Here is a 144179-nt window from a genome sequence, read left to right as displayed (position 1 = left end):
ATACTCCGGACCTGCTACTGCATCTACTGGATACTCCGGACCTGCTACTGCATCTACTGGATACTCCAGACCTGCTACTGCATCTACTGGATACTCCGGACCTGCTACTGCATCTACTGGATACTCCGGACCTGCTACTGCATCTACTGGATACTCCGGACCTGCTACTGCATCTACTGGATACTCCGGACCTGCTACTGCATCTATGGATACTCCGGACCTGCTACTGCATCTACTGGATACTACGGACCTGCTACTGCATCTACTGGATACTCCGGACCTGCTACTGCATCTAATGGATACTCCAGACCTGCTACTGCATCTACTGGATACTCCGGACCTGCTACTGCTTCTACTGGATACTCCGGACCTGCTACTGCATCTACTGGATACTCCGGACCTGCTACTGCATCTACTGGATACTCCAGACCTGCTACTGCATCTACTGGATACTCCGGACCTGCTACTGCATCTATTGGATACTCCAGACCTGCTACTGCATCTACTGGATACTCCGGACCTGCTACTGCATCTAATGGATACTCCGGACCTGCTACTGCATCTACTGGATACTCCGGAACTGCTACTGCATCTACTGGATACTCCGGACCTGCTACTGCATCTAATGGATACTCCAGACCTGCTACTGCATCTACTGGATACTCCGGACCTGCTACTGCTTCTACTGGATACTCCGGACCTGCTACTGCATCTACTGGATACTCCGGACCTGCTACTGCATCTACTGGATACTCCGGACCTGCTACTGCATCTACTGGATACTCCGGACCTGCTACTGCTTCTACTGGATACTCCGGACCTGCTAACGCTTCTACTGGATACTCCGGACCTGTTACTGCTTCTACTGGATACTCCGGACCTGTTACTGCATCTACTGGATACTCCGGACCTGCTACTGCATCTACTGGATAATCCAGACCTGCTACTGCATCTACTGGATACTCCGGACCTGCTACTGCATCTACTGGATACTCCAGACCTGCTACTGCATCTACTGGATACTCCGGACCTGCTACTGCATCTACTGGATACTCCGGACCTGCTACTGCATCTACTAGATACTCTGGACCTGCTACTGCTTCTACTGGATACTCCGGACCTGCTACTGCTTCTACTGGATACTCCGGACCTGCTACTGCATCTACTGGATACTCCGGACCTGCTACTGCATCTACTGGATACTCCAGACCTGCTACTGCATCTACTGGATACTCCGGACCTGCTACTGCATCTACTGGATACTCCAGACCTGCTACTGCATCTACTGGATACTCCGGACCTGCTACTGCATCTACTGGATACTCCAGACCTGCTACTGCATCTACTGGATACTCCGGACCTGCTACTGCATCTACTGGATACCCCAGACCTGCTACTGCATCTACTGGATACTCTGGTCCTGCTACTGCTGGATACTCCGGGCCTGCTACTGCATCTACTGGATACTCCGGACCTGCTACTGCATCTACTGGATACTCCTGACCTGCTACTGCATCTACTGGATACTCCGGACCTGCTACTGCTTCTACTGGATACTCCGGACCTGCTACTGCATCTACTGGATACTCCGGACCTGCTACTGCATCTACTGGATACTCCAGACCTGCTACTGCATCTACTGGATACTCCGGACCTGCTACTGCATCTACTGGATACTCCAGACCTGCTACTGCATCTACTGGATACTCCGGACCTGCTACTGCATCTACTGGATACTCCGGACCTGCTACTGCATCTACTGGATACTCCGGACCTGCTACTGCATCTACTGGATACTCCGGACCTGCTACTGCATCTACTGGATACTCCGGACCTGCTACTGCATCTACTGGATACTCCGGACCTGCTACTGCATCTACTGGATACTCCGGACCTGCTACTGGATCTACTGGATACTCCGGACCTGCTACTGCATCTACTGGATACTCCGGACCTGCTACTGCATCTACTGGATACTCCAGACCTGCTACTGCATCTACTGGATACTCCGGACCTGCTACTGCATCTACTGGATACTCCAGACCTGCTACTGCATCTACTGGATACTCTGGTCCTGCTACTGCTGGATACTCCGGACCTGCTACTGCATCTACTGGATACTCCGGACCTGCTACTGCATCTACTGGATACTCCGGACCTGCTACTGCATCTACTGGATACTCCGGACCTGCTACTGCATCTACTGGATACTCCAGACCTGCTACTGCATCTACTGGATACTCCAGACCTGCTACTGCATCTACTGGATACTCCAGACCTGCTACTGCATCTACTGGATACTCCGGACCTGCTACTGCATCTACTGGATACTCCGGACCTGCTACTGCTTCTACTGGATACTCCGGACCTGCTACTGCATCTACTGGATACTCCGGACCTGCTACTGCTTCTACTGGATACTCCGGACCTGCTACTGCATCTACTGGATACTCCGGGCTTGCTACTGCATCTACTGGATACTCCGGACCTGCTACTGCTTCTACTGGATACTCCGGACCTGCTACTGCATCTACTGGATACTCCGGACCTGCTACTGCATCTACTGGATACTCCGGACCTGCTACTGCATCTACTGGATACTCCGGACCTGCTACTGCATCTACTGGATACTCCGGACCTGCTACTGCATCTACTGGATACTCCAGACCTGCTACTGCATCTACTGGATACTCCAGACCTGCTACTGCATCTACTGGATACTCCAGACCTGCTACTGCATCTACTGGATACTCCGGACCTGCTACTGCTTCTACTGGATACTCCGGACCTGCTACTGCATCTACTGGATACTCCGGACCTGCTACTGCTTCTACTGGATACTCCGGACCTGCTACTGCATCTACTGGATACTCCGGACCTGCTACTGCATCTACTGGATACTCCGGACCTGCTACTGCATCTACTGGATACTCCGGACCTGCTACTGCATCTACTGGATACTCCGGACTTGCTACTGCATCTACTGGATACTCCGGACCTGCTACTGCTTCTACTGGATACTCCGGACCTGCTACTGCATCTACTGGATACTCCGGACCTGCTACTGCATCTACTGGATACTCCAGAACTGCTCCTGGAGTGGTACCTCCTAATCTCTCTCGTGTTGACAAGAGACGCTAGTGTGTGTTATTAAGTGAAGAAAACTAGTAAGAGTTAAGTGATTACTCACTGACGAATTTTAAAGTGAACATTATACAGGTTCTCTTCACCAATGCTGTACTCTGCGTCCGGTCTGTCCTCTTCTTGTCCACAATGCGTGACCTTGCATTTGTTTGGTTAAACTCGAGAAGCTGCTGGACAACATCTACATTCTTTCGAGGAGTCGATCACTGTCTTCTCCTGATCCTATTGTTCTCATTCAAAGAGAGAATGTATGTGTGTGTGTGTGTGTGTATTCATTTGTACTAACCTACTTGTAGTTGCAGGGTCGAGACCCAGCTCCTGGCTCCGCCTCTTCACTGATCGCTAATAAGACCTCTCTCCCCCTGCTCCATGAGCTTTATCATACCTAGTCTTAAAATTATGTATGGTTCCTGCCTCCACTACGTCACTTGCCAGACTATTCCCCTTTCTGACAAATCTATGACTGAAGAAATACTTCCAAAGATCTCTGACTCATCTGAATCTTCAACTTCCAATTGTGACCTTTTGTTTCTGTGTCCCATCTCTGGAACATACTGTCTCTGTCCACCCTGTCAAATCCTCGCAGTATTTTGTATGTCATTATCATGTCTCCCTTAACCCTCCTGTCCTCCAGTTTCATCAGGCCTATTTCCTTTAACTTTTTTTCGTAGGACAGTCTCCCTAGCTCTGGAACCAGCCTTGCTGCAAACCTTTGCACTTTCTCGAATTTCTTGATGTGCTTGACCAGGTGTGGATTCCAAACTGGTGCTGCATACTCTAGTATGGTCCTGACGTACACGGTGTACAGTGTCTTGAACGATTCCTTACTGAAGTATCGGAACGCTATTCTCAGGTTTGCCAGGCGCCCATATGCTGCAGCAGTTATCTGGTTGATGTGCACCTCAGAAGATGTACTCGCTATTATACTCACCCCAAGATCCTTTTCCTTGAGTGAGGTTTGCAGTCTTTGGCCACTTAGCCTATACTCTGCCTGCGGTCTTCTTTGGCCTTCCCCAATCTTCATAACTTTGCATTTGGCAGGGTTAAATTCGAGGAGCCAGTTGCTGGATCAAGCTTCCAGCTTGTTCAGGTCTCTTTGTAGTCCTGCCTGATCCTCATCAGATTTAATTCTCCTCATTAATTTTACATCATCTGCAAACAGGAGCACCTCTGATTTTATTCCTTCCGTCATGTGATTCACACATATACCAAAAATAGCACTGGTTTTAGGTTTTAGGACTGACCCCTGTGGAACCCCGCTCGTCACAGGCGCCCACTGTGATACCTCGTCACGTGCCATGACTCGTTGTTGCCTCCTTGTTAGGTATTCTATGATCCACTGCAGTGCCCGTCCTGTTATACGTGCCTGATCCTCTAGCTTTTGCACTAATCTCTTGCGAGAAACTGTGTCGAAGGCCTTTTTGAAGTCCAAGAAAATGCAATCTACCCACCCCACTCTCTCGTGTCTTACTTTCGTTACCTTGTCATAAAACTCCAGTAGGTTTGTGACACAGAATTTGCCTTCCCTGAATCCGTGCTGGTTGTCTTTCATGAGCTTGTTCCTTTCTAGGTGCTCCACCACTCTTCTCCTGATAATCTTCTCCATGACTTCGCATACTAAACACGTCAGTTACATTGGTCTATAGTTTAGTGCCTCATGTGTCTCCTTAAAAATTGGGACTACATTTGCCGTTTTCCATACCTCAGGTACTTGCCCAGTTTCAACGGATGTGTTGAAAATTGTTGTTAGTGTCATACACAGTATCTGCTCGTTCTCTAAGGACCTACGGAGAGATGCCCGATCCCACCGCCTTTGAGGTATCAAGGTCACTTAGCAGCTTCTTCACCTCCTCCTCTGTTGTGTGTATTTCATCCAACACTTGTTTTTATCTACCTTGTTGGTGTACCCCTCTGTTCTGACTTCCCAGAGTCCTTTCTGTCTCCACTGTAAATACATCCTTAAATCTCATGCTGATCTCCTAACATACTTCTTGGCCGTTTCTTGTGAGCTCCCCACCTTTCCTCAGCCTGATTACCTGGTCCTTGATTGTTGTCTTCCTCCTGATGTGGCTATACAACAGCTTCGGGTCAGACTCGACTTTTGATGCTAAGTCGTTTTTGTACTGTCGCTGGGCCTCTCTCCTATCTGTGCACACTCGTTTCTGGCTCTTCGACTGATCTCTTTATTCTCCTGGGTTCTTTGTCTTCTGTACTTTTTCCATTCTCTAGTGCACTTAGTTTTTGCCTCCCTACACCTTTGGGTAAACCAAGGGCTTGTTGTGATCTTCCCATTATTTCTGTTGCCCTTGGGAGCAAGCCTTTCCTCTGCCTTCTTGGATTTGGTTGTTACGTAGTCCATTACGTTTATTGACTTTCCTACCCATTCTCTTTCCTACTGAACCTCCTGCAGGAAGTTCCTCATATCTGTGTAGTCCCCCCTTCTTTAGTTTGGCTTTTCCCATCCTACTCCTGTTACCCTTTCCACCTGTAACTCAACTATGTATTTAAAGCTCAGAATCACATGATCACTAGCTCCGAGGGGGCCTTTCATATGTGATGTCCTCAATATCCGAGCTACTCAGGGTGAACACGAGATCCAGTCTTGCTGGTTCATCCTTCCCTCTCTCTCTCTCTCTGGTTTTGTCCCTAACATGTTGATGCACGAGGTTTTCCAGTACCACCTCCATCAATATGGCTCTCCATGTTTAGGGACCCCCCCATATGGCTCCAGGTTTTCCCAATCTCCCTGTGGTTGAAATTGCCCATAACTAATAATTTTCCTCTACGCATGTAAGTTCTTCTGGCCACCTCAGCTAGTGTATCCACCATTTCTCTGTTGCTCTCTTCATAGTCTTCTCTTGGCCTCCTGCAGTTCTGTGGCAGGTTATACATCTCTGCAATGACTACCTTATGTCCCCCAGACTGAATTGTACCTACTATGTAGTCATTTTCCAATTTCGTCCATTCCTTCCATTTCCTCAAATCCTCATTGGTTTTTAATGAGCAGTGCAACTCCTCCTGGTCCCCTCTGCTCTCTCTATCTTTCCTCAGGATCTGATAACAGATGGAATCTTCCCACCCGGATATCATCTGTGACTACTATAATGTTTGAGGACGTCTTCTTGATTCTCTCATGCCACTCCTCACATTTATTATTCCATCCACATTCGTATACCAAACTTTCAACTTTTTTTTCTAAAACTGTGGTCTGGGGAGAACGTTGGGGTTGGGGGAGCGGGAGACCTGGCGAGGAACTATGGGGGGGAGGTGCTGTGGGGGACGAGCTTGTGATGATGTGTGTGTGTGTGTGTGTGTGTGTGTGTGTGTGTGTGTGTGTGTGTGTGTGTGTGTGTGTGTGTGTGTGTGTGTGTGTGTGTGTGTGTGTGTGTGTGTGTGTGTGTGCGTGCGTGCGTGTTAACACCAGGAAGCTACAAGAGCAACAACTGGTGGTCTGGAGCGCCAGTAAGTGGATAACTTCTCCTGGGTAAGGTAAGACAGTCAGATTAACAGTCACATTCACAGCAGACAATAACAGTAGCAACATTCTCACTCAAAACAGACAATAACAGTAGTAACGGTCACATTTATAACAATCACATTCAAAATAGAAAAAACAGTAGTAACAGTCACATGTGTAACAAACAATAACAGTAGTAACAGTCACATGTGTAACAAACAATAACAGTAGTAACAGTCACATGTGTAACAAACAATAACAGTAGTAACAGTCACATGTGTAACAAACAATAACAGTAGTAACAGTCACATGTGTAACAAACAACAGTAGTAACAGTCACATGTGTAACAAACAATAACAGTAGTAACAGTCACATTTAGAGCAGACAATAACAGTTGTAAGTCAAATTTACAACAAACAATAACAGCGATAACAGTTACAATAACAGTCACAGCAACGTTGACAGTCACGGACACAAACACAATAATAGTCACAGTCATAGTAACAGTGACAGTAACAATGACAGTGACAGTAATAATGACAGTAATAGTAACAATGACAGTAACTGACAGTAACAATAACTGGCAGTAACAGTAACTGACAGTAACAGTAACAATGACAGCAATAATGACAGTGACAGTAACAATTACGGTGACAGTAACAATGACAGTAACAGCAACAATAACAGCCACAGCAACAATGGCAATCACAGCGACAATGACAGACACAACAACAATGACAGTCACAGCATCAGTGACAGTCACAGCAACAATGACTGTCACAGCAACAATGACAGTCACAGCAACAATGACAGTCACAGCAACAATGACAGTCACAGCAACAATGACTGTCACAGAAACGATAACAGTCACAGCAACAATGACTCTCACAGTAACAATAACAGTCACAGAAACAACAGTCACAGAAACAATAACAGTCACAGCAACAATGACTGTTACAGCAACAATAACAGTCACAGAAACAACAGTCACAGAAACAACAGTAACAGAAACAATGACAGTCACAGCAACAATGACTGTTACAGCAACAATAACAGTCACAGAAACAATAACAGTCACAGCAACGATGACTCTCACAGCAACAATAACAGTCACAGCAACAATGACTCTCACAGCAACAATGATAGTCACAGAAACAAGTCACAGAAATAATAACAGTCACAGCAACAATGACTCTCACAGAAACAATAAGTCACAGCAACAATAACAGTCACAGCTACAATAACAGTCACAGCTACAATAACAGTCACAGCTACAATAAGTCACAGCTACAATAACAGTCACAGCTACAATAACAGTCACAGCTACAATAACAGTCACAGCTACAATAAATCACAGCAACAATAACAGTCACAGCTACAATAACAGTCACAGCTACAATAAGTCACAGCAACAATAACAGTCACAGCTACAATAACAGTCACAGCTACAATAACAGTCACAGCTACAATAAGTCACAGCAACAATAACAGTCACAGCTACAATAAGTCACAGCTACAATAACAGTCACAGCTACAATAACAGTCACAGCTACAATAAGTCACAGCTACAATAACAGTCCCAGCTACAATAACAGTCACAGCTACAATAAGTCACAGCTACAATAACAGTCACAGCTACAATAAGTCACAGCTACAATAACAGTCACAGCAACAATAACAGTCACAGCTACAATAACAGTCACAGAACTGAGAACTTCTCCAGTAGAGTGCTGAGTATACATTACTCATCACATTATTTGTTGTATATTCATCAAGTGGCTTCGTATGCGCCACTGACCAATGTTTATGATACTTTTGTGTTTGGATGAATTTATATATTCCTCTCAAATTTCAATGATTTTTTTTAAGTCCATCGTGTAAGTCAATTTCATTAGAGTTCAGTTTCTTAGATTGTTTAATTATTCTGGAAGTTAGTGAAATGAAATACAAATTAAAGTATTTATGCAACACTTTGAAATTGTTATTTTATCTGCAGATCGAAGTGTCTGAGGGAGTTGAACGATGGCTAGTCTGCTGCTGCTGCTGCTGCTGCTGCTGGCCGGTACGTCGTCTGGTTTATTAATAACATTGCACTTCAAAGGGACAGTAACATCAGTGAATTTGTTTTTGATAACTCTACAGATGACACTAAAATAAGCATGAAAGTCAGTACGGTAGAGGATACTGAAAAAGTACAGGAAGACATAAACAGGGTTTTCCAGTGGGCAGTGGAGAACAACATGACGTTCAATGGTGATAAGATCCAGCTGCTTAGGTATGGAAAGAATGAAGAACTCAAATGGAACACTATATACAAAACTCAAGAGGGCCACCAAATAGTACGTAAGGAACACGTAAAAGACCTAGGAATAATTATGTCAGCGGACAAAGATCACGACAGCCAGGAAGATGACTGGGTGGGTATTGAGAACTTTCAAAACAAGGGAAACAATGCCGATGGTAACACTTTTCAAATCGCTAGTGCTCCCTCACTTAGAATATTGCTCAGTGCTGACGGCCCCGTTCAGGGCAGGAGAAATATCGGAGCTGGAACAAATATAGAGATCGTTTACGGCTCACATTGAGCCAGTAAAGCACCTAAACTACTGGGAACGCCTGCAAGTCTTGAACATGTACTCATTGGAGCGGAGGAGAGAGAGAGGTACAAGATAATATATACCTGGAAGGTACTCGAGGGCTTGGTCCCAAATCTGCACACTGCCATAACAACATACTGGAGTGAGAGATAAGGGAGGAAGTGTAAAATAAACCCAGTGAGGAGCAGGGGTGCGGTGGGGACAATAAGGGAACACTGTATCAACATCCGGGGTCCCAGACTTTTCAACATCTTACCAGAAGATATCAGAAACACTGTAGGAACAAGTGTTGAGCTTCCATCAAGAGGAAACTAGACAAGTATCTTCACCAGGTGCCAGATCAACCAGGCTGCGATGGATATGTGGGGCAGCGGGCCACCAGCAGCAACAGCCTGGTTGACCAGGCGAGCACCAGACACTGCCTGGAGGATGGTGTGGATGGTGACTCTCTCTACCCCTCTGCTAGCTGTAGTGCTGCCTGGAGGATGGTGTGGATGGTGACTCTCTCTACCCCTCTGCTAGCTGTAGTGCTGCCTGGAGGATGGTGACTCTCTCTACCCCTCTGCTAGTTGTAGTGCTGCCTAGAGGATGGTGTGGATGGTGACTCTCTCTACTCCTCTGCGTTGTAGTGCTGCCTGGAGGATGGTGACTCTACCCCTCTGTTAGTTGTAGTGCTGCCTGGAGGATGGTGTGGATGGTGACTCTCTCTACCCCTCTGCGTTGTAGTGCTGCCTGGAGGATGGTGTGGATGGTGACTCTCTCTACCCCTCTGCTAGCTGTAGTGCTGCCTGGAGGATGGTGTGGATGGTGACTCTCTCTACCCCTCTGCTAGTTGTAGTGCTGCCTGGAGGATGGTGTGGATGGTGACTCTCTCTACCCCTCTGCTAGCTGTAGTGCTGCCTGGAGGATGGTGTGGATGGTGACTCTCTCTACCCCTCTGCTAGCTGTAGTGCTGCCTGGAGGATGGTGTGGATGGTGACTCTCTCTACCCCTCTGCGTTGTAGTGCTGTCTGGAGGATGGTGACTCTACCCCTCTGCTAGTTGTAGTGCTGCCTGGAGGATGGTGTGGATGGTGACTCTCTCTACCCCTCTGCGTTGTAGTGCTGTCTGGAGGATGGTGACTCTACCCCTCTGCTAGTTGTAGTGCTGCCTGGAGGATGGTGTGGATGGTGACTCTCTCTACCCCTCTGCTAGTTGTAGTGCTGCCTGGAGGATGGTGTGGATGGTGACTCTCTCTACCCCTCTGCTAGCTGTAGTGCTGCCTGGAGGATGGTGTGGATGGTGACTCTCTCTACCCCTCTGCTAGCTGTAGTGCTGCCTGGAGGATGGTGTGGATGGTGACTCTCTCTACCCCTCTGCGTTGTAGTGCTGTCTGGAGGATGGTGACTCTACCCCTCTGCTAGTTGTAGTGCTGCCTGGAGGATGGTGTGGATGGTGACTCACTCTACCCCTCTGCTAGTTGTAGTGCTGCCTGGAGGATGGTGTGGATGGCGACTCTCTCTACCCCTCTGCTAGTTGTAGTGCTGCCTGGAGGATGGTGTGGATGGCGACTCTCTCTACCCCTCTGCTAGTTGTAGTGCTGCCTGGAGGATGGTATGGATGGCGACTCTCTCTACCCCTCTGCTAGTTGTAATGCTGCCTGGAGGATGGTGTGGATGGTGACTCTCTCTACCCCTCTGCGTTGTAGTGCTGCCTGGAGGATGGTGACTCTACCCCTCTGCTAGTTGTAGTGCTGCCTGGAGGATGGTGTGGATGGTGACTCTCTCTACCCCTCTGCTAGTTGTAGTGCTGCCTAGAGGATGGTGTGGATGGTGACTCTCTCTACCCCTCTGCGTTGTAGTGCTGCCTGGAGGATGGTGACTCTCTCTACCCCTCTGCTAGTTGTAGTGCTGCCTGGAGGATGGTGTGGATGGTGACTCTCTCTACCCCTCTGCTAGTTGTAGTGCTGCCTGGAGGATGGTGTGGATGGTGACTATTCTTTCTTGTGGTCCTGGGTGCACAATAAAGATAATAAACTTAGTTATAACAACAAGTCGGGTACAGGGTTAATGAATCTGTTCTTACCAAGTATCTCTCTCACTTTGTGTGTGTCATCACCTATTTGTGGTTGCAAGGGTTGATTCACAGCTTCTGGCCCCACCTCTTCGCTGATCACTACTAGGTCCACTCTCTTCCTACTCCGTGTTATATCTCTTCTTAGAGCTATGTATGGATCCTGCCTCCGTTACATCACTCTCCAGATAGTTCCACTTCCTGACAACTTTATGACTGAAGACATACTTCCTAACATCCCTATGACTCATCTGAGTCTTCAGCCTCCTGATGTGACCCCATACTGCTGTGTCTCATCTCTGAAACATCTTGTCCATATTTACCCTGTTAGTTCTTCAGTATTTTATACGTCCTTATCAGTTCTCCCTTACCCCTCCTGTCCTCCAGTGTCGTCAGGTTGATTTCCCTTAATCTCTCCTCGTAGGACATATCCCCCTTAACTCAGACTAATCTTGTTGCAAACCTTTGCATTGCTTCTAATTTCTTGACGAGCTTGAGCAAATGTGGGTTCCATATTAGTGCTGCATACCGCAATATGTGTCTGACGTACACTGTGTACATTATTATTATTATTATAATCAAAGGGGAAGCGCTAAACCTGGAGGATTATACAGCACCTGGGGGGGGATGTGGAAGGCATTCAGGCTTAATTCGGGGAACTGGAGCACAGATCCAATTCCCTAAATCAAGAGTCCCTCGCCAACATCAAGGAACCTTCCTTGAGGGGTAAACTGTGTACAGACTCTTGAATGATTCCTTACTAAGGTGTTGAACCGCAATTCTTAGGTTTGCCAGGTGCACATGTGCTGCTGCAGTTACTTGGTTGATGTGCGCCTCAGGAGATGTACTCATCCCAAGATCCTTTTCATTGAGTAAGGTTTGCAGTCTTTGGCCAAATAGACTGTACTGTCTGCGGTCTTCTTTGACTTTCCCCAATCTTCATGACTTTTCATTTGGTTGGGTTAGACTCCAGGAGTCAGTTGCTGGATCAAGATTACAGCCTTTCCAGATCCCTTTGTAGTAGTAGTAGTGTATGTGTACTCACACTATCACTACTTGTGGTTTCAGGGGTAGAGTTTCTGTTCCTGTCCCCGCCTCTAGGCGGGCAGCTACTGGGTTCACTCCTGGCTGGGTGAGCCCCGTCTTACTTAATCAGAGCTGTATATCGATCCTTCTTCTACCACTTCGTTATCTAAGTCGTTCCACTTCCTGAACACTTTAAAGCTAAATATTTCCTGATATCCCTGTAACTCATCTGTTTTTTTAGCATCCAGCTGTGTCCACGTGTACCTGAGCCACGCTTCTGAAATACATTTGTCCTTACCACCCTGACAATTCCTCTTTGTATACTGTACGCTGAAATCATGTCACCTCTGGTCCTTCTGTCCTCTAGTGTCATCAGGTTTAGTTCCTCTAGTTTCTTCTCATAACTCATACCCCTCATCTCTGGAACAAGTGTCGTTGTAGACCTTTCCTCTTTACCAGTTTCTTTACATACTCTATCTGATGCGAGTTCGATACTGGCGCTTCATTCTCCAAGATGGGCCTTGTATATGCCATGTATAAGGTCGTGAATGCCTCCTTGTTGAGATGCCTGAAGGTTACCATTAAATTTGCAAGTCTTGCCTTTGCCGTGGCCATTATTCGGTGTATGAGTGCCTCAGGCACAATGCTTGGCACTATGCTCAATCACAGCTCCTTCTCTTTCAATGTGACTTACAGCTTTGTTCCCTAAGCCTGTATAATGGCCCCGATCTTCTTTTCCTCTTCCTAAATTTTCATAATTTTGCCTTTGATGGTTTTAAATTTTAAGTCACTTGTCAGACTAATCCTGGGACTTGTCGAAATTCATTTCAATTTTTTTCTGGTCTGCTTCCGTTTGTATCTTCTTCACTGGTGCTATGACATCTAAAAACAGGGAGTTCTCTGACTCGATAACTAAAGTCGATTGCATACATGAACATTGTGTGTGTGTGTGTGTGTGTGTGTGTGTGTGTGTGTGTGTGTGTGTGTGTGTGTGTGTGTGTGTGTGTGTGTGTGTGTGTGTGTAAACTAACCTAAATGTGGTTACAGAGGTCGAGTTTTAGCTTCTGGCTCCATTTTGCCGTTTGCCTGATTTACTCTCTTCTAGCGTCGTAGGCCTTATGGAATGAGGGGCGGCCCAGAATTGGGCCAGCTGGGAAAACGTTGGGTAGTTTAGAGGAGTTCTGTGAGTTTGGGTGCTTCCAGGGCGCTTGACGGGTCTTCACCTACTCACTAAGTTCTCTCTCCGTAGCTGTAATATTGCAATCCAAATAATCACGATTGTATAATTGCGTTGTCTTCAACTGTACTTGTCGTCGTAATATCCTGTCCTGAGCAATATGGGATCTGAAAGTTCATTTGATCGAGCGCTGCTTGCCTTAAGGTAAACTTCCAATCTTCTGAAAATTTGCCACCTACGTAATCTTCTGTCCTCCAATACACTATATGATTGACATAACGTCAAGTTCCTCTTCTTTCCGTTTCCTACTTCGCGGGCCTCCTTCGTCAGACTTGTACCCTTCGTAGTATTCTAGTTCATACCTTTCCTTCTCCTGTTACTTATTCTTCTGGTGTCTACTCCATTTCTTGCTCCTCTTGTGTTTTCCAGTACGTTGGTGAAACTAGCAACCTTTTATTTTTGTGAAGTTAGAGATCACAGACATCCTATTAACTGGTCCTTTGATAAATTAGACACATGTGCAACACTTGGGTATCTTTAATGAGCAAACGTTTCGCCATACAGTGGCTTCATCAGTCCATACAAAAGATAACGGTGAAGAACAGGAGGAGTTTGAGGTAATCAGTCCCTCAGCCTTGAGGGACTGATAAAGCCACTGTGTGGTGAAACGTTTCCTCATTAACGATACCCAAGTGTTGCACATGTGTCTAATTTATCAACTTGTCGGTTCTCTGAACCATTCATCTACATAACTGGTCCTTTGCTAAAACTGTCTTCTACTAACCTTCACGGACTTCAACTTGTTATATAAATTATGTAAAAACAGAAAAACAGAAATCCGACAAGTAGACGGATAAGACACTTGTGCAATTCTTGGGTATCTTTACTGTGGAAACGTTTCAAAAGCCAGTGGTTTCGTCAGTCCAATACAGAAGAGAACGGCGGAAAACGAAAAGAAATTTGAGGTAATCAGTGCCCGAGGACGGAGTCGATGTGTTCAGTCCATTAATCTTGATTAAAGTCAGTCCATCAAGACTGATGGACTGAATACATCGACTCTAGGCTGAGGGACTCATTACCTCAAACTCCTCATCTTTCACCATTCTTCTCTGTATTGGACTGAAGAAGCCACTGGCTGGTTAAACTTTTCCACAATAAAGATACCCGAGTATTGCATAAGTGTCTAATTCACCAGACTCCATCTTCTCGAATCATCTATTATAAACATCATTTCTAACATGACTTAATTGTAGCTTTGTTTCTGAAGATGTCTGCCTTTCTCAATGCGTTATTAAATAATCTATTTTCACAACAATCGTGACTTCATCTGACCTTTGTCCCCCGACTTTCATGTTTTTTCATAACCTGTCTTCCGTATCACCTTTGCCGTATTTATATTATTTATATTCTGAATTTGCTCACCTCCCTCTTTCTCACTTCCCTTTCTTTCCTACCCAGGGCCGGTAGGCCTAGTGCAATTCTTCTCTGCTTCACTGAGGACAAATGTTAAGTGTGTAGAAATACTTTAATGCTCACTGGTTTGAGATTTAATTAACTTTCATTACTCTGTTACCAGTCTTGCTCAAGGTGGACCAGCAGATTCACTGCAGTGCTCCTCTGTTAGTCTGTTCCTATCTACTACTACCACCACTACCAATTCGTTCATCTATACTACATTCGATTCTACGCCTAGTACTACTATTTCTACTACCTCATTACTAATACTACCTTATTACTACAACTGCTACTAATACTACCAATTCATTAACTTCTACACTATCATTTCTACCACTAGTACTACCATTACTACTACTACTACCTCATTACAAATACTGCTACCATTGCTTCTACTGCTGCTGCTACAAATTATACCTCTGCCACTACTATGCTTGCCAACTACTATGTCTACTCTTACTGCTACTACTACTTTCTTCCCTCTTTCTCCTCCCTGCCTGTCTTTTGGCCTTCTCCTTTTCTCGCCTCATTGTCGACGTAATAATGATCCAGGATGGATATACACCTCGTCATAAGATTTCTAAGCACTGGTTATATGAGAAGTGTTCAAATAGTATATTCTGTATATTCTTTGTTGAGGATTCATGCCCTGCACCTGCCTTGTCAGGAGGTGGGTGTGGGGGACTCATGCCCTGCACCTGCCTTGTCAGGAGGTGGGTGTGGACTCCTACCCCAGTACCCTTCTTATCAGGAAGGGGTGTATGTATCATGCTATTAGATTCTTTGAAATATGATGTAACGAAAACACTGCCCAAAGGGCGCCCCAATATAAAAATTTTTGCAGTTTATATAGTTTTGAAACCAGTATAAAAAAATCTTTAATATAATGAACTAATAAAGCACAGACTCACCTGCCATGGGAATTAAACCCATGACAGGTGAGTCCTAAAGCTCAAAGGTCAGTGTGTAGTTCCGTGATTTATGATTTCATGAGACATGTATTACACAACATAGTTCAAGCAAAGTCCCCCAAATTATTTTTGAAAGTCATATATGTTTTTAAGATCATTATAATACGAAGATTAAAAGATGTGTCATTCAGTACATAAAAAGGTCCCCCTGAAGGTGGGCGGCGTCCCTCATGGAACACCGCTGCCGCTCCATTAAACATTTTGGAATGTCATATATTATAGGTTAAAACCTGCTCCTGCATGCACAGAAGACAAGCTTGGTTGCACTGGCTTTCGTAGGAACTGAATTACAGAAAACTCATCCACAAACATTCTCAAATGTGCATATACAGTAGTGTGCAAATTGATTGGGACAGGAATAAATTTTGTGATCTCATATTTCTTAGACTCCGGTTTAATTAATGAAGTTTACTACTAACTTCTGCTACTAACTTCTGGCAACCATCCAGCTGTGGTGTTACCTTGGTACTCTAGTCAGTGCTACAACAGCTGACGTTCTGTAAGGCTATTCTTGCAAGCATGCTCTATGAGCGAATGTAGTTTCGCCAGATTTTCCCCATCAATTCATGATAACTGCTGAAATTCATGATGGATGTTACACCTAGGAAGCGTGCAAGTACTGTAGCTCTTAGAAAACATGCTGATTTGAGTATCAGACAGATCGCCGAAAATTTGAGCCTAGCAAAGTCAACTGTTGGTCGGATTCCGAAGAGAGCTGACGACACTGGTGATTGTGGAGCGCTGCGTATAGGAAGATGTGAAAGAAAATAAAAGTCAACACCTCACGATGACAAGGTTATAAGAAATAGCGTGAAGGATCCCAAGAAAACCAGCAAAGATCTACAGGAGATTTAGCTTTAGCTGGCGTAAATGTTGATTCTTCAGCTGTTCGGCGAAGGTTCCTTGATGTTAGCATAACTGCCAGAAAGCCAGTAAAGAAATAATTGACTGCTATGAAGAAAAAAACGGCTGCGGTGGGCACTCAATCATAAGGAATGAACGACAGATGAATGGAGAAAAGTAATATTTAAATATGTGTCGCATTTTGAAGTACACGAGTACAAATTAGTGGTTGTGAGACGAAGCAAAAGTGAACCTCTTCGGAATGGACACATTCAACAAGCGCCAAAACACCCACCTAAGATGTTTTGGGGTAGTTTTACTGCTAAAGACCCTGCTATTGTTGAGGGAACGATGAACAGTGACAAATACAAGGCAATCCTGGCAACTCACTTGCTTTCCATTGAGGATAGACACTTTCCTGATGGAGAACCCCTCAAGGAGGTTCTTGACGTTGGTGAGGAGCTTTTGATCTAGAAAATTAGAGCTGTGCTCCGGTTCCCTGAATAATCCTGAATGTCTTCCACATCCGCCCCCCCACAGGCGCTGCATAATCCTAGGGGTTTAGCGCTCCCCCTTGATTATAATAATCCTGATGGAGAAGGCATTTATGAACAGGATCCTGCTCCATGTTACACTTCCAGAAAAATGGTGACATTCTTCGAAGAGAGTGGGCTAAGCTTTCTAAATTGGCCTGGAAACTCTCCTGACCTCAACCCAGTTGAGAATCTATGAGCAGTAACCAAACGCAGGATCGAGAAACAGGACAGTTCAACTGTGGAGAAGCTGACTGTTGCTATTATTAAGACTTGGTACTACGATGAAGAACTTGCCAAAATGTGTTCAACATTCGTCGATTCTGTGCCAAAGCTTGTAGCAATGATTATAAAACCAAAGGATAGTTATTTCTCTTATTAAATCAATTATCTGTCATATCTTTACCGTGTACTTTTCAAATAAACATTAATTTTCCAAATAAATTTACCTTTACTCCTGGCACTGAGGTTCTGTCGTTAGCTTTTTTAGAGTGTTTATACATTAGTTCTGTTTAAACCCGTTTGAATAAATCATGATGAGACAATAATTTCTAATTTTTCATCTTCAGATATATCTTACCAGTCCTGTGACTTTCTCCAGCACCATAGCCAACACCAGAGTTATCAGAACCTAGAACAGTTGCAACAACATCTTCAGCTGCAGCAGCAACAAGACCAGAAGAGCTCATGGGCAGGCTGTGGGGGCAGTTCCATGTCGCTACAATTGCGACAGGCAACAGTGGAGGTGGTCAAGGCGTCAGAAATCACGCAACTTTATCTCGTCTTCCAGGAAGAGACTGGTGAGTGTTAGGTATATATGTACGTAGGAGATGTAGAATAATTTACATTTCCCATGTATGTTTCACCTTCCTTTATGTCATTAACCAATGGATTTCTCTTAAGTTTAATTATTATGTGATGCAGTATTAGTGTAGAATATTTTAATATTTGAAGTTGGTAAGATACCTTCATTCCAAACGAGAACAATTAAGTTAGATTAGTGTACCTCGGTACGCTGAGCAGGACGTCCTATCACTGCCTGATACAACACTTCCTATGTGATGACAATTATTTACAGCCAGTCAGGGATTTCAGTTAACTAGATTTTTATATTTCTGTTATTAATGCCTTACTGTTGCAAATGAAAAATACAGTAACTGTTATTAAATAAATTTCATCTGGAAGCCTGTTGAAATAAATTAGTTTTTTAATGTATTTATAATATTCTTAATACTCTTAAGACAAGGAGTTATTCTTTCTCGGCAAAACCGGCGACTTATATCGTCAATCACGACCTGTCATCAGAAAGAATCCTTATTTAGTTCCCATACATCGAAAACCTTCCCGCTAAGGATTTGATGCACCATGTGCCCAGTACATCTATTACAGGTGGTCGGTACAACTATTAGAAGTGGCTGGTACATCTATTAGAAGTGGCCAGTACATCTACTACAAGTGGCAGGTACATCTATTAGAAGTGACTGGTACATCAATTAGAAGTGGCTGGTACATCAACTAGAAGTGGCTGGTACATCTTTTAGAAGTTAGGCTAGATAAAACATTATGCCAGCGTTAAATTATTGACCACCTTGCAACTAATAAGTGAGCGTTATGGCTGTGTTCATTGTTTATTTCTTTTGATGTACATAATGCTGCCACCCTGCCTTGGTGGGAATCGGCCAGTGTGATAATAATAAAAAAAAAATAATAATGCTGCTAGTGATCCATTTAAAACCAGAATACAGTTCACCCACATACTTGAATTAACTTGTTAAATATTCCACGATTTGTGGAGATAAAAGATTCTAAGGTAGAAGCGAGGGAGGTCCCATACATTCGGTAGTCCTCTCTGAATGTAAGTACGTACCTTGTATTTTATAACAAGGGGAACAGAGAGGGAAGGAATATGAAAAGTGGACACCATTCCCACGAGCCCTTCTAGGGCGGGGAAGGTGCCAAGGCTAGTTACCACCTGCAGCTCACAAGACTACCATTGCCACGAGCTTCCCTGGGGCGGGGAAGTTGGCAGACCAGAGGTCTAGCTTCTCCCTGCGAGCCCCGTGAGGGCAGGGAATGGGGCTAGGCCAGGGAGCAGTTGGTCCCAGAAGATGAGGAGGTACTTGTACTTCCTCCCGTGGGAGATAGGTCTCAGACACTCCCAAGACAGGGAGCCAAGGCCGGGTCACCATTTGGAAAAGACCCGGGCCGGAAGAGTACCGGCGAATCAGGAGGAAGGGATATGAAAGGCAAGGAAATGAGCAAACAGTGCACAAGCTTGATAGCATCAGAAATGATAGATACGATTTGGCAGCTATTACCAAACTTCACTGTTTGAAAGGTCAGAATTTTCCCACAAATGATGACAGCTATAAGCTAGGTGTTGATTTGTCGAGTCTCCGTATGTGGATGAAAATCAAATTAGAGGTCAGGCTGGAGTATAACTCTGCAGATGTACTCGGTGCTCACGATTACATACTACTGAAGATTGTCGCACTAAATTATACTTCGGAAGAGGTCATAGTACTTTGTAAAACTGGAAAAAACAACAGGCTGCAATCTGCTGTTACTAACATTAAATTAGGAGGTAACGTAAACCAGAGGGGCGTAGTAGATGTAACGTTGACTGTAGTTAAGAGTTCCATTACATGATACATAACGCAAAGGGAAACTGTAACTGTATTTGTTGAATGTTCACAAAATCTTTCATCGGGACATTATAGTGAAAGGAGATACTGGTCGCCGTTGCCCAGCGGTGAGAGTAGCGACTCTCATTGCTGAGGCCCAGGTAATAAACCCTGGACATTAACATAAACATATAGTGAAAGGATTGCACACAATACTTAGGAAACCTGTAAGGATGAGATTATCACACTTTTTGACTGATACCCAAGCTCACTAGTATGACACTGTAAATATTACAGGTGAGCTGGGTAAACAATGGAAGGATATCAGCAATCGTTGTAGACAGACTTCCTGATATGATCACAATTAAGGGTATAAGTAATGAAGCTCACAAGAACGTGTTATGCTACCTAAAAAGAATATTCCACAGGGTCCCGTGGTTCATTTACTAACATCCTCAGCTTGCATATTGAGGTTCCAGGGTTCGATCCCGGAACGGGTGGAAACGTGGGGCATTTTTCTTTAAACCTTTACATCCTTGTTCACACTTAGCAACGAGAAGTTACGAGGGTGTTAGTAGACCGGTGTGATATAATAACAGCTCCTAGCCTGTAAATTCAACTTTAAGAACATAGGAATAGTAGGACTAGTCAGATTTAATTGGTAGTGATTATTCATCGTTCGTTAGAAATATTATTAACAAGGGTGGAATTTTCGTTGAATACTCTAGGAGATAATATGATAAATGGCATGATCGCCAACACTTGTATGTGACTAACAGAGCAGTTGTAATAACCACGAGTATGTACCCCAGTACACAAAATCGCTGCTTTACGAAGCAGAGGAACTTGTTCACAAGCTATGGGAACTGGATACCATAGGGATAAATACAAGCGAGACCCTGGCGGTAAACTTGTAAGAGAAATTTACCTCCAAGAGGTGAGATACGATCAGAGACAATTCTGAGTTTACGTTCCTTAAAAAGTCTAACCAAACTTGATTTACCTACTGATTACAGAACGGCCTTTCGCCAGAGCACAGATCTGTCTTCTTAGTAAGCATCCTGAGTTAACAGATCTGTCTTCTTAGTAAGCATCCTGAGTTAACAGATCTGTCTTCTTTGTAAGCATCCTGAGTTAACAGATCTGTCTTCTTAGTAAGCATCCTGAGTTAACAGATCTGTCTTCTTTGTAAGCATCCTGAGTTAACAGATCTGTCTTCTTAGTAAGCATCCTGAGTTAACAGATCTGTCTTCTTTGTAAGCATCCTGAGTTAACAGATCTGTCTTCTTTGTAAGCATCCTGAGTTAACAGATCTGTCTTCTTTGTAAGCATCCTGAGTTAACAGATCTGTCTTCTTTGTAAGCATCCTGAGTTAACAGATCTGTCTTCTTTGTAAGCATCCTGAGTTAACAGATCTGTCTTCTTAGTAACCATCCTGAGTTAACAGATCTGTCTTCTTAGTAAGCATCCTGAGTTAACAGATCTGTCTTCTTAGTAACCATCCTGAGTTAACAGATCTGTTTTCTTAGTAACCATTCTGAGTTAACAGATCTGTCTTCTTAGTAACCATCCTGAGTTAACAGATCTGTTTTCTTAGTAACCATTCTGAGTTAACAGATCTGTCTTCTTAGTAACCATCCTGAGTTAACAGATCTGTCTTCTTAGTAACCATCCTGAGTTAACAGACCTGTCTTCTTAGTAACCATTCTGAGTTAACAGACATTTGAAACAAATTATTCAAGAAAATTTACAAAATAAATTAAATTAAGAAGGGCCTCAGGACCAAGATAAAATTTATGGACATTATCTGTACAATGGAGTTAAGAAAAGGCTCGTTTTTAATTGCAGTGGATAGGTGAATTTAAATGTCCCTAGCCTAAATGACAGGTCCCTCAGTAACTAGGAAACTAGGAGATATACTTCTTAACTTTAGAGCAAAAATATATGCCCTTACGTCAAATGTTAGTCAAGTGTTTCCTATAACTTTTAAAGCTTATTTTCTGGAGAGTGAAACTGCAAAGCTTAGCAATATGGATAAAACTGGGATTCTCAGTAAGTCACTTTAAACAACTAACCTACTACAGTAGTTGTAGTTATATGCCAACTAAGTGAACTGAAAGGACTTTGCTTCACGAGGTCAATTCTTGGGACCATTAGGGTTAACTCCCATAACATTCAGGAAGTTGGAGACTGAAATTCAAGTGTTGGTGAAGTTCTTCCCATGAGAATAAAGACTCAGTGGGACGAGTTAACTTGTTAATTTGCTCTACCATCTAGAATGAATTTCCCCAGAAGGATAGCACAACATAATTTAAATAATACCTTCCAATTTTTTTTACAGTGCCTTAATAAATGTGTATGGTCCTGTTGCCTGTTGTAATGTACTCCCAAAGCCTACGTAATTCTTTTATGGAACAACCTTTACCTCAAAGCTGGCGGCTTTTTGTGTTGGAGTTAAGCTAGCTGTGTATATCAGAAGTATCCTAAAATCAGTCTTTATTACCATAACTATTGTTTGGTCAAACAAGAAAGTTAGCAACCGTAAGTGCTAGGAAATGTGTTGCTGAAATACCGCAAGTGCAAAGCATCTATAATTGCAAGTCTGAATATAATACTAAATTAGTGAAAAAATCCTGTAGATTTATTATCCCGCCGATTATCGTTTAAGAAATTTCAGAGTAATTAATTACTGTTTAGGGGAAAGAGCTGACTGGGTGGCGAACATGACTGGCCAGAGGAAGAGTTATTTAGCACACACAGCAATCGTTCCTCTCACTCAAGCTGAGGTTTCAAAGTTAAAGATATCACCAGACTGTCATCCTTAACCAAACCTTTCACATTACTTTTTTGCTCTATTGTGTGGTTAAGGTTTGTACTATACTCCGTTCTAGCTATTATTTCCTCCAGTTTTCATAACTGAGTAGTTGAAATTAGTCCTCATTGAACATCATATTGTTTCCCATTGCCCATTCAAAAACTTGGTTTATATCCGCTTGGAGATTTACCGTGTCCTCAATAGTTGATAGCCTCATGTAGAATCTAGTATCGTCTGCCAAGGACACGGTGCTATGGTTTAAATCTTTGTCTATGTCTGATATGAGGATGAAGTACAGTATGGGGGGTGGGTACTATACCTTATGGAACAGAGATGTTCACTGTGGCAGTGTCCCACTTAACTCTACTACTAATCTGTGTGTTCGATTGGTTAGAAAGTTGAAGATTCATCTGCCAACTTTTCCAGTTATTCCTTTAGCACGTATTTTGTGCGCTATTACGCCATGATGGCACTTGTCAAAGGCTTTCGCGAAATCTGTATATACTACATCTGCACTCTGTCCTCCACTGCATCCCAGATCAATAGTGCTACCGTGCGCGCAATGCATTTCTTAGAAGCTACTGACCCGAGAGGGGAAACTTGTATTAGATTATTTAGGTTTGTTGCAAGGAGATCGTGCCCGAGGAAGATCATCTCTGACAATGGTACTCATTTTGTGGCAAATTTTCGGGATTTAAGTTGTTTAACCAAGAGGTATACTGAATACTCCAAGACTGAAGGTGCACCTCTTACTCTCGGGGATCCATGGCTTGACAGCGAAGTCTTGAGAAAATCTTGATACTTAAATATAATTCACTTACATTATTTACTGGTAACCTCCAATACTTATAACAGTTTGTGGATATAAATAAAAGATTTAAATAACTTTAGGTGATGTATATAGTATGATTGGCGGAGCAATTTAGGGACAGAGATGAGAGAGGATCCACAATCTTTATTCCACCTGATAAGTACTCATTATTTACCTTCATTATCCACGAGGATCATACAACGACTGGGGATTGGGAGTCGAGCTGATTCAACCCATGGAAGGGGAGGGTAGTTTAAATTCTTTGAATATATCTATATAATAGCTAATCACGGAACGGGTGGAGCTTGAACCTATGGCATATGAGTGGGTTAAAGTCCCATCCCTCCCATGATTTAATTGCAATCTTGTTATTACGATTTCGTGACCTGTATTGTATGCACATGTGTGCTGTGCAACTAAGTTCTTGATGTCACTCTTCATGTATGTTTGGATGTTTGTACACTAACTTGCCCATTTATGTTGTCTCCAGACTCGTGTCTAGTGCAAGAGTTATGGGACGCAGGTATAACTATGTGGATGTTGGTGGAGCAGATGTGGTGGGCGAGACTGACTAACCTAACCTACATGTCAATCTCTGAGCATATTCTGGTGGGCAATGTTACGTGGCTCTCACACACCTTGCGACAAGTAAGTGTACTTGCTAATTGTAGTTAGGGGGTCGAGTCTTAGCTCCTGGTTCTGCCCGACCTGGTTCACTTCCTCTAACCCAGTGGGACCAACCCAACCTATTATTAAAAGCTATATATATATATATATAATTATATATATATATATATATATATGTGTATATTTATATATATATATATATATATATTTATGTATATTTATATATATATATATATATATATTTATGTATATTTATATATATATATATATATTTATATATATTATATATTTATATATATTTATATATATTATATATTTATATATATTATATATTTATATAAATTATATATATTATATATTTATATAATATATTTATGTATATTTATATATATTATATATTTATGTATATTTATATATATTATATATTTATGTATATTTATATATATTATATATTTATGTATATTTATATATATTATATATTTATGTATATTTATATATATTATATATTTATATATTTATATATATTATATATTTATATATTTATATATATTATATATTTATATATATTTATATATATTATATATTTATATATATTTATATATATATATTTATATTTATATATATATATTTATATATATTTATATATATTATATATTTATATATATTTATATATTTATATATTTATATATATTATATATTTATATATTTATATATATTATATATTTATATATTTATATATATTATATATTTATATATTTATATATATTATATATTTATATATTTATATATATTTATATATATTTATATATATATATATATATATATATATATATATATATATATATATATATAATTTATATATATTTATATATTTATATATATATATATATATATATATTTATATATATTTATATATATATATTTATATATATGTCATGCCGAATAGGCAAAACTTGCCATCTTCGCTTAAATAGCAACGCTCATTTTGCCATATAGGACAAGTGAAAATTTGTGTATGCAATAATTTCGTTAAAATCATTCTGAACCTGACGAAAAAAATATATTTGATTGTGTTTGTTTAGTACTAAATTATTGTAAACGTATTTAAAATATATTTAGTTGGGTTAGGCTAAAATAAATTGCTCTTGTTATAATAAGGTTAGGTAAGTTTTCTAAGATTCTTTTGGTACAAAATTAAAAATTTTTACATTAACATTAATGAAAAAAATATATCTTTAAACGTATAAGAGAAAATTTTAGAAAAGACTTAATTTTAAATTAGTTCTTGCTAATTGACCAGTTTTACATATTCGGCACGACATTATATATATATATATATATATATATTCTGAAACGTTTCGCCTACACAGCAGACTATCAGTCGAATACAGAGACGATGTGATGCCATCAACCTTGACGTAGTTTGAGATGGTCAATTCCTCAAATAGTTCAAGGTTGATGGACTGATCACATCTTTATCTTTCCACTGCTTCTGTTGTTTCCATATTTGCAACCTGTGCATTCGACTGATGAAATCTATTGTTTAGGTGAAACTTTTCGGAATAACATATCCGTTAAATACGTTATTCCGAAACCTGTATACGATATGCCTCCATAACTTCACTGGATTCATTCTGACCCTGAAGCAGCTGCTAAATGTCACCTTTTAGACTTCAGAGGGGTGGGCGGGTAAGCCAGTGGAAGGCCTCGGTCAGCTGACCAGAAGCTCCAGTATCAGGTCATCATATGACCAAGACCAGCATCAGGAAACATTTGTCCTGTTTCCTGATGGATCTTACCTAACCTAACTTATCAAGCCCGATAGACTTGATACGTTGAACTTCATAATTCATCTCTTCAGGTCCTCCTGACTTCTAATATCGTCAAGGTCAGCTCTTCACTTTCCCTCAGCACTGATGTCTGCTTACTAACATCTGCACTTCTGTGAGTTCGACACTGGTGTTGCGTACTCTGAGTCTTATATACGTAGTGTCAAGAAGGATTCTTGAGTTTATGTCAACTAATCATGTATTTGCTAAACATACATTTTGCTACACAAGGTATTCAGTTAATGTGCACCACAAGTGATATGTTGGGTAGTATGCTCGGTGATATGCTGGGTATGCTCAGTGATATGCTGGGTAGTATGCTCAGTGATATGCTGGGTGGTATGCTCAGTGATATGCTGGGTAGTATGCTCAGTGATATGCTGGGTAGTATGCTCAGTGATATGCTGGGTAGTATGCTCAGTGATATGCTGGGTAGTACGCTCAGGGATATGCTGGGTAGTATGCTCAGTGATATGCTGGGTAGTATGCTCAGTGATATGCTGGGTAGTATGCTCAGTGATATGCTGGGTAGTATGCTCAGTGATATGCTGGGTATGCTCAGTGATATGCTGGGTATGCTCAGTGATATGCTGGGTAGTATGCTCAGTGATATGCTGGGTACGCTCAGTGATATGCTGGGTATGCTCAGTGATATGCTGAGTAGTATGCTCAGTGATATGCTGGGTACGCTCAGTGATATGCTGGGTAGTATGCTCAGTGATATGCTGGGTAGTATGCTCAGTGATATGCTGGGTATGCTCAGGGATATGCTGGGTACGCTCAGTGATATGCTGGGTACGCTCAGTGATATGCTGGGTACGCTCAGTGATATGCTGGGTGGTATGCTCAGTGATATGCTGGGTATGCTCAGTGATATGCTGGGTGGTATGCTCAGTGATATGCTGGGTAGTATGCTCAGTGATATGCTGGGTAGTATGCTCAGTGATATGCTGGGTATGCTCAGTGATATGCTGGGTGGTATGCTCAGTGATATGCTGGGTAGTATGCTCAGTGATATGCTGGGTAGTATGCTCAGTGATATGCTGGGTAGTATGCTCAGTGATATGCTGGGTAGTATGCTCAGTGATATGCTGGGTGGTATGCTCAGTGATATGCTGGGTGGTATGCTCGGTGATATGCTGGGTGGTATGCTCAGTGATATGCTGGGTGGTATGCTCAGTGATATGCTGGGTAGTATGCTCAGTGATATGCTGGGTAGTATGCTCAGTGATATGCTGGGTATGCTCAGGGATATGCTGGGTACGCTCAGTGATATGCTGGGTACGCTCAGTGATATGCTGGGTACGCTCAGTGATATGCTGGGTGGTATGCTCAGTGATATGCTGGGTATGCTCAGTGATATGCTGGGTGGTATGCTCAGTGATATGCTGGGTAGTATGCTCAGTGATATGCTGGGTAGTATGCTCAGTGATATGCTGGGTACGCTCAGTGATATGCTGGGTGGTATGCTCAGTGATATGCTGGGTAGTATGCTCAGTGATATGCTGGGTAGTATGCTCAGTGATATGCTGGGTAGTATGCTCAGTGATATGCTGCGTAGTATGCTCAGTGATATGCTGGGTGGTATGCTCAGTGATATGCTGGGTGGTATGCTCGGTGATATGCTGGGTGGTATGCTCAGTGATATGCTGGGTGGTATGCTCAGTGATATGCTGGGTAGTATGCTCAGTGATATGCTGGGTAGTATGCTCAGTGATATGCTGGGTAGTATGCTCAGGGATATGCTGGGTAGTATGCTCAGGGATATGCTGGGTAGTATGCTCAGTGATATGCTGGGTAGTATGCTCAGTGATATGCTGGGTAGTATGCTCAGTGATATGTTGGGTAGTATGCTCAGTGATATGCTGGATAGTATGCTCAGTGATATGCTGGGTAGTATGCTCAGTGATATGCTGGGTAGTATGCTCAGTGATATGCTGGGTAGTATGCTCAGTGATATGCTGGGTAGTATGCTCAGGGATATGCTGGGTAGTATGCTCAGTGATATGCTGGGTAGTATGCTCAGTGATATGCTGGGTAGTATGCTCAGTGATATGCTGGGTAGTATGCTCAGTGATATGCTGGGTACGCTCAGTGATATGCTGGGTAGTATGCTCAGTGATATGCTGGGTACGCTCAGTGATATGCTGGGTAGTATGCTCAGTGATATGCTGGGTACGCTCAGTGATATGCTGGGTACGCTCAGTGATATGCTGGGTAGTATGCTCAGTGATATGCTGGGTAGTATGCTCGGTGATCTGCCGGATAGTATGCTCAGTGATATGCTGGGTAGTATGCTCAGTGATATGCTGGGTAGTATGCTCAGTGATATGCTGGGCAGTATGCTCAGTGATATGCTGGGTAGTATGCTCAGTGATATGCTGGGTGGTATGCTCAGTGATATGCTGGGTATGCTCAGTGATATGCTGGGTGGTATGCTCAGTGATATGCTGGGTAGTATGCTCAGTGATATGCTGGGTAGTATGCTCAGTGATATGCTGGGTAGTATGCTCAGTGATATGCTGGGTAGTATGCTCAGTGATATGCTGGGTAGTATGCTCAGTGATATGCTGGGTGGTATGCTCAGTGATATGCTGGGTGGTATGCTCGGTGATATGCTGGGTGGTATGCTCAGTGATATGCTGGGTAGTATGCTCAGTGATATGCTGGGTAGTATGCTCAGTCATATGCTGGGTAGTATGCTCAGTGATATGCTGGGTAGTATGCTCAGGGATATGCTGGGTAGTATGCTCATGGATATGCTGGGTAGTATGCTCAGTGATATGCTGGGTAGTATGCTCAGTGATATGCTGGGTAGTATGCTCAGTGATATGTTGGGTAGTATGCTCAGTGATATGCTGGATAGTATGCTCAGTGATATGCTGGATAGTATGCTCAGTGATATGCTGGTAGTATGCTCAGTGATATGCTGGGTAGTATGCTCAGTGATATGCTGGGTAGTATGCTCAGTGATATGCTGGGTAGTATGCTCAGTGATATGCTGGGTAGTATGCTCAGTCATATGCTGGGTCGTATGCTCCGTGATATGCTGGGTAGTATGCTCAGTGATATGCTGGGTAGTATGCTCAGTGATATGCTGGGTAGTATGCTCAGTGATATGCTGGGTAGTATGCTCAGTGATATGCTGGGTAGTATGCTCAGGGATATGCTGGGTAGTATGCTCAGGGATATGCTGGGTAGTATGCTCAGTGATATGCTGGGTAGTATGCTCAGTGATATGCTGGGTAGTATGCTCAGTGATATGCTGGGTAGTATGCTCAGTGATATGCTGGGTAGTATGCTCAGTGATATGGTGGGTAGTATGCTCAGTGATATGCTGGGTAGTATGCTCAGTGATATGCTGGGTAGTATGCTCAGTGATATGCTGGGTAGTATGCTCAGGGATATGCTGGGTAGTATGCTCAGTGATATGCTGGGTAGTATGCTCAGTGATATGCTGGGTAGTATGCTCACCTTCATAAGTGATATATGTAGCCTCTTTTCCCAGAGTTTTTAAGTAGTTTCTACCAGGAGTGTCTCCAAAATTTCTATATTGTGATGAGGCAGGACACACCCAGGAGAGACTGCATTGATCGAGCAACCACACTGTTATTGCTTGGTGTATATCACACATCAATAAGAGGGCAATGTTTTCTGAAGATCTTTTTGGTCGTATTTTATACATGTTAGAAAATTGTTCATGTCAAAGAATAAGAAAAAAAATCACATGAAATTGCATTACGTATGCCATCAAAATAATGATATTCACCTGGGAATATTAATGCAGTGGTACATAGATGAATCATAACATGTACTTTCTGCTCTAAAGTGAGAAGCCCAGAGTCAGTAAGAAGTTATAGTAGCGTGATTCTTCTGTTGTAGTTAGAAGAGAAAGCATCAATGATACTTTCAACACTTAGACTCTTGGTTCTTTTTCGAGTTTATAGATATAAATCTGCGGTGTGATTTGTTTTACCATTACTATCATTGTTCCTCGAGACATTTTGTCAGTCCCGTGCTGAAAAAACTATGTTCATATGTTGCAGAATTAACTGGCATGAGTTGAATAAATGATGATTTTCATGACACCTGACTAAGCTGAAGGAAATTATTGGAAGATAATTTGTCTTTTGGTCCTTTTTTTTTCTTCCCTCCCAATTTTCCTCACATCGGATTTGCTGAGGATGAATTCCAGCATTTACTAGCTTGACCTGTTCTGCAGTTTGTCCAAGTCATGTTATAATCTTTTCTTGATCTTCCTCGATTTATTTTCAATAGTTTCGCTTCAGCTGCTAACTAGGATGTATACTGCAGCACTTCATCTCTTTCGATACTTTGTTCCCATATACCAGAAACAGTATGGATGAATTTGTCTCTAAACCCTTTCAGGTCATTAAACTTTTCGTACGTGATCCATTAACCTTCGTTAGATTCTTTTCTATATTATTTTACGTAGTGTGCTTGTCAACGAGGCTCTCCTGCAGTTTAATACTTGTCTGTTGTCGTTCTTACACACTGCACCCACATTTGTTATAGTCCACATTTGACACCTGTCCCATATCCAGTGACATGTAGATTTTAACTAGTGGTTCATATTGCCTCTTAGGACTCATGGTGACACACTGAGGTACTCTACTCATTGAGGTTTCTCACTTCCTGTATCCTTGTGGGGTGTATGGTGTCCAGATACATAGTGTGATAATTGTCTGTCTCTTTGGTGTTGCTTATGTTTCCAGAAAGAACACTTGACATCAGTTGTTCAACTTCTTACAGGCTTCCTTGTCATTCCTTGAGTTCTCCTCCTTCCTGAATCTTACTGCATCATCTTTTCTGTGTCATATTTCTTTTGATGTATCTATGTAGCAGTTTGTGTGTGTGTGTGTGTGTGTGTGTGTGTGTGTGTGTGTGTGTGTGTGTGTGTGTGTGTGTGTGTGTGTGTGTGTGTGTGTGTGTGTGTATGCGTATGTGTGTGTGAGGGAAAAGTTCAACAGATAAGAGTAGCGAGTATATGGTGACGATAGTTTGATTGCCCGGCTGCTTGTTAAGGTAGGGTCAGTCTAGCTCCTGCTATCCCCCTCCCCTTTTTCCCCATCCGGAAAGGTGACGTGTGGGGCTCGGACCAAACAGTAATCACTTGACTCACAGCTCCCAGCACAACTGTAAGTAAAAGCCTCTGCTCCTATTCTAGTGGATATATTGGTTGAAAGCTTCACTTTTGACCAATAATAAACTTAGTCCTTTCAGCCTTGATAATCACCATTTCTTTTAAATATTGTACTTATCATGGAGAGTGATTTCTTAAGCAGTAGGTAACCTTTGTCTCTTTCTAGCTTGGAATGTCAGCTCGGGTATCTGGCAACTAAAGAAACAGTGTTGAAGGAGACGAACTTTACCTAAGTTCTGAGACGTCACCATTTTATCTGCATACCTAAGTGTAGTCAACCCCAGGCAACTACCTCTCATCTTTGCAGTGGTGAAAGACCTGAGTTCCTATCATCCTGACGGACTATTCAAGGCTAGAGACTGTGAAGAACTAGTCGTTGGGTTGTCACTCGACATCTGTGATTCCCCCCCCCCATCATCAGCAACGGCTACAATTTCTACAACACGCGGTGTCAACATCAGACACCCCAGTCTAACTTTATATATTAGCGTTGAATTCAGATATTTTTATATTTCATTTTTCATTTCTTTCAAGTAGGACAAAAATTCATATTTAATTGTTTTATATTTTTATTTCTAAATAATAAAGTGTTTATATTTGACTGTTATTATTCCTTTTTTATTCATTAATTTTCCTGAGGAGGAGCCAGCCTTGGTAATACTGAAGTTGTTACAGGGCTGAGTAAGCCTTCACAGTGTGTGTGTGTACTCGCCTATTTGTACTCACCTATTTGTGGTTGCAGGGGTCGAGTCACAGCTCCTGGCCCTGCCTCTTCGCTGATTGCTACTAGGTCCTCTCTCTCCCTGCCCCATGAGCTCTATCATACCTCGCCTTAAAACTATGTATGGTTCCTGCCTCCACTATATCACTTTCTAGGCTATTCCATGGCCTGACTACTCTATGACTGAAGAAATACTTCCTAACATCCCTTTGATTCATCTGAGTCTTCAACTTCCAATTGTGACCTCTTGTGTCTGTGTCCCATCTCTGGAACATCCCGTCTTTGTCCACCTCGTCTATTCCGTGCAGTATTTTATATGTCGTTATCATGTCTCCCCTGACCCTCCTGTCCTCCAGTGTCGTCAGGCCGATTTCCCTCAACCTTTCTTCATAGGACAATCCCCGTAGCTCTGGGACTAGTCTTGTTGCAAACCTTTGCACTTTCTCTAATTTCTTGACGTGCTTGACTAGGTGTGGATTCCAAACTGGTGCTGCATACTCCAGTATGGGCCTGACGTAGATGGTATACAGAGTCTTAAACGAATCCTTACTGAGGTATCGGAACGCTATCCGTAGGTTTGCCAGGCGCCCGTATGCTGCAGCAGTTATCTGATTGATGTGCGCCTCAGGAGATATGCTCGGTGTTATACTCACCCCCAGATCTTTTTCCTTGAGTGAGGTTTGCAGTCTTTGGCCATCTAAACTATATTGTGTCTGCGGTCTTCTTTGCCCTTCCCCAATCTTTATGACTTTGCATTTGGCAGGGTTAAATTCAAGGAGCCAGTTGCTGGACCAGGCTTGTAGCCTGTCCAGGTCTCTTTGTAGTCCTGCCTGATCCTCGTCCGATTTGATTCTTCTCATTAACTTCACATCATCTGCAAACAAGGACACTTCTGAGTCTATCCCTTCCGTTATGTCGTTCACATATACCAAGAACAGCACAGGTCCTAGGACTGACCCCTGTGGAACCCCGCTTGTCACAGGCGCCCACTCTGACACCTCGTCGCGTACCATGACTCGTTGTTGCCTCCCTGTCAGATATTCTCTGATCCATTGCAGTGCCTTTCCTGTTATGTGTGCCTGGTCCTCTAGCTTTTGCAGTAACCTCTTGTGAGGAACTGTGTCGAAGGCCTTCTTGCAGTCCAAAAATATGCAGTCGATCCACCCCTCTCTCTCTTGTCTTACTTCTGTCACCTTGTCATAAAACTCTAGTAGGTTTGTGACACAGGATTTTCCTTCCCTGAAACCGTGCTGGTTGTCAATTATACACTTGTTTCTTTCCAGGTGCCCCACCACTCTCCTCCTGATGATCTTCTCCATGACCTTGCATACTATACACGTTAGTGATACAGGTCTGTAGTTTAGTGCCTCATGTCTGTCTCCCTTTTTAAAAATTGGGACTACATTTGCCATTTTCCATACCTCAGGGAGTTGCCCAGTTTCAAATGATGTGTTGAAGATCTTTGTTAATGGCTCACACAATATTTCTGCTCCCTCTTTAAGGACCCATGGAGAGATGTTGTCTGGTCCCACCGCCTTTGAGGTGTCAAGTTCGCATAGCAGCTTCTTCACCTCCTCCTTGGTTATATGTACCTCATCCAGCACTTGCTGGTGTGCCCCCCTGTTCTGATTTCTTGGAGTCCTACTGGTTTCCACTGTAAATACCTTTTAAAATCTTGTGTTGAGCTCCTGACAAACCTCTCGGTCGTTTCTTGTGAATTCCCCATCACCCTTCCTCAGTCTGATTACCTGGTCCTTGACTGTTGTTTTCCACCTGATGTGGCTGTACAACAGCTTCGGGTCAGTCTTTACTTTTGATGCTATGTCATTTTCATATTGTCTCTGAGCCTCCCTTCTTATCTGTGCATATTCGTTTCTGGCTCTTCGGCTGATTTCTTTATTTTCCTGAGTTCTCTGTCTTCTGTACCTTTTCCATTCTCTAGTACACCTAGTTTTTGCCTCCCTACACCTTTGGGTGAACCAAGGACTCGTTCTGTTCTTCCCATTATTTCTGTTTCCCTTGGGAACAAATCTCTCCTCTGCCTCCTTGTATTTTGTTGCTACATAGTCCATCATTTCTTGTACTGGTTTTCCTGTCAGTTCCCTCTCCCACTGAATGTCTTGAAGGAAGTTCCTCATGCCTGAGTAGTTCCCCCTTTTGTAGTTTGGTTTTTCCCAGCCTATTCCTGCTACTCTCTCCACTTGGAGCTCAACTATGTAGTCGAAGCACAGAACCACATGATCACTAGCTCCCAGGGGCCTTTCATACATGATACCCTCGATGTCCGAACTACTACTGCTGGTTCATCCTCTCCTCTCTCTCTGGTAGTGTCTCTAACATGTTGATGCATGAGGTTTTCCAGTACCACATCCATCATCTTGGCTCTCCATGTTTCGGGACCCCCATGGGGCTACAGGTTTTCCCAGTCAATCTCCTTGTGATTGAAATCACCCATAACTAGTAACTTTGCTCCCCCCATGTGTGCTCTCCTGGCCACCTCGGCTAGTGTGTCGATCATTGCTCTGTTGCTCTCATTGTATTCTTCTCTTGGCCTCCTGCAGTACATTACTGCAATTATCACCTTATGTCCCTCAGACTGGATTGTTCCTACTAAGTAGTCCCTTTCGCCCGTGCCATCCATTCCTTCCATTTTCTCAAAACCCCACTGGTTTTTAATGAGCAGTGCAACTCCTCCTCCCCCTCTCCTCCCTCTGTCTTTCCTGAGGATTTGATATCCGGATGGAAAGATTGAATCTGTTATTATTCTGGTGATTTTTGTTTCTGTGAGTGCTATTATGTCTGGGGATGTCTCTTTGATTCTTTCGTGCCACTCCTCATACTTGTTTGTTATTCCATCTGCATTTGTATACCACACCTTCAACTTCTTTTCTAAGATTGTGGTCTGGGAGGTGTATTGGGGTTGGGGAAGTGGGAGACCTGGTAAGGAACTATGGGTTGTTGCTGTGGGGGTGGAGTTTGTAATGTAGTGGGTGGGGGCATTGGATGTGGCATGGGTGTTTTGATTTAGAGTGTTTGGTTGCACTGGGGTTGACCTGGTTGGGAGGCTTCTATAGGAAGTTGTGAGGGAGTCTGTATTTGATCATCTTCCTGGGTCTGGGATCTCCTGTCTGTCTTCTCCATCCCCTCTCTTTCCTCCTTTCGCCTTTGTATCATCTCTCTCAGTTTCTGCCTTTCTTCTTGTGTTCTGTCGCGGTCGAGATACACCTTCCTGTATGCCGTCATGTCCCTTAATCGTGCTTTCTCCTGCAGGATCCTGGTCCGAGTCGCTTCTGCCTTGAAGGTCACTCTCACTGGCCGGGTTCTTTTTTTACAAACCCCCCTATTCTCCGAAAATTTTCCAGCTGGGTCATATCGTCTTCTCCTATTACCTGGAGTTCATTACCTTTGTAAATTGTGAGTTCATTACCTTTGTAAATTGTGAGTTCATTACCTTTGTAAATTGTGAGTTCATTACCTCTGTAACTTGCTCAGCTATCAAAACTTTGGAGTCCAGTCCCTGGACCAATTATGTACCTCTGTAATCTTTTGACTACCGCCCACAGGATGGGTATGGGGTGCATAATAAACATATTAAACTAAACTAACTTTCATGATGCTTTCAATTGCTTTTTTTTCCCCTTGTTTTCTTGCTTCATATGTTTCCCCTTCGACTTCCTGGAGCCCATACACAAAGACTGACCTCACCTTTTCATTCTCCCACTGCATATCCCTGTGTATCCCCTCATTTAATTTGGTTTCCTCCACTGCAGCTTTCCTTTCATCAGTTTCACTGGCTAATGTACTTGGGCTCAGTGGCCTGTCAGTTTCCCTTCTCAGCTTTCCTTGGGCTCTGTTGTTGTCTGTTAGGGCCTCCACATAAAGCTTAGCTCTTTCATTTGCTACAGTCTCCTCTGATAGAGCTTCTCCATGCAGTTGTGCCCCTTCTTTCCCTACAGTCCCCTTGTTTGTGGCTGAGGTAGCAGTCTCTGTTGTCAATCCCAAAATGTTCTTTAGTTCTTTAGGCTGTTTCAGATTTTTCAATTCCTCTTCTAAACTCTGTATCCTAGCTTCTGCTGCTTTGACATGCACCTCCCACTTCCTGCTTTCCATATCTATCCTCTCTTCCATTCTCATGCTAAGTTCTTCTAGTTTCTTTTCCCATTCATGATCCCTTTTTATGAGCTCTGCTGCCCAATCTTCCTTTGCAGTTTCCTCCTCCTGTCCCTTGGTTTTTCTTGTTGCTCTCTGGCAACCCATTTTTGTTTTATCCTGATTGCCTCAGAGTGGGAAACCTATGTAGTTCTGTATGTTAGGTTAGTAGTGTGTATGTCAGTGTGGGGGGAGGGGGAAGTAGTGGAGGAACTTTGGCTATGTGGGAGCGGGGTGGGGAGGGTTTAGGGTGTACGGGGTTGGGGAGGGTGATCGTGGGTGGGGAGGGATCAGGGGAAGTAGTGAGATGTCGGTGGTGAGGGGGGAGTGTATGTGTGTCTGGATATGTGTGTGTGTGTGTGTGTGTGTGTGTGTGTGTGTGTGTGTGTGTGTGTGTGTGTGTGTGTGTAATTTTGTGTGGAATTATGTGTGGGTTTATTATGTACCGAAAGGTAGGTGGCTTGTGCGTTGTAATGTAAGTCTCAGTGGTCCTTGGCTGCCCACACCTTCTTGTGACCTGACCCCCAACCTCCTGGGACTTACCAGCACTTACTTACAGTGTGTGTGTGTGTGTGTGTGTGTGTGTTTGTGTGTTTGTGTGTGTGTGTGTGTGTGTGTGTGTGTGTGTGTGTGTGTGTGTGTGTCTGTATGTGTCTGTATGTATGTGTGTGTGTGTGTATACTCGCCTTATTAGAGTTGCAGGGGTCGAGTCTCTGCTACTGGCCAAATTTCTCGTCTGGCCGCTACATGACTCGCTCCCCCATGGTTGCGTGACAGCTATCATGCTATTCTTAAAACTATCTAAGGATCCTGCTTCGACTACTTCGCTGTCTAAGTCGTTCTGCTTTCTGACCACTCTAAGCTTAAAGAAGCATTTCCTGATATCCCTGTCTCTCGTCTATATTTTTAGCTTCCATCTCACTTGTGTACCTAAGACACGCTCCTCAAACGGACTCTCCCTGTCTAGTACAGTGGACCCCCGGTTCGCGATGCTATCAGTATCCGATAAGATAAATCCGGTAACCGATGCATTGTATCGCAGAAAATTTGCCTTGCTTCCCGATACAAAACCCGGTATGCGATGTGGTTCGTACGAGACGTGTCCATGTGTGCCCTGAACTGCCCCGTGTGTGCCAGTGTTTACAAGCCAGCCAGTGTGCGCGCATCTAAGGATACATTCGGTACATTCCATATTATCACTGTTTTTGGTGCCTGTTTTTGCAAAATAAGTCACCATGGGCCCCAAGAAAGCTCCCAGTGCCAACCCTTCGAGACCAAGGGTGCTAATGACTGTTGAAATGAAGAAAGAGATAATTGCAAAGTACGAAAGTGGAGTGCGTGTGTCGGAGTTGGTCAGGTTGTATAGTAAACCCCAATCAACCATCTCTACTATAGTGAGCAAGAAAACGGCAATCAAGGAAGCTGTTCTTGCAAAAGGTGCAACTGTGATTACGAAAAAGCGACCGCAAGTGTTAGAAAATGTTGAGAGACTGTTATTGGTGTGGATAAATGAAAAGCGGATAGCAGGAGATAGCATCTCTCAAGCAATCATTTGTGAAAAGGCTAGGCAGTTGCATGACGATTTGGTAAAAAAAATTGCCTGCAACTAGTGGTGATGTGAGTGAACTTAAGGCCAGCAAAGGTTGGTTTGAAAGATTTAAGAATCGTAGTGGTATACATAGTGTGATTAGGCATGGTGAGGCTGCCAGTTCAGACCACAAAGCGGCTGAAAAATATGTGCATGAATTCAAGGAGTACATAGAGGCTGAAGGATTGAAACCTGAACAAGTGTTTGTGACGAAACAGGCCTGTTTTGGAAGAAATTTCCAAGCAGGACCTACATTACTCAGGAGGAAAAGGCACTCCCAGGACATAAGCCTATGAAAGACAGGCTTACTCTGTTGATGTGTTCCAATGCTAGTGGTGATTGCAAAGTGAAGCCTTTATTGGTGTATCACTCAGAAACTCCCAGAGCGTTCAGGCAAAAGAATATCCTCAAGGCTAATTTGTGTGTGCTGTGGAGGGCAAACAGTAAGGCATGGGTCACTAGGGACTTTTTCAATGACTGGTTACACCATGCATTTGCCCCAGTGTGAAAAATTACCTAATTGAAAAGGAATTAGACCTTAAGTACCTCCTGGTATTAGGCAATGCCCCTGGTCATCCTACAGACTTGTCAGAGCGACTTTGTGCAGACATGAGTTTCATTAAGGTCAAGTTTTTGCCTCCTAATACGACTCCTCTCCTGCAGCCCATGGACCAGTAGGTCATTTCCAACTTCAAGAAACTGTACACAAAAGCTATGTTTTAAAGGTGCTTTGAAGTGACCACAGAAACTCAATTGACTCTAAAGGAGTTTTGGAAGGATCACTTTACCATCCTCAGTTGTGTAAAACTTATAGGTAAGGCTTGGGAGGGAGTGACTAAGAGGACCTTGAACTCTGCCTGGAAAAGACTGTGGCCAGAATGTGTAGACAAAAGGGATTTCGAAGGGTTTGAGGCTAACCCTGAGAAGCCTATGCCAGTTGAGGAATCCATTGTGGCATTGGGGAAGTCCTTGGGGTTGGAAGTTAGTGGGGAGGCTGTGAAAGAGTTGGTGGAGGAGGACAATGAAGAACTAACCACTGATGAGCTGCTAGATCATCTTCAACAGCAAGAGGCCACACCTGAGGAAACTGCTTCAGAGGAGGGGAGAGAGAGAAATTGAAGTAGTTGCCTACTTCTAAGATTAAAGAAATATGTGCAAAGTGGCTTGAAGTGCAAACCTTTATGGATGAAAATCACCCTCAGACAGCTATTGCAAGCCGTGCTGGTGACTATTACACTGACAATGTTGTGAACCACTTCAGGAAAGTCATAAAGGAACGAGAGGTATAGGCCTCTATGGACAGATATGTTGTGCGACAGAGGTCCAGTGAGACTCAACCTGGTCCTAGTGGCATTAAAAGAAGAAGGGAAGTAACCCCGGAAAAGGACTTGCTACCTCAAGTCCTAATGGAGGGGGATTCCCCTTCTAAATGCTAACACCATCCACTCTCTCCCCTCCTCCCATCCCATCAATCATCACCAGATCTTCATTAAAGGTAAGTGTCAATTATTCTTTCGTTACTTATTGTTATTTATTGTTATTGTTGTTATTGTAATTACTATTCTATTGCATTAAACTTAATATTTCATGTGGTAAAAGCTTTTTTTTTTTTTTCATACTTTTGGGTGTCTTGCACGGATTAATTTGATTTCCATTATTTCTTATGGGGAAAATTGATTCGCTTTCCGATATTTTTGGTTTACGATAAACTCTCAGGAACGGATTAGTATCGCGAACCGGGGGTCCACTGTACTTGTAGTATTTTGTACGTCATAATCATGTCATACGCGGTTCCTATATTCTCTGTCTTCAGGTGTAGCTTCTCTTGTTTCTCCTCGTAGCTCATACACAACTCTAGTATTAGTCTTCTGGCAAGCCTTTTTTCAGCTTTACATAGTTTATTAGATGTGGGTTCCATCCTGGAGCTGCATTCTTCAAGAAGGGACTGACATATACGTGTATAGGGTTGTGAAGGCCTCCTTGTTGAGAATTATAAAAGTCACCCTTAAGTTTCCCAAGCCTGTACGCTGTTCCTGGACGTTTTTGCCCTTCCCCGATTTTCAAAACTTTTCATTTGCTGGGGTTAAATTCTAATAGACAATTGTCAGACCAATCCTGCAGCTTGTCCAGATCCATTTGTAGTATGTCTTCGTTTTCTCAAGTTTGTATTCTCTCCATTAGCCTTACCTCCTCTTGTGTGTACTGTTCACGGCTCGTTGGTGCACTCTCTCTCTGGTAATGTTCCTGATTCCAGTAAGAATACTTCCTTAAATCCTTTGCTCAGTTCCTCGCAGACTTACTGGTCACTCCTAGCGAGTTTCCCTACTTTACTTTTCAGCCTTATTACCTGGACCTTCATGGTTTTCTTCTTTCCGATGTGGCTGTAAAGCAACTTTGGCTTTTAATGGTTTGTCATTCTCAAATTGTTCAGCCTCTCACCGTATCCTTGCGTACTAATTTCTGGCTCTTCTGCTCACTTCTCCGTTCTGACGTTCCTTTCTATATTTCTTCCATTTTCTTGCACTTTTGCCTGCCTGCACCTCTGGGTGAACCATGGCTGTTGCTTCTCCAGCTGTGTAGGAATTTCTGCTGTGTCGCCTGACACTTTCTAGCTACATTTTCCATTTCTTTTGTCTTTTCCTCTAATTCCCTCTCCCACGGCACTGTACGTGTGTGTACACATGTGTACTCGCCTAGTTGTGGTTGCAGGGGTCGATTCATGGCTCCTGGCCCCACCTCGTGTGTGTGTGTATCAGGTAACCCCCAAAACTGGATACTTATTGGAATAAATTTTGTTTTCTTGTTCCAGGGTTTCCATGCCATGACTCGTGAATGCCTCTTCAGATCAGCTTCAAACTTTTAATGCTGATTTATCATATCATTAAACTGTTAAAAAATATCATTTTGTTTTAAACTTTCTGGAACAAACTGTTTTCCCTACTTTTATGTCTCGTAACAGTAAAAATGCTTTCAAATGAGCTGATGTTGGTAACAGCTCTTAGCTGGTCAACAAAGTCAGAATTCCTTAACTTGTAAATAGCTTGTCAATAAAGCTAGGGATCCTTAACCCAACCTTGTCAAACCCTGTGTAAAAGTATTTCTCCATTTGTTTTCCAGGTGCAATCTTTGTATAGGAAGGCAAAACTTCACGCTGTGGTGAGTACATGGCTGGGTGACACACTGATGGTGAGTGTGGCTGGGTTATAGTACCTGGGGACAGTGATGGTATGTGGTTGGGTGTTGCGTTTAGGGCAATAAGAAAGCCTATTAAGCCCTTCAAGCAACAGAGGAACAGGAAAACTTGCTCTACACAAATTCACTCAAGGGTTCAAACGGTAATATCACAGTTTTCTCTGATATTTATTAAATTTCTTAATAAACCACCGAAAGTTTTAATACCAATTCTTTAACACGTAATACAATAAAATATTTGCACAGATATTACAGCCTTTTTCTACGATACATCTCCCCGAACGTGAAGTCATAACACGTTCATAGCACATACACAGTCTTATCCAATTCACAAATGTTCTCCGCCACAACACTTTATACACATCCCTAGTCTCCACGCTAATTATACAAATAGGTAAGACATCTCCCTTAATACGCATATATATAGTCTCCACGAAATGAGTTCACTGACGCAACTGACTGCGTGAGGCAGTTCCTTTAACTCTTCACACTATAGTCACTGGAAAGTTTCTTGAAGATGTAACGACAATCATGAGCGTCTAATTAAATGTGGCCATCCGCATCACAACCGAGCAACCCTGGTAGTAGGCCGACCAGTGGTAGAGGATCGCGAAGGAACCTCAAGTGGGGCATAGGGTTACCTCCAGCAAGCAAGGTGCGACTCTCTCCAAAGGCGAGAGTGAACTGCCCTATAACAGAATTCTCAGACTGACGTCACCTCGGATTAAGAGAGATCAGTGGCTAAACGAGACCCAGGTAGTAAACAACTGTACCCGTAGTTTATAACTCTAAAACATCCTATCTATACACATAACTAAATAAATTAAGGCCAGATAATATTATAAAGTACTCTACTCTCATCTTAGCAACTAATGAGGCTAGAAATAATATAAGTGAAAAAGCCAGTTACACATACATAATACTCGATTGAGAAGGTCTTCGAACGAGGGGCTTAACAATGATGGTGAGTGTGGCTGAGTGATAGTGCCTGGGAGCACAGTGATGGTGAGTGTGGCTGAGTGATAGTGCCTGGGAGCACAGTGATGGTGAGTGTGGCTGAGTGATAGTGCCTGGGGGGACAGTGATGGTGAGTGTGGCTGAGTGATAGTGCCTGAGGACACAGTGATGGTGAGTGTGGCTGAGTGATAGTGCCTGGGAGCACAGTGATGGTGAGTGTGGCTGAGTGATAGTGCCTGGGGGGACAGTGATGGTGAGTGTGGCTGAGTGATAGTGCCTGAGGACACAGTGATGGTGAGTGTGGCTGAGTGATAGTGCCTGGGGACACAGTGATGGTGAGTGTAGCTGGGTGATAGTGCCTGAGGACACAGTGATGGTGAGTGTGGCTGAGTGATAGTGCCTGGGGACACAGTGATGGTGAGTGTAGCTGGGTGATAGTGCCTGGGGACACAGTGATGGTGAGTAGCTGGGTGATAGTGCCTGGGGACACAGTGATGGTGAGTGTAGCTGGGTGATAGTGCCTGAGGACACAGTGATGGTGAGTGTGGCTGAGTGATAGTGCCTGGGGACACAGTGATGGTGAGTGTAGCTGGGTGATAGTGCCTGGGGACACAGTGATGGTGAGTGTAGCTGGGTGATAGTGCCTGGGAGCACAGTGATGGTGAGTGTGGCTGAGCGATAGTGCCTGGGGGGACAGTGATGGTGAGTGTGGCTGAGTGATAGTGCCTGGGGACACAGTGATGGTGAGTGTGGCTGAGCGATAGTGCCTGGGGACACAGTGATGGTGAGTGTAGCTGGGTGATAGTGCCTGGGAGCACAGTGATGGTGAGTGTGGCTGAGCGATAGTGCCTGGGGGGACAGTGATGGTGAGTGTGGCTGAGCGATAGTGCCTGGGGGACAGTGATGGTGAGTGTGGCTGAGCGATAGTACCTGGAGGGGCAGTGATGGTGAGTGTGGCTGAGTGACAGTACCTGGGGGGGACAGTGATGGTGAGTGTGGCTGAGTGATAGTGCTTGGGGGGACAGTGATGGTGAGTGTGGCTGAGTGTGTGGCTGAGAGATAGTGCCTGGGGGGCAGTGATGGTGAGTGTGGCTGAGTGATAGTGCTTGGGGGGACAGTGATGGTGAGTGTGGCTGAGTGATAGTGCTTGGGGGGACAGTGATGGTGAGTGTGGCTGAGTGTGTGGCTGAGAGATAGTGCCTGGGGGGCAGTGATGGTGAGTGTGGCTGAGTGATAGTGCTTGGGGGGAAAGTGATGGTGAGTGTGGCTGGGTGATGGTGCCAGGGGGCACAGTGATGGTGAGTGTGGCTGGGTGATAGTGCCTGGGGGACAGTGATGGTGAGTGTGGCTGAGCGATAGTACCTGGAGGGACAGTGATGGTGAGTGTGGCTGAGTGATAGTGCCTGGGGACACAGTGATGGTGAGTGTGGCTGAGTGATAGTGCCTGGAGGGACAGTAATGGTGAGTGTGGCTGAGTGATAGTGCCTGGGGATACAGTGATGGTGAGTGTGGCTGAGTGATAGTGCCTGGAGGGACAGTGATGGTGAGTATGGGTGAGTGATAAGTGCCTGGGGGGACAGTGATGGTGAGTGTGGCTGAGTGATAGTGCCTGCGGACACAGTGATGGCGAGTGTGGCTGAGTGATAGTGCCTGGGGACACAGTGAGGCTGAGTGTAGCTGAGTGATAGTGCCTGGGGACACAGTGATGGTGAGTGTAGCTGAGTGATAGTGCCTGGGGACACAGTGATGGTGAGTGTAGCTGAGTGATAGTGCCTGGGGGGACAGTGATGGTGAGTGTGGCTGAGTGATAGTGCCTGGGGGGACAGTGATGGTGAGTGTGGCTGAGTGATAGTGCCTGGGAGCACAGTGATGGTGAGTGTAGCTGAGTGATAGTGCCTGGGGACACAGTGATGGTGAGTGTGGCTGAGTGATAGTGCCTGGGGGGACAGTGATGGTGAGTGTGGCTGAGTGATAGTGCCTGGGGGGACAGTGATGGTGAGTGTGGCTGAGTGATAGTGTCTGGGAACAGTGATGGCGAGTGTGGCTGGGCGATAGTGCCTGGGAACAGTGATGGTGAGTGTGGCTGAGTGATAGTGCCTGGGGACAGTGATGGTGAGTGTGGCTGAGTGATAGTGCCTGGCGACACAGTGATGGTGAGTGTAGCTGGGTGATAGTGCCTGAGGACACAGTGATGGTGAGTGTGGCTGACTGATAGTGCCTGGGGACACAGTGATGGTGAGTGTAGCTGGGTGATAGTGCCTGGGGACACAGTGATGGTGAGTGTAGCTGGGTGATAGTGCCTGGGGACACAGTGATGGTGAGTGTAGCTGGGTGATAGTGCCTGGGAGCACAGTGATGGTGAGTGTGGCTGAGCGATAGTGCCTGGGGGGACAGTGATGATGAGTGTGGCTGGGTGATAGTGCCTGGGGGGACAGTGATGGTGAGTGTGGCTGAGCGATAGTACCTGGAGGGACAGTGATGGTGAGTGTGGCTGAGTGATAGTGCCTGGGGGACGGTGATGGTGAGTGTGGCTGAGCGATAGTACCTGGAGGGACAGTGATGGTGAGTGTGGCTGAGTGACAGTGCCTGGGGGGGACAGTGATGGTGAGTGTGGCTGAGTGTGTGGCTGAGAGATAGTGCCTGGGGGGCAGTGATGGTGAGTGTGGATGAGTGATAGTGCCTGGGGACAAAGTGATGGTGAGTGTGGCTGAGTGATAGTGCCTGGGGACACAGTGATGGTGAGTGTGGCTGAGTGATAGTGCCTGGGGACACAGTGATGGTGAGTGTGGCTGAGTGATAGTGCCTGGGGACACAGTGATGGTGAGTGTGGCTGAGTGATAGTGCCTGGGGACACAGTGATGGTGAGTGTGGCTGGGTGATAGTGCCTGGGGACACAGTGATGGTGAGTGTGGCTGAGTGATAGTGCCTGAGGACACAGTGATGGTTAGTGTGGCTGAGTGATAGTGCCTGGGGGACAGTGATGGTGAGTGTAGCTGGGTGATAGCGCCTGGGGGACAGTGATGGTGAGTGTAGCTGAGCGACAGTGCCTGGGGGACAGTGATTGTGAGTGTAGCTGAGCGATAGTGCCTGGGGGGACAGTGATGGTGAGTGTAGCTGAGTGATAGTGCCTGGGGGACAGTGATGGCGAGTGTGGCTGAGCGATAGTGCCTGGGGGGACAGTGATGGTGAGTGTAGCTGAGTGATAGTGCCTGGGGTACAGTGATGGTGAGTGTAGCTGGGTGATAGTGCCTGGGGACACAGTGATGGTGAGTGTGGCTGAGTGATAGTGCCTGGGGACACAGTGATGGTGAGTGTGGCTGAGTGATAGTGCCTGGGGACAAATTGATGGTGTGTGTAGCTGGGTGATAGTGCCTGGGGGACAGTGATGGTGAGTGTGGGTGAGTGATAGTGCCTGGGGACACAGTGATGGTGAGTGTGGCTGAGTGATAGTGTCTGGGGACACAGTGATGGTGAGTGTGGCTGAGTGATAGTGCCTGGGGACAAATTGATGGTGTGTGTAGCTGGGTGATAGTGCCTGGGGGACAGTGATGGTGAGTGTGGGTGAGTGATAGTGCCTGGGGACACAGTGATGGTGAGTGTGGCTGAGTGATAGTGCCTGGGGACACAGTGATGGTGAGTGTGGCTGAGTGATAGTGCCTGGGGGGACAGTGATGGTGAGTGTGGCTGAGTGATAGTGCCTGGGGACAGTGATGGTGAGTGTGGCTGAGTGATAGTGCCTGGAGGGACAGTGATGGTGAGTATGGGTGAGTGATAGTGCCTGGGGGGACAGTGATGGTGAGTGTGGCTGAGTGATAGTGCCTGCGGACACAGTGATGGCGAGTGTGGCTGAGTGATAGTGCCTGGGGACACAGTGAGGCTGAGTGTAGCTGAGTGATAGTGCCTGGGGGGACAGTGATGGTGAGTGTAGCTGAGTGATAGTGCCTGGGGACACAGTGATGGTGAGTGTAGCTGAGTGATAGTGCCTGGGGGGACAGTGATGGTGAGTGTGGCTGAGTGATAGTGCCTGGGGGGACAGTGATGGTGAGTGTGGCTGAGTGATAGTGCCTGGGAGCACAGTGATGGTGAGTGTAGCTGAGTGATAGTGCCTGGGGACACAGTGATGGTGAGTGTAGCTGAGTGATAGTGCCTGGGGGGACAGTGATGGTGAGTGTGGCTGAGTGATAGTGCCTGGGGGGACAGTGATGGTGAGTGTGGCTGAGTGATAGTGCCTGGGAGCACAGTGATGGTGAGTGTGGCTGAGTGATAGTGCCTGGGAGCACAGTGATGGTGAGTGTGGCTGAGTGATAGTGCCTGGGGGGACAGTGATGGTGAGTGTGGCTGAGTGATAGTGCCTGAGGACACAGTGATGGTGAGTGTGGCTGAGTGATAGTGCCTGGGGACACAGTGATGGTGAGTGTAGCTGGGTGATAGTGCCTGAGGACACAGTGATGGTGAGTGTGGCTGACTGATAGTGCCTGGGGACACAGTGATGGTGAGTGTAGCTGGGTGATAGTGCCTGGGGACACAGTGATGGTGAGTGTAGCTGGGTGATAGTGCCTGGGGACACAGTGATGGTGAGTGTAGCTGGGTGATAGTGCCTGGGAGCACAGTGATGGTGAGTGTGGCTGAGCGATAGTGCCTGGGGGGACAGTGATGGTGAGTGTGGCTGGGTGATAGTGCCTGGGGGGACAGTGATGGTGAGTGTGGCTGAGCGATAGTGCCTGGGGGACGGTGATGGTGAGTGTGGCTGAGCGATAGTACCTGGAGGGACAGTGATGGTGAGTGTAGCTGAGTGACAGTGCCTGGGGGGGACAGTGATGGTGAGTGTGGCTGAGTGATAGTGCTTGGGGGGACAGTGATGGTGAGTGTGGCTGAGTGTGTGGCTGAGAGATAGTGCCTGGGGGGCAGTGATGGTGAGTGTGGATGAGTGATAGTGCCTGGGGACAAAGTGATGGTGAGTGTGGCTGAGTGATAGTGCCTGGGGACACAGTGATGGTGAGTGTGGCTGAGTGATAGTGCCTGGGGACACAGTGATGGTGAGTGTGGCTGAGTGATAGTGCCTGGGGACACAGTGATGGTGAGTGTGGCTGGGTGATAGTGCCTGGGGACACAGTGATGGTGAGTGTGGCTGAGTGATAGTGCCTGGGGGACAGTGATGGTGAGTGTAGCTGGGTGATAGCGCCTGGGGGACAGTGATGGTGAGTGTGGCTGAGTGATAGTGCCTGGGGGGGACAGTGATGGTGAGTGTAGCTGAGTGATAGTGCCTGGGGGACAGTGATGGTGAGTGTAGCTGGGTGATAGCGCCTGGGGGACAGTGATGGTGAGTGTAGCTGAGCGACAGTGCCTGGGGGACAGTGATGGTGAGTGTAGCTGAGCGATAGTGCCTGGGGTACAGTGATGGTGAGTGTAGCTGGGTGATAGTGCCTGGGGACACAGTGATGGTGAGTGTGGCTGAGTGATAGTGCCTGGGGACACGGTGATGGTGTGTGTAGCTAGGTGATAGTGCCTGGGGGACAGTGATGGTGAGTGTGGGTGAGTGATAGTGTCTGGGGACACAGTGATGGTGAGTGTGGCTGAGTGATAGTGCCTGGGGACACAGTGATGGTGAGTGTGGCTGAGTGATAGTGCCTGGGGACAAATTGATGGTGTGTGTAGCTGGGTGATAGTGCCTGGGGGACAGTGATGGTGAGTGTGGGTGAGTGATAGTGCCTGGGGACACAGTGATGGTGAGTGTGGCTGAGTGATAGTGTCTGGGGACACAGTGATGGTGAGTGTGGCTGAGTGATAGTGCCTGGGGACAAATTGATGGTGTGTGTAGCTGGGTGATAGTGCCTGGGGGACAGTGATGGTGAGTGTGGGTGAGTGATAGTGCCTGGGGACACAGTGATGGTGAGTGTGGCTGAGTGATAGTGCCTGGGGACACAGTGATGGTGAGTGTGGCTGAGTGATAGTGCCTGGGGGGACAGTGATGGTGAGTGTGGCTGAGTGATAGTGCCTGGGGGACAGTGATGGTGAGTGTGGCTGAGCGATAGTGCCTGGGGGACAGTGATGGTGAGTGTGGGTGAGTGATAGTGCCTGGGCTACAGTGATGGTGAGTGTAGCTGGGTGATAGTGCCTGGGGGACAATGATGGCGAGTTTGGCTGAGCGACAGTGCCTGGAGGGACAGTGATGGTGAGTGTGGCTGAGTGATAGTGCCTGGGGGGACAGTGATGGTGAGTTTGGCTGAGCGACAGTGCCTGGAGGGACAGTGATGGTGAGTGTGGCTGAGTGATAGTGCCTGAGGGGACAGTGATGGTGAGTGTGGCTGAGTGATAGTGCCTGGGGGGACAGTGATGGTGAGTGTGGCTGAGCGATAGTGCCTGAGGGGGACAGTGATGGTGAGTGTGGCTGAGTGATAGTGCCTGGGTGACATTGATGGTGAGTGTGGATGAGTGATAGTGCCTGGTGAGACAGTGATGGTGAGTGTGGCTGATAGTGCCTGGGGAGACAGTGATGGTGAGTGTTGCTGAGTGATAGTGCCTGGGGGACAGTGATGGTGAGTGTGGCTGAGTGATAGTGCCTGGGGGGACAGTGATAGTGAGTGTGGCTGAGTGATAGTGCCTGGGGACACAGTGATGGTGAGTGTGGCTGAGTGATAGTGCCTGGGGACACAGTGATGGTGAGTGTGGCTGAGTGATAGTGCCTGGGGACACAGTGATGGTGAGTGTGGCTGATAGTGCCTGGGGGGGCAGTGGTGGTGAGTGTAGCCGAGTGATAGTGCCAGGGGGGACAGTGATGGTGAGTGTGGCTGAGTGATAGTGCCTGGGGACACAGTGATGGTGAGTGTGGCTGAGTGATAGTGCCTGGGGACACAGTGATGGTGAGTGTGGCTGAGTGATAGTGCCTGGGGACACAGTGATGGTGAGTGTGGCTGAGTGATAGTGCCTGGGGACACAGTGATGGTGAGTGTGGCTGAGTGATAGTGCCTGGGGACACAGTGATGGTGAGTGTGGCTGAGTGATAGTGCCTGGGGACACAGTGATGGCGAGTGTGGCTGAGCAGTAGTGCCTGGAGGGACAGTGAAGGCGATTGTGGCTGAGCGATAGTGCCTGGGGGGACAGTGATGGTGAGTGTGGCTGAGTGATAGTGCCTGGGGGACAGTGATAGTGAGTGTGGCTGAGTGATAGTGCCTGGGGACACAGTGATGGTGAGTGTGGCTGATAGTGCCTGGGGGGACAGTGATGGTGAGTGTGGCTGAGTGATAGTGCCTTGGGACACAGTGATGGTGAGTGTGGCTGATAGTGCCTGGGGGGACAGTGATGGTGAGTGTGGCTGAGTGATAGTGCCTGGGGGACAGTGATGGTGAGTGTGGCTGAGTGATAGTGCCTGGGGGACAGTGATGGTGAGTGTGGCTGAGTGATAGTGCCTGGGGGACAGTGATGGTATGTGTGGCTGAGCGATAGTACCTGGAGGGACAGTGATGGTGAGTGTGGGTGAGTGATAGTGCCTGGGGACACAGTGATGGTGAGTGTGGCTGATAGTGTCTGGGGGGACAGTGATGGTGAGTGTGGCTGAGTGATAGTGTCTGGGGACACAGTGATGGTGAGTGTGGCTGATAGTGCCTGGGGGGACAGTGATGGTGAGTGTGGCTGATAGTGTCTGGGGACACAGTGATGGTGAGTGTGGCTGATAGTGTCTGGGGGGACAGTGATGGTGAGTGTGGCTGATAGTGTCTGGGGACACAGTGATGGTGAGTGTGGCTGATAGTGTCTGGGGACACAGTGATGGTGAGTGTGGCTGATAGTGTCTGGGGACACAGTGATGGTGAGTGTGGCTGACACAGTGATAGTGTCTGGGGACACAGTGATGGTGAGTGTGGCTGATAGTGTCTGGGGACACAGTGATGGTGAGTGTGGCTGATAGTGTCTGGGGGGACAGTGATGGTGAGTGTGGCTGATAGTGTCTGGGGACACAGTGATGGTGAGTGTGGCTGATAGTGTCTGGGGACACAGTGATGGTGAGTGTGGCTGATAGTGTCTGGGGACACAGTGATGGTGAGTGTGGCTGATAGTGTCTGGGGACACAGTGATGGTGAGTGTGGCTGATAGTGTCTGGGGACACAGTGATGGTGAGTGTGGCTGATAGTGTCTGGGGGGACAGTGATGGTGAGTGTGGCTGATAGTGTCTGGGGGGACAGTGACGACAAATTATCGTCAGACACAACACTAAGGTTCCATTACATAATCTTACTATTTAAAATTTAAATAATAGTAGATTGTTATTCATTTTAATTTCCTAATGAGATAAGCAACTTAGATTTATGTTTTTCAAATTATAAATTGCTAGTTCACTCATCTCACACACGGAGAGCCATGGTTCAATCCCCGGTACGGGGGGGGGGGAGAAACATCAGAACGTGTTTCCTTAAGACATCTGCTGTCCATGTTCACCTATCAGTAAAATAGGTACCTTGGTGTTAGTCGACTGGTGTGGGTCGCATCCTGGGACAAAATTGACCTAATTTTCGGGATATGCTGTACATAACAAGCGACTTTCTATATAATAGTATGTCATTGATGTCAGCTAGGACTGTATACCTTGTACATGTACTTGTAGAAATAATTATCTATCTATAAATTTGATTACTTTCTTAATTTGTTAAATAATAATAATAATAAATTAGTTTATATTTTATTAATAAATTAATACTGGGGAAATACTTTTTTTTCATAAAAATTAAGAATTTGAAAATTAAGCAAACTGGTTCAAACCTTTATTATTACTACTGCTAGTTTATTATCATTATTACTACTGCTAGTTTATTATCATTATTACTACTGCTAGTTTATCATTATTATTACAGCAGAAGTCATAACTAAATAATGTGTAACTTTATTCTCATAGTCTTAACAAAACATAAAAACGTTAAGTAAAGAATCAGTGATTCCGAAATGTTAATAGATTCATTAGAGTGTTAGAGAGGTAGTTAATAATTAGGTGTACCCGAAGAGATGATACTTAAGAGATATGCAGCACCTGGGTATCTTTATTCTGAAGACGTTTCGCCAACCAGTGGTTTTATCAGTTTAATGCAGAGGGTATTTGAGGGTGTTGAAACTGCAGACAGTAGAAGACAGGGTAGTCAGTCCCCTAGCCACGATGTAAGTGTTCACCACCTTTCTGGCGAACACTATCACCCTTTATCAAGGTAGTGAACACCTTATTTATCACCCTGTATTAAGGTAGTGAACACCTTATTTATCTACCTGTATCAAGGTAGTGAGTACCTTATTTATCAACTTGTATCACGGCCATATCCTCAATGAAACATGCCTGGAAGAAATCTTAAATAACATGGATCCGAACCAGTGTCTTGATAGGATCATCTCTTTGGCATATCCCCCTAAAAAAAAAGTAAACTGGAAAGAGAAAGACGTTTCCCCTACAGGCGAAGGTGAATATTCACTGAGCTTCTCAACCTCAGTGAAGGAAGCACTGACTAGGGAAATAGAAAATATTTAACTGAAGTTATGTTATTCGCATATGATACAGAAGAGACGGTATGACGTAAAAACAATTAGTGAAATTGAAAGAAATCCAAAATATTTCTTTTCATGTGCCAAAATTAAGGTAAAAACCATTTCCAGTATCGGATCCTTGCTCAAACAAGATGAAATTTACACAGATAACAGAAATGAGTGAGATACTGTAATCTCAGTATGATTGTTTAGCGAGTCATTAATCAGATTAAAGATCGACAGTCCAAATGAATTTTCATGGACGAGCCTCAAAACCCTGTCAATGTAATTTCCGACATAGGCCATCGATAACATACCCATGTATTTGAGCCAGGTCCAGACTCTTGGAACTCGGTGTTCAACAAGAACTGCAAGAAACCCCTTTCGTGTGCCTTAAGTATGCTATGGAGAGGGAGCCTGGACATGGGTGTCATCCCACAGTCGCTGACAACAAATACAGCTCCACTCCATAAAGATAATAGAAAAGTAATAGACCGATAACTCATATAAAACATATAACATCATATAAAATCTACTAGTAAAATATTTGATCACCGAAGGAAGGATGCCGAAGGTGTTCCGTATATTAAGAGGCCTCGTCAAGGACCGGGCCGCGGGGGCGTTGATCCCCGAAATACCCTCCAGGTAGACTTGGATTGCCAACAGTTGTACAACCCTGGGCAACACTGGTTCACAGCAAGTCACTCCTGCCTCTCGCAACTACTGGACCACCATGAGATGATCTTGGATACAGTGAAGGACGAACAGAATGCAGATGTAGTATACACTGCAAAGTTCCTCCATTATATTATGTTCTTATGTTGTGCAATGTTGCATCCTAGTATTAGTTCTTGTTTGGGTCAGCAGAGTCATCACAGTACTGTACTCCCAATGCCTCCTAACTACAACTGTGTCAAGAGCACGCTAACCTAACGTGGTTTCATCACATCCTTAAGGGAGAGGGTGAAATATAATTGCACACGTTCTTAGAGAGCTTAGGTCAATTAAGCTGTTTTATGTTATGTAAACAAAATTAAATTTGTTTCGTTAGTTGGTGTAAATAACAAAAACAAATCCTTAGTACTCGTCAATACCACTTGTCAATACATCATATCTGAAGCCACTACAGAATTATGTTACGTTGTCTCGTTCCAATTTTCCTCAAAGAAAACACGATGGATCTGGGTGGCGACGGATGGAGAAGAGAACCGCTCACTGCTGAAGTCATCCTCGACTCTGGCCTCGCCAGCCTTCACTGATACCCTGCGGATAATCTCTCGGTCTCTCCTGGAGAACATGAGGGGCGTCCTGGTGGCCACCTCCTTCAGAAGACACCCGAGAAAAGAGTTACCAGCTAAGTAAGTAGGTTGCCCAAAAGAATTATTATTAAAATACTAACGGGTAAACCAATAAATCTGTAAGGGTCATTCATTGCCAGTGGATAGCAGAATGAAGACAGCTCTTTGGTTACACCTTTAGATTATACCTCCCGGGTTTGGCATCCATATTACAATATAAATATAAATGTGCTAGAAAATATATAGAGCAGGTTGCCGAAGGTGTTCCTTATACTAGAAACCTTTCGTGCGAAAAAAAAAGCTGAACGGACTGAACTTGCATTCTCTGGAAAGACGTAGACTTAGGGGAGATATAACTGAAGTGTGCAAATGGAAGACAAAATAAGGGGTATAATTAGCTTATGACTTGTTAATGGTTCAAACCAAACCAAAACATCGTCACAAGTTGCGGTCTCCTAAGTGCTGACTGTGTAATATCTAACCAAGACAGGACTGGCAGCAGTGGATTCAAGTTGGAGAAATTTAGACATAGAAAGGATATGGGGAAGTCCTGGCTTGGCAACAGAGTTGTAGAAAAGTGAAACAAACCCCCAGGTAGCGTCACTTAGGCGAGAACTTTGAGTAGTTTTTAATATAGCCTTGACAGGTACGTAAATGGGTGTGAGTTGTACCTTTCCATTATGGGCCAATAGGCCTGTTACAATGTTCCTTCGTCCTTGTGTTATTTTCAGTGTGAATCACCAGCAGCCTATGTTGGTATCACTAAAATTTACAATTTTTCGCTGAAACAAGTACACAAAAACAAGCAAAATCAAAGGACTTAAGCTATGTTTCTTTAATAACAAGAATAAAGCGCAACTCATTATTCTAGCAGTCTTGTAGTTCATGACATTAATAAGTTATGACATCTTGTAGTTCATGACATTAATAAGTTATGACATCTTGTAGTTCATGACATTAATAAGTTATGACATCTTGTAGTTCATGACATTAATAAGTTATGACATCTTGTAGTTCATGACATTAATAAGTTATGACATCTTGTAGTTCATGACATTAATAAGTTATGACATCTTGTAGTTCATGACATTAATAAGTTATGACATCTTGTAGTTCATGACATTAATAAGTTATGACATCTTGTAGTTCATGACATTAATAAGTTATGACATCTTGTAGTTCATGACATTAATAAGTTATGACATCTTGTAGTTCATGACATTAATAAGTTATGACATCTTGTAGTTCATGACATTAATAAGTTATGACATCTTGTAGTTCATGACATTAATAAGTTATGACATCTTGTAGTTCATGACATTAATAAGTTATGACATCTTGTAGTTCATGACATTAATAAGTTATGACATCTTGTAGTTCATGACATTAATAAGTTATGACATCTTGTAGTTCATGACATTAATAAGTTATGACATCTTGTAGTTCATGACATTAATAAGTTATGACATCTTGTAGTTCATGACATTAATAAGTTATGACATCTTGTAGTTCATGACATTAATAAGTTATGACATCTTGTAGTTCATGACATTAATAAGTTATGACATCTTGTAGTTCATGACATTAATAAGTTATGACATCTTGTAGTTCATGACATTAATAAGTTATGACATCTTGTAGTTCATGACATTAATAAGGTTGTGATCACTGAAAATTTTCGTATGTTATGACATGGCCAGAAAGACCTCAGTAATTCAAAGCCACGACCAAAGCTAAAGCTTGCTTAGCAGCAGTGGCATAGACTTTTTTCATGTGGCTTGAGCTTTTACTCTACCCTTCTTTTGTAGAAGAGGGATAGATGAAATTATGCTTCTGTGGAATGGGAGCCGAGGTGAGCAAACATTTGAGCCAGCAGTAACAGCCTCGTTTATCAGGCCCTGATCCAATGGGAGGCCTGGTCGTGGACCGGGCCGCGGGGGCGTTGATCCCCGGAATGCCCTCCAGGTAGACTCCAGGTAGCTGGAATGCTGGTTCACAAACGTCCGACCAAATGAACTTCAGCTGGACTCTCGAGGGCCTCGCACAAACATTCTGTGAAGCTCTCTCTTAGTAATGTCAACAGTACTTCCTCTCTCAGGAAGCAGAATCTCCCTGTTTACTCCTCTCACATTTTACACAGAGAACCGACGGTTGTGAGGTACTCCAAGGTGTCTTGCAACTCTCCATCACGTTTGTAAATTAAGGTTTCTGAGTTAATGTTCAAGTTTTCGTATTCAATAGGTACAGTCACTGAAAAAAATTGTCTGTTACCTTAGAGTTCATATAGTACAACTTCTGGATAATTTAGCACTGGATATCAGAATTCTACGATGTTGAGCTCTAGCTCTTCAGACTCCCTGTCCATGAGCTCTTATTACGATTCACAATGACTGACCTATTTGCAGGTCGTAATTATATTGTTAATACTTGACTCTCGCTGTAAATTTTACAATTAAACATATGTACCTGAAACAATTTTATAATTATCAATAACGAAATATTGGCCCGTACACAAACAAAACTTAATGGGCACTATTCTGGAAGATTCACCAGCCTTTACTATAGCCGTTACAGAGAGAGAAACTGATTTTTTAACGTGATTTAACGGGAATAAAACTTTCACAGTATTTTTACATAAAATAGTCATATCTTCACCTAAACACTTGAATTTCACTCACCGCCGCCGTCGAATTAAGAGGCAACTTTCTTTAATATCTGAAGCTCCGCCACTGAGAGTTTTGGAAGCAATCAGAGCCATTCCAGGATGCTGGGGAAAAGTTCAACAACTCTGGTCACAAGGCACCTGAACATGATAGTTGTTTAACGAACGTTGAAAATATGAAGCAGATCAGATGAAGTGTTCTCCAGTTATGAACAAAAGAAAAACGAAAAGTTGGAGGAAGAAAAAATCTGGCAACCACTTATAGGTCCCCCATTCAGGGATAATTAATACTAGTAACTACTACTACTAATACTAATGATGATAATGGTGAGTGGGGGATGTCACATACTGTCTAAATCCTGCCCTACAAGATGGTGATTGTACATTAGTTGGTGGGTAATGGTAGAAGTGTTGGTGTAGGTGGATGGTTGTGGTTGGTGCCGTGATGGCAGCAGGTGACGGGTCATGGAAGGTGAAGGTGGCAGCCACCTGGACCAGCAGCAGTGACACACTGAGGATGATCACACCACTGTGGCCACCACCGCCCATCAACCTGCACTCACGAACAGTTAAAATCACCTGCGTCAACGTGAGTTCTTAGATTAAGTTTTTTCGTTTTATTTCATCAAAATTTTTATTTCATCCGCATCATCGTAATGATTCTCCTTGTTTTTAATGAACAATTACCACACGTATATATCTGAGTTAGTGACTTGTATAGTTTAATGAAAGTTAATCAGCAGAGCAATGTTTTTACTATTAACGCTAAATTTTAACAAATCTATTTCAAATGTTGCAGTATTTTTTCTGACAAAACATATCAAACATTACCAGTTTTAAGGATATTTTAGACGATCTAAAATATAAGTTTCTGGCATTATCGCAACATCGGCACTTTGTCCCTCTAGAAGCCACAGGTGTTTGCGTTTCAAGGAAGCAGTAACCTGGACAACTCTACTGGCTACATCGTGGAGATGTTACAAGTCGTGCGTCAACACCTCAACTTCACCAGCGTCTTGGTACCCACTAACAGTTTCGGCCTCCTCAATCCCAACGGGTCATTCGACGGTGCAATTGGAGTGGTACAGAGGGGGGTAAGTGTTCCAACGGTGCTATTAAGTTATGAAATGGCATTAGAGTACTACAATGATTGTTATTAAACCTCAGGGATCTTGAAATAACATAAGGAGGTTGTAGAGAATGACGAGTACTCTAGAGGTGTCATTGAGTCCAGGAACAACATAAGGGGTTGTAGAGAGGCCCGAGTACTCTAGAGGTGGCTCTAGGTTTTGGAACAACATAGTTGGGTAACAGAAGTACGATTCTTGTAGAGGTTTTACTTGATTCTCATGTGAAGTTAGATACTAGATTAGTCAAAAATAAAATGTATAATTTAGTCACCATATCTGACAAGAGATATATGCAAACTAGAGTTTATCAAGGCCAAGTGACACAACTAATGCCCAGGTAGACACATTATAAGTTACTTGAAGTCTGTTCAGACGAAGAAAACTAATTCAATCTTACAAGAGGAAGATTGAGAGAACAGCCTTCAAAGATTGTCAGTAAAGGAAGTTATATTTAATAATTGCGGGAATGCTAAAGCAAATTAACAAGAAGTATCAGAACGACACAGTGGGAAATGTGCAATACAGACGAGATGAAGAATTAGACACACATGCAACATCTGGGTATCTTTGTTGTAGACGTTTTGCCATCCAGTGGCTTTATTAGTACAAATTCAAGGACATAATTGTAAGAGTGTAACTATTTACAAAAAATGAGGTAATCAGTCCCTCAGCCTTGGAGTTGGTGAAGAGCATCGTATTCTTGAAGAGTCTGAAGCAAAGGCATGAAGATTGGCGCTTACCTTCATGGTTATACTTCAGACTCATCACAACCACGGTGCTCTTCACCAGCTCCGAGGCTGAGGGACTGATTACCTCATCTTTCATATATAGTTCTATTGTCTTGCAATTATGTCCTGGAATTTGTATTGATAAAGCCACTGGATAGCGAAACGTCTACAATAAAGATAACTAGATGCTGCACATGTGTCTACATCAAATACCATGTAGCTGCACTGAAACACGTACAAATTTGAGCCATGGAATGGAACAGGGGGAAATGTTAATAGTTTTATAGGCAGGTATGTTAAATATATTGGAAACTACTTACCATGATCAAAAAAATATCTAAAGAGAATTTACCAGAAATATTTAAAGACTGAGAAAAAAATATATACAAATTACAAAGCTAGTAAGAGGATAGAAATACACGACTTTAACAGAAAAGGTGAAAGAGAAGTAAAAAAAAAATGTAATGCACAGACAAACGATGAAAAAAATGGAACACAAGGAAAAAATAATCAGAGAAAAAATCAGAAAACCAGGATGTAACCAACATCCTGAAGATGATGCAGATGTGTGATTCTCCCCCTTTCCCTCACACACACACACACACACACACATACACACACACACACACACACACATACATACATACACATACATACACACATACACATACATACACACACACACATATATACACACACACACACACACACACACACACACACACACACACACACACACACACACACACACACACACACACACACACACACACACGTGAAGCAGTATCGCTAAATAGTGCTCCCAGGATTTAGCGTTTTAGTGGCTGCCCTAAGATATTATTAGCGGTCATCGTCCGTGAGTGAATCAGTGAACATACCTACAAGAGTGTAATAGCTTTCAAGAGTGCGAATAATGTGATTGGATCAAGAATTTTACAATTTAAATTTGAATGAAATTTGAGTGAGGGAGGGTAGCAGTCAGCTGATCAGGCTACTGGCCGCAGTGTTGACACAAAATATCCAAACAGTTAATTGGGTTAACGGTGTGATCTGAAATATTAACAAATACATATGTTGGTTGATTATAGCAGCAGTGTAGTGATAAGGTCATAAAAGAGTGATTAAGTAAATACTGAAAGTAAGAAAAAATTAGGCAATCCCCAGCTGTTGGTGTTGTGAAGGTAGCTAACATCATCAGACTTGTTATGACCATAATACTGTACTAAAGAAAAAAGAGGGAATACCAAGTCTTAAAAGAAAAAGAAAATAAAAACTTGAATGCGTGATAAAGTTCCTGAAGGAGTTACAAATTGAAGGAGTTGATATCAGCCGACCAGCAGGAACCTCCATTGTTGTGCAGACGACATCACTTGCCTATTTGTGGTTAATTTTGGTTAGTGTCTAAAGTCTCAGTGTCTCGCCCTGCTGGTTGTATGCTATACCATCTCTCTCTCCCTATTTCAGTACCAGGAGATAGATAGTGGTTAGTAAATTATCTAAATATCGCCAGGTAAACTCCAGAAGAGTTGTGTAGCCTAGTGAACCCCCCCCCCCCGTTTTTCTGAGGGACAAGCTAGTAAACAAGTACGCACATACAAACACACGTGTGCACCCGTAATTATTGTTATAATAAACATTAGTATATATTAATAAGGAATTGAGTGAGAAAAAATAATCCTATAATCTTCAAAAAGTAAAGTAGCGTAGTGTGCGGAGATCTGGGCCGGGAGAGTACCGGTGAAACAACAATAATAACAAATAGTGTTAACGTAACCCCCCCCCTCTTTTTCAAAGAACGACAAGCTAGTAAACACACACACACAAACACAAGTGTATGCAATTAATATTATATAGTATATATTAGTGCATATTAATAAGGAATTGATTGTGAAATTTTTTTTATAATCTTCAAAAGAGTAGCGTAGCCTAGTGTGCGCACGCACACCCACACACCCACACACACCCACACACCCACACACACCCACACACACCCACACACCCACACACACCCACACACCCACACCCACCCACACACCCACACACACCCACACACACCCACACATCCATACACACCCATGCACACCCACACCCACACACACCCACACACCCACACACCCCCCCACACCCCCCCCACACACCCACCCACCCACACACCCACCCACACCCCCACACACACACACCCACACACACCCACACAAACACACCCACACACACACACACAAACACACCCACCCACACACCCACCCACACACTCACCCACACACTCCCCCCCCCACACCCCCCACACACACACACAACACACACACAACACACACACAATACACACACACACACACACACACACACACACACACACACACACACACACACACACACACATATTGCCAGACTCACACATACACTCCCCCCCTCCCCACCGACATCTCACTCCTTCACCTGATCCCTCCCCTCCCTCTTTCACCCTCCCCCTCCCCACCTCTCCCTCTCCCACTCACCCACTTACCCACTTGCTTCACTCTCCTTCCCACTCCCCCTCCCCACTACTCTCCCATATAGCCACAGTTCCTCCTCTACCTCCCCCCCACACTCTGACATATACAATACTAACCTAACATACAGAATTACATAGGTTTCCCACTCTGAGGCAATCAGGATAAAAAAAATGGGTTGCCAGAGAGCAACAAGAAAACCCAAGGGACAGGAGGAGGGAACTGCAAAGGAAGATTGGGCAGCAGAGCTCACAAAAAGGGAACAAGAATGGGAAAAGAAACTAGAAGAACTTAGCATGAGAATGGAAGAGAGGATAGACATGGAAAGCAGGAAGTGGGAGGTGAAAGTCAAAGCAGCAGAGGCCAGGATACAGAGCTTAGAAGAGGAACTGGAAAATCTGAAACAGCCTAAAGAACTAAAGAACATTTTGGGATTGACAACAGAGACCGCTACCTCAGTCACAAATAAGGGGACTGTAGGGACAGAAGGAGCAAAACTGCATGTAGAAGCTCTATCAGTGGAGACTGTAGTAAATGAAAGAGCTAAGCTATATGTGGAGGCCCTAAAAGACCACAACAGAGCCCAGGGAAAGCCGAGAAGGGAAAATGACAGGCCACTGAGCCCATGTACAGTAGCTAGTGAAACTGAAGAAAGGAAAGCTGCAATGGAGGAAATCAAATTGAATGAGGGGATACACAGGGATATGCAGTGGGAGAATGAAAGGGTGAGGTCAGTCTTTGTGTATGGGCTACAGGAAGTTGAAGGGGAAACATATGAAGCAAGAAAACAAGGGGAAAAAAAGAAATTGAAAGCATCATGAAAGTAATTGGAGAAGACGACATGACCCAGCTGGAAAATTTTCGGAGAATAGGGGGGTTTGTAAAAAAAAAGAACCCGGCCAGTGAAAGTGACCTTCAAGGCAGAATCGACTCGGAACAGGATACTGTGGGAGAAAGCACGATTAAGGGACATGCCGGAATACAGGAAGGTGTATCTCGACCGCGACAGAACACAAGACGAAAGGCGGAAACTGAGAGAGATGATACAAAGGCGAAAGGAGGAAAGAGAGGGGATGGAGAAGACAGACAGGAGATCCCAGACACAGGAAGAAGATCAAATACAACCTCCCTCACAGCTTCCTATAGAAGCTTCCCAACCAGGTCAACCCCAGTGCAGCCAAACACTCTAAACCAAAACACCCATGTCATATCCAATGCCCCCACCCACTACATTACAAACTCCACCCCCACAGCAACCACCCATAGTTCCTTATCAGGTCTCCCACTTCCCCAACACCAATACACCTCCCAGACCACAGTCTTAGAAAAGAAGTTGAAGGTATGGTATACAAATGCAGATGGAATAACAAATAAGTATGAGGAGTGGCATGAAAGAATCAAGGAGACATCCCCAGACATAATAGCACTCACAGAAACAAAACTCACCAGAATAATAACAGATTCAATCTTTCCACCCGGATATCAAATCCTCAGGAAAGACAGAGGGAGGAGAGGGGGAGGAGGAGTTGCACTGCTCATTAAAAGTCAGTGGGGTTTTGAGAAAATGGAAGGAATGGATGGCACGGGTGAAAGGGACTACTTAGTAGGAACAATCCAGTCTGAGGGACATAAGGTGATAATTGCAGTAATGTACAACCCACCACAGAACTGCAGGAGACCAAGAGAAGAATACGATGAGAGCAACAGAGCCATGGTCGACACACTAGCCGATGTGGCCAGGAGAGCACATGTGGGGGGAGCAAAGTTACTAGTTATGGGTGATTTCAATCACAAGGAGATTGACTGGGAAAACCTGGAGCCCCATGGGGGTTCCGAAACATGGAGAGCCAAGATGATGGATGTAGTACTGGAAAACCTCATGCATCAACATGTTAGAGACACTACCAGAGAGAGAGGAGAAGATGAACCAGCTAGACTGGACCTTGTATTCACCTTGAGTAGTTCAGACATCGAGGATATCTTGTATGAAAGGCCCCTGGGAGCTAGTGATCATGTGGTTCTGTACTTCGACTACATAGTTGAGCTCCAAGTGGAGAGAGTAGCAGGAATAGGGTGGGAAAAACCAAACTACAAAAGGGGGAACTACTCAGGCATGAGGAACTTCCTTCAAAACATTCAGTGGGAGAGGGAACTGACAGGAAAACCAGTACAAGAAATGATGGACTATGTGGCAACAAAATGCAAGGAGGCAGAGGAGAGGTTTGTTCCCAAGGGAAACAGAAATAATGGGAAGAACAGAACGAGTCCTTGGTTCACCCAAAGGTGTAGGGAGGCAAAAACTAGGTGTACTAGAGAATGGAAAAGGTACAGAAGACAGAGAACTCAGGAAAATAAAGAGATTAGCCAAAGAGCCAGAAATGAATATGCACAGATAAGAAGGGAGGCTCAGCGACAATATGAAAATGACATAGCATCGAAAGTCAAGACTGACCCGAAGCTGTTGTACAGCCACATCAGGAGGAAAACAACAGTCAAGGACCAGGTAATCAGACTGAGGAAGGGTGATGGGGAATTCACAAGAAACGACCGAGAGGTATGTCAGGAGCTCAACACGAGATTTAAAGAAGTATTTACAGTGGAAACCAGTAGGACTCCAGGAAATCAGAACAGGGGGGTACACCAGCAAGTGCTGGATGAGGTACATATAACCAAGGAGGAAGTGAAGAAGCTGCTATGCGAACTTGACACCTCAAAGGCGGTGGGACCAGACAACATCTCTCCGTGGGTCCTTAAAGAGGGAGCAGAGATATTGTGTGTGCCATTAACAAAGATCTTCAACACATCATTTGAAACTGGGCAACTCCCTGAGGTATGGAAGATGGCAAATGTAGTCCCAATTTTTAAAAAGGGAGACAGACATGAGGCACTAAACTACAGACCTGTATCACTAACGTGTATAGTATGCAAGGTCATGGAGAAGATCATCAGGAGGAGAGTGGTGGAGCACCTGGAAAGAAACAAGTGTATAATTGACAACCAGCATGGTTTCAGGGAAGGAAAATCCTGTGTCACAAACCTACTAGAGTTTTATGACAAGGTGACAGAAGTAAGACAAGAGAGAGAGGGGTGGATCGACTGCATTTTTTTGGACTGCAAAAAGGCCTTCGACACAGTTCCTCACAAGAGGTTACTGAAAAAGCTAGAAGATCAGGCACACATAACAGGAAAGGCACTGCAATGGATCAGAGAATACCTGACAGGGAGGCAACAACGAGTCATGGTACGTGACGAGGTGTCAGAGTGGGCGCTTGTGACAAGCGGGGTTCCACAGGGGTCAGTCCTAGGACCTGTGCTGTTCTTGGTATATGTGAACGACATAACGGAAGGGATAGACTCAGAAGTGTCCTTGTTTGCAGATGATGTGAAGTTAATGAGAAGAATCAAATCGGATGAGGATCAGGCAGGACTACAAAGAGACCTGGACAGGCTACAAGCCTGGTCCAGAAACTGGCTCCTTGAGTTTAACCCTGCCAAATGCAAAGTCATGAAGATTGGGGAAGGGCAAAGAAGACCGCAGACACAATATAGTTTAGATGGCCAAAGACTGCAAACCTCACTCAAGGAAAAAGATCTGGGGGTGAGTATAACACCGAGCATATCTCCTGAGGCGCACATAAATCAGATAACTGCTGCAGCATACGGGCGCCTGGCAAACCTACGGATAGCGTTCCGATACCTCAATAAGGAGTCGTTCAAGACACTGTATACCATTTACGTCAGGCCCATACTGGAGTATGCAGCACCAGTTTGGAATCCACACCTAGTCAAGCACGTCAAGAAATTAGAGAAAGTGCAAAGGTTTGCAACAAGACTAGTCCCAGAGCTACGGGGATTGTCGTACGAAGAAAGGTTGAGGGAAATCGGCCTGACGACACTGGAGGCCAGGAGGGTCAGGGGAGACATGATAACGACATATAAAATACTGCACAGAATAGACACGGTGGACAAAGACAGGATGTTCCAGAGATGGGACACATACACAAGAGGTCACAATTGGAAGTTGAAGACTCAGATGAATCAAAGAGATGTTAGGAAGTATTTCTTCAGTCATAGAGTAGTCAAGTCGTGGAATAGTCTAGAGTGTGAAGTAGTGGAGGCGGGAACCATACATAGTTTTAAGGCGAGGTATGATAAAGCTCATGGAGCAGGGAGAGAGAGGACCTAGTAGCAATCAGTGAAGAGGCGGGGCCAGGAGCTATGACTCGACCCCTGCAACCACAAATAGGTGAGTACAAATAGGTGAGTACACACACACACACACACACACACACACACACACACACTCACATACACACATACACACACACACACACACATCCGGAAGCACACATCAATCAGATAACTGCTGCAGCATATGGGCGCCTGGCAAACCTGAGAACAGCATTCCGACACCTTAGTAAGGAATCATTCAAGACACTGTACACCGTGTATGTCAGGCCCATACTGGAGTATGCAGCACCTGTTTGGAACCCGCACTTGATAAAGCACGTCAAGAAACTAGAGAAAGTACAAAGGTTTGCAACAAGGTTAGTTCCAGAGCTAAGGGGAATGTCCTATGAAGAAAGATTAAGGGAAATCGGCCTGACGACACTGGAGGACAGGAGGGTCAGGGGAGACATGATAACGACATATAAAATACTGCGTGGAATAGACAAGGTGGACAAGGACAGGATGTTCCAGGGAGGGGACACAGAAACAAGAGGCCACAATTGGAAGTTGAAGACACAAATGAGTCAGAGAGATAGTAGGAAGTATTTCTTCAGTCATAGAGTTGTAAGGCAGTGGAATAGCCTAGAAAATGACGTAGTGGAGGCAGGAACCATACACAGTTTTAAGACGAGGTTTGATAAAGCTCATGGAGCGGGGAGAGAGAGGGTCTAGTAGCAACCGGTGAAGAGGCGGGGCCAGGAGCTAGGACTCGACCCCTGCAACCACAAATAGGTGAGTACACACTCAGAAAACGGTCTGATCATTATATATACATGTCGTGCCAAATAGGTAAAATGTGCAATTTTGGCTTAAACAGCAATGGTATTCTTGCCGAATAAGGCAAGCGAAAATTTGTGTATGCAATTATTATAAACTTATTAAAATATATTTAGTTGGATTGGGCTAAATTAAATTGTGTTTATTACAATAAGGTTAGGTAAGTTTTCTAAGGTTCTTTTGATACAAAATTATTAATTTATACATTAACAGAAATTAAAAAAAATATATATCTTTAACGCGTATAAGAGAATTTTTCAGAGAGGACTTAATTTTAAATGAGTTCTTACTAATTGACCAGTTTTACATATTTAGCACACACACACACACATATATATATATATATATATATATATATATATATATATATATATATATATATATATATATATATATATAAATATATATATATATATATATATATATATATATATATAAATATATATATATATATATATATATATATATATATAAATATATATATATAATATATATATATATATATATATATATATATATATATATATATATATATATATATATATATATATATATATATATATAAACACCGCAACTAGCCAAGAACTCGAACCATTGCTGCTTTGGCCAGCCTCATGGTGAGCGAAAACACATGATGCTCTAACCCACAGGGCCACGCAATCCTAGAATGAAATTAGCTCAGAGGCACCACCGTATATCCTCGGATGACGGTAAAGCACCTAGTTTGACTGGGTGCGTCATTCTTGTAGGATTGTGTGGCCCTGTGGGGCAGAGTATCAGGTGTTTTCGCTCACCATGAGGTGGGACCAAAGCAGCATGGGTTCAAGTCCTTGGCTAGTCGCAGTGTTGTTATTGATCAATACCACTCGTTCGTGGTTACAATATATAAAGACGGGGTAGGGGTCGGCCAAGGAAAGGTTGGAGTGAGGGGGTAAAGGAGGTTTTGCGTGCGAGGGACTTGGATTTCCAGCAAGCATGCGTGTGGAAATGTAAACACATATGCAGTATAATGTGATCCTTTACTGACTACGTTTCGCCCACACAGTGGGCTTTTTCAAGTCACAAACAGAACTACCTGGGGTGGAAGGAACGCGAGTATTTATAGTCAGGTTCAGAATGCTGAGGTCAGGTGGAGAATGCTGCATCTGATGATGTACCGAGTGGGGTTATAGAGTCTAAAATCTTGGGTAGCTTGGAAAGGAGATTGGATAAGTTTGTGAGCAGACCTTCTACAGTGTTCTTATGTGGGATAGTGATGAAGTTTCTTGGCAAGTGGTTCAGCTATGTTATAGAAGCCACTTTTCTGGTTGAAGTTGTCGGATATAGAAATAAGTGATGATTCCAGGATTCTTCGGTATTGAGTGTTGTCTTCTGTGGCGATAAGTCTTGAGTTTCTGTAGTGTAATTATAGGCTTCTTCCTGCGTGCACTCAGAATCTGCAGCAATGAGTTTCTTGAAGAAGAATGCACGATGATTGAACAAGTATTTTCTAAACTCCACTATCCTCGTCACTTCATCAGAGACTGCAGACGACAGGCATTAAACATCTTCAACACACCCAGAGAAGACACTGCCGAGAAGAGATACATAGTCCTCCCCACCAACTCCATTGCCAAACACGTTTCCAACATCTTTTCCAATACCTCATTTCAAGTATCTACCTCCACAACCACGACCATCAAGGACATTACCAGTGATAGACAGGACAAACTTCCACCCTCTGCAGGAGTATACATAATCCCTTGTAATGACTGCAACAAGTTATACGTGGGCGAAACATCAAGGGACCTCCAAACACGTATTTCAGAACACCAATACGCAAGCAGGTCTGACGACACAAGGAATGCCTGCGTACAACACCGTAATTCACACAACCACTTGATAAACTACAGAAACTCAAGACTTATCGCCACAGAAGACAACACTCAATACCGAAGAATCCTGGAATCATCACTTATTTCTATATCCGACAACTTCAACCAGAAAAGTGGCTTCTATAACATAGCTGAACCACTTGCCAAGAAACTTCTTCATCGCTATCCCACATAAGAACACTGTAGAAGGTCTGCTCACAAACTTATCCAATCTCCTTTCCAAGCTACCCAAGATTTTAGACTCTATAACCCCACCCGGTACATCATCAGATGCAGCATTCTCCACCTGACCTCAGCATTCTGAACCTGACTATAAATACTCGCGTTCCTTCCACCCCAGGTAGTTCTGTTTGTGACTTGAAAAAGCCCACTGTGTGAGCGAAACGTAGTCAATAAAGGATCACATTATACTGCACATGTGTTTATATTTCCATTGTGTCGGTATTTTATACCATTTATTTCCAAGCATGCGTGTGTTAGATAGGACTGGAGGTGTTATTGGAGTGTGAAGAAAGTAACATTTATGAAGAAAATCAGGGAAACCGGCAAGCCAGACTCGAGTCCTGGAGGTGGGAGGTACAGTGCCTGCGCTCTGGAGGGGTGTTGTTGCAATTTTTAAACTGTAGTGTAGGTGCGCTTCTGTCATGACAGTGATGGAGTGAATGATGGTGTTTCTTTTTTTAGGTCACCCTGAATAAATCACTAAATATATGAAGAAACACACTATTAAGCGGGGATGTCTAAATGTGCGTGGATGTAGAGCAGATGATTGCCAATGTTATGAATGAAAAGAAGCTGGATGTCCTGCTCTTGGCGAAACAAAGCTGAAAGGGGTAAGTGAGTTTCAGTGGGGAGAAATAAATGGGATTAGGTCAGGAATATCTGAGGAAGTTAGAGCTAAGGAAGGGGTAGCAATAATGTTGAAGGATCAGTTATGGAAGGAGAAGAGGGAATATAAATGTATAAATTCAAGGAGTAAAATAAGGGTGGGATGTGAAAAGTGGGTCATTATAAACATGTATGCACATGGAGAAGAGAGGAGTGAAGAGGAGAGAGAGAGAGAGATTTTGGGAGATGTTAAGAGAGCGTGTTGGATCCTTAGAACCAAGTGAGAGAGTAATTGTGGTAGGGGACCTGCCTTTGACTGAACTTTGTATAGAAAGATTTGGTAATAGGTAATGAATATTTAAAAAAAACCCGATAAGTATACAAGATATGATATAGTGCTTAATGACAGTAGTTTGTTGGACTATGTACTGGTACTTAAAAGACTGATGGGTAGACTTTAAGATGTACATATTTATAGAGGGGCCACAGATAGATCAGATCACTTTTTAGTTGTAGCTATAGTGAGAGTAAAAGTTAGATGGGATACAAGGAGAAGGGAATCAGCATATAAAAGAGAGGTGAAGGTTTATAAATTAGAGGAAAGATATAAACTGGAAGAAAGATGGGCTAGTAAGAGTACAGGCAATGAAGCTGAAGATATATGGGATAGATTTAAGAATGTAGTGTCAAAGTGTTCAGCAGAAGTTTGTGGTTACAGGAAAGTGGGTGTGGGAGGGAAGAAGAGCGACTGGTGGAATGTAGAGAGATCAGTAAGAGAGAAAAAGTTAGCGTTTGAGAGGTTTTTACAAAGTAGAAGTGATGCAAGGAGGGAGGAGTATATAGAGAGGAAAGGAGAGGTTAAGAGAGTGATGAAGCAATGTAAAAGAAGAACAAATGAGACAGTGGGTTAAATACTATTAACAAATTTGTTTGAGAATAAGAAAATGTTTTGAAGCGAGATTAATAAGGTAAGAAAGCCTAAGAGACGAATGGATTTGACAGTTAAAAATAGGAGAGGAGAGTTATTAGATGGAGAGTTGGAAGTATCGGGAAGATGGAGGGAATATTTTGAAGAACTGTTAAATGTTAAAGAAGAGAGGGAAGCTGTGATTTTGTGCATTGGTCACGGAGGTATAACATCTTGTAGGAGTGAAGAGGGCCAATTGTGGGTGTGTGGGAGGTGAGGTAGGCAGTGGGTAAAACGAAAGGATGTAAAGCAGCTGGGATTGATGGGATAAAGACTGAAATGTTAAAAGCAGATGAGGATATAGTTTTGGAGGGGTTGGTGATTCTATTTAATATCTGGAAGTGGGTAAATTACCTAGGGATTGGCAGAAAGCTTGAAAAGTTACTTTGCATGATGGCAAATAGGAATAAGCCTGTCGAGTATACCTGGTGAAGTGTATGGCAGAGTTATTACTAAAGGAATTAAGAGTAAGATGATGAGCAGGATCGCAGATGAACAAGGAGGCTTTAGAAAGAATAGGGGGTGTGTAGACCAAGTGAAACAGAGGTGAACCGTATCTAGATAGGGGTAAAGAGGTTTTTGTTGCATTTATAGATTTGGATTATCAAATAAAGCATTAAACCGACAAGGGTCATGTAGTTATGGATATGGAAAAAACATATGATAGGGTGGATAGGGGGATAATGTGGCAGATATTGTAAATGTATGGAATAGGAGGTAGGTTACTGAAAGAAGTGAAGGACAGTGAGGCTCAGGTTAGAGTATGTAGGAGAGAGGGAGATTATTTCCCAGTAAAAGTAGGCTTTAGACAAGGATGTGTGATGTCACCATAGTTGTTCGAATATATTTATAGATGGGGTTGTAAGAGAAGTGAATGCTCGGGTGTTGACAAGAGGTGTGGGGGTTAAAAGATAAAGAATCTAACACAAAGTGGGAGCTGTCACAGATGCTTTTTGCTGATGACACTGTGCTGTTGGGAGATTCTAAAGAGAAGTTGCAGAGGTAATTAAAGTTTGGATATCAGATTGGAGGGTGGGAAGGAGTATGGAGAAATTGCAGGTATTTGGATATTTGGGAGTGGACGTGTCAGTAGATGGATCTATGAAAGACGAGGCGATTCATAGAACTGATGAGGTAAAAAGGTGAGTGGAGCACCGATAAATCTGTGGGGACAAAGAACATTATCCATGGAAGCAAAAAGGGGAATATATGAGAGTATATTTATACCAACTCTCTTATACGGGTGTGGAGCATGGGTTGTGAATGTCGCAACATGGAGAAGGCTGAAAGCGGTGGATATGTCATGTCTGAGGGCAATGTGTGGTGTGAATATAATGCAAAGACTCTGTAGGCTGGAAATTAGGAGGAGGTGCAGGATTACTAAAAGTATTAATCTGAGAGTTGAGGAGGGGTTGTTGAGGTGGTTCGAACATAGAGAAAGGTTAAAAAGAAATAGAATGACTTGAAGAGCGCATCTGTAGTGGAAGGACGGTGGGGTAAGGGTCGGCCCCAAGAAAGTTTGGAGGGAGGGGGTAAAGGAGGTCTTGCGTGCCATGGGTTTGGACTTCCAACAATAGTGCGTGAGCGTGTTAGGAGCATGTAGAGACAAATGGTTTTTATGACTTGACGTGCTGTTGGAATGTGAGCAAAGTAACATTTATGAAGGGATTCAGGGAAACCGGTAACCCGGGAAGTACAGTGTCTTCACTCTGAATGAGGGGTGCCATGTTGCAGTTTTTTAACTGTAGTGTAAGCGCGTCTCTGGCAAGACAGTGATGAAGTGAATGATGATGAAAATGTTTCTTCTTTTTTGGGTCATCCTGCCTTGGTGGGAAACGGCTGTGCTTACATATATCAACCGAGCCAAAGCAGATGCATATCAACCACAGGGGGAAGTAGAAACACTTGCTCAAGGAACCATTCGCGTTGCAACCAATGATAAGTGGTAGAGAATTGGAAATGAAGGTCAACCCAACTTAGGATGCGTCCGTAGAAGCAAGCCAGCTAGAAACAGCTTTCACACTACCACAAATCTCTCTCCTTCATTCACCACTCACAACCACCACCAAGTCTTCCACCAATACCACCACTCATTCCTTCCCATCATATTTCTATCATTATTAATATTCATACCACCAAGGCTTCTCTCACAGTACCACTCTAACTTTTGCTACAGGAGGCGGATTTTGCAGCTATGGACTTTGATCCAGACTTGGACAGGACTGTGGTGGTGGACTTCAGCCCGATCCTTGGGACGGACATCATACTGGTCATCTCGAGAGCTCCTGTCACAATCATCAAGCCCTTCCTCCTCCTCCAGATCTTCTCTCCCTTGGTGAGTAGCGGCTTAGCTCTTTAGCCATTGCAGCGTGTGAAGTATTGCTGACTGTGCCACAAGTTTTTACATTTTATCTATTGCTACAGCCTTTAAGATAGAAAAATGGGTTTTATTTTCCTCGGAGAGTCTGTCCTCAAAACAGGACGGATGTTGTCATACGTACTGCAGTTCCTCGATTCTTATTTGATTTGTTCATTTAGAGGTCTATTGGTAATTCCCCCTTATGCATGCTGGAAGGCAGTTGAACAGTCTTGGGCCCCTATTGTGTTGTCTCTTAGCATACTCATGGCGCCCCTGCTTTTCATGGGGTGATGTTGCAGTGTCTGCAGAGTCTTTCTTTCGTAGTGACTTTGGTGTGTAGATTTAGGACTATTTCCTCAAAGATTTTCCAAGTGTATATTATCATGTATCTTTCTCGCCTGCGTTCCAAGGAGTACAGGTCAGGGGCCTTCAACTATTTCCAGTAATTTAGGTGCTTTATGGTACTTCTATGTGCACTAAAAGTTCTCCGTATATTCTCCAGGCCTGCAATCTCGCCTGCCTTGAAAGGAACCGTTAGTGTACAACAATGTTCTAGCCTAAAGAAAACAAGCGATTTGAAGAGAATCATTGGCTTTGCACCCCTACTTTTGAATGTTTTCATTATCCATCCTATCTTTGAAAGTGAAATGCTGTGACATTACCACTTCCAGGTTGTTGATGTTAGTTTCTCACTCTATTGTGTGATTGGCATTTGATTTATATTCAGATACAGTTTTTATTTCCTCGAGTTTTCCATAGCGAGGTAACTGAAATTTGTTTTCACTGAACTTCACATTGTTTTTTGCGGCCCAGTGAAAGACTTGGTTAATGTACGCTTGAAGATTTTCAGTGTCTTCGATGGTTGACATTATGAAAATTCTGGTATCGTCAGCAAAGGAGGCCACGGTTTGCATCTCTATGTCACATATGAGGATGAGGAAAAGGACGTTGGTGATTACTGTACCTTGTGAAACAGAGATTTTCACTGTAGTTGCCTAATATTTTATTCAGTTTACTATTAGTCTTTGTGTTCTATTTGTTAGGAAGTTATAGAGCCATCTACCAACTTTTCCTGTTATCCCTTTATCACGAATTTTGTGTGCTATTACACCACTACTGGATCACTATGATTATGTTATAGTGATCCAGTATTTGTGAGAGGCTGCCTCGACCTGCTCTAAGCCCGGACAGTTTCTCAAAAAAAAAAAAGTTTGCCGCTAAAAACGTTGTGCCAAGGATGCATATAAAACACAAAAAAAAAAATCACGAGCTTTACCAGGGAACTTAGAATATACAAAACATAAATAGCTGGTTATCTGACTTTGGTACACCGTCGGTAGCAAACTTTTTATCTGCGTTGCAGTCCAACGATTCTCTTTTGCAGATGTGGTATCAATTTTAATTAATTTTTTCAGGTCTTTAGGAATTATTTATTGTAATCTTACATTTCTGAAAAGCTAATTTAATGTTTTAATTATATTTGGAAGGCTATGCTGTAGAGGGTAGAGCATCGTGTATAGGAACATAGCTGCCTTGAACAGCGGCAGTCGGTTTGGTGTGTTAGTTTTAAGCTAAAGTAACATCATATCTCCCTATGAAGTTTACGGAGGGTCCCCACCATAGGTTAGATTAGGTTAGGTTAGAGGAGTGTTGACACTTCACCACTGTGCCCTGCTACGGCACTCCTTCGGGAGCCACAGACAAGTCATCACTTGGAGAAGACCCGTGTTGGGAGTACACTCCTGGCGAATATACACTCCCACTGCCACCACCTACGTATCCCTCACCCCGGGAACCATAAAACATACCGAACACACACTATTTTTAAAACAAAGCACCGCCTTTGTTTATTGTTCTGAGCTTCAGGTATGAAGTTTTCTTAAAGTAGAAACCACAAATAGATCTCGTATAAAATTTTAAAAATATATTGCTGACAAAAAAAGATATACTGTATTTAAAAAAATAATTTACAACACTGCAGCTTTATAGAGGAATAAGAGCGCTAATTAGCAAATACCTGAATTATATATTTCGTTTGGATGTTCTTTTTCCGGGTTTTTCTTGATCTACGCATCAATGACACCACGGGAAATTTTCCCAGAAACTACATAGCAAATGTTGATGACAACAAAGTCGTAATGAGTTTCATCTTGGTAGATTACCGAAGCATTTATTTAACTCTACAAAGAAATGCATTGGTCACCCGAGAATATCATTAGATCACCCCAAGAAATTCTTTATCACCCCTCCAATTTTACCCCAATTACTTTAAAATGGATTATTTTACTAATTACTTTAAAATGGATTATTTCACTAATTAACTTAAAATGGATTTACTGATTACCTTAAAATGTATTATTTTACTAATTACCTTAAAATGGACTATTTTACCCTAAAGTTCTCGCCCCAATAACTCGCCTATAATACTTATTCCCTGCAACTTTATTGGACTTAAGGTAAAGATAATAAGAACTAAGGACCACGGTGACCGAAGGATTGGTAAGGTCTGAGAAGCAAGGCAAGTGACAGGATTCTTGAATACAATGAAATAGGAATAAGGATGTATAGAGAGGTGGTTACACGGTATAGTGACTCAGTCACCTTGATTTATGATGAGTAAGAGTATGCAAAATTTTTTTTTGCAACAGACAAGGTACATATACCTGTGTCTCTCCATTTTCAATATTTATCCAAAATTATCATTATATATATATATATATATATATATATATATATATATATATATATATATATATATTTATTATCACACTGGCCGATTCCCACCAAGACAGGGTGGCCCGAAAAAGAAAAACTTTCACCATCATTCACTCCATCACTGTCTTGCCAGAAGGGTGCTTTACACTACAGTTTTTAAACTGCAACATTAACACCCCTCCTTCAGAGTGCAGGCACTGTACTTCCCATCTCCAGGACTCAAGTCCGGCCTGCCGGTTTCCCTGAACCCCTTCATAAATGTTACTTTGCTCACACTCCAACAGCACGTCAAGTATTAAAAACCATTCGTCTCCATTCACTCCTATCAAACACGCTCACGCACGTCTGCTGGAAGTCCAAGCCCCTCGCACACAAAACCTCCTTTACCCCCTCCCTCCAACCTTTCCTAGGCCGACCCCTACCTCGCCTTCCTTCCACTACAGACTGATACACTCTTGAAGTCATTCTGTTTCGCTCCATTCTCTCCACATGTCCGAACCACCTCAATAACCCTTCCTCAGCCCTCTGGAGAACAGTTTTGGTAATCCCGCACCTCCTCCTAACTTCCAAACTACGAATTCTCTGCATTATATTCACACCACACATTGCCCTCAGACATGACATCTCCACTGCCTCCAGCCTTCTCCTCGCTGCAACATTCATCACCCATGCTTCACACCCATATAAGTGTGTTGGTAAAACTATACTCTCATACATTCCCCTCTTTGCCTCCAAGGACAAAGTTCTTTGTCTCCACAGACTCCTTAAGTGCACCACTCACCCTTTTCCCCTCATCAATTCTATGATTCACCTCATCCTTCATAGACCCATCCGCTGACACGTCCACTCCCAAATATCTGAATACCTTCACCTCCTCCATACTCGCTCCCTCCAATCTATAATATATATATATATATATATATATATATATATATATATATATATATATATATATATATATATATATATATATATATATATATATACTAAAACCCACACAAAAACTGTGCAGCAAGTGTGTGTCTACCTCTCCCACAATTACAGTCAGGTTATACTATAATTTTATCATCTTGTCTGAATTTTTTACTTTTTTTTGTATTGTAAATCGATTTATACCTCACATTTAACAATTTTTACGTTAATACAGTCCCGTAGAAATTCATATTTTTATTTTATTTGATTCGCTACATTATTTCATAACCTAAATCTTAACATCTTCCATGGCTCGGGCTTTTTTTTCCCAGTATGAATGCAACAATTGCAAACTTTTAGCCCATGTAACATGAGTAGTCGATACTAATTTGGAGTTGCCTACTGAATGGCACTTAGCTCATATTCAATGGTTCCTTCATTAACGTCAGTATATGTGTAGAAGCTTATTTTTGGTTATCACGGAACAGATGAGGTTTGAACTCGTGGCAAATGAGTCCTAAAACTCACCTGCCATGGGTTCGAACCCCATCCGTTCGATGGTCTGTTTGCAATCGTGTTATTATGATTTCGTGAGTTATTTTTATTTTCTAGGTATGGGCATGTCTCATAGGCGTGGCTCTGGTGGTGGGCGTAATTCTTGGTGTGATGAAGGTGGTGGAGGATCATCTGAACGTTCACACTCAGTCTGGCTTTTATCCCCGTGTTGCAGAACAGACTTCCAATGTATTGAAGATTTTCATCTTCCAAGGTTAGGTTGCGTGTCTATGTCTGTAAGAAGGTTTCTGACACAGTTGCACACAAGAGATTAGTACATAAGCTGGAGGACCAGGCAAGTATAACAGGGAAAACACTGCAGTGGATCAGGGAATACCTGTCGGGAAGACATCAGCGAGTCATGGTACGTGACGAGGTGTCAGAGTGGGCGCCTGTGACAAGCGGGGTTCCACAGGGTCAGTCCTAGGACCGGTGCTGTTTCTGGTATATGTGAACGACATGACGAAAGAAATAGAAACTGAAATCCTATAGTTCAACCCCACCAAGTGCAAAGTCATGAAGATTGGGGGAGGGTAAAGAACACCGCAGATGGAGTACAGTCTAGGTCTCAGTAGTAGTACCAGTTACCAGTAACCAGTGTACCAGTAGATGACTCACTACCAACCGTCTCTGCGTGAATCACTGTCTGTATTCATATTGTTGCTGACCACAGCAGTATTCAAACACCCCCCTCACATATGGGTACTGGGGTTAGTTAGTCTTACGAGAGAGAGCAGGAGGCAGGCCACGGCTGTTTGGCGCTTCCCACATTATCCGTTAATATACGTACTTCCAGCCTACGCGAGTATTTCTTTACCCTATCCACGTGTTCGAACCCCACATGATAAATGGTGGCACCGGTGTGGGCGTGGATTTAAGGGTATTTCAAGACGTTAGAAGACTGTTTGTGAGTAGCCGGCGGGTCAAAAGGTGAACCGTAGCTAGCCGCTTACCCTTACTCACCACCTCCACCCTGTACTCCAGCCTGCAAGCCTGTTGCAGCTGTTTTTCAAGCTTCGTGGCTTAGTTCGTGTGCTAATTGCTTCAATCTCCGAGGGGTTGACCCGGATTTTGCAATTAAGCCAGTCAGTAAGCCAGACTGTGGAGAATGCCAGTCAGCCTGTCATCCAGCCTGTCTGTCATCCACCTGCTCCTTCATGCTGTGTGCATCGTTATCCGTCTTCCAGTCAGCCATTCTCGTGGGTTAAGCCAGTCAGCCAACCCAGCTTCTAACCCAGCTGAGAGAGAGAGAAGTAAGCCACGCAAGTTCCTCTGAAGTATTGTTTCATGTATCGTTTTGTGCTCCCTGTTGGATGCTAAGAGTGAATTTCACCATTCCTGTGGCATAGAGTGGCTTATCAAGCCACCTTCGTGGGTAGTGAGTGGAGTGCACGCCAGTGAGTTCCAGCGAGCGTCACCTCCACCACCACCACCACTCTACTCACCACCACCACCACCAGCCATCCACTTCATCTACCTGTGGCTGTTTGCACCCTTGTACCGGGTCCTAATACTGTTTTGGCTCACATAATTGGTCAAGATTGTAGCTGAGCGCCAACGATAAAGCCAGTTATGTGAGTTCACCGAGAAAGTGCATTTCTTCCGACAACAGTGAGTGTAGGAGGCGTCAGTCATCACCGCGCAGGACAACCTTCGACATCCTACCCTCATCACCAGTCATCCCGTCTACTACTCCAGACTTCAGTGATAATTTTCTGTTTAGAGACATTTTTCTTGCATTTAAAGACATTTGCGTGTGTGAGATATTTATAGTGAATTTCTTGTGTACTCTAAGCCTTGTGTTTTCAGTGTAGACTCAGTGTTTCTTTGACTCATTATTTTTTGCAATATTTTTCAGTGTTATCACTCATCTTATTTTTTTTTATCTGTGTTTTTTTTATGCTACTCTCTGTCTGTAGTAAGTATTATTGTGTAGTGTACCAGTCAGTCACTCCGTGTGAAGTGATTCATTCATTTTTTATTGTATTCTTTCAGCATTGTATTCTCCAGTATTTGTCACTGTAGTTCATGCAGTGATATTCACCCCAGTTTACCAAATTATCCATTTATTTCTATGTGTGTCTTTTTTCATATGCCAGCAGTGTCTCATTCCTCTAATTTTTTCGCAGACTTGTGTACCATTATTTTTGCCAGCAAATTTTTGTCGTATCAGTCACAGCAAGATTTTGTTGTAAGAATATACTAAAATAATGAATACGTGATTAAGTGTTGTGTGCCCCGCCACTTGTAAGTGTTGTGTGCCCCGCCACTTGTAAGTGTTGTGTGCCCTGCCACTTGTAAGTGTTACACTTGCCTCACCACTTGTGTTATACTTCGTTTCATTCCTTGTTTTATTTTTATTCATATTGTTCATATTTCTTTGAACAAATTCACTCTTAGTGTAATTTCAATTTCTTTTTAACGTAAAGTGTTTTCTTTACTCTGAGTAAATTGTTTTGTCTAATTTACAATTAAGAGTTAAAGTGTTCAATCAGTTTTTCTTCATATTTTTATTTTATTATTTAACCTGAGTTTTCCCAGTGACACTTTATTACTGCAGTGATTATTTCTACACCTTATTTTGTTGCACTTGTTCTGCAGTGAATTATTTTGTTGCACTTGTTCTGCAGTGAATTATTTTCTTTTATTGATATTTTTATGCATTATTATTCTCAGTTCATTATTGCATCTTGTTTTTCATTTTATTAATTTTTCTAATGTTGTCTTTGCATTATATTTTAATTTTGTTTATGCATTCTTAGAGAATATTTAAATTTCCCAGTTAACAATTTAGTGATTTTATTTTATACTTTTTACATTGATTTAAAATTTTATTAGTTAATTCCTTTATTAGCAAGAGTAAAGACAGCTCATTTTGCATTTAATTCAGTCTCCAGTAATATTTTTACTTGTATATTTCAATGTAATTTTTTTTTCTTGGCCAATAGTCCTTTACATTGAGTTGTCCTTCCTCTTGCAGTGTATCTTAGACATTTTTTTTATTACTTCTGCAGAATTAGTTGCATCTCTTTTATTTCAATTCTAACATTTTGTATCATTTTTATTGTTCATTATTTTTGCCTTACTTGTTCTCGTGCAACTTCTTTGCCATTATATCTCACATACCGTCAAGTGATACTTTAGTGAATGTCGACACTCAGACCTCTCAGGCTACTGCTGCTCCTGTCAACAGTCCTCACAGTTCCTTAGCGACTGACAGACCGACCCAGACACTGAGATACTATAGTTATACTCGTGATTCCCTTGATGCGTTACCTTTATTCAATGGCCATGTACATAGTCTTGAAGCATGGTTTACTGCCATTCGTTCTCGTGCTAATGCTCTAGTTGAAGGTCCTCCTTCAGAGGAAAGTCTTATCAGACTTGCTAAAGAAGCTCTTCATCGATCCCCTGCTGCTGTTCACGTTGTTGATCTCCTTGATATGCGAGACTTCAGGAATCTTACTAAGTGGTCACAATATGAGGAACTGATTCGTTCTTTCCTTGTACCAGTAAAACAGCTGATCCATATGTCGTTCTTAGGGAACTAGTGAATGCTACACCCATGACTAATGAATCGTTGAGTGCCTTTGCTGTTAGATTAGACAAACTTTTTATCATTTATCAATGCTGTCCAGTCCTCAGCTTTTGTCCCTGACGAGGTTAAACCATTCACAGAACTGTTTGCTAAAATAGCAGCTTTTGGAGCAATTAAAGAACTAATGCCACCTGCTTCCGTGTGTGCTTATGAGGCTAATCCTCCAACTGTGACGATGGAACCACTTACAGTCCTAAATCATGTACGTTCCTTGTGCCCCCAGGGTACTTTCCCATGTATTAAAAGTAATTTCACACCTATGCCTCAGTCTGCACCACCTCTTGTTTGCGCCACAGAGACAAATCGTGGTCGTCAACCATCTCAGAGATCACCAAGAACCAGTGTACAGAGTCGTTATAAACCTCGTAGTATTCATAGTACATTCAGTAACCATAGTCAGCGGACTTGTTACAACTGTGGTTTCCGTGGCCATATTGCAATTAATTGTCCTGATAGTTACCCTAAGAGACGTCGTACTGATGATGAGTACCAGTCACTGCCGTACTGTACTTATCATAGAATACATGGACATGACACATCTGAGTGCAATGCTCTCTACAACCTTCAGTACTCTAGGTCTTTCCGTAGCCGTTCCAACCGCAGAACCCGTAGAGGAAACAGATATCGTGGTTCTCAAAATAACCAGAACCAGGCTCATTCTTCCAATTCTCAAAATAACCAGAACCAGGCTCATTCTTCCAATTCGGGGGAATTCGAGCGCCCCAGTCAAACCGTCCCATGGTGACAGTAGGTGATAATGAGTACACCATTCCCGTTCACAATTCCTTTGAAGCCTTAAGCAGTCTCGAGAATGACAATCCTGCTGATGATGTTGCTTCACATGTCTCTGACACAGATGATTTTGGGGATGAAGTGGAACAAGTCTTTTCTGATGACAATCCACCTTTTTGTTTGCACATAACTTCCAATGCAACCATAGGCCCTATAGTGCAAGCATCTGTTCATAATGCGCCCGTTCATTTGTTCATGGACTCTGGTGCGCAAGTCAATATTATTAGGTCTAGTTTGTTTAAGGATAAGCAGTTACGACATGTCCTTCTCGTAGAACCGACTCATGTGTCCTCCCTTAGTGGAATAGCTGGTTCTCACCTGCGTGTCCGAGGTCGGACTTCCCTAACTTTTTCTATCCAAGGTAGAGACTTCACTGCTTCCTTCCTTGTTGTCGACCAGATTACTTTCCCTGGTGACCTTCTACTGGGATTTGCTTCCATGCGAGACTTACGCATTGTGCTCGACCCGTACCGATGGCATGCCCAAATTGACGACTTGATCGTTCCATTCTGGGGTTACCAGCTTGGATCAGAAATCTGTCATACTGCTGCAGAGTATGATGTACGGATTAAGTCCTTACAAGCCAATGCATTCTCCAGTAGCGTACCCAAGCAGTCAGGCACTGGTAATTCTGTCACTCCCGTCTGTGTTCCACCTATACCTTCAGACTTGCAGGATAGTGTTCCGTTGCCTCAAGTGTCCGAGGACACTCAGACTGCCTTGAGTGCACAACCTATCCTTGCAATGACTGCTAGTTCGAGTAGTAGTTTCTCCACAGGGGATGCCTTGTCAGAAAACGATTACTTGAAACTAGTAATGCCATCTCTTGTTGATGTCACATGCCGTCTGCAGAAAGACGTTTCTGTCGCAGCTAGTGCTCTCACTAGAGTGTCTGTAGTTGTTCCTAGTGTTCCAGATGGTGATAACGTCCTAGTTGACAGTGATTCCTGCAAAGTAAAAGGTCTATTTGTTGAACCATCCTTACATGTTGTAAGAGATAGTAAGATCCATTTCTTCCTAGCTAACACTTCTGGTCACAGTGTTCGTCTCAGAGCCAATACCAATCTTGTTGACCTTGTTCACTATCCTTACCCTGTTCAGGTAGAGGACGAGTTGTCACCTGACCAGTGGGTCGGTGCTATTTCTGCCGGGGAGACCTCATCCACTTCACTGGATCAATCTATTCCACCAGTTGAGGAGAAAGACTCAGCTCCCACTGACTTCCCAGATGAAGTCAGGCGTTTGTTGACTCTGTTGAACAAACGTCGTAAAGCCATTGCCTTACCAGGTGAGAAGATGGGTATAACGAACTTATTGTCCCATCGTATTCCACTTGAACCTGGTACTAGACCTATCTACATACCTGCCTACAGAATGCCTCATTCACAAGTTGCTGTCGCAGAAGAATTAATTAATCAAATGCTTGATGATGGAGTTATTGCACCTAGCAATTCACCTTGGAATGCGCCCTTGATCCTAGTACCTAAGAAGGATGGTACTTGGCGCCCAGTAATTGACTTTAGGAAGTTAAATGCGAAAACCATTCCAGATCGCTTCCCACTTCCTGTACTGGGTGATCTTTTACGTAACATCGGAGATAACAAAGTCTTTTCAACCCTGGATTTGTTACAAGGGTTTTGGCAAGTCCCTCTTCACGAGGACAGCCAAGAGCTAACTGCATTCTCCACTCCTACTCACTTCCTCCGTATGGCGTTTGGATTACGATCCTCCCCTATCACGTTCTCAAGGCTCATGACTAATATCTTTAGAGGTCTCATAGGTAATGCACTTATGGTGTACTTAGATGACGTAATCGTCATGTCTAAAGACGTGGATACACACTTGAAAAGACTTGATGTAGTACTTGGTAAGCTTGAAGAAGCCAATTTAAAGATCAAACTGTCTAAATGTCAATTTTTCAGATCAGAAATTAAGTTTCTTGGTCACGTAGTCACTCCTAGAGGGGTTACGACTGACCAAAGTAAAGTAACTGCAGTACTAAATTTTCCAACTCCCAAAACTGCTGATGCCGTAAGATCCTTTGTGGGCTTAGCAGGTTTTTATAGATCTTTCATTGCCAATTTTTCTTCCATAGCTGCTCCTCTGAGTTGCTTAAGAAAGATGCTCCTTTTGTTTGGACCTTGCGTCAAGAAAGAGCATTCCAAACTCTAAAAGAAAAGCTAACATCTGCTCCAATTTTGAAATTTCCAGATTTTTCTAAGCCCTTCTATCTGACAACTGATGCTAGTTCAATTGGCATAGGCGCCGTACTAGCTCAGAAGACCGATGGCAAGTACAACGCAGTTGCATTTGCTAGCCGAGTCCTTACGAAGGCTAAACGTAATTATACAGTAACTGAGCAAGAAGCTTTAGCAATAGTATGGTCTTTAAAGCACTTCCGAGACATTATTTATCAGTACTCTGTTCATGTCTTGACAGACCATGCTCCTCTGATACCTTTATTCCAGAACAAACAACCTACTGGAAGGTTAGCCAGATGGACCTTGACTATCCAAGAGTTCAATCCCACCTTTGAACACTTACCTGGCAAGTCAAATGTAGTCGCAGATGCCTTATCGCGACATGTTAGTATAGTAACTGCAGACCCTCCATTTAGTGCTGAAGATGTAAAGAATGCTCAACGAACAGATCCCATGTGGTCTGGTGTGATTCGATTCCTGCTCCAGGAAGATCTTATTCTGACTGTGAAGCCACCAGCACCCATCAGTGACTTTGTCATGAACCAAGAATTACTGTATCGAACAGCCGAGTTGGGTACTCCTAGCAGAAGAGTATACCAGTTAGTAATTCCACAGTCACTAGTGAATGTAGCCTTACAGCTAGTTCACGATGTACCAGGTGTTGCACACCCTGGTATGGATCGTTCAGTAAAACAAGCCAGATTGAAATACTTTTGGCCTCGTATGGCAACTGATATTTCTGAGTATGTTAAGAAATGTAGTGTCTGCATGCAACATAAAGGTAATGCTAATGGTCCTAATCCAATCCAAGTACTATATCCAACCACTAGCGAACCTTGGGAAAGAGTTGGGCTAGATTTGTTAACTAATTTCCAATGTTCCCTCCAAGGCAACAAACATCTGTGTGTTATGGTAGACCATTTCACCAGATATTGTGAGTTAGTTCCTATTGCAGATAAGACTGCCGAGACAGTAGCTAAAGCGTTTAAAGAACGCATTATCTGCAGGCATACCACCCCTAAGTCCCTAGTAACAGATAATGGAGGTGAATTCTGTAATGAGATTCTTGAAAATTTGTGCACCTTGTACAAGATCTCTAAATCCACCATTGTTCCTCGTCATCCTGCCAGCAATGGGTTAGCGGAAAGAACCAATAAAAAAGTACTTGATGTCTTGAGAGCCACTATCAATCCTAACAGTGAAACTTGGGATGAAGTTATACCTGATGTGCAGTGTGCTATAAATTCTGCTTACAATGTTTCTATAGGTGACACTCCACATTATGCATTGTATGGTGTAGATAAACGTTTGCCTTATGAGTTGCTATATTCTAATCCGAAACCAAATTACAACCCTGATGATTTCATAGCAACTCGTACCAGCTTAGCTTAAAGTGTTTTTAGAAGAATCCGTGAAACACTTCATAAATCAACAGCAGAATTTACAAGAGTCGCAAACACTCGAGCAAAGCCATCCAAAATCAAAGTAGGTGCGAGAGTTATGCTGACTAACTTTAACAAAACGTCTGCAATGCCAAAGCTTGATCAAAAGTTTGTTGGTCCTTATCGAGTAGTTGAACATATCACTGGTAATAAGTATAAGGTTAGAGAAATTAGTACTGGTCAGTATAAAGAATCGCATTTAGATCATATGAAGTTAGTATGTGATGATAATGATGTTCCAACCCAGACTAATGTGACAGACTCTGACAATCCTCCTGATCCTGTACTCTCTTCCTCTGATACTCAGTCAGACGATCAACCTGAATGTCGTTATTCCCTACGTACACGACAGGTATTGAGAAATCCTCAAGTATCATTTGTAACTTCCAATTCAGATTTGCCTCAAATACAGCATGAGTTAGCCAGTGCTACAGAGTTTGATCCTCCCAGAGATGACACCCATTCTGCATATGTCAATCTTACCCTAGCAGAGTTGGGGTTAAATGTAAATAACCTGTATAGATGAATAATTACAGTATCAACTTATCAGTATTCAAGAATTTTTTTTTGTGTTCACGTTCTCTCCGAATTCTGAGAGTTAACAGTCTAGATTTGAGTGCACCGAATCTGCCTTTCTGTTAAACACTCTTTCTTTGTATATATTCCTTCCTCAGAATCCGTAGATCACATGAATACAGATCGATCGATCAAATTCTTTTTTATCACTTCTATTGTGTAATCCCAACGTTGAGTTTCATTCGATGAGTTGTGCTATATTATACCTTATATTGCATTACAGTTTCAGTTACGTAAGCTTCCATTCCAATGTTCTACTTATGTATGTTATAATGTTCAATTGTTGTGTACTTTGACATTGTATAGAATCAGCCCAAGCCGTATACCTGCCATCTCTAGTTTGTATTAGTTGTATGTCGGGACGACATACGTTAGCGTCGCCTAGCTCTCAGTAGTAGTACCAGTTACCAGTAACCAGTGTACCAGTAGATGACTCACTACCAACCGTCTCTGCGTGAATCACTGTCTGTATTCATATTGTTGCTGACCACAGCAGTATTCAAACATCCCCCTCACATATGGGTACTGGGGTTAGTTAGTCTTACGAGAGAGAGCAAGGAGGCAGGCCACGGCTGTTTGGCGCTTCCCACATTATCCGTAATATACGTACTTCCAGCCTACGTGAGTATTTCTTTACCTTATCCACGTGTTCGAACCCCATATGATATAGGGGGCCAGAGATTACAAACCTCACTCAAGGAAAAGGATCTTGGGGTGAATATAACACCGGGCACACCCCCTGAAGCGCACATCAGCCAAATACTACAGCTGCAGCATATGGGAGCCAAGCAAACCTAAGATCAGCAATCTGACATCTCAATAAGAAATCGTTCAGGACCCTGTACACCATGTATGTCAGGCCTATATTGCAGTATGCAGCACCAGTTTAGAACCCACACCTAGCCAAGCATGTAAGGAAATTAGAGAAAGTGCAAAGGTTTGCAACAAGACTAGTCCCGGAGCTAAGGGGCATGTCCTACAAGGAGAGGTTAAGGGAAATCGACCTGACGACACTGGAGGACAGGAGAGATAGTGGGGACATGATAACGATATATAAAATACTGAGAGGAATCGACAAGGACAGAGACAGGATGTTCCAGAGATGGGACACAGTAGCAAGGGGTCACTCTTGGAAGTTGAAGACTCAGATAAATCAAAGGGATGTTAGGAAGTATTTCTTCAGTCACATATTTGTCAGAAAGTGGAATACTCTGGGAAGTGATGTAGTGGAGGCAGAATCCATACATAGCCTTAAAAAGGGGTATGATAAAGCTCATGGAGCAGGAACAGGGACATAGCTACCAGTGAAGAGGTGGGGCCAGGAGCTGTGAATCGACCCCTGCAACCACAGCTAGATGAGTACGACTAAGCGAGTATACACACACACACACACACACAAACACACACACACACACACAAGCACATACACATACACACACAAGAAGTGGAATAATTTGGAGAGGGATGTCGTGGAGGCAGGATCCATACATAGCTTTAAGAAGAGATACGATAAAGCTCATGGAGCAGAGAGTAGATCTAGTAGCGACCAGCTACTAGATTTAATTTAGCCTAATCCAACCATATATATTTTAGACAAGTTTACAATAATTTAATAATAAACAAACACAATGAAATATATTTTTTTCTTTAGGTTTAGTTTACAATAATTGCATACACAAATTTTAGCTTGCCTTATTCGGCAAGAAGAGATAAGATTTCTTTCGGATTTTTAACCCCTGAGGGTTAGGCACCCAGGATAACCCAAGAAAGTCAGTGCGTCATCGAGGACTGTCTAATTTATTTCCATTGTAGTCCTCAATAAACCCCTGGCTGCCTTCAAGAGAGAGCTGGACAGATACCTAAAGTCGGTGCCGGATCAGCCAGGATGTGGTTCGTACGTTGGACTGCGTGCGGCCAGCAGTAACAGTCTGGTTGATCAGGCCCTGATCCACCGGGAGGCCTGGTCATGGACCGGGCCGCGGGGGCGTTGATCCCCGAAATAACCTCCAGGTACATTTAGAGAATGTCTCATCAAGACGACTTGGAAATTTCAACGCTGGTGTACTGTAAAGAGCGAGGTTCCTGCGACTGCTGTCATGTGAAGCTTCCCTATGATCAACAAAAAATATAATGCGATCTTTTATTGACTATATTTCGCCCACACAATGGGCTTTATCAAGGCACAGAGATGTACCTGGGAAGAGAGAATGTGCGTATGTGGCTATAAGAAGCGTAGTGGCGTGAAGAGTCAGGTGAGGAACAATGTATTATACTGCAGTCGTCTCTTAAATTATCTATGTGATAATTTAAAAGTCTCTCTTCTGATTGTCTTCAAACTTTTAACAAAGATGTATCTTCCTTAGAAGCGGATGGAATTGTTTCCGGTGTGTGTGTGTGTGTAGGGGGGGGGGGAATTACTTTGATAGTTTCATTTTTAAAATAGTGTGATATTATTTGCTGGGAAGTGTTTTGTCTAAGCCTCATCGGAACTACATAAATCTTTTATAGTTTATATATTTTACATAAAGATGACAAGTTTAATTTATATAGTTGCGAATTTGTCAATATAATAAGATTATGGTGGCATGTTGAGAGTAAACTATTTCCTCTTCTTTTAACAAGAGAGAACGGTTCTACAGTAAGATCTGTTTAAAAAACCGGTTCACGTAATAAAAATTGGGAGAGAGAGAAAACGGTTCTAACATGAGTGGTTCCGTAGGCAGCCGGAGGTGGGCGGAGGGCGGATGTGGACGAGCAGGTGCCACCATGACACTCCTTTCAGCAGTGGTGGTCGGTTACGTCTACAGTGGCACCATCACCGCCTTCCTGGCTATACCATTCAGGTGGGTTGATAGAGGTAGAGGTAGAGAGAGAGAAGGACAGGACTCGGCCTGAAGAGATCTGTCAGCAGAGCCAACACTGGAGAGATGTGAGTGGCCTTACTGTTATGTACGAGACCAATATTGTCCACTTAGCTCCACTTCGTGAGCAGCGAGAAATCAGATTCTACTCAACAAGACGGGCAGCAAACAACAACTACACTCCGGTTGTTCCCTTCTCAAGATCATTTATTCCTAGGATGATTCGAGTCTGAAACATGTTAGTACACAATAAACCATACCAAGGGCGGGATTTGAACCCGCGGTCAGAGAGTCTCTGACTCTCTGACCGCGGGTTCAAATCCCGCCCGTGGTATGGTTTGTTTGCAATCGTGTCATTACGATTTCGTCAGTCATAGTACACAATAACATCAACGAAATAAAGTCAGCGACTACATGAAATCGCTGTCCAACAGATGGGTCCAACTTCATTCTTTTTCCTATTTGTTTCATAACAATAAAAAGGCTTTCAAATAAGGTGATGTAGGCAGGAGCTCTTAGCTTGTAAAGTTAGGAACCCTAGCCTAGCCTTGTAAAATCCTTGTGAAAATAAAAAAAGGGGGAGGAGCAGGGGGAGAGAGGGAAGAAGGGCGAGGTTCTGATCAGAGCTTTGGTGAGGAAGGAAGAAAGAAGGGAAAGGATGGAAATATGGGAAGAGAGGGGGGAAGGAGGTAGGCGAGGGACACAAGGAGTACTGTAGTATATGGAAAGCATTTACTTGGAGAAAGCAGGTAGCACAAGCCCTAGCAGTCTACAAAGAAGCTATTTACTGAGGACTAACTACAGTCTGGCTACTTCTACTGATGTCAGCTAGTTCTGTAATAGTTGTATCATGTACTTGTAGAAATAATAATAATAATAATTATTATTATACTTGTGTGTGGACAATAAAATAGACGACTTTCTTCCCACTCTCCACTCAATCTAGCATACTATGGACTTTCAAATTCTGTATTTTGGTACAATTACTAAAAAAAAAAATATTATTGTTGTAAATAAATCCCCAAGTTGACACAGTGACCTACACTGAGGCAGGTTGCCGCCCCTGGACTCCATACAGGACCTGGTGAGGAGCAGTGTGCGTCCAGCTCTACTCACCCGCAACAACGTCTTCAGAGCTATGGTAAGTCCTGCCGCAGGTAACAGGTATTCTGCTGTGTATTACGCAGCCTGCCGCAGGTATCACATATACAAACCATACCACGGGCGGGGATAGAACCCGCGATCAGAATGTGTCAAAACTCCAGACCGTCGCGTTAGCCACTGGACGGTCTGGAGTTTTGAGAGACTCTGATCGCGGGTTCTATCCCCGCCCGTATTATGGTTTGTTTACAATCGTGTCATTATGATTTTGTGTATCACATATACCGCTGTATGTATTAGGCATCCTGCCGCACGTACCATATATACTGCTGTATGTATTACGCATCCGGACGCAGAAATCACATATACTGCTGTATGTATTACGCATCCTGCCGCAGGTATTACATATACTGCTGTATGTGTCGCGCACCCTGCCGCAGATATCGCGAATCCTGTTGTAGGTATCATGCATCTTGCAATAAATGTCAAGCATCATACCGCAGCTATCACGTATCCTGCTGTATACTTTACGGATCCTGCCGCAGGTATCACGTATCCCGTTGTAGGTATCACGCATCCTGTAGCAAATTTCACATATCCTGCCGCAGTAATCACATATTCTGCAGTAGGTATCACGCATCCTGTCGCAGGTTTCACGTATCTTGTCGCAGGTTTCACGTATCCTGGCGCAGGTGTCACGTACCTTTCTGCAGACATCACGCCTCTCACCGCATTTATCATGTAGCCTACAGCAAGCATCGCACATCCTTCCACAGGTGGCACACAACAGGCTGCAGGTATCACGTACATTGCTGTTGGTATCTGGTGCCCTCGTATCATGACGAAGGCATCATGTATCCTGTTACAGATATTACGTTTCGTACAGCAGGTATAAACTTTCCTGCCGCAGGCATCAGAAGTACCACCGTAGGTATGACGTATTCTGCCACAGGCATCAGAAGTACCACCGTAGGTATGACGTATTCTGCCACAGGCATCATACATTCTGCCGCATGGTTCACGTATCCAGCTACACGTATCACACCTCCTTCCTCAAGCATTATGTATCCTGCTGCAGCAAACATCACGCACATCCTACCGAAGGTATCATGTATCGTGTCGCAGGTATTCCATGTTCTGGCGCAAGTACCATACAGCCAGCTGCAAAAAAGTTGCATATTATGCTGTAGGCATCACATCCTGCCATGAGAATCACGTATCCTGCCGCAAGAATCACGTTTTCAAGAGCCAGTAGCAAGTATGCTTTAGCAAGTATCACTTATCCTGCCGCAAGTGTCATGTATTCTGGAGCAAGTGTCATGTATCCTGCCGCAAATGTCGTGTATTCTGGAGCAAGTGTCACGTATCCTGCCCCAAGGAAAAAAGGGTTTTTCTTTTCTTTGGTGTCTTGGAAGAGTTGAGGTACAGCTATTGGGGCCTAGAAAGCCGGGGATATGGGATACGAAGGATATCTATGATCGGGCCACCACTGAAATACATATAGTTATGTGTCAGTAACCCACATGTAGGTGTGTGTCAGTAACCCACATGTAGTTAGGTGTCAGTAACCCACATGTAGTTAGGTGTCAATAACCCACATGTAGTTAGGTGTCAGTAACCCACATCAAGTCACATGTGCTGACACACCTAAGACAATACCTCCACCTCTGCCGCTTACCTCCAGTGGCGGAGGTAACACGCAGGTGACCCGACGATCAGGAGAGTGCACGTTACCCAACAAACCACTGATGACACCTTCGTAAGTAGCTTGACCCTTCATCACGCCTATGTAACCATTATTTCCCATCTCCCTTGTTCTGCTGATGAGGACCTCAGTTGGAGGTCGAAATATGAGGGACACTTTTGCTGTTTGTATACATGTTGCTTCCTGCCTCTCGTCGATACCTGTATATTACATCTCTGTCGGAACATTAAATTATAATAATAATTATTATTATTGTTATTGCTGTTGTTGATGCTACTGTTGCATACTGTATTTATAATGAAATGCTATCATGTGTCAGACGAGGGAAGGAGGACCACTGGCCGGGATGCAGGAGCGTATTGGTATGTTCAACGAGGAAGAACTCTCCTCCTGGCCGGTCCTCAGCTCTATTGCCGAAGGAAAATTCGCTCTAGTTGGTAATGTTGTGCGCTAACCAGTAGTGGGATTTAAGTATAATTGTTGGTTACATTAATGTTAATGGCTATGGTAGCGTTGTTACTAGCTATGGTAGTGTTGTGACTGGTTGTGGTAGTGTTGTGACTGGTTGTGATAGTGTTGTGATTGGTTGTGGTAGTGTTTTGACTGGTATGGTAGTGTTGTGACGGGCTATGGTAGTGTTGTGACTGGCTGTGGTAGTGTTGTTACTAGCTATGGTAGTGTTGTGACTGGTTGTGGTAGTGTTATTAGCTAGTGTTGTGACTGGTTGTGGTAGTGTTGTGACTGGTTGTGGCAGTGTTGTGACTGGCTATGGTAGTGTTATTAGCTAGTGTTGTGACTGGTTGTGGTAGTGTTGTGACTGGCTATGGTAGTGTTGTGACGGGCTATGGTAGTGTTGTGACTTGTTGTGGTAGTGTTGTGACTGGCTATGGTAGTGTTATTAGCTAGTGCTGTGACTGGTTGTGGTAGTGTTGTGACTGGTTGTGGCAGTGTTGTGACTGGCTATGGTAGTGTTATTAGCTAGTGTTGTGACTGGTTGTGGTAGTGTTGTGACTGGCTATGGTAGTGTTGTGACGGGTTGTGGCAGTGTTGTGACTGGCTATGGTAGTGTTATTAGCTAGTGTTGTGACTGGTTGTGGTAGTGTTGTCACTGGCTATGGTAGTGTTGTGACTGGCTGTGGTAGTGTTGTGACTTGTTGTGGTAGTGTTGTGACTGGCTGTGGTAGTGTTGTGACTGGCTATGGTATTGTGAGTGGCTGCGATAGTGTTGTAACTGGCTGTGGTAGTGTTGTGACTGGTTGTGGTATTGTTAATGGCTATGGTAATGTTGTGACTGGCTATGGTAGTGTTGTTAATGGCTATGGCAGCGCTGTGACTGGCTGTGGTAGTGTTGTGACTGGCTGTGGTAGTGTAACTGGCTGTGGTAGTGTTGTGACTGGTTATGGTAGTGTTGTAACTGGCTGTGGTAGTGTTGTGACTGGCTGTGGTAGTGTTGTGACTGGCTGTGGTAGTGTTGTGACTGGCTGTGGTAGTGTTGTGACTGGCTGTGGTAGTGTTGTAACTGGCTGTGGTAGTGTTGTAACTGGCTATGGCAGTGTTGTGACTACCATAGCCAGTCACAACACTGCCATAGCCAGTGTTGTGACTGGCTATGGTAGTGTTGTGACTGGCTGTGGTAGTGTTGTGACTGGCTGTGGTAGTGTTGTGACTGGCTGTGGTAGTGTGACTGGCTGTGGTAGTGTTGTCACTGGCTATTGTAGTGTTGTCACTGGCTATGGTAGTGTTGTGACTGGCTGTGGTAGTTTTGTGACTGGCTGTGGTGGTAGTGTTGGGGGCAGCCGTTCAGAATTGGCAGAGCGAAAAAAAAGGAGCCGATGTTTGGCGCCTCGGGCGATATGTAGCGCTGGCAAGAGGGGACAAGGCCCCCCCCCAAAAAAAAAAAAAAAAATTTGGCGAATTTGCCGCCGATGCTTAAGGGTAGTGCTTTTGTTTGATGTGGTACTGGTTTTGTTGCCTTCTACGAATGGTAGCAGTGTTGTTGTAAGTTATGGTATTGTTGTATTAGCTATGGTAGTGTTGTGGGCTATAGCAGTGCTTTTCTTAGCTAAGGTTTCAATACCTATGGTAGTAGCATTATTGGCTATCGTAGTGTTGCTAGCTGTGATAGTGTCATTACCTACGAAAATGTCTTGCTAGCTATAGTAGTGGTGTTGTTACCTATGGTAGTACTGTTGTTAGCCATGGTAGTATTGCTGTTAGCCATGGTTGTAGTTTGTGTTAGGTAAGTTAGTGCTGTTGTAAACTAAAGCACTAGTGGTGTTAGCTATGGTAGTGCTATTAACTTTGAAAGCGTTGTTAGCTATGATATCGTTATTTCTGGCTCTTGTTCATTTGTTATTGTCTACGATAAAGTAGTGTTATTGTTGGTTATGGTATTGCTCTTGCTTGCTATTGTGTTGTTATTAATGGTAGTAGTGTTGTTACTTATTGTAGTATTCTTGTTACCTGGGTATAAGGTCGTGAATGCCTCCTTGCTGATTCTTTAAGCAACCCGTAAGTTTCCCAGTATTGCATTTACTGTACCAATTAAGGTGATGTGTGCTGCAGGCGAAATGCTCGGAACTATGCTCACCCCTTGGCCCGAGGTCCTTCACTTTCAGGGAGGTTTTCAGCCTTTGTCCGCCGACCCTTTACACTATTTCTTGTTGTCTTTGCCTTACCCCGATTTTAATAATTTTGCATTTGCTGGGGTTAAATTCCAAAGCCACTTATCAGACCACTCATGTAGCTTGTCCAGATTTATTTGTAGTGTTTCCAGGTCTACTGATGTTAGTGATATCCTCATTAGTGTCAAATCATCTGTAAGAAGACACTTCTGACAAATTTTCCACTGTCAAGTTGTTTACATATACAAGAAACCGTACTGGTCCAAGTACTGACCCTTGTGGAACCCCACTTGTCACACTCGCTCATTCCGACACCTCCTCCCTAACTCATTGTTTTCTTCCCGTTAAGTATTTTTTTATCCACTGTAGTCCTCTAGCTCCTGTCTGCTCTTATTTTTTGTGCCAGTCTCTTATGTGGTACTGTATCGAACGCCTTTTTGCATCTCTCTCCTGCCTGACTGCGATTCTGCTTGAATCTCCTCCACATCGCCCCTTGAGTGCCATTTTTATTTTTTGGGAAGAAAAAGAGTCACGGGGGGAGGGGAAAGTGCTAGATCTGGAAAGCAGGGAGAGTGGGGCATAAAATAGCTGCATGAAAGGCATTATCATGGTGAATGAACCCACTGGAGGCTCACAACGCCGGACGTTTTCTTTTCACGTTTTCCCTCAAACGTCTTAGAACCTCGATGAAAAAAAAAAAAACTGCTATCTGCTCTGCTAGAACTAAAAAAAAAAAACGTGATTTGCGGAGAGCCCTTCGTGCTGTTCTTTCCAGCAGTACGAACAGTACGAGCTGGCACTGAAAAAATAAAATCAGCGTTGATCGTATAGCAACAACAGGTGACTGCTGGAGCTCGTGTGACAGGTTATGATAAAGCTTGTGTGCACTTCATTTATTGAAGTAAACGTTTCTAGTAATAATTATCCTGAACTGAACACAAGTGTCCCTTTACCACAGTGTGTCGGTAACAACATAACATTTACAACCTATACAGGTTAGTTTAGATTAAGATTACCTTGTAGGTGTAGTGAAAAATACAGGTACTCAAAACTAATTTTTTCCTTTAATACTGTTTGATTGCTCTTCTGCTGGTAATATAACCTATGATCAGGCACCACAGGCCTTCTAGTTATACCTGTGTTCATAATAGGGAATTATTAATTTTAAGGAAGGTGGCGAGGGGAATTACCGATTTTATGGCACGAGTGAAGAAAGTGAGTGAAAAAACTTTGGTAATATCAGCATTAGGATTACCTGAATTAGTTCAGTTCCCTGTATTAACTCTATATTACCTCATCTCTGCCATCTCCCATCCCACTCTGCCATCTCCCATCCCACTCTGCCATCTCCCATCCCACTCTGCCATCTCCCATCCCACTCTGCCATCTCCCATCCCACTCTGCCATCTCCCATCCCACTCTGCCATCTCCCATCCCACTCTGCCATCTCCCATCCCACTCTGCCATCTCCCATCCCACTCTGCCATCTCTCATCTCTCAGTTTAATCTTTTCTGTCCTCAGTAATCTTTCACCTCAATTTCCTTTCTCTACACCTCTTCCTCACCCTCTCTGACAGAAACGTACTCGGCGGCGGTGGGTCGGTTCAACAGGTACGAGAGACTAGGTGAGCAGTGCAAGTTCTACCTGGGTAAAGAGACTGTCGAAGTACATTTCGATACTTTTGCTTTTGCCAAGAACAGCCCGATATTTCCCCAGTTCAGCGAGGCGTGAGTATCGAGGTTTAACTTCACTAAACTATATAAAAAAAAACTTTCAACATAATTAATCGATTGTGGTTTATATTAAAATCTATTGACTACAAGAGGGTCATTAAGGCTACAATTGTACACAAATTTCATCAGTTTTGTACATGGGTGTTTTCACACAATTCCTAGCATTGTCGTGAATTTTATTTTTACCAGCCTGTCCCTGAGCAACGTAAGCTCCGCACCTCAGTGATGGACACTGGCTGACACCATCTCCTTACATAAATCATTCTAGTTTTGCTCATTGTTTTTAACTTTCCTTAATTTATTGTGTGTAAATCTCCACTACCACAACTATCCTACAATTGTCTCCTTGTAATGTCTTCCGTAAAGTTTCCTCAGCTGATGAGTCTTGATTTTCTTGAATAATTTCCATCATAGCCTCAGGCAGTTCATTAATTTTCACTTATTTTATTGTATATTCATTTTGCAGTGGCATATTATAGACCAAGGGACGTGATGAGTAAGAAACATATACAACAGTTGGTATAGACTAACAGAAGTAAATATGATGTAATCACTCCAAGGTTGATGGACTGATTACATCACATCACTACTGCATCTGCTGACTCTATATATTTGGCTGAAGAAGCCTACTGCGTAGGCGAAAAGTTTCAACAGTAAATACACCCAACTGTTGCACACGTACCTTACCAACTTGTCGGTATTTTGTACTATTTTCAATATTCATGGGACTTGTGAATTTCAGATAGTTATCTTCCAGTTTTCTATTGCAATTTGCACACAATAATCTTCATGGCACTACTGGCCGTCCTACCACTAGACTTGTTCTTCAGGAATCATCAGACCCTCACTCTGATGCCTCGTACACTGGAAGTACCACCGAGATCGATGGTCCCCAGACTCAGGGACTCATTACGTCATTATCCTCGTCTTTACACCGTTCTTCTCTGTATTCAAATGAAGAAGTCACTGACTGGCGAGACCTTTCCTCTGTCAAGACTACCAAATGTTAAACAAGTGACTCACTCTACAAGTTCACTTCTTTGTTCTCGTGTCCCCCCATTCATAAGTACACCTAGGAAGTGAGGTTCAAATATACCTAGTGTTACAAAAAACGCGATTTCTAATAATAATAATATCCAGTGAATACTAGAAAGGATTGCCCTTCTAACATCCAGCATGTTACTGGGTTTTTGTAACAAGTAGTATCCTGGTCCAATTATCCATTAGAATCTAATAAGATTCAATAGTGCTTCAGGATTACAACTGGTAGGATACTAACTAAAGAAATTAAAATTTAATAAGTTTATTAATAATAAAATTGTCTAGGCGTAGATCAAAGTAAATTCTAGTAATCAATTGAAAATAATATAGGATACAAGTTCCTACACTTCTCTCGTGTACAGTAGTATTGACGTGATGGCACATATCACATTGTTATTAACATTTAATAACAATACAAATATATACAAGTAAGTTTGTGTGTATGTGTGTAAGTGCTCTAAGTAGTTCGCTATGTCTCAAGACTCGACTAGACTTAACCAGTGACTGTCTAAAAGCCCTCACATAAACTTCTTGACCAACCTGGCAATCAGAACAGCTTGCTTGAACAATAAAGTGACTGATAAGCCGAACTTTGAGCACTGAATATATATATAAATGTTACATCCTACCTAATAATATGTCAAATAATAATATAAAGCAATATATTTACGATTTAGCTAATACCGCAAATATAAGCAATATAAAATTATATGAACAGGTAATATACATTATACACATTGTGACTCATTCAGGGGTCGCAATACCTAGGAAGTGAGGTTCAAATACACATAGGAAGTGAGGTTCAAATACACATAGGAAGTGAGGTCAAATACACATAGGAAGTGAGGTCAAATACACATAGGAAGTGAGGTTCAAATACACATAGGAAGTGAGGTCAAATACACATAGGAAGTGAGGTTCAAATACACATAGGAAGTGAGGTTCAAATACACATAGGAAGTGAGGTTCAAATACACATAGGAAGTGAGGTCAAATACACATAGGAAGTGAGGTTCAAATACACATAGGAAGTGAGGTTCAAATACACATAGGAAGTGAGGTTCAGGTACACCTACGAAGTAAGTCTGAGGCTCAAGTACACCTAGAAAGGCATTCTTAGGCTCCAGTACACATAGGATGGGAGTCTCAGGCTCCAGTACACCTAGGGAGTCTCAGGCTCCAGTACACCTAGGGAGTCTCAGGCTCCAGTACACCTAGGGAGTCTCAGGCTTCAGTACACCTAGAAAGGGAGTCTCAGGCTCCAGTACACCTAGGCAGTCTCAGGCTCCAGTACACCTAGGCAGTCTCAGGCTCCAGTACACATGGGATTCTCAGGCTCCAGTACACATAGGATGGGAGTCTCAGGCTCCAGTACACCTAGGGAGTCTCAGGCTCCAGCACACCTAGGGAGTCTCAGGCTCCAGCACACCTAGGGAGTCTCAGGCTCCAGCACACCTAGGGAGTCTCAGGCTCCAGTACACCTAGGGAGTCTCAGGCTCCAGTACACCTAGGGAGTCTCAGGCTCCAGTACACCTAGGGAGTCTCAGGCTCCAGTACACCTAGGGAGTCTCAGGCTCCAGTACACCTAGGGAGTCTCAGGCTCCAGTACACCTAGGGAGTCTCAGGCTCCAGTACACCTAGGGAGTCTCAGGCTCCAGTACACCTAGGGAGTCTCAGGCTCCAGTACACCTAGGGAGTCTCAGGCTCCAGTACACCTAGGGAGTCTCAGGCTCCAGTACACCTAGGGAGTCTCAGGCTCCAGTACACCTTGGGAGTCTCAGGCTCCAGTACACCTTGGGAGTCTCAGGCTCCAGTACACCTAGGGAGTCTCAGGCTCCAGTACACCTAGGGAGTCTAGGGTACACCTAGGGAGTCTCAGGCCAGTACACCTAGGGAGTCTCAGGCTCCAGTACACCTAGGGAGTCTCAGGCTCCAGTACACCTAGGGAGTCTCAGGCTCCAGCACACATAGGGAGTCTCAGGCTCCAGTACACCTAGGGAGTCTCAGGCTCCAGTACACCTAGGGAGTCTCAGGCTCCAGTACACCTAGGGAGTCTCAGGCTCCAGTACACCTAGGGAGTCTCAGGCTCCAGTACACCTAGGGAGTCTCAGGCTCCAGTACACCTAGGGAGTCTCAGGCTCCAGTACACCTAGGGAGTCTCAGGCTCCAGTACACCTAGGGAGTCTCAGGCTCCAGTACACCTAGGGAGTCTCAGGCTCCAGTACACCTAGGGAGTCTCAGGCTCCATCACACCTAGGGAGTCTCAGGTTCCAGCACACCTAGGGAGTCACAGGCTCCAGTACACCTAGGGAGTCTCAGGCTCCAGTACACCTAGGGAGTCTCAGGCTCCAGTACACCTAGGGAGTCTCAGGCTCCAGTACACCTAGGGAGTCTCAGGCTCCAGTACACCTAGGGAGTCTCAGGCTCCAGTACACATAGGGAGTCTCAGGCTCCAGTACACACCTAGGGAGTCTCAGGGGCTCCAGTACACCTAGGGAGTCTCAGGCTCCAGTACACCTAGGGAGTCTCAGGCTCCAGTACACCTAGGGAGTCTCAGGCTCCAGTACACCTAGGGAGTCTCAGGCTCCAGTACACCTAGGGAGTCTCAGGCTCCAGTACACCTAGGGAGTCTCAGGCTCCAGTACACCTAGGGAGTCTCAGGCTCCAGTACACCTAGGGAGTCTCAGGCTCCAGTACACCTAGGGAGTCTCGGGAATGCCATGCTCAAGTTTCCTCTACACCTTCGTTGTACGACATGTGAATTCCTTGCGATTAATGATTCCTGTGGGTTTAGCGCATCACAATGTTCCATGCGCCTCTCTACCGCCTGTCTTTTGTCTTCAAGCGAACCTGAGACTTTCACTTCATCAGTAACCAAACCGCAATTTTCCTAGAGGCGGTACTGTTCTTACTTTTGGGTTATCTGCTAAAGATGTCTCTCACAGCTCTGACTTCACTTACGAAAAGAACAAAAAAGGCATAATACCGTGACTGGAATACACAAATAACCTGCTCATAGTCATTGTGTGTGACTAGTTAAGACTGCCATCCCCACGAGCCCCTTCGAGGCGGGGTAGATGGCAGACCAGAGGCCTAGCTTCTCCCTACGAGCCCCGTGAAGGCGGGGAATGTGGCTAGGCCTGGGGACACTTGGTCCCAAAGATGAGGAGGTACTTGTCCCTCCTCCCATGGGAGACTTAAGTCTCGAGATACTCCCCAGATAGGGAGTCAAGGCCGGGTCACCACTACTTGAAAAAGTCCCGGGCCGGGAGAATACCGGCGAAAAAAAAAAAAAAAAAAAAAAAACTAGTTAATGGCCCGTGGCCTGGTGGCAAAAGCTCTCGCTTCACACGGTGAGGTGTTCGGGTTCGATTCCCGGTGAGAGTTGAAACATCGGGCGTGTTTTCTTAAACTGGTTGCCTATGCTCACCCATCGGTATAAAATGCGTACTTGGGTTTTAGTCGACTGGTGTGGGTCGCATCCCGGGACAAAATTTACCTAATTTATTATTATTATTATTATTATTATTATTATTATAAGTCTGACTGTAACGTCGTCATAAGTTTCTCTCTCCCACGTGCAGTATATTTGTGTAGCTTCAGGTACCATAACTCCTGCATTTTGAATCACATCGGCCTAAAAGTTTATTCAGATTTTTTATCTCGCGATTTCATTAACTTTTATTGCAACTGATATCGCTCGAAAGGTTGAAGACTCTGTATATTCTTTGTTGTCATTAAACAAAGTCTGGCCTAAGGTTTCACTTGCACAGTGATTCATTTAATTAGGTTTTTCACTTTATTTCTCTTCAGCCTGCCTATTGCTGTGTCTGATGGTACACGTGTATCCACAGAATCATCCGCTTGTATGAGAACGGCATCATTCAACACATTAAGAAGAAATACTTCTCTGTAAAGTGCGAGATTCTTCCAACATCCAGAGGGATTCAACCCCTGAAACTGGTCCAGGTATGTTTCAGGTGCACTTCAAGACAACACTAAAAGGCAAGGTACTATGACAACTTCCTAAAGTTGCAGTCATCGAGTCAGGCTCGGTTATAGTTTAGCAATTTTAGGAGGTACGGCATAAATGTATGCATATATAAATGTAAATTAAAATAGGGAAGAAATATGCCTGCATAAATACAATGCAAACACTTAGACATACGCAAACGTATGGAGAGCAATGTTAGTGACCAGTGTTAGTGACCAATGTTAGTGACCAGTGTTAGTGACCAGTGTTAGTGACCAATGTTAGTGACCAATGTTAGTGACCAGACTGAAAAAGGACCATCGAGAATGAAAAAAAAGGTGACGAGCAAACCTGATATTCACCCAGAATATCAGATGACATCTTGGCAACAGAGTTTATTCCATTACTAGGAGGAATCAGTCAACTGCATCCTGATGGTTAAGTTCCTGATAGAGGTCATTGCTCTGAGATGACAGTCAATGGAACAGGAAACACAATGATCACGCACTGGATAATACTACTCATAAGATTCTCAGTGGATACGGTGGAATGCTGAGACAATTGCATCTTCACACGGTCACATCTCCACTAATACATTAACTACACTAAATGTAAGCATTTTCACGGAATATACAAATGATCTGTACCCGACCGTCCTGGTTACCACCATCACAAAACTATCGCTAGAAATTATTAAAATCGGCTTCAGACTCCAAGACAAGGCATCAATAAATAACTTAATAGTAGCCAATCAGCAGCTTCAATTGGCAGAGTCAGCTATGTAATCCTACAAACAGTCTACAGCCTATACAATAAATATTTTCAATAAAAACCAAACAGATTACAAAAAAAAGAATAAATAACCCGTTCCTAACCAACAATATCCTCTTGATCGTTTCTTGTGAGTTCTCCACCTTCTTTCCTCAGCCTTATCACCTGGTCAGACTTGACTTTCGATGCTATGTCGTTGTCGTACTGTCGCTGGACCTCCCTCCTTATCTGTGCATACTCGTTTCTGGCTCTTCTACTAATCTCCTTATTTTCCTGGGTCCTTTACCTTCTGTACCTTCTCCATTCTCTGGTGCACTTAGTTTTTGCCTCCCTACACCTTCGGGTAAACGAAGGACTCGCTTTGGTCTTCCTATTATTTCTATTTCCCTTGGGAACAAACCTTTCCTCTGCCTCCTTGCACTTTGTTGCTACATATTCCATCATCTCCTTTATTGATTTTCCTACCAGTTCTCTGTCCCACTGAACCTCCTGCAGGAAGTTCCTCATACCTGTGTAGTCCCCCACTTTTATAGTTTGGCTTTTCCTATTCAATTCCTATTACCTTCTCCACTTGTAACTCTATTATATAATCAAAACTCAGAACCACGTGATCGCTAGCTCCAAAGGGCCTCTCGTTGTCTCGATGTCTGAACTGCTCAGGGTGAACACAAGATCCAGTCTTGCTGGCTCATCCTCCCCTCTCTCTCTGGTAGTGTCCCTGACATGTTGAGGCATGAGGTTTTCAAGTACCACATCCATCATCTTGGCTCTCCATGTTTCAGGACCCCCATGTGGCTCCAAGTTTTTCCAGTCGATCTCCCTGTGGTTGAAATCGCCCATTACCAGTAACTTGGCTCTGCTCGAGTGAGCTCTTCTTGCCACCTCAGCCAGTGTGTCCACCATCGCTCTGTTGTTTTCTTCGTACTCCTCTCTTGGCCTCCTGCAGGTCTGTGGTGGGTTATACATCACTCCAATGACTACTTTATGTTCACAAGACTGAACTGTACCTACTATGTAGTCCCTTTCTCCAATCACGTCCATGCCTTCCATTTCCTCAAATCCCAATCGGTTTTTTATGAGCACTGCAACCCCTCCTCCCCCTGTGTGTGTGTGTGTGTGTGTGTGTGTGTGTGTGTGTGTGTGTGTGTGTGTGTGTGTGTGTGTGTGTGTGTGTGTGTGTGTGTGTGTGTTTACAGGTGGAGAGCTCTCTACACGAGTTAATTTATCAGTCTTATCAAAGGTTAAAAGGTGTGTTTCTATTTACAGGTGCAGGGCGCTCTATATGTGCTAGCGACAGGTTTGTGTGTGTCTGGGTTCTCTCTCGTAGCAGAGCTCATGCACTACATTTGCAGGACCTCCCAGAACATAGTGAGCACCTTACCAGCACAGCAATAAGACACTCAAACACAGCACCATCAAGAGTGTGAGAGCACCACCAATAAGATGATCAGTAAAGATCCAGGATGATAAACAGAGCACACTGACGGTAAACGAAGCACTAGGACGTTCAGCAGAGCACCAAGATAGTGAACAGAGCACCAGGATAGATAACCGAACACCACGATAGTCAACAGAGAGCCAGGATGGTCAACAGAGGATCAATTTCAAATTTGTTTTTTGTAGTTCACACAATTATTCCAGTTTAAACGGGCATGACGACATCTGTTTTTTTATTATCCTATAATAAAATATTAATTTCCTAGACCTACCTTTCAAGATTTACAAGGTTACCTAGCATCCTCTCTGCCTACTTTTTACATATTATATCGCAAACTTTACAAACAATGCTGCAAATACTTTTTCCAAGAAGATTAACATTACGTATTATTTTATTAAATAATCTATAATAATATATAACATATACCATTAATAAACTTAATAAAATGAGCAGCAGCAGCAGTATACCTGGAGAGGGTTTCTGGGGTCAACGCCCCCCACAGCCCGGTCTGTGACCAGGCTTCTCGGTGGATCAGGGCCTGATCAACCAAGCTGTTGTTATTGGTGTACGAAAGTATTGGTGGGCAACAGATAATTTTTATGGTACTGTATCTGTAGGAAATTGAATATTGGTGGATATAGGTTAGTTCTGATGGCTCCGGTACTGACCTTTAATTTATGAGCTTAAGTATCAGTAAATGTTTTTGATATCATTCCACTATTAAGTCGAATATACACACACACACACATATATATATATATATATATATATGTGTGTGTGTGTGTGTGTGTGTGTGTGTGTGTGTGTGTGTGTGTAAGTACAAGGCAAATGCAAGCAAGAGACGTTGTGAGAGCCGTAGGAACCAGACGTGAAATTAAGTCTGCCAAGAATGATTCATGAGACTACTACATCGTTTCACAATTTTGGTGGTTTCTTTGTGATTGGCTGGTTGAACCAAGGTGCTGACATAACTATGGGGGCCCGTGCTCGTTAAAGCTATAGCACCTAGTTCGCTGGCTATATGGGTATGTGACATACTCCGATTAAAATGCAACATACTCTTAGCATGCCACAAGTGCCTTATATATATATATATATACTGCAGCCAGGTGAGTAGAAGCAAGAAGAGTCACCACTGGACAAATCCACTAGCATGAGATCATGTCTAGCCTACAGGAATGACCTACAGGCACGAGCACAAGTTATACTTGTCTCAAGACTGATGGACTGAACACTTCGACTCCAGGCTGAGGGACTGATTACCTCAATCTCATCCTCATCTTCCACACTTCTTCTCTGTATTAGACTGAAGATGCCACTGGCTGGCGAAATGTTTTCACAATAATGATTCCCAAATGTTGCTGAAGTCTCTTATTCTTCAACTTGTCGGTTTTCTAAATTGTTTACATAACACAATAACTAACTGCTGCCAGAGCTTCTAGAGTTCTTCCTGTATTTTTAAGTTTTAAAATTATAATATCTTGCCTTCTCCATTTTATACGTTTCTTCACTCTGTTTCTACCCTGTGATACTAATAGAACGCTTTAACGTCTTTCATATTTTCATTTTTGGTGAAACGTTTCGTTTTGCCCGCTCCACGGAGTTCATTATTTCAACAGAGATACGACTCATACTCCTGCAAACATGGGCGTTGATGGAAGCTGAAATAGACGAAGTTGAGAGGTGGAGAGATTCAGTAGTTTGATATAATCAGTTCATCAATCTGAGTTTAAGATGATCAAGTCTCTTAGCTCGTAACAGAAACAGTTGGCGAGAGACATATACAGGAGTGCGAGGTGCAGTAGCTAAGAGACGAGGTCACAGGTGAGCTGGGCTTACTAGTGGAAGCAGATCACAGGTAAGCTGGGCTCACTAGTGGAAGCAGATCACAGGTGAGCTGGGCTCACTAGTGGAAGTAGGTCACGCTCAACACATGTTAGCACAAGAGTTATTAACAATTGCTTCTGCTTTAAGCTAAGAGACTGATCAACTTTCACCCAGGGTGATGGACTGATTACATCAAACTACCTCTCCACTTAGTCTACCTCGTCTTCCACCATCGCTGATGTCTCCAGGTGTGTGACTCATTTCTGCATTCCACTATTGAAGCCTGCAGCGCAGGCGAAACGTTGCGTCTATAAAGATTCCTAGTGTTGCTCATGCGTCTTATTAACGCGTAGACACTGTATATCATTTATAATGATACTTATTTCAGAGCCATGAAATACTGGAATGGGTTACCCGATCATGTCAAGGCCAGTCCTTGTATAAAACAGTTTAAGAACAGAGACAAAACAAGACCTAATAAACAAAGCTGCAGAGAGAAAGGATGAGTTCTTGTGTTAAGGGTCCTGAATAACTCTTCATCGAGATTCCTGAAGGCTACTCTGAGATGTGCCAGACAAGCACTCGCTGCAGAGGTTATTCGGCTGACGTTAGCATCTGGCGATATACTGGGCACTATACTCACTCTTAGCGCTTTCTCTTTAAGTGAAGTCCGCAGCTTCTATCCCCCCCTCCCCACAGTTTATACCCCATTTCCGGTCTTCTTGATCTTTTCCTAATCTTCATGTTCTTGCATTTTCTGAGGTCGAATTAAAGGAACCGTTTATCATACCACACTTGTAATTTATCCAGATCCTTTTGGAGCCTTTCTTTGTCTTCATCTGTTTTATATCAGCAAACACGGATATATCTGAATCACTGTCATAGGATATGGCGTTTACATAAACCAGAAACGGCACTGCTTCTAATACCCATCCTCGCGGAACCCCGCAAGTTACTCTTTCCAATTCTGACGTCTTCTTCCTGACACTCTTTAGTTCCTTTCCCTAAGATACTCTTTGATCCACTGAAGTACCTGCTCTGTGATTCCCGTCTGCATCTCAAGTTCTTGGCCCAGCTTCTTGATAGTCTATAAAAGTGTAATCCGCCCATCCGTCTCTATCTTATAGCACGGCTGTTATTCTTTTACAGAACTCCAAGACAAGAATTACCATCCGTAAACTCCATGCTGGGTTATTATTTATGAAACCACATCTCTCAGTATTCTACCATGTGTATATCTGTATGTTCTTATGTATGCATCTGCATACCTGTACTTTTATGTGTATCTGTCCTTAAGTACACGTGAAAGTATGAATGTGTGTACATATGTATGTGTGTGCATAACTGCATGAGGGTATCTATAAAATATTACAAGTCAATCAATAGGAGATACTTGGCAGGTCATTACCGTAGAGTTGTTACATTAGAAGGGAAAAAAACAGTCTTCAGAGATCCTAAAAAAATAGTACAATTTGTTATGGGGTTTGTTTTCCCGTTTATATAACGTAAACTAATCAACTAATCCTAATGAAACTCTCAGGAAATATAATATGAAAGGACATAGATCACATAATTTAAAAAGTTATATATTCCTTTCCACCATTGCAATTTACCTTTAGCATCTCCCAAAATAGCTGTGTAATTAGCAAAACAACTGTGTCATTAGTAAAATCAGTCATTAGAAAAAAAGCAGCCGTGTCATTAGCAAAAAGCAGTTGTGGCAATTCCATTTTACATCAGGTTCATCATTTTATCCCACGAGTCTACCAACATCTTAATATTCACTTAACTACAACTCCATCTATGAGTATATTAAACATATATAATCATACATATACATAGGAGCTATGAGTCGACCCCAGGAACCACATATAGGTAAGTACACCATTTAATAACACCTGGAAAAGGGAATAGCTCGACAGGATAAATGAAGTACATAATATCCTTAGGAAAGTATTGATGAACTGTGACCGTAATAAGACAAAAGTCACTGTACTTAGAAATATAACTAAACAGAGATAAACTGCGTAGCACATGAGACTGGAACTGAAAATAAATACTCGATAGATTTCCGCAGTGACTTATCATATAAATAAAGTGACAAGACTGAAAGACAGCAACACACTGTCAATATTATAAGTAGGTTTTCCTAGAACAGCGGAGGAAATATTCAACATAACCTACTTAAACCCACTTGGAAAGAGTGATCATAATCTATTAGAAATAACATTTGAAGGTAAATATGACTTATGAGATGAAATTATTAGAAAGGGGATTACAATAATTTTAAACAGAATTTTAGAAAAGTTAACTGGGTTAATATATTACAAGGGACAGATATAAATAATCAAAGATTTCTGTAATATATAAGGAAATGAAATTAAACAATTTGTTCGCAACAGAAATATAAGACAGAATAATTAAGAATAGAAGGTGTTAGAGAGCTATGGAACAAGAAGTTCTTGAAATCGTTATAGGAAGCCAGTCAAGAAATATGAGAGATTAAAAAAATCTGTAAATTTAAATACAAATGTAAGAAGAGAGAAAGCAATTTTAAAAAGGAAATAGTAGACCAGAGCAAGGTAGAACCGAAACCTTTACTCAAGTTTGTAAAAAGTGGTATAAACCTTGGTAATAAATACCGACAAGTTGGTTTAGAAAGACACGTAAGCAAACACTATAACATATTTATTAGAAAACGTTTCGGTCAAGGTCCCAGAACCGAAACGTTTTTTAATAAATATGTTATAGTGTTTGCTTTATAAAAAGTAAACGAAATGTTAATGGCAAAATACAAAGAATAAATGACAACAGAAAAATCAGTGAGGTAGAGGAGGAAATGTGCGAAACATTGAATAGAAAGTTTTAGATATCACAAAGATATTTTAGATGTAGGAGATTTTACTCCCAGACAGACAGTTGAACTCGAGGATATCGAAATAACTAAAGAGGAAGTAAAAAAAAATGTTACTCGATACTGATAAAAAAATCTTCAGAACCACACGAGATAATAACTTGGTTCTTAAAAGAATGTGTTAATGAGTTATGTTAGTCACTTTGGAAAAAAATAGGCTTACACAACAGGAAGTAAATTAACAAACTTACGTAAGATTGCACTTATTGTGGCTATGTTACAAAAGTGACAAGGAAGACCCTTTCAACTCTAGACAGGTTTTGTTGACAAGTGTTGTAATTTTTTTGGAAAGTCACTAAAGTGGATTCAACACTTAGAGAAGAATAATTGTATACGAATCCGTAAACAATTTGGTTTTCGGTCTACACATTTATGTCAAATTTGTTACTGAGTTAAGAAAACTATACAAGAAAGAATCGGACATGCAGACTGTAAGAAACAAAAAGGCACAATACCGTGACTGGAACAATACATAAATAACCCGCATATAGGAGAGAGGAGCTTAGGACAACGTTTTGGTCCGAACTGGACCGAAGCGTCGTGGTGTTACTTTGTAAATGGTCTAAGTCGGACCGAAATGTCGTCGTAAGTTCCTCTCTCCTATGTGCGGATTATTTATGTATATGTAAGATGTATTTATATAGATTCACGACTCCTTCCCTTCCCACCAGTCAGACTCCCAGCCAGTGAACACATGCATTATGGCCTATATAAATACGGTGCACCTCATTTGTGTCCGTGGTGATTAAGCTGCCAGAATTCTTTAGCCACCAATATCTTGTCTGGTTTACCTGTTAGGTTGGGAAAAATTCGTCAGAAAACAGAACAAGCGTTTCCTGACTCGCCACCGGAGCTTTTGGTCATCTTACCGAGGCCTTCCACTGGCTTACCCGTCCACGCCTTGAAAAATTAAGATTATTAGTAATCTATAAGCTAACATATTTTTTTTTATTATTATTCGCCGGTACTCTCCCGGCCCGAGTCTTCTCCAAGAGTGGTGACCTGGCCTTGGCTCCCTATCTGGGAAGTGTCTCGAGACCTAAGTCTCCCATGGGAGGAGGTACAAGTACCCCCTCATCTTTGGGACCAAGTGTCCCCAGGTCTAGCCACAGTCCCCGCCCTCATGGGGCTCGCAGGAAGAAGCTAGGCCTCTGGTCTGCCATCTGCTCCGCCCCAAAGGGGCTCGTGGGGATGGCAGTCTTGTGAGCTGCTGGTGGTATCAAGCTCAGGCGATTACTAACATATTTCTTCTGGTTTTCTATATAACATGTCTATATAACAAGGTCTGGTCACAGACCGGGCCGCGGGGGCGTTGACCCCCGAAACTCTCTCCAGGTAAACTCCAGGTAATGATATTGTAGTCTTATATTTTTACAATTGTGTAAAATGTTAAAATTCGTTGCTTGAAGAATATCGCTAATTTTTAATTTCAGACTCATATGACTTCATAATAATTTCTTACTCATCGAGTGGATAATTTGGCGCTCATCAGGTGGTTAATCTGGTGCTCATCGTGTGGATAATTTGATCATCGTGTGGATAATTTGCTCATCGTGTGGATAATTTGGTGCTCATCGTGTGGATAATCACACCCTTGACCACCACCACACTACCCTACCTTACGACCACACCCTCACTCATCACCACACCCTCTTGACCACCATCCCTCACCTTACTTTATCACTACTCTCTTGCTGCCTCCATAGTTTCTATTAAATCCTTTTCAGCTTGTATACCCTCCCTCACCTTTATACACCCTTTCTCACCATCACGCACTCTCACTACCACCACACACCATCCCTCACCATTACACACCATCAATCACTTCCTCGCACTCTGCTTCACCACCTCACACCTCTACGTTCTCCTTCACAACCTCACTTTTCATCACCTCCAATCCTGCATGATCTAGGCTGACCTCACCCCCTTCAATTACACCTCTTGCTCACTAACTTCTCAAACCTTCCCCATCCCTCCCTTCATACCAACACCACCCCAGCTCTCTGTCTTCCCCACTTGTACATGATCCAGGTTCTTCACCCCCACCCCCCTGTATGATGTAGTCTGGCCCTCCCTCATCATTACACTGGTCCCAGATCTTTGATAAGTTCTCCTCCCTCATAACTTCTGCTTCTACTCACATCAACGTCGGTCCGTCACCCCAAGATTCAATATTGATTTTTCTCCTTTTTCACTTTATTTCTGAGATTATGTTTGTTCCCTGTTTTTAGACACATTTTTACCAGACTGGAGAGTGTTGTATTTTATTTGTCAGTGTAAATCACCTGACTAGGGTCATTATAAGATGAGCCGTTCAATGATAGTTGCATTATGGCAGAGGTGCGGCAAAACATGCAAAATCTAAAAGAAAAAGTGCTAGCAGAATTGGCCCTTATTTTGGAGAGATAACTGGAAAAAAAAGTGTAGAGGTCTTCAGTAAGAAACTAAACCATTAACTGCGCCAAGTGCCATTTCAGTGACAATGATATTTGTGAAATTATACGAGATCAACAGAAACTTAGATTTGACAGTCTGAAAAATAACATGATTGCAAATAAATTGCAGAACGGAATTTATGCCTCACTTGTTACGGGTTTAAGCCCCACCCGTTCCATGATTTGAAGCACAACACGAAAGTAGAAGGCCCCAGACAACTTTTTCAAACACTGCTCACGAAATGCATACCTGATACAAACGTCGAATTTTCAAATGTTGAAAAATGTGATAAAATGTCTATGGCCCCAATCTTCGAATGTCACATTTGACAACTGTACAAAATACCACAGGCAAAGAACTCAGCGTACTTAGAGAAAGAGGATAAACACAGTCGAGACTCCGGAGACTGAGAGAGTTGTACTGCCAGAAGGATGCACTACATCAGTAACGAAGGCTACATCACACTACCATCACACATAAAACTATTAGAGATGACGCTAAGACGACATACTGCGAACTCCACAACCCAGAATAACATGGATTTTGAGAAGAAAGATCTTGACTCTCGTAGTTTGAAGACAATAAAATAACGGAGACACTGAATGGAAACAATGAAGTCATTGTGTACACAGATTTTGAAAAGACATGAGTGATCATTAAATGGATGTAAATGAAGTTAATATGTTGCACCAGGATAGCTTAAGAAAGACGTAGTATAATTTCTAACAAGTAAATCAAAACAAAATCGAACAATGACAATACAAAAAGTTGAGAACCGCAAGGCATATATCCACTGGCTACTCTACTGTTTGTCATCTTCACAGCAGACATGGATAAATGCACAAACCATAGCTTTGTATAATGTATGAATTCTTCTTTAATTTTGTAGTTTTTTTTATTTTGTTTTTCTTGATTTTGTAGTTTTCTTTATTTTGTTTTTCTTAATTTTGTAGTTTTCTTATTCTCCTGTTGAGTGTTATTGACTATACAGACTAAGTGCGCCTAAAGCAATCTTGAGACTACGCTTCTCTGATTCAGAGTATGATGTACTTAATAAAAGCCAGTCTTGGGCGAAACGTTGTGACAAAAGTGGCTTGAATGCATTAAGTGTGTTCACCATCTGATCAGAATTAACACTGAAAAGTGTGGAATGTTGAATGGGCAGGTTTAGAGTTAACGATGAATTCTAATTAAGAATTTATTATTATAAATATTTAAAAAAAACTGTAACCGGCTATAAGTCATACACGCTAATACTTAATGCTGGGAACTATAGGTCGCTTATATTTTAAAGCAAGTATCAAATGTTCTCCATTCCTCTTGAGAAATATATGTCATCAAGATATCTGAGTCACTATGTCTCGAGGCTTGATTATTGGTAATTATTACGGCATATGTTATCTTATCACAGCAGTTATATACCAGAATATTAGCTAAACTGGTCATAGTTATGTACAGAAATGCGAATAAATATACATCACACAATGTAACCAGACAAAACAGATTCATAAAAAAAACACAGGCATCGTAAATGGAACTTTATGAGAGACTGCGAATGTGTTTTCTTTATATTCAAATAAAGTAATAGAAGATAATGGGGTATAAATTACCGGCCATCAGCAGCTGCTCTAAGCCACAGCTGAGTCGTAGTTCACAGCTTAAGAAGGTAAACAAACATGGCTTCAGTAATAAAGAATATCGCTATAATATTTCAAATTATAAGTAATATTATACAATGATTAATAGCTGGCCTTATTAAGACATTCAAGGCATAATACTTGTTTTTAACATATCACTTATAAGCTGTCACCACATTCTCTGTCCTAGTACAATACACAATATTTAAGCAGATACTAGGAAAAATTATCATCCGCCTCAGTATGACACACTGCACCTCAGCTACCAAAAAACTTATTTAATTCATCCCAGAACCCGCCAGCATCACTGAGTCACTTCTGCAGAAGATCCCTGTTCAAACACTTTCCACCATTACTTGCCAAAGACTGGCTTTGAAAGGGATGGTGGGTTTAATATCCTCCTGAAAAGGTATCAAAACACTAGATGTAATTCGGTTCCCTGTTCCTCAATGTAAGAGACTGGAACAGTGCAGAGTGCGGCATAAGATGATAATGCAGTTAAATATTAGCACTGAAGATTTGAAGGGAATCAGAAGAGACAATCACAAGTCATCACATGGTAAATTATGACACACACAGACGAAATCTAATTAAAACATTTTAAAGAGACCAAGAACACCAATATCTTAAAATATACAAGCACCTTAAGCTTCAAGCCGCTCAGATGTTGCATTATCAAATTATCAGCATAGAAAGCTTGAAGGTAATTAGTTAGACACTCAGAAACCAATGCATGAAAAGCAGTTTTCCAACTTTTAGTTTAAAAAAACAAGCAAATTGGTATCTACACCGTTCAAAATCAATGCAAACTTTTCTCTTAAAAAGAATAACCAGATTATAAGTAAGAAATAAACGGAAGTAAATAAGTAAGAAAGTTTTATGGAAGATTAGTTTACTTAAGATATAAATTTTTAACATTAATCTTGAGGTCACACAGATGTTATAAGCACATAAAAGAACATTAAAATTTATTTGGATAACCAAATAAAGTCAAACACTGAGCCTTATTTCTGATCCAAAAGATATTCCCCGATTATTTTTCAGAAACGAATTTGATTAATAATATTGACACACTAGAGCTGTGACGTCAACTCCAGCTGTCTCATCTCACCTCTACTCTGGTATATAAGGTCTGAAGATTGAGACACTTATGCAACATATGGGAATCTTTATTCAAGAAACGTTTCGATACACAATGGCTTCATCAGTCCAATACAGAGCAGAAAGGTGTAAGGAGAGGAGGAGTTTGAGGTAATCAGTCCCTCAGTCTGGAGTCGATGTGTTCAGTCCATTATCACAAATACAAGGTCTGGCTGGCCGCACGTACATACTTCAGACTCGAGGCTAACACCTGCCACCGAGGGTCACCGATTGATCACGTCAAAGTTACTTCTACTACAGTCTCAATTCTACTGATTCCTGTATTGAACTGAAGAAGCCAATTGTGCAGACGAAACGTTTCGGCAGTGAAGATCCCCTAGAGCTGTAAATGTGTTTCATTACTCAACTTGTCAACATTGTATACCAACACTGATACTCCTCACCTGAAACTTATACCAACACTGATACTCCTCACCTGAAACTTATACCAACACTGATACACCTCTCCTGAAACTTATACCAACACTGATAATCCTCTCCTGAAACTTATACCAACACTGATACTCCTCACCTGAAACTTATACCAACACTGATACTCCTCACCTGAAACTTATACCAACACTGATACACCTCTCCTGAAACTTATACCAACACTGATACTCCTCTCCTGAAACTTATACCAACACTGATACTCCTCTCCTGAAACTTATACCAACACTGATACTCCTCTCCTGAAACTTATACCAACACTGATACTCCTCTCCTGAAACTTATACCAACACTGATACTCCTCTCCTGAAACTTATACCAACACTGATACACCTCTCCTGAAACTTATGCCAACACTGATACACCTCTCCTGAAACTTATGCTAACACTGATACTCCTCTCCTGAAACTTATACCAACACTAATACTCCTCTCCTGAAACTTATACCAACACTGATACTCCTCTCGTGAAACTTATACCAACACTGATAATCCTCTCCTGAAACTTACACCAACACTGATACTCCTCTCCTGAAACTTATACAAACACTGATACTCCCCTCCTGAAACTTATACCAACACTGATACTCCTCTCCTGAAACTTACACCAACACTGATACTCCTCTCCTGAAACTTATACCAACACTGATACTCCTCTCGTGAAACTTACACCAACACTGATAATCCTCTCCTGAAACTTATACCAACACTGATACTCCTCTCCTGAAACTTATACCAACACTGATACTCCTCTCCTGAAACTTATACCAACACTGATACTCCTCTCCTGAAACTTATACCAACACTGATACTCCTCTCCTGAAACTTATACCAACACTGATACTCCTCTCCTGAAACTTATACCAACACTGATACTCCTCTCCTGAAACTTACACCAACACTGATATTCCTCTCCTGAAACTTTTACCAACACTTATACTCCTCTCCTGAAACTTTTACCAACACTGATACTCCTCTCCTGAAACTTATACCAACACTGATACTCCTCTCCTGAAACTTATACCAACTGATACTCCTCTCCTGAAACTTACACCAACACTGATATTCCTCTCCTGAAACTTTTACCAACACTGATACTCCTCTCCTGAAACTTATACCAACACTGATACTCCTCTCCTGAAAGTTACACACAACTCACTCTTATTCTTAACCTCACATTTTTTAAATTTAATAAAAACAAATCATACTCGTTCATTTGTTTTTATGTATATTCCTTTAGCTCACGTATTTTCAAGACACAAATGACATAAGACCTTATATTCCATCACTATTCATAATTTCTTGACCTCTTTTAGCCTTTCTGTCACACAGTGCTAGGACTGTTTTTTCTATATATAAAATTAACATTCATCTCTCTCACTGCATCCATCTTATGGTTTCCTGTTGATCACTGAGTGGGGAAGGGGTGTAAATCACTCTGGTTAATACCTTTTGTCCACTGTTACTTATTTCTTATACTAATAATTACTGCACTCACTTGTGTTCCAATTTCTCAGCTTCTTAAACCTCCACTGATTCCTTTTCATTAGTGCCACACCACCACCTTCTCTTTTTCTTTCTTCTCTCACAATGAGATACCGCTCTAGGAAAAATGCATTAGCTATCATTCCAGAAAGTTTTGTCCTTGCGACAGGTGGAACATTTGGATGTTCTTCTACTACCTAGTCTCTTAGTTCGCTTTTGTTTGTGATAAGACACTGATTCTTAATAGCATTCAATTTATGCTGGAACATCTGTTATTGGCGCTGACTTCTGAAAGGAGGGTGAGTGAGGAAGAATTTATGTAGATGCGATGAAAGGGGAAATAGGATGTAATATTGCTTGGAATTGCAGGGAGATGGTGAGAAGGGGAATGAAAATAAAAGGGGGAACAAAAGGGGAAGTAGCAGGATGGAAGTTATTCAGAATAGAAAGGACAAGAAGAAGCACTGAAAAATATCTAGGTGGAGGGAGACAGGAAATGAGTGGCAAATAAAAAAAAGCATGGAAAAGAAAGGAGATGTAGGGGGAGAGAGGAGAAAAAAAAAGTTGGAAAGAGGAATGGTGAATGAGATGGCCAAGTGAAGAGAAGGGAAAGGAGGGTTGCTAATTTCCATTCCTGTCTGCTGAATGTTACTTCAGGAAGTGATGGATGGGGATAGGAAGAAAAAGCGAGTTTGGAGGATGGGATGGGTAATTAAGCTAATATACAGTGGAAGAGAGGGGAAGTAGAAGGGTTATATTTTAGTGGAGGGAGAAGTTGGAGGAGGGAAGGAGGGAGGGAGGGAGGGAGGGAGGGGGAGAGAGGTTATTGGTTGTTACTAATGGTTGTTGGTTGTCAGTTTTTGATTCTCTGTAACTATTCTCTCTCTTCCACCTTTGGTCCAGTGGTTACTTTTTACTGCGTTTTCTGCTTCATCCATCTTTGCTTTCAAGTTTTCTTGTATATCTGATCACTTTCTTAAGATAGTTTGTCATGAATGTCTTATTGCGCCAGAATTAACATCATGTTTAGGTCATAATTCCTGAACTAAATAATCATATTCACCTGGCGCCTTTATTCTCTCATTCACTCAACAATTTACAAAGATATCACATTATTTTTCTTGCTCTGATCCTGCATCTTTTAACAATTCTTCTGTTTCTCTTCTTGACTTTTTCTTTAATTCATATCCCCTTTACTACTATCCTATTATAAATATAATCACACTCTTCCTCTCTGCTTTACATTTCACCATCCGTAGTCTCCCTTCACTTACATCATTTTCTTTCAGTTTTGTCTCTATATCAACATTTCGTATTTTTTTTTTCACACATATGTGAAAGATTTTTTTTTTCTGTTCCCAATTATCTTTTATTCTCCCCTTTCAGTATACACCCTAAGTAACTTCTCCCAATCATTTCACTTCCCTCTAAGAATGTCTGTGTATGTGTGTGCATGTGTGTGTGTGCATGTGTGTGTGTGTGTGTGTGTGTGTGTGTGTGTGTGTGTGTGTGTGTGTGTGTGTGTGTGTGTGTGTTCGTCCCCACCCTCACCACTTCCCTGGGAGGCCGTACATAATCATACAATCTCTATCTTCCTCAAGTACATGGTTTTGGCCGGTCTTCCCCTCCCTGCCGTCACACTGGGTGTCAGCAGGCTGCTTGACGCGCCTCTTGTCGTGCTGGCTGTTGACAGCTGCAGCTCCGGGGTAGTACTTGGCAAAGGGAGTAGTAGGTGATGATAGGTGGTGATAGGTTGGGCTAGGAGGAAGGACAGGTGATGATAGGTGGTGATAAGTGGAGTTAAGAAAAGGTGGTAGGTGAGGATATACGCGGCTAGTAGGTGGTATTTGTAAACAAGGTAAAATAAGTAGTGATAAGAAAAACGTGCTAGTAGGTGAGAGGCGGTAATAAGAGGAACTATCTAGTGGGTGAGAGGTGGTAATAAGAGGAACTATCTAGTGGGTGAGAGGTGGTAATAAGAGGAACTATCTAGTGGGTGAGAGGTGGTAATAAGAGGAACTATCTAGTGGGTGAGAGGTGGTAATAAGAGGAACTATCTAGTGGGTGAGAGGTGGTAATAAGAGGAACTATCTAGTGGGCGAGAGGTGGTAATAAGAGGAACTATCTAGTGGGTGAGAGGTGGTAATAAGAGGAACTAGCTAATGGATTAAAGAGGTGGTAGTGCAGCTAGTTTAAGGTTCAACATAAAGCCTGAGTGTTCAAGTAGTGTTTGAGGATTCAAAGTAACACTTATGGGCTCAGGGGGGTGTTTGAGGATTAAGGGTTCAAGGTGTTCTTGGGTTCAGGGTAAATGTTGAGGGTTCAAGACAGGACTTGAATTCTTACAGAGGAAACGAAGGGATGGTTCAAAGTTGGACTTGAGGGTTCAAGATGGTGCTTGTGGGCTCAAAATTGTACACGAGGGTTCGTTGTATTACATAAGGGTTCAATAGGATGTTTGAAGATTCAAGGTTGTACGTGAGGGTTCAATATGGTGCTCGAGTGTATTATTAATGGTTCAGCTTGGTGTTTGAGTGTTCAAGGTGGTACTTGGATATAGGTGTGGATCTTCCGAGTTCAAGGTGACGACTGAGGTTAAAGGTGGGGCTTGGGGGTTCAAGATTGTCCTTGTTGGTTCAAGATTGGTGCTTGAGAGTTCACGTTGCTTGGTAACATGGTAAAGGTCACATTTTGGGCGAAACGGTGTCAGTAAATAAACTGGAGACAATGGAAGACGAAGGAATCAGTCCCTCAGCCTTGAAGGTGAACATTAATCTTGACGAATCTGAAGCAGAGGCAGGAAGATGAACGCCTGTATACTTAAATCAAATGGGGTGCAGCAGCTGAAGGCATCATCACCGGTGGGCAGAATTCGCTTGTGCAAGCTGGGCATGCCCAAGAGTTGGGCCAGAGGTTGAAAAAAGTATCGACTACTGATAAATAAGACACATATGTAACGCCTGGGTAGCTTTGTTAAGACCGGTGAAGGTGTTGAAACTAGAGACAGTAGAAGGCGAGGTGATCAGTCTGTCAGCCTAGATGAAGATTTTCACTGTAACTTCATCAGTACTGTAATGAACACCTGATATTCCTCTGAGGAACTGACTACCTTGTCTTCTGTCTATAGTTTCAACAGGTTTAAATCTCTATGGAAATGATAAGGTCACTGGGTAGTAAAGGAACCGAAGTGTTGAATATTTGCACCAACGAAGCTTTCAGTGACCCAGGATTCCCAGGCTTAGGTAGCACACTATCAGCTCTCAAAGTGTCGCTGTTAACTAGGTTGAAGAATTACATCACTGACCACAACACGATACTCAATATGTTTCTAGATCCCCGATATAAGAATAACTTCATCACTGCCAGTGCAGACGAGTCATGTAAAACAACTTTCAAAAATACTAAGAATGTTCTTAAACGCAAGAAATATTCAGCAGCTCAGAACTTAAGATTGCAAGTGATCTACTAGCAGCATCAAGCAGCAATGAAATAAACCCGTTCCATGATTTGTTCGCAATCATGCTACAATTTCGCGAGTCATGAGCAATGAAATAAGAAACTTGGTCAACAGTTAGGTATGTTTAATTCCGAAACGTATCTTCCACACAGTAAGCTTCTTCGCCCTGAAGGATACTTGAAGTTTTCGAGGGTTAGCGCCGCTGAAGCCCTGTCTCAGACCAGGTCAACTGGTGGATTAAAGCCTGATTAAACAGGTTGTTACTGCTGGCCGCACAAAGTCCAGTGTATGAAGCACAATCCGGCTGGTCAGGAACGATTTCAGAGGATTTTTAGTGAAATAATTTCCCTTTTGCGCGAATGGTAATCGTTGTAAACTTGGGGACCTTTCACATTCGTCGACCTGTCTCTTACTGTATACATGGAGGCCCTACATTTTATTGGATGTAGTCTGCACCGTCTAAGTGATTACGGTGTGCAGATTTAGGACCAGTGACTCCAGGATTTTCCAAGTGTAAATAATAAATACGGTTGACAAGACCTCAAACGTTCTCAGTGAAGATTCTCTTTGTTTACCAGCTCGGCAGACTCTCGCCTTCCTTGAAGATGGACGTTTGTATACAGCAGAATTCCAGTCTGGAGAGAACAAGTGACGTGAAGAGTATCATTGGCTTAGTATCTCTAGTCTTGTTATCCAGGGTATCACTTTCCTTTTGGTAGCAATAGCAACATTGCTGTGATCCTTGAATGTAAGGTCTTCTAATATCATCATTCTCAAGTCTCTCACGTGAAAACTTTCACTCTTTTGAATTATTTGAGTTTGTCCAGTACTCCTATTCAGTCTATTTCCTCCACTGGAAGACCTAATTTATATATCTTTGAAGACTTCCTGTGAACAGAGGTGTGGCTATATACATAGAGGTAAAAATGATGCGATCAGTCCATCAGACTTGAAGTAGTTATTTCCTCATCCATGAAGAATGTTCAACTTCGTAGTCTTGAACATTGCTCAAGACTATGAAGATGAACACTTCTCATGGGACTGACCACCTCTCAACTACTTGTTCAATGCTGTTGAACTGACCACATCATCTAAACCTCTCCGCTGCTTCTACTGTCTTAATATTTAGTCACCTTTCTATCCGGCTAAAGAAGCCTACTGAGTGAGCGAAACATTTCAGAAATAAAGATACCTAACTGTGGCACAAGTCTTACTCTTCTAATTGTCAATAGCGTCTGCCATAATTATAACGAAGTAACAACGAGCCTAATAGAGAAAGAATGTCACAAGGCTGAAATAACTTAACAAGTTTGATTTTGATGTTATGAGGAATTTGTACCCAGCATTCCCAGCAAGAACAGGTCACAGACACCTGCCTCACCATCATTTTTTAAATCACATAAAAACAATCAAAAACAAACGCGTTGGTATTCGTAATACCACAAATACAAACACAGAAATGGACAAATATATAACAAAGGCGTTATTGACTACCTGAAGGTCGTTCGGGGGGGGGGTCAACGCCCCCGCAGCCCAGTCCTTGACCAAGCCTCCCTGTGGATCAGGGCCTGATCAACCAGGCTGTTACTGCTGGCCGAACGTAATCCAACATAGAAAATCCACTAGAGTCATTGAGAGAAAATATAACAGTTCTTGCATCTCTGGTAATTCTACCCAGTTACTCTGCCATAGAGATTGATTACCACTGGAGGAACGTCAACTCTACTCACAGATCAACTTCCGAAAATGGGAAGATGTTGATTTTCCTCAATTTCAATTTGAGATTTTTTAATTTTAGATATCAATGTTTGTATATTGTTTATTTTTAATTTCAGGCATTACAATATTGTATTTTTTCAGTGTGTTTCTAGAATCAAAGTTATAGAAATAAACTGTATTCTGGAAGTTTATCAGTTAATTCAGATAGATAGATAGATAGATAGAGAGATAGAGAGATAGAGAGATAGAGAGATAGAGAGATAGAGAGATAGAGAGATAGAGATAGAGATAGAGATAGAGATAGAGAGAGAGAGAGAGAGAGAGAGAGAGAGAGAGAGAGAGAGAGAGACTGTTGTTTAACTTCTGCAAAATAATTTTAGAGTTAGACTAACTTTTTTTTCACTTTTCAAAATGTTATTTTAAAACTTAAAATATATTATCAGAGTGTTGGATGTTTTAGTTTCATGTTTAACATGAAATTATTCAGGCTTTTATTTACGTGACAAATTTGTGGTTATATCTTCATCAGATTATTAAAAACGCAGAGTCAGATTTGTTTCTCAGTTTGCAAGGTTCAGGGGGAGCCTGTGTAATTAATAATAACATTGGTTTCTCGAAGAAATAAAGTTAGTGGAGAAATTTTCTCCAAGAGGGGGAGGGGTATCAGCCCCTTTCAACCCTTTCAGCCATTTTCAGGAATGGCGTCTTGCTTGCTTCCGCATCAACACTTTTAATTGAAAGCATCTGACCAGCGTGTGTCATAGATCATGCCACTTCCTTGCAAGAGACCAATGTTGCAGCTAGGGTGGGTTAATGAGAGACAAATCTCCTATTTAAGCAGGACAATTAAGGAAAATCCTGCACCCACTTTATTACCATGTTTAAGATATTGTACTCTGATGTTTATGGCCAGACAACAAGAAATTAAGTATTCTGCATTTCTTCCTGTAGAAGTTTGGCAAGCAAGGGAAAACTGCTAGTATCAACATTTCTCTTGTGGATGGCATGCTAGGGACAAGCCAGGGCCGGCGAGAGGCGTCATAGCTCAGATTGCAATAAGACAGAGAACGAGGAAGTGTTACGTGTGCACTGACCTTAACAAAGTAAGTAACAGTGCGTCCTCAACTATATGGACAATCTCCATCATCACAATAGAAATATTAAAAAGAAGCGTACGCAGCTTCTTATAGAGACATTATTGTGAGATGAACAAATCGTTTAGTGACAGTGCGAGTGTTACAAATTTCCAGACTGAGTGAAGGACGTGTCACATTCCTCAAAGACACTATTCTTCAATCAAGACACCGGATACCAGGGTGAATTAAGTGTCCGATACAAATACCCAGATAAGTCTACTTAGACGTATTGTGGTGCAATCGACTGCACAGTTGAGAACTAATGTATGATCTAGGTAGATTACCATAAACCCGGTAACGGGCCCACCAAGCAAGTAGGTAACTTCAGCACCCGGTTTCTGAGATATGCTGAATAACAACCCTTTGGGTTAATCATATAATTACACCATCTTTTTCACACAGCCCGAGGGAATGTATACAACTGCTCAGTACACGTCCTTGGAGGCGGCTGCGAGGGCGAGAGTTGTCATTCAAGCGAAGTTGCCATCTCCAGTTCACATTATCTTTGACTTAGCTTGTTACATTTCCCTACAAGTTATTTAAAATTTAACTTCCCCGGGTTATTTAAAACCTGCTGAGAGACATTATAAAAAGTATTGGTATAGTGGTGTTGCTGAGGTTAGCGGTGCTACTGAGGTAAGTGGTGTTGCTGAGGTTAGTGGTGTTGCTGAGGTTAGTGCTGCTGCTGAGGTAAGTGGTGTTGCTGAGGTAAGTGGTGTTGCTGAGGTTAGAGGTACTGCAGAGGTTAGAGGTGCTGCAGAGGTTAGAGGTGCTGCAGAGGTTAGAGGTGCTGCAGAGGTTAGAGGTGCTGCAGAGGTTAGTGGTGTTGCCGAGGTTATTAGTGTTGAGGCCAGTGGTGGTGTTGAGGTCAGTGGTGTTGCTGGGGTTAGTAGTGTTGCTGAGGATAGTGGTGCTGCTGAGGGTGGTGTTGCTGAGAGTGGTGCTGCTGAGAGTGGTGCTACTGAGGCTAGTGTTGCTGAGATTAGTGGTGTTGCTGAGAGTGATGGTGCTGAGGTTAGTGGTGCTACTGAGGTTAGTGTTGCTGGAGAGAGTGGTGCTGCTGAGGTTAGTGTTGCCGAGGTTAGTGCTGATGTTGGTGTAGTGGCATTGCTGAATGTAGTAGTGTTGCTGAGTGTAGTAGTGTTGCTGAGTGTAGTGGTGTTGCTGAGTGGTGGTGTTGCTGAGTGTAGTGGTGTTGCTGAGTGGTGGTGTTGCTGAGTGTAGTAGTTTTGCTGAGTGTAGTAGTGTTGCTGAGTGTAGTGGTGTTGCTGAGTGGTGGTGTTGCTGAGTGGTGGTGTTGCTGAGTGGTGGTGTTGCTGAGTGGTGGTGTTGCTGAGTGTAGTGGTGTTGCTGAGTGTAGTGGTGTTGCTGAGTGGTGGTGTTGCTGAGTGTAGTAGTGTTGCTGAGTGTAGTGGTGTTGCTGAGTGTAGTGGTGTTGCTGAGTGGTGGTGTTGCTGAGTGTAGTGGTGTTGCTGAGTGTAGTGGTGTTGCTGAGTGGTGGTGTTGCTGAGTGTAGTAGTGTTGCTGAGTGTAGTAGTGTTGCTGAGTGTAGTAGTGTTGCTGAGTGTAGTGGTGTTGCTGAGTGGTGGTGTTGCTGAGTGTAGTAGTGTTGCTGAGTGTAGTGGTGTTGCTGAGTGTAGTGGTGTTGCTGAGTGGTGGTGTTGCTGAGTGTAGTAGTGTTGCTGAGTGTAGTGGTGTTGCTGAGTGTAGTGGTGTTGCTGAGTGTAGTGGTGTTGCTGAGTGGTGTTGCTGAGTGTAGTGGTGTTGCTGAGTGTAGTGGTGCCGAGTGTAGTGGTGCCGAGTGTAGTGGTTATTACTAACAAAGGTAATGGATGGCCTGTGAGACCTGGTTGTAATGGGAATTAGAGCAGTAGGCTACAATGTATATTTTGCCTTCACCCACTATACATGCAGGTTTCTACACTATGTACAATATGTACAGATAGAATAATAAGTGTACACGACGGTGATAGATGTCAAAGGAGAAGCTAGAGAGAGTGCACCGTATTCAACCAGCAGCTAGGCAAGTCTGCCAATGCTTACTGCAAGTGAACCACATTGCTTCAGCTTTGGTGGGCTTGCCTGTGACTGGTTAATGAACCAAGGTACACTACTGATCGCTAAACCCTTAGCACCTGGGTACCCTTAGCACGGGAACCCTATTGATCGTTAAACCCTTAGCACCCAGCTCGCTGGTTGGGAGGCAGCCTATATAGGAGTGTGACATACACCGAATAGCAACATTCTCTTTGCATGCCACAGTGGTAGTGGTGGTGGTGGTGGTGGTGCTGCTGCTGCTGACTGTATTGGTGTTACTTAAAGTAGTGGCGTTGCTGGTGCCGAGTGTGGATGTGGTGCTGACTGTGGTGGTGCCGAATGCTGTGTTGCTGCTTAGCACCAAGAACAGCATCTGTGCTTTCCAATGTGTTGTGCTGGCAGCCTCCCTCATCTCTCTTCTCTCTCTCCTCACCCAGAGCAGCATCCGTGCCATGATGGATGGACTCTCTTTATCTTACTGCTAATACTGGGGTGCCTGATGGTTGTGTTCTTGTTCCTAAACTGTTTTGAGTTACGTTTTAATGCCCTTTTTAGTGGCCCGAGATAAAGAGTATTCATATGCAGGTGACAAGTCTGTAGTAACTAATCTCATCCAAACTCAACGTCCTTGTAGTATTCTCAACTCTCACGGACTCAGCCTCCCGGTACTCTCAACTCTCACGGAATCATCTTCCACATCAGCTTACTTGAGCTCAACCTCTAAATGCTTTTAACACTCATTTCAGACAAGCCACACTGTGTTCATTACTCGCATTAACAGTCTCGTGAAAGAATGCACTGAAGAACTGTTGCAAGAGTTAAACAAAGCGAAGAGGGACTGAAAGCCATGAGAGTTTATAAGATTCTTGGTATCGCATCTCATCGGTTACTTCTGACAAGTCTGAAGACGTTCATTATGCCATAACTAAAGGCCTACTTTGTTGGGGGTCACACTGTGGTCCCTGCCAAATATCTAAGGAGCGACACCCAGTTTCAAAAGTGTTTTCCTTCTTGCAGTAGAAATGGCAGCAGTAGTTCTGAAATCCACAACAAGAGGATGTGTACGAACACTATTAACCTCAAATGTGCCTTGTGCTCGCAGTGTTATACTTAGTCTCCTTCCAATATCCGCTGAGCAAGGTGGCAATGAAAGGCAGCGAGAATGACAATGCACATATCAGAAACAGTTCAATACATCTTCTGTAGATCCTACCTTTTCTTCTTTGCCTAGTACCAGCAATGATATATCAACTCTCGCAACTCCTGCAATTGTGTATGGACAAGCAGATTCAATATTCCTCTTCTTGGTTAACTTCAGCCTCAAACGGCAGGACAGACATTCATCCCACTGAGCTCATCTGTCAACTCTGACTGACAAATAAAAACATCAATGACGATAGCTGTAGCAGAGATATTAACAGGTGATGTTTCTTTAAATGTCCATTGATATTTTACAATGTAATTTTATTACACCAAGGTAACATGCAGGGCAGATTTCCTAATTCTACTTCATCACGTAATGTTCCTGCTTCCCACGATAGGAATGAGCATCTGAAGACCACTCCGACTCCATCACATAAAATTTTCTCTATCAACGATGTCATCTGCCAAGGTCACAAAATGAATTGCCTTGTGCACCAACATCGCTGCCTCACGAAACTCCTCGGGGTGAGGCGCCTCAGGTAACTGTAAATGGTAAAGTACCTCTAGTCAACTCCATTAACGTCGCTACCCATCTACCAACGGTGACTCAAGAAAACGAAACTGGGGGAAGGCTCTCTTGACCTATATAAGGACATAAATACTTCCCAGTCACTTGAGCCTCAAGACATTGTTCAAACGATACCAGTCTCAACTTCATGTTTACATCCATCGGTGTTGTTCCCTAGTAGCACCAATGACACTCCGCTGTATCACCGATATCAGATGCCGTACCATCGGTAAATTACGATAATGACCACTTATGTTACGTTTAACTTTTACGATCCAGACTGCTCGCAGATGAGCCCAGAACAAATTTATACAAGGTTACTAAATAACACCGTTAAATATAAACGCTGTGCTGGCATGGAAAAGGATACCGCAGGACTAACAGAATTGACGGATGAACTGAATAAACCCGATGAATTCTACCACGTCTCTTACCTAGATAAAAGAAATGGTACTAAAATACCATGAATCAGGTGTTGAAAACCCAGATGTATACACGTTTAAGTACATGTTCTGCTATTATACGTATGTATGAACATTGGCACCTGGTATATGTACAACTTTTGTGCATGTTAGTCTGTACTTGCAATTAACAAAATATACAAGTTCAACAGCGCACATGTGTGTATATATGATCTGTGTATACATATGTAGGAGCGTCGCAACCTGCTATATGTACAGGGTGTTTTAAAACAATGAACCCAGTTGCAAAACAGTATATATCACGGTCGGGTCCATTTTGAAACACCTTGTACATATTTCACTTACAATTTTCTTTGTCATACATAACTATACTTTACGTTGCACATCTTAGTGGATGGGTCACTAGTCGATTTCTACCCCTCTTCCTGTATGCCCAACACCTACTTCAGTAATTTTCTATGCTTTTGAAATCTCCCTACCTCTCTCTCCTTACCACATCCCATGGTCACTAATCATTCTATAAAAGACAAGACAGGTGAGTTTAGGTAAGCCCCTGTGGGGTGAGCAGGGAAGATGGGACAGGCGAAGAATAGTGTTGGAGAGGAGTGTCCACAGTCGTAGAGAAAGTGCTAGGGCTAACGCTTGTGGGAGCGACTGGAGAATCAGGAGAAGCAGGCTGTGTCCATCGGTTTTGTGGTAGTAGGAGACCTTGAGTCTTGAGAAGCTGGCAGGAGGCTAGGTCGCAGGAGGCTAGGTCGCAGGAGGGCAGGCAAGTAGGAACATCAGAGTTCAGCTCGCTGATGGGTGTTAATGGAGTGATTAAGGAGACAGGGTTGTAGTGGAGCCATTTTAATATTTGTTGAAGCTGCTCCTGCTCCTTGCTACTGGCAAAACACAGTCGCTCTACTCTCAAGAAATCTCCCTTCGATTCCCACTGGGGAGGGGAACCTGTACCCATTGAATTCACCTGTACTAATGTCCACGTTGTCCCATCGCGTCAAAATAACGCCATCAAGTCCGGTAGTCAACGATGTTTCCAAGCTTGCTTTTGCAGCCGCCCTTAAGAGCGGCTTGCAAATCAAGTTCTGCACTAGTGACGAGAAAGCCGACAAACTGCACACTTCCACTGCCCTGAAAACTCTCCAAGAAAGAGGTTTTACAATATCTAATTCTCCATACATGAAGGCGAACCATTGTTTTCGTTAGACGACTCGACAGAATCGACACGGCCATTAAGCACTGTAGAACTCAAGACATTCATCGAGGACCAGAATGCCTGGGTCACAGTGGATACCGTTACCAAAATACCAAATGACTCCATCATTAAAATCACGTTCACAGACACTGCAATTGCCGCCCAAGCCATTGCTGACGGACTGGCCCTCTCTTTCACCATATTCACCTGAACCAAGTCGAACCTGAGCGTTTCAAACATATCTGCCCATGCTGGACTTGCTACTCATTTAACCACGCTACAAAGAACTGTGGAAGTGAAGGACATGACTATAAACCCTGCACCACTACTAACTCCACCCCAACATGCTTAAACTGTAAGGGTGCCCATCATACCCTTGTAGCCAAGTGCCCTAAGAGAAAAGAAGTTATGACCAAGTAAATAAGTACTTCTCTAGATCACCTACCTATGCTGCAGTCACGAAACATCAGTCTGACACTCCTAAGATTCTTCAAACCACTCAAACCTCTCCACCCTGCAACTCTCTCCACTCCCTGACGGCGCTTCTTCCAAGGTGCTGTACTGCATGATGTATGCACACCTTGCAAATGCAGCCAACCTCGGCACTTTCAGCACCACCACAAACGAACTATTCCGTCTCAACAACATGCCTGCCTTCAATTTCCCTGTCTCCACACCTTCAGCCGCACCTGCAGACCTGTCTCCTTCTGCCCAAGCAACTGTTCCTGAAACTTCTACAACCACCTCCACCGCCGACAACGCGGATTATTCTGCCTCCCTCACCGCTTCCCAGGCCTCTTAACCTGATGATACACCACCAATACACCTCTCCACTGATCCTGCTGACCCACAGTCACCTGCCAGCACCATTGTAGATTCGCCCACTGAATCCACTTCCGAAGAAGATATTGATGACTCCAGTACATCCTCATGGGAAAATATTACTTTCTACACTTCTCTATCAAATGGTGACACGATAACCTGCACTGAGCTCCACAAAGCCCTCGGTGCTGAAACTGTCAAGTTTGCCTGCGAGCCACCAGCCAGGTACGCATGAAGAAAAAAGCTAGTATCTCGGTCGTTGTGCGAGAAAGAAGGAGCCACTCTAAGATAACTCCAGCACCCGAACATTCATTGAGCTTTGGACCAACTCAGTCAAGAAAGCCAAGAGCTATAGCTCAATATTCTCAAAAGTTTGCTTGAGATGTAGGCTGTTATCCTCAAGAGGCTCGGGAGCTGTAACTTAAAACATTCGAAATATCAGGAAATAAAGCCTAATACACTGAAGGGAGGAATTAGCTATAACTGTAACAGCCTCAAGACACCAAAAATCTCTCTCGGTAACCTCAAGAAGACAGAGTTGTACTGAAACACAGTAAATGCAAAAGAAGCTATATCTCAACGCTTCCAAGAGACCCGGAAGCTGTAGTTCAGCATCTTCAAAGTGGCCCAGGAGCTGTACATTAACACTGAAGAGGTCCAGGCGTTGCACCTCTGTCATACAAGCAAAGGAGTTGTTGCCCATCAACACCGTCAGGAGGCTCAAGTGCACACACTCAACCATTTTCAGCAACTCAGGAGCTGTAGCTTAACGTTCTAGAGAAATCAAGAGGCTATAGTACAACTTGTTCGACAGGCCCAGGAGCTGTAGCTCAACATAAGAGAATGATGAGCTATACAGAAGCTCAGAATCTATAAGAAACTTAATTGAAGCGTAACACTCATGATGCCTGAAATGTGAGCTCAAATAGCACTGCCATACCGTCAGTGAACCTGATGAAAGACATGAGTAATCTCACCACTAAACTGGGTAACCTGTCTTCATTAGCTTTAAAAGAAAAGCTTGAGCATATACTAAGGTAAGAATTAACAAAATGCTAATTATTATTATTTTTATTATTATTATATTCTAAAGGAAGTGTTAAGCCCGTGTGGGTCACACCGAAACAAAATTAAGGAAATAATATATAGCAAACAAAAATCCCTGGGGACAAGATGAGTAAGAAGGCAGAACAAAGACGCAAAGGATCGTTAATTATGAACGGACATTTACAAATGTAATGTCATTAGCGTTACCTCCACCCCCTACCATCCATGTTAATTGTCTAGGAATTAATATATTCCGATGACCCTGAGGTCCAGCGCCTGAGAACTGTGACCAGCAACCAGGTATATATTCCATTGAGTCTAAGTCTTGCAATTACCTAGTCGTAGCTGCAGGGGCAGAGATATACTGGTGGTGTTTCTTGTGTGAGAACTGTGACCAACCACCAGGTGCACCCAAGTTTAAAAATCATAATACTTTGACTGAAACGATTCAGAACTAAAAAACAATTTGAAGACGATATTTTCGTTCCTTCCTTGTCCATTATCAAGTGGGAGAGAAAATTGAAGAGAGACAGAAGCCGGGCTCTTGTGTACATATTTTATCACCAGACGAGGAGAATCAACCAGCACTTCCTCACCATTAATAAAACAAACTAGCATTCCCAAAACAATGCTAAGGATCCAAGACAGGGGTTCCAGTTCATTAGCGTTATTTAGAATTGACGTAATTTTAATCTTTAGAATGAAGACTAGATCCGTTTCCTAAAATATACGGTCTTTCACCTCTATAAGGCTGTCAAGGATGAAACATCTGCATATAAAGTAGATGTACTATATTTCAGTCGCTGCGTAATCTGAGAAAGGCATCCCCGTATTGCATAACCCCAGTCCTCTCCCCTTCAATGCAAGCGACTAAAATAGTGCAGTGTGCGGTAAAAGTTAGCAATGTAGCTAAATATCAGCGTCGAAAATTTGAAGTGAATTAAAAGTGGGATTTATAATCCACCATATGGAAAAACAATACCCCCACCCCCATCCTCAATTATTTCAATGAAAATGACAAAATAGGATACGCAGGGCTCAACTTTAATTCAAACCATCCACTAATAAATACAGGTTTTGAAGCTAAACTGAAGAGGTATTCTCTTGTTTTCTCAGAGAACAAAGTCGTAAAATGCACTAGTAAATTAAGCTTGAAGCCGCCCAGGAGTTGCCTTATAAAGTTACCATCAACGACAGGCTGAAAGTAATAGAAATGAAGCACTCGGAAATTACTGCATGTAAAACAGTATTTCAATTTTCCCTGCTCCCTTCAAAAAACAAAATGGGAAATACTAAAGCAAAAATCAATCCAAACTTGTTGGTAAGAGTGACCGTCTTTAAAGTAATCAAATAAATGAGCAAATTTTAAGTTTAGAGCACATAAATATTTTACAGTGATCTTAAGTATCTGTGAGTTGCTTAACTTCACCAAAGTCAAAGGAGGAAGACCCACTTATATAACCCTCAAATATAACTTGTCAAAAAACGTCACGGCGCCGGATTCGAATACAGCGAAGCAACTTTCCGTGGGCAGGCAATGGCAGGTTGATGTGGAGCGCCCAGGGTTACTGATAGACAGGGCTGCATCCACACAGATTGGGTTAGGCTGAAGTGGACAGAACAGAGCCTTGCATAAACAGGACAAGATTGTTATGGACAGAAATCACAAAGCCAGAATCAGATTAACACGGACTGGGCTTAGGTTACATGAGCGAACAGAGCTTATATGATCTGGACTTCTATATATCACATGTGAGTTAAGAATTATTTATTGACTGACCTACAAACATCTAAATACGTCATGAATTAACGATTATAGTATTTACAGAGTTCCGGGACCTGGAGACCTTCAGACAGCAAGCGTTCTACTTAAGACAAACACACATGAAAAACTTGGTGAAAATTATTTATGCACAGGGAGATATGTAACAAAAACGAAACTAAAGAATAACTAGATTCTAGAAAACGTAAGGTTACCCACTCCTCCTTAATTAACGACTCATGAAATCGTAATGACACGACTGCAAAAAAAAAAAAAAAAAAAAAACATACCACGGGTGGGAATAGAACCCGCGGTCAGAGAGTCATAAAACTCCTTAATTATTTTTATGGCCTTCAAAAACACAATTTTCCTTATGTTTGATGTGGGAGTCGGTGAAGCTGCTTTGTGTGATTATCAGTGTTTGGTTTCGTAACGCACAGGTGGAGTTGTTGCAACAATGATTTTAAATATGATGCGAGTACTTAAAATACTATTTCATATGTGCATGGGAAAAGCCATCCTAACAAACAGTAACTCCCAAGTAATAGTAACTCCAGCTCCACTAAAATGAAACCTTTGAAGATTCTGTAGCTACTAATCCCACACTGGTATACTTGACGTTATCATCGTCACCTTAATGTTCTCTCTCTTCCTAGACTGACAGATTTCATTTCCTGTTCTATAAAAATCCATTGTGATGGAATATTATAAGGAATATGATAATATCTTGTTTGGAACAGATGCCATTGACTCAATTCTTAAAAATAAACTAGACAGTTTGAAAGGATGGAACAACAAAAACAATCTACACTCCCAAGTGGTAGAGTCTGCTCAGACTAACACTTTTACTAAAATGTCTCAGTCTCCTGAGGTTGATATTCACAAAAGTACTCAACCTTACTCTAGAGGACGAACAGCGGGTCCAAGTTAAATTTCCAGACAGACAAAAATGTATTGTCGTCCGCAAGGCATCACTGCCTGTACTCCCTGCTTTCATGTCTTCATGTGTGGCACCCAGTGAACTTGTAGAAGCGATTCTTCCTGAGCACTTTAGGGTGAATGTTGGGGTTCATGATCAAAAATTCATTGATGGGGCCAGGATCAGGGATAACCTAACAGGCTCTTCAACCAGACCTGCTTACCCCAACAGTTACAGTCACACTGAGATGGCCCAACAGTGGAGAATATAGCTTCAATAATGCCTGTGTGTGTGTCGTGGAAGGAACAAAACTCGCCTCCTGGCAGTGAGAGCTCCTTATGTGAGGAATTTTCTGTTGGCTGTCTGCAAATCCTTCCTTGGTACGTGCCTCGATTTGCAGACCATCCACTATAGTAGTGCCATTCACTCTGTCGCCATTATCCACGCCGAACACAGGTGCATCTGCGGTACGGCAGTGATTCGGATACTATGGTTTTGTTTATCATAAATCTGAGGCATGAAGAGGTCAACAATATTATGAGAAGCAGCCTTCCAACTAGATGCCCAGTAATAAGGAAACCACCTTAACTATGCAGATCCAATGACAACAAAAAACATTCAGATCAAACTACCTTTCAACCCTAGACAGACTGCAAGAAGGTAGTGTGGAACTCCACATGCACATTCGAGTGAATGGAGAGTTGAAACGTGTTACTGACAGGTAGCAGCTCAAGCGCTTTACGACTGAGCTACGAGGCTTACACATAGGAAGGTTCCACAGACAGCACTTCCATGGAATGTCTGACTGAGAAGTCACCTTGTATCTCTTCCCACAGTCACAGTAGCTACCATAATGCTTCTCTTCCCACAGTCACAGTAGCTACCATAATGATTCTCTTCCCACAGTCACAGTAGCTACCATAGTACTCCTCTTCCCACAGTCACAGTAGCTATCATAGTACTTCTCTTCCCACAGTCACAATAACTACCACAGTGCTTCTCTTCCCACAGTCACAGTAGCTACCATAGTGCTTCTCTTCCCACAGTCACAGTAGCTACCATAATGCTTCTCTTCCCACAGCCACAGTAGCTACCATAGTGCTTCTCTTCTCACAACCAGAGTAGCTACCATAATGCTTCTCTTCCCACAGTCACAGTAGCTACCATAATGCTTGTTAGGTAAGACACATATGCAACAGTTAGGTATCTTTATTTCGAAATAAAGATACCTAACTGTTGCATATGTGTCTTACCTAACAACCTGTCGGTATTTTATACCATTTTATTGTTCAACCATAATGCTTCTCTTCCCACAGTCACAGTAGCTACCATAATGCTTCTCTTCCCACAGCCACAGTAACTACCATAATGCTTCTCTTCCCACAGCCACAGTACTACCATAATGCTTCTCTTCCCAGTCACAGTAGCTATCATAATGCTTCTCTTCCCACAGCCACAGTAGCTACCATAGTGCTTCTCTTCCCACAGCCACAGTAGCTACCATAACGCTTCTCTTCCCACGGCCACAGTAGCTACCATAGTGCTTCTCTTCCCACAGCCACAGTAGCTACCATAGTGCTTCTCTTCCCACAGCCACAGTAGCTACCATAATGTTTCTCTTCCCACAACCACAGTAGCTACCATAGTACTCCTCTTCCCACAGTCACAGTAGCTACCATAATGCTTCTCTTCCCACAGTCACAGTAGCTACCATAGTACTTCTCTTCCCACAGTCAAAGTAACTACCATAGTGCTTCTCTTCCCACAGTCACAGTAGCTACCATAATGCTTCTCTCCCCAGTCACAGTAGCTACCATAATGATTCTATTCCCACAGTCACGGTAGCTACCATAGTATTTCTCTTTCCACAGTCACAGTAGCTACCATAGTACTCTTCCCACAGTCACAGTAGCTACCATAGTACTTCTCTTCCTACAGTCACAGTAGCTACCATAGTACTTCTCTTCCCAGTCACAGTAGCTACCATAATGCTTCTCTTCCCACAGTCACAGTAGCTACCATAATGCTTCTCTTCCCACAGCCACAGTAGCTACCATAATGCTTCTCTTCCCACAGTTACAGTAGCTACCATAGTGGTTCTCTTCCCACAGTCACAGTAGCTACCACAGTGCTTCTCTTCCCACAGTCACAGTAGCTACCATAATGCTTCTCTTCCCAGTCACAGTAGCTACCATAATGCTTCTCTTCCCACAGTAGCTACCATAATGCTTCTCTTCCCACAGCCACAGTAGCTACCACAGTACTTCTCTTCCCACAGTCACAGTAGCTACCATAATGCTTCTATTCCCAAAGTCACAGTAGCTACCATAATGCTTCTCTTCCCACAGTCACAGTAGCTACCATAATGCTTCTCTTCCCACAGTCACAGAAGCTATCACAGTATTTCTCTTCCCACAGTCACAGTAGCTACCATAATGCTTCTCTTCCCACAGTCACAGTAGCTACCATAATGCTTCTCTTCCCACAGTCACAGTAGCTACCATAATACTTCTCTTCCCATAGTCACAGTAGCTACCATAGTGCTTCTCTTCCCACAGTCACAGTAGCTACCATAATGCTTCTTTTCCCACAGCCACAGTAGCTACCATAGTGCTTCTCTTCCCACAACCAGAGTAGCTACCATAATGCTTGTTAGGTAAGACACATATGCAACAGTTAGGTATCTTTATTTCGAAATAAAGATACCTAACTGTTGCATATGTGTCTTACCTAACAACCTGTCGGTATTTTATACCATTTTATTGTTCAACCATAATGCTTCTCTTCCCACAGTCACAGTAGCTACCATAATGCTTCTCTTCCCATAGTCACAGTAGCTACCAAAATGCTTCTCTTCCCACAGCCACAGTAACTACCATAATGCTTCTCTTCCCATAGCCACAGTAACTACCATAATGCTTCTCTTCCCACAGCCACAGTAGCTACCATAACGCTTCTCTTCCCACGGCCACAGTAGCTACCATAGTGCTTCTCTTCTCACAGCCACAGTAGCTACCATAGTGCTTCTCTTCCCACAGCCACAGTAGCTACCATAATGTTTCTCTTCCCACAGCCACAGTAGCTACCATAATGCTTCTCTTCCCACAGCCACAGTAGCTACCATAATGCTTCTCTTCCCACAGCCACAGTAGCTACCATAATGCTTCTCTTCCCACAGCCACAGTAGCTACCATAATGCTTCTCTTCCCACAGCCACAGTAGCTACCATAATGCTTCTCTTCCCACAGCCACAGTAGCTACCATAATGCTTCTCTTCCCACAGCCACAGTAGCTACCATAATGCTTCTCTTCCCATAGCCACAGTAGCTACCATAATGCTTCTCTTCCCACAGCCACAGTAGCTACCATAGTGCTTCTCTTCAAAACCCTTCAAAGCCATGTAACATATCTTCAATTTATAGACTATGTCTTCGTGGGGATGATAATGGATATTCTATAAAAGCTTCTGTGGCTGTGGGAAGGAATAATTGAGTCACAGCTGGTGACCTCTGACACAGACTCGCCTCAGAGGTATTGTCTGTAAAACCTTCTTGTTTGTAAGTCTCGCAGCTCAGTGGTACAGTGCTGGACCTGCTGTCTGTCAGGACCATGGTTCGAGTCCTGTTCATTCTTGTGTTCATTCATAGGACTTACCTATCACCGGGAATCACCGAAACTGTAGATGCTTAAATTATGCCGCCGAAGAGGCTACCGCGTTAATATAGTGAATAGGAATTGGGAGGCAAACAAAATGAGTGTCGATCCATGGAAGAGGAGTGGAGGTTCAATACACTGGAGCATGAACCCTCACCAGTATCAAGTCACCTTCCTTGTGACGTCACAAATATAAACATCTAATATTTAACTCATTTTCAGAGTTATTAATGTATTGTCTTGTGACCTGATATCTGTAATTCCTTCCCATCTTCCTTACCTCTTCATTTGCCTCAACACCTCCATCTATGCCTCTTTCTCCTTCATCACTCTCCTACCTTCTCATCTGCATCATCACCTCCATGTAAGCTCTTCCTCGTACCATCACTCTCATATCTGCTCATCTTCGTCATCACCTTCATCTCCGCCTCTTCTCCCATCCATCAAAAGTCATCGCCACTTTTTGTATTATGGTTTTTGTGTCAGTGACTATTAATCATGGGAGATAGTGAGGTGCGTCAGGGGGAGGGGCGATGTGGGGTGTAGAGAGGGGTGGGGTAGGGGAAAAGGGAGGGGTGGAAAGAAGAAGTGGGGAGAAGGCATGGAAGGAAAGAAGGGGGAGGGATAGGGAGAAAAGAGAGGAGAAATGAAAGGAACCATGGAATAAGACCCAATACTCGCTTCATTATAACATGTATTTTAAATCAGAGAGAGCCACGTACGTACGTACATGTTCTACTGTACAACTCTAACTTGCCTACTTGGCCTTTCCGGCAACAACTATTTTGCTAGACTAGCTGAGTGTAAATTCACTATTGCAATAACTCGAAAAATCAGTCTGAATATCATGATATTAATAAATTCTATTGATGCTACACAATACTAATTTTTTAGGCTAATCTTCGACAGTTTGGATACGAATATGTTAAAGTGTATTAATTTAATTGTAGTAAGATTAGGTCAGGTTACTAAGCAACTTTTGAAGAAAAAACACAGTTTTGAAAAAATAAACTTCTGAATAAATACAATTTAAAAAAAGTACAATTTTGAAAAAAATACAATTTTGAAAAAATACAATTTACTACATGATATACATTGTTTATAGAGAAATAGGCGACACTTGATAATGTATATAGTTAACCTATGGTTGTGCAGAGCATAAAATAACTTAAGACTAGAATAGCAATAAACATTATATACAAATAAACAAGACATTAAATGTATGGAAATAAGACTGACTGGCAGACCAATGGGTTCGAGTCGCACACATGTTATGTAATTTGTTTGCAATGGTGTTATTACGAGTTCCTGAGTCAAGTGTGACATACAGATCAATAGAAATTTGTATAAAGGATAGACTTATCGGAACATCTAGACAGTACTGAATCCCTTTAAATATTGGTACTCACGGCAAAACGGGGCAAAGATTACGAGGAAGAGAATCCTCCCGAGTTATAGACCAAGAACAGACTCTTTACCAGGAATGTGACAAGAATAAGAGAAAAGTTGGCAATTACACATCAAAGAGAATAACCGGGAAATCAAAAAATATTTCAACATTAGAGTGGTGAATAAGAATGCGGAAGAATAACACAGTAGTAGCAGTCTTTAAAGTTTGTTGTTGGGGATGGGGGGGGAGTGAAAAATGGACAAAATGGGGCTACGTCACATCAGAAAGTGGAAAGTTAAGAGGAGAGACCAGGAGCCGGAGCACACACTTGCAAACACAGACATCGGCAAATAGGCAACTGTAAATACTGCTGTGGATTGTGTCTTAGTATATAGTAGAGTCGAAGCACAACCCACAGACTCCTACTTCCATTCAGGCACCTGCACCAGGCACCTGCACCAGGCACCTGATGTCTCTCTTCACATTGTGGGTTGCATCCTGGGGGGGGGGGGATAACGCTGAAAACTGGACACCAAGAAAACTGTCCTGATCTCCACGAGTTCTTTTTTTCACATAATGTAATTAATGTATATAATAATGCTGGTGTTTTTATGGAGATATAATCGTCAATAAACATGTAAATTCACGCGTGATGAAAAACTACTAAGAAAATCAATATTGTTTTATCACCTGAATATCAAAAACATCTAGAAAACGTAAATAGCTCTTCTGACACCTTGATGGACGGATAGGCGAGTCGTCCTGGGAGGTCACGTGACTCATCCAATATACATATCAACGCACAGTATAACGTCTTGACGTATGCCGGTGACATTCAGATATTCTTGAAGATCGAGCATTAGGTCAGTATATATGACTATGATTTTGAAAACAAAAAGTGCATATAAGGGTTTATAAGGTAATGGGGGTTGTGGGTGAGAGATGAAGAGGACTCTAAATGACGATACAACATTCACACAAGCGTCGTAACGTTGTGTTGTGAATTTTGAACTCTTGTTTGATTGGTGTTACGAGGCTGTATATGTAATATGTTCAGAGATACACTTAAGCATAAATACAGGTATGAATACAGAGAAAGTACGGAATGTGTGGGTTTGAACCAACGTCAAGTGAGTCCTAATATCACAGGTCATTGCGTTGGAGCACTGACCTGTGAGATTCAGGACTCCTTTGCCATAGGTTCAAAACCCCTCTGTTCCTTGATTTGTTTGCAATGGTGTTATTATGATTTAGTGAGTCATGCATACAGAGGTTTACCATCCAAAGAACAAAATGGAGTATGATAACCACGTAAGATTTCACAAGTGATGAGAAGCACAGCTTAGTAGAACTTCTTGGTAACACAAAGAGAACAAAAATTCACATTTTAAATTGCGATGGAGGGGAAGCAGAAGAATAACAAGATATATTTATTTATTAACTGACTTGTACACTGTTGAATGACAACTAAAAGAAAGCAATACAGAAAACAATGAAGAAACTCGCAAGAATAATCCGGATCTGAGGAGAAACACCTATCATTAGAGACAAAGAACTGAGCATAAGAGGAGAGACATGACAACGATGTATATGGTGTTTAGATAACTGATAGGGAGGCAGGGAAAGACCAGATGTAACTTAATTTTTTCTCCAGCTTCAGGGCAGGGTAATTAGAAAGTAAAATGGTATGGATAAAGATACGATGGAGGTACATAAACAGCCTTAATTAAGAATAATATATGTTAGGTAAAAGGACAGAAGTGCAACTGTGATATTATGGCACAATAAAATGTCACATTTTTGTACTTCTGTCCTTTTACCTAACATATTGTGGGTAATTCTACCAACATTAATACAATAATAAAATAGACACATGTGCAACTCTTGGTTATCTTTATTGAGGAAACGTTTCGCCACACAGTGGCTTCATCAGTCCATACAAAGGAGAATCTTGAAGAACAAGAGGAGAATGAGGTAATCAGTCCCTCAGCCTTGAGTCGATGTGGTCAGTCCATCAATCTTGAACAGAATACGGCATATGCGCAGAAAAGCAGCTTATAAACCGTAGGCAGGAGAGGTGCAGCAGTCGTAGGTGGTGTCACATTTGCCCAATGTGGAAGTAGGTCGTACCCAAGGGTTAGGCAAGCGAAGAATTCCCAAGTATTAAGATCCCATGAAGTTGCAGTGTCCGACAGGATTGTTGATGAATGGTTCAGAGAACCGACACGTTGATAAATTAGACACATGTGCAACTCTTGGGTATCTTTATTGAGGAAACGTTTCTCCACACAGTGGCTTCATCGGTCCATACAAAGGACGTGTCGGTTCTCTGAACCATTCATCAACAATCCTGTCAGACACTGCAACTTCTTGGGATCTTAATACTTGGGAATTCTTCGCTTGCCTAACCCTTGGGCACGACCTACTTCCACATTGGGCAAATGTGACACCACCTACGACTGCTGCACCTCTCCTGCCTACGGTTTATAAGCTGCTTCTCTGCGCATATGCCGTATTCTGTTCAAGATTGATGGACTGACCACATCGACTCAAGGTTGAGGGACTGATTACCTCATTCTCCTCCTGTTCAAGATTCTCCTTTGTATGGACTGATGAAGCCACTGTGTGGCGAAACATTTCCCCAATAAAGATACCCAAGAGTTGCACATGTGTCTAATTTATCAACATGTCGGTTCTCTGAACCATTCATCTACAATTAATACAATAATTAAGATAGGTCTCGCAAAGCTACGATAGTGTGATCCTAGTCACGGCCTTGCAAGAGGACGGTCCAAGAGCTGAGACCAGACCTCTGCGACCACAACCGAGTACACATAATACACGTATTCATTAGCTTTCCCTATATGTACTCTGATAATACAAGAGTTAAAGAGTTGTGTTATATTTTCAAGAAACTAAGCCAGAAAAAAATATCCATTATGATGAGAAACAAAAGACGTGAGACAGTGCCTCAAGCTGCCGCCTTAGGTCACAGGAGTTACCAAAAATTTTATTTACCAAGAAGTAATAACTGATCTGATCTCAGCTCTGGTCACAGGAACTTGCATAAAGCATAAAATATGAACCACAGTATAAAAAATAAACGCAATGTATACAACATACTCAACACGCAAACACAACACAGTCATACAACACGCAATACACAGAGCATAAACAACGTACACAAAATACATAGCACACACGACATGCACAAACATACACAACACACAAAATATATTCAACACAATTTACACAACATGTGAAACAAACACAAAGCACACATCGCAACCCGCAACATATTCAACATACAGAATATCCAAAAAAATGCAATATATATACAACACACCACTCATAGCATACCACACAACTTGCAGAACACAAAACATACGAAATGCGAACACATACACACACACACACACACGCTATAAACACATGCAACATATAAAAATACAGCATACTCAATATATACAACATACGCACAACATGCACAACACACACGACATACATAAAATACAGCATACCCAACACTCAATATGCACGACACACGCAACATGCACAGCTTAAGAAACACAACACAGAAGACACTCAGCATCCTTAACACACAAAACATTCACAATACGCACAACCATCACAATATACACAATACATGAACCTACAAAACCGCACAACATACTGTACACATCACGGGCAATATACCAACATAAAGCACAGCATACGAACCATACTCAACATACACAAAATACTTCATATACATGAATTACACACAACACACCATACACAACATATATGACACACAAACACACAACATACATCACACCGACAACATACCACACAACATACACCACATTGATTACATACATATCACACAACATAAGCAAAACACTTTCAACGACGGTTGTGTTGGTTTGCTTAAACCTTCCAGACATTGGTTGCCTGACCCAGCTGTGCCTGAGTGGAGTGACTAGACACTTGTTACTCTGGGTCGTGAGCCACAGTTGAAAATAGTCACTCCTGGTGGTCAGAATAGACGAGATGCAGCTGCTCTCAGAATGCCTTTTTGTTTTCAATATCACGAGAAAGCACTGGTTGAATATTCATGCATTATCACAGTTTATAAACCCGGCATGACAAGTTGTGGTCAGCGGTGTTTACCTCGAGCGTGTGTATGAACTGGGACATTGTTAAGAGTGCGTGATTCCTCAGAGCTAAGTCATATTGTTATACTGCTGGCTGGGCCAGGTTATTCCCTTTCATCCATAGTTCTGTTGTTTCTCTTGGGTGAATGTCTTCGCTACTTTCTCATTTTCGCCACTGCCCCAACCGCCACCCTGCCTGCATATGTTATGCATGCAGGAAAATAAAATAAAATAAAATTGTGCTTGTATAACGTGAAGACCCAGTGATGTCACTGTCTTGTGACCTGCCACCCTCGAGAAGTCGCACCTGTGCAGCCAGTCGCTCAACAAGACAATGCTGCCATAAACAATAACACTGGTGGCCAGTTGATGCCTCTGACACTTGGACACCGTCTTGGTGTCCTTACTATTCTCTCGTCACCTTCTAATCCTTGAGAATAATGGGCTAAAGTGTGGGGTCATTACCATATGCGTTCGAGCTCTTTAATTATACTTTATCGTAATTATGATTAAGAGTGAGTGTTAATCTGATGGTGTTGCGACTGAGTTATCTCTCACTGCATAATTTGTCTCAGTAATGATGGGTCTGGGAATAACCTGAGAGTTTTTATTCACTCTTCTATCTTGTAGTAATTTAGAGAATGCACATTAGTACTATTTTTGCTTGTCAGTTAATTTAATTACTTTTTTCCTTTGCTCGGTGAACATTAGTCTAATTATACCACCAAAGTATTTATCGTAATAATGTTGGTAGAATTACCGACAATATGTAAAGTAAAAGGACACAAGTGCAACTAATGTGACATTTTATTGTGGCAACGTTTCGTTCTCCAGGAGCTTTGTCCATATACTGTTTGTATCGGCTTGACAAAGCTCCTGGAGAGCGAAACGTTGCCACAATAAAATGTCACATTAGTTGCACTTGTGTCCTTTTACTTTACAAAGTATTTATCCTATAATATTAAATACTTCACCAACTTTTCTACTAAAATTATATTGTCTTCCTATAATTCCTTTTGATTCTATTTTGTGTACATAATGTCCTTCCCTCTAACAGGTCTTTTTCAGTTACGTTTCATGGGTTGTTCATTTTTTTTAATTTTCTTGGCGAATTTTATTGTTCCATATCATATAGTGTCCGTTATGCTCAATACCTTTTTCAGACTGGAGAGTACAAGTAACATTTTAATTTTTTTCCTGCCCAGTTTTCCTGCACTTAATATTTTTGTCTGTTTCTTAACCCAATGCTAAACTGAGAAATAGTTTCTTACTGTCTTTTCATTGCTTTAATTGCAGATAATCCCAAGATGATTTCTTACTTAGATGATTTATTTTTGTTCCTTTGAATTCTGTTGCTCAGATTCAACTGTTTAGTAGAGTAATAAACTTATTTTTTTTCTTGATCACTGGCATATTATTTTTGCTTATATGTTGTGTGTTTTGGTAACGCGGCCTCAAGTATGCTGTACATCATTTCGTTCCACTCAGTCTGTTCCCATTACTAATTTTAAGTCAGACTAGAAAATAAAATACGGCAAATTGCTTTAATATTACATCAGGTATTTTGGTTGTGTTCTTTTATTGTATCTATTGTTCATGCCATTGTACAGTCTTGTTCTCCGTCTCCTTTACGTACAAACAAAATTTTTTGCTCTAATTTACATCCACTATGTATATATGCAGCATTGAATCATAATATACACGTACGGATATTATTTTTATTTGTAAGGTATTTTACCCTGGTAGTGCAGCATATTTATAGAACTTGAGCAACCTCTCCACTATGAAAATGAATTTACTGACATTTTCATTGTACAGTTAAAAGTTTTCTAAACTTTCATGAAAACCCTGAAAAAGAGAAAAAAAAATACATTCTAATACCTGAAATTAAAAAACAAACAATACTCGCGTATAAATTAATGGGGCTGTGTGATTCCAGGAAGGTATCCGTGTATTCTATAATCCCAGTCACTGGTTCGACTATTACAGACCTAGATGACATCCCTAGCATACTATAGGTGTAGTATGACATCAATGACATACTATAGGCTAGGTCCTAGGCTTGGGGACAGCTGGTCCCAGACGATGAACAGGTACTTGTTTCGGCGAAACGCTTCCTGAATAAAGATTTCCATATGTTGCACAAGTGTCTCAATCTTCAACTTGTCGGTTTTTCAAACCATTCATCACACAGGTACTTGTACTTGTACTTCCTCCCATGGTAGTGGACCTTTCATCTTTACATGGACTTTCGTAGGATGGGGAAGACCCTTTTGTGTCTGATGCGAGTATAAAGGGGAGATGATTCAGGGATTCTCGCTCAAGGTTAGCGATAAGTGATATGATCCTTTGAAGACTAGAGTCCCCTTTGTTCTTCTCCTCGGCCCAGTTCAGGAGTTCGGAGGGAAACCCATTGGCTACCCGCGACATGTCTATTAAAATCCACGTTAGGTGCTCCATGTCACGTCCGTTGTCCAAATGTTTTGTAGCCAGACCAAAATCAATAATTGTGGCCTGCACTTTTTTGTCTGTTTCTAGCAAACATATGTTACCGGAATGAAGATCATTATGCTAAAAACCCGCCCTATGCAGGTTTTGAACTGTCATGAGGATTTGATGAAGAGCACTCAGCTTGTGCTCAAGGGTGAGAGAGGTGGTGCAGAGGTTGGTGTGGCCAGCGTACACCGTAACCAGCGCCAGCGTCCTGAGGTACACGCCAGTAAGTCGCTGCACCCCTGGTATGTCTTGTACCTCCATCAATGCGGACGCCTCTTTCATGAGGCACCTCTCCCGATCCCAGAAATATTGCTTGAGCACCAACGTCTCCCCATCACAAGTCGTAACCTTAGAACACTCACCGTACGCACCCGAGCCGAGGCGGGACTAGGTCTTCCACAAGACGGAGGCTGTTGAAGATATTGGCCTTACCAGCTATGTGTAATATATATATATAATATAGGAAACACTTAGCTGATAAATGACAGCAAATCGTCTACACAGCCGCCCCTGCAGACGAGGTCTAGAAGCTGTCGAAACCATCACAACATTGGGCTGTCAAGAGATACAATTTGTAAGTATAAATTACCCCTAGGGGGTGTTATGTCAGCATATTTCATTCGATGATGGCTGACGAAATACCTACTTGTTTGGACTCAAAAGTCCACACCTTACTGCCGATTATAGGTTGATTACAAACTCCTTGTGACTCAAGAATTGCGCAATCCCCCGATCTACAAGAAATTCGTAACATACCTTGCTCTTTGTAACGTGAGCTATGGTGTTCTCAACACCTTCGACAGGTATCGGTGACTTGATAGAAGCTGAAGTGTCCTTGGATGTCCACGTCTTCCATTGTCTAGGAAACGCACACTGGTACACTATGTTCCACAAGATTTGTCTTTATTGTTCACAATGTATCACAAGAGAAGCTGATCACACTTCTCTTAAATGTTTGAGACACTTTGTTCACACTAACGCACAGATCCGTATCCTGGCGTCAGTGTCACTCTCCCTAGAGTCAAAGATAGTCTGGCGTCGCCACACCGCCCCAAGCCGTCACTGCCCTAGCACAAAAAAAAAAAAAAACGCTGACCTAGTACCTTGCATCCTTGTCACCTCCTCGATGAAGCAAAGCAGAATGTTTGTTTCTTGCTGTCTTAAGCATAGACAACAATGTACACTATTTTTACTATGGTAATAAAGTGGGAGCAGGATTTTCCTTAATTGTCCTGCTAAGTAAGAGATGTACTGTCTCTTATAAAAATACACTTTGCAACACCGCTGCAAGGAGCAGAGGTCACTTGACTACGTGGCATAGCATCTGTGATCAATTACTCACTCTAGCAGTAAACAAGACGCTCGCCCCTTCTGAGAGGGCTTGGCCCCTCAGGGCTGAAAGGGGCTGAAGGGGCTGAAAGGGGCTGAAGGGGCTGAAAGGGCTGAAGGGGGCTGATACCCCCCTCCTGGAGAAAATTTCTCCACACTGGGGGGCGGCAGAGGTTCGCTGCAGGTGAACTATTCATCACTTAACATTAATTTAATTTTCTCACTCGCCACCACTGCTGCTTGTCTTTTCTGAACAGCTTTAGTCTGTGTGGTTTCTGGAGAATCACTAATTTTGTTTTCAACACTGTGTAATTCTAACGGCACTAGTTTATTTATTGTCCGCTTATTCACTACACCTTTGCTTAAAACATCAACTGTCCTGGTGATTCCATTTGCATCAGGATATATGGTCACAATTTTTCCAAGTGGCCATTGAGACCTCGGACCATCATTGTCGATAATCACTATGTCACCAGGTCTTAAGGACTTATGATTTTCAGGAACACCAGCTCCATAGAAGTGTTCTCTCAATGAGGTGAGATAGTCTTCTCGCCAAATTTTCTCCCAACGTTCAATCACTTTATTAAGGTGTTTGAATTTACGTCTGAGTTGCTCAGGTTCGAAATAAGTAGGATCCTCTATGATTTCTTTATCATTCATGGGAGGAACAGGTTCGAGCCTTCTGCCATGGAGTAAATGAGATGGACTTAACACTTCTAAATTGTCCAGATCATCGGTAACATAAGTTAGAGGTCTGTTGTTGACTCTATTTTCTATTTCAGTCACAACTGTACGGAATTCTTCTAAGTCGATTCTCTGACGATGAAGAGTCTTCCTTAAACAACGTTTCACAATGCCGATCATTCTTTCATAAAATCCGCCGTGCCATGGAGATTTAGGAGGAATGTATCTCCAACGACAACTGCGTTGATTCAGCATCTGTTGTACTTCTGGTTGATCAAAGATCTTGCCGATATAAGCACCACCAGCAACAAAGTTCGTTGCATTATCTGAAATCATCAGTCTGGGACATGCCCTTCTGGCTGCAAACCTTCTGAATAATTTGATAAAGGTTTCAGCAGACATGTCAGTGGCTACTTCTAGATGTACTGCTCTAGTTGTAGCATAAGTGAACAAACAGATGTACACCTTGATGGGAACTTTGTCAACTGTTTTGGTTAAAATTATTGGTCCAGTGTAATCTACACCTGTCACCTCAAATGGAGTGATATGACAAACTCTTTCAGAGGGATATGGAGGTGGACCTGGACACTGACATACTCGCATATCGTAGTGACGACAAGTAATACAGTCCTTTATTTGTTTTTTCACACTTTGTCGACCTTGAGGTATCCAGTAGGATTGTCGTATATGACAAAGTGTGTCAGCTACCCCACCATGTAACACGTTACTGTGGGCGTTTTGCACAATCAGTTTTGTTAGCCAATGATTCTTGGGGATCAATATTGGATGTATGGCTTCTTTAGGTAGTGAAGAATTATGAATTCTTCCTCGACATCTTATAATCTTTTCTGAGTCGAGATAAAGTCCTAAAGAATTAATCATGACAGGTTTCTTTGGGGATTTATCTTGTGTTTCTAGAAATTTATATTCTGTAGAGAAAACAACTTTCTGTATTAGTTTCACCCAGTATTTAATGGGTTCAAGACATTCATAATCAGGTTTTATTCCTTTAATGAATTTAAAGACAAGAGCTGTAACTCTTAAGAGTTTACCCAAAGATGAGTATTTAGATCCATCAATGACTATTTCTGTTGTGTCTGCAGTATTTACACAACTTATTTCTGCTGTGTTCAAGCAGACTGTTTTTTCTGGCATAATGTGAGCTTTTTGCTGAGGCCAGTTATTTTCATCAGAGAGCCAGTTCGGTCCGTGGAGCCATAATTTATTATCCACAAATTTCTTGAGTGGGACACCACGTGACAACATGTCAGCTGGATTCTCTAGGGTAGAGACGTGAAGAAAGAGATAATCTCTCTGCATCTCTTTTATTTCTGCTACTCTGTTCTGTACATAGACCAACTTACTCTTATTATTTCTTAACCATTGGAGAACTGCCTCATTATCACTCCAGATCACGGTTTTCTCAATAGTGAGATGATCAAGTACTTTGTTGAGATAGACAGCTAATTTTGTACCTACGTAGAGTGCTGTCAGTTCCAATTGTGGTACTGTTCTGACCTTCAAGGGTGCTACCCTGGCCTTTGAAGTAATTAGTGTACTTCCTTCAGCATTACTCATGTAAACTACAGCGCCATAACCTCTGGTTGACGCATCACAGAACACATGTAATGTGTACTTGTTTCCCTCTTGACCTATTTGTCTGGGAAATATAATTTGATGAAGTTGCTTAAACTCCCTGGATATTTCATCCCATGCTTGACTCATTTCTAAAGGCAAGTTCTCATCCCATCCAATTTTGAGTT

The sequence above is a fragment of the Cherax quadricarinatus genome, chromosome 30, assembly GCF_038502225.1.
Source record: "Cherax quadricarinatus isolate ZL_2023a chromosome 30, ASM3850222v1, whole genome shotgun sequence".
In the NCBI taxonomy this organism is placed as follows: domain Eukaryota; kingdom Metazoa; phylum Arthropoda; class Malacostraca; order Decapoda; family Parastacidae; genus Cherax; species Cherax quadricarinatus.
Note: the sequence above shows the minus strand (reverse complement) of the source record.